Source organism: Lynx canadensis, chromosome F1 (assembly GCF_007474595.2).
Source record: "Lynx canadensis isolate LIC74 chromosome F1, mLynCan4.pri.v2, whole genome shotgun sequence".
Lineage (NCBI taxonomy): Eukaryota > Metazoa > Chordata > Mammalia > Carnivora > Felidae > Lynx > Lynx canadensis.
In genome coordinates, this window is record NC_044319.2 from 55,155,818 (window position 1) to 55,299,996 (window position 144,179).

A 144,179-nucleotide genomic window follows, 5' to 3' on the forward strand; every position below is an offset into this window, starting at 1 on the left:
AAAAGTGGATGTATTGATAGTCACTTATGTAAGAATCCTGTATTTATCTTATAATTCATTTATTAAAAAAATATTTTTTTCAGTAAAAGGTGAAAAATGTCAGGCATGTCTTGGAATGAAAGGATCTCAAGGCATCTGATTTAGCAACAGAGAGAGAGCTATGAGACATGGTCACAGGCTACCTTTCCTTGATCCCCAGTATTGATTAGCCTTTGTAATGCTGTGGTCAAGTCTGCATTTCAAAGAGAGGATTGGCCAAGAGCCCAATGATGAGCCCAAGTTTGGCAATAGTATCTGTGAGGAAAGAATAAAGTAACTGAGACAGTATTTCCTATAGACCTTAAGTAAGATAAAACTGTTGAAGCTTAGCTTGTTCTCATAGGAGCTGGTATGCACCCCATGAAAAGTGTTTCTATTTTCCGGGAAGATTAGCTACATAATTTATAAGACCCTACATGTGTGTTCCAGGCTTTTACCTCTGAGCATCTACTCATACAAGTCCCTGAAATGTATGCTCTTCTCAATTTCTGTGTCTGTCTAATGAAGTCTGACCCATTTATTAAAACTCAGGTTAGATATTGTCTTGCTGTGCTTTGCTATTTCTCTTACCTCTGGCCTAGGCGCGCGCGTGCGCACACACACACACGCGCACACACACACACACACACACACACACACACACAATCTTATTTGCATCTTTTGCATAGCTCTTGGAGAATTCATTGTGGTCTGGAACCAAATTCCTAACTTGCAATAGAGTGTCCCTTTATCCTGAATAAAGTATCCCTTTATCTTGCTTTGTGTTAATACATGTATTTTACTAGGAGGGCTGATCTAGGGCATGTTCAGTGTTTGAGACCTGTTCCATAAGCATGTACCTTGGTATCTATAAATTGTTATCACCATGTTCATCTTGGGGTGATTTACCCAGCTAAAATCCATTGCAGCTTGCATAACTCCCCTATCAAGTGTCAAAATTTATATACATGTAAACATAAAAACAAATGCTTTGCAAGTTATAAAGATCTGTAATATATAACTGTACATATTCTTCTTATTTACTGTACAGTCATCTTTACCAAAAGGCTCTCCATGATCTACTTCGTGTCCTTTATAAAGAACCCAATCTCCAGCTGTGTTGAACCCTCTCAGTTCGGAATTCCTTTTTCTGTTCTAACTCACCTCTGTATCTTTGTATATATTGTTTCTTCTGTCTAAATTGGCTTTTACCAACTTCTTAACTTGACTACTTGTCTTTCAGCTCTGGCAAACACAGCCTGGCAAGATAACTTTTCCATGTCCCATCTCCCAACTGCTTTCCAGTAACCCCAAAACATAAGCATGCACATTGGCATATTACAAACACATACGCACATGCAGACATAAACCTTCCTCTGTACCTTAGTAACCTCTTGTGCATACATCCATCACACAACTTAACACATTCTGTGTTGTCTTATTCTCTACCCCCTACCATTAGGCAAGAATTTCTTTTAGGTATAGTCCATCTTCCATCATTCTATCTCAATGTTTTCCAAAGTGCTTAGTATATAAAAGCTTCATTGAATGTTAGTTTAATGAGTGGATATTAGGACAGTAGGGGAATCAGTGTGGGCCTGGATTGGGACAATTAGGTTGCCTAGGATGGAAAGACAGAAAGAAAGAAAGGAGAATGGCGTCAGTGGGATGGCAGATAAGGAATGATGGAAAGTGGACAGGTCAAGTGCATTCTAGGAAGCTTGACAGATGGGCTGAAGAATATAGGCTTCAATCAATAGGCAAGAGGGGTTCATAATTTGTAGATTTCAGTTATTTGGTAGTGAAATAAATGAGTTGGAGGAAAACCTAGCATTGTGAGTGGCAATAGTAGGAATATAAAGGGGTAATAAAAGGGAGTTATCAGAGAGAAAAAATATATAATTCATTAGTCTTCTTTTTTTTGGAAAATATAGTAAGTATACTCAGGGACTCATTTTCCCTGAAGCTAATTGACTGTTTTTAATTTTTGCTTCCCTAGATTCCTTACAGATTCTTCCCTAAATGCCCACACGTTCAGGTAGTGATGTGTTTTTAAAGCCACTGTTTGTCCACAATGTATTTTAGAATTTATTCCAGATCTGAATCTTTGATGAAATTATAAAAATAATAGGCTAACCTGTATCTTCTTTATATGCTATTCATCCAATTGAAAAGAAATGACTGCAAGCAAGAAGTGCATCTGAGTATCTATTTAAAATTGGTAAAAGATAACATTTCAAAAAGTAATTGATATTTTCTAAAAGTTTGATTATAAGCTACATTGATGTTTTTAGGGTTTTGATAGCTACTTGTACTTTTACAGAGCAAATCCTATTTAAGAATTAAATAATTGATTCCTAATTTGAAGCTAAATATTTGAAAAATATTTATAAACATCTAAATATTTTTAATACGTTACCTACATATGCACGTACATACATACATACACTTAAGAATATGCATACACGTTCCTTCAGTGAAACATTGTGGCTGAATGAAAGTAAAATTAACTCGTGGACAGGAAAGTACTTAGTCTTTCAGCCTTGTCTTCTCAGCCATCCATTCCCTTGAGAAAGCAAATTTTGTTCAGACACAAAAGAAAAATGTACTATTAAAATGCAATTCAGAAGTGATAAAAAGTGTAAGTGCAGCAGCCGGCTCACAGCACCCCTCTTGTATACTCAGGGACATTGGGGCCACATTAATTTTTGTGCGTGTGATGTCCATCCCATGTGCAAATTAGTACTGGAAGGACCACAATCTGTCTTATATGAGAGCTCTTTTCCCAGGAGCATATGTAATACATGCGTGTGTAATCTTGTGTGATTCAAAGCTCTGTGTTCTGTTTATTTTTATTTTAAACAAATTTTTCCTAAGAATTTTTCATTAGGAAAAATATTAAAGAGCAGTTTATTAATAAACATTAAAGATAAATTATAGAGAAGTGTGAAAACTGATGAAATAATGCTTGTTTCCCCTTACTTTTTTTTTTTATTTTTTTAAAAATTTTTTTTCAACGTTTATTTATTTATTTGGGACAGAGAGAGACAGAGCATGAACGGGGGAGGGGCAGAGAGAGAGGGAGACACAGAATCGGAAACAGGCTCCAGGCTCTGAGCCATCAGCCCAGAGCCTGACACGGGGCTCGAACTCCCGGACCGCGAGATCGTGACCTGGCTGAAGTCGGACGCCCAACCGACTGCGCCACCCAGTTGCCCCTCCCCTTACTTTTTAAAGCAAAGTTATGAACGTAATGGCAAGGAAACAAATTTTCAATTGAATTTAGATTTTATTAAAAAGCCTTTCTTGCGTTAATTAAATGAGGTAATATATATGAAAATATTGACAAATGGTTAGGGTCAATAAATCTGTTGAACTTCAACTTTGTTTTTCCAAAGTCTGAATTTCAGAATATTCTTCTCAGCAGAATATTCCACTTCACTGTATAATATATATTTTTTATTGCCCACATCTTTTTCTCTAAATGTTTCTTTTATTTAAAAAAGCATCAAACTCCAACTTCATTAGTACCATATCTTCTTTGATTACATTAATGAAAAGTGTTTGAAGTATATTCCTGTTTCCTTCATTAGATTTCTTTCCTCCAGATTATCTTTTATGTCTTTTATGCTTGGAGATGTGTCTGTCTTTCACGTTGGGATTTCCCCCAACTGGTAATCCATTCTTACATTCATATTAAAGGAGACTCTAAAAATCAGACTAGAAACTGTAGTTGTGTGTGAGTGTGGCTTTTTGACTGATAGGCTTTCCATTAAGAAATCTTCAAATGCCGAAATTTGAAGTTGTTTCTCTGGGCATTTCCAAGATCTTTTGAGAAAATGCATTAGTCCGATGAAGTGTTTAAGTCCCACTGCCAGTTCACATAGACATGAGCAAGGGAAGAGTTCACTGAGTAGACACTGATTTAAAACCCATATATCCCATTTGGTGCTTCCCCCTTGGCCTGCCACCTGCTCCCACTGAGACCAGAGCTCTCCAGTGTAAAGTTTCTGACAATAAACTCTTCTCATGGATGCATGGACTGGGAGAGGAACCTGGGGATTTAATCACTCCTTGCGTAGACTTTTAATCTGTTTCCAGTTTTATCCCTCACTCTCACCTTCTGCAATAACTGTAGCTTTTTTCCCTGAGCCTCGCCAAGGTTGTGCAACATTGACCTTTCCCTTTAGCCTCTCCCTTTTCTGGAACTGCGATTTCAGTCGTTTTGAATTATCTATCTGCTTTTCACCTGCCCAAAATTTGTTGGTATTTTAATCTGCTGTTTCTCCTCTCCTGTCCTCTTTCTTCTTGTAGATTTATAATTTTTTTTTCTTTACTCTTATTTCAGAGGGTTCTGGTGAGGTTTTTTAACAATTCACCACATTACATCAAAATCTTAGATGTGGATTTTAAAATTTTGATCTTTTATGTTGATCATGGTAACACATTAGAATAAGAATGATGATGATAATGATAATGGTGGCTGTGACCACAAGCTACTTCTACTTGTTCATTCCTTACAACAACCCTGGATGGAAGTAAAATCTCATATAGAGGTCAAGTAACATCCATAAGGGAACACAGCTGGCAAGGGCAAAGCTAAGATGTGGATACTGGTCTGGGTGACTGAAAAGCCCCGTTATTCATAACCCCTGCCAAAGATGCCTTCATTATTTGGGTGAGTTAAAGAATGAAACTGAACTACTGTCTTACAACATACACAAAAAGTTTACTTAAAATGGATTAAAGACTTGAATATAAGACCTGAAACCTTAATTAATACTCTTAGAAAAAAATCATAGTGAGTTCCTTGACCTCGGACTTAGGGATGATTTTATTGGATTTGACACCAAAAGCCAAGGCAGCAAGAGCAAAAATAAACAAGTGGAACCACGTCAAAATAAAAAGCTACACAGCAAGAGAAACCATCAACAAAATGAAAAATCAACCTACTTAATGGGAGACAACATTTACAAATCATGAATCTGATAAGAGGTTAATGTTTAAAACATATAAAGAACCCATACAACTTAATAGCAAAAAGAGAAACAGTTTAATTTTAAAACGGACAGAGGACTTATATAGACACTTTTCCAAAGAAGGCATACAGATGGGCAACAGGTATATGCAAAGATATTCAACATCACTAATCATCAGGGACATGCAAATCAAAACCACAAGGAGTTACCTTACACCCGTCAGAAAGATATAAGTGTTGGCAAACATGTGGACAAAAGGAGACTCTTGTGTACTGTTGATGGGAATGCAAATTGGTAAATTGGTGCAGCCACTGTGGAAAACAGTGTAGAAGTTCCTCAAAAAATTAAAACTAGAACTCCCTACTGTATGATCCAGCAGATTCACTTATGGATTTATTTGAAGAAAACAAAAACACTAACTCAGAAAAGCATATTCACCCCCATGTTCACTGCAACACTATTTACAATAGCCAAGATATGGAAATGTCTTGTCCATCAGTGGATGAATGGAAAAAGAATATGTGGTATATACAATGGAATATAATTCAGCCATAAACAAGAATGAAATCTCGCCATTTGCAACAACATGCATGGACTTTGAAGGCATTATGCTAATCGAGATAAGTCAGACAGAGACAAATACCATATGATCTGACTTATATGTGAAATCTTAAAAAAAAAAAAAAGTTCTGGTAGATAACCGAGAACAGATTGGTGGTTGCCAGAGATAGGGGGCGGAGGGCAGGTGGATGAAATGAGTGGAGAGAGTCAAAAAGGTGCAAAATTCCAGTTATAAAATAAGTAAGTTATTGGGATGTAATGTACAGCATAATGCTCTCATTTATAATACTGTATGGCATATTTGAAAGTTGCTAAGAGAATGAATCTTAAAAAATTCTCATCACAAGAAAAAAAATTCTGTAACCGTGTATGGTGACAGATATTAACTAGACCTGTGATGATCATTTCACAATATATACAAATATTGAATTATACTATACATCTGACACTGATATAACCGTGCTTGTCAATTATACCTCAATAAAAAAAGGAAAGTATATTTGAAGACAACCCATTTCAATGAGAATTTTTTATACTGGGCATCCTTTTCATTTTTGGATACCATTTTTAAATTAAGAAAGTTTTTGTTCACACAATAAATTTTAAGTAAGTTACTTGGCATCATTAATAAGTTTATTAAAATTTTTCTATATTTCCAAGATATTTGAAACTTATAAAAAATTCTGTGAGAAAAGTTTTGGTATCTCCATTTACTGAATGAGACATGAAGATTCATAAAAGTTAGTAACAGAGATAGTGGCAGAGGTTGAAGTGGAATCCAGGTATTCTGATTCCAAGCCATGTTTTATTTTCACTATGCTTTAGTACTTCTCTTAATTCTAATTTTTTAAATCAAATATCTGTAGATATAAAATTAACAATATCACTTAAATATTCTTTCAGGTTTTTGCCATTTTCTTCCTACCATAAAAATAAAAAGTACATCCCATTAATGCATTCATCAAGCAAGTATGGTCCCAATTCTTACGGAAGTCAACATTTTAGGGATGAAAATCCTAAGAAATGGATCTGTGACAAGGTAAGTTGGTGAACATTTAAAAATGATGTTCCTTTGGAAAGGCTAAAAATATGCACCAATTGCAACAAATATAAATATTCTCATTGCAGCTAACACTTTCCTGGTTATAAAATTATTTATAGCTATTTTATGTATACATGACACTGCCGACTTGTGGCAGTGAAAGGTTTGTGTTTTTGTTTTTTAGTGTTATATGTCAGCCACCCTATGATCTCTGACATGCATCATGGCTTTGCCAAAGCCAGTCAGGGTCAAAGTTTGAATCTGCGATTACAGAGTAGAGTCCACTTCTCAGGCACGGAGATCAGCGCTTGGTTGTTTTCTCTCAACCTCTGTATGTGGATAGATGGAGAAGTAGATGATAGATAGATGGATAGCTAGATAGATGGATACATAGATGGATACATAGATGGATGGATAGATGGATAGATAGATAGATGATAGATAGATAGATGATAGATGGATAGATAGATAGATAGATAGATAGGAATATATAATATGATATAGAAAAGAAGAGGCAAATAAATATTAAATGACTCCAGAGTTATATTTGTTAGCATTTACATAAAAATTTCTAAAGAGGAAAAACACCAAGGTTTCTTGTATAATATGAGGCCAATGAAAGTTGCTACTGTGTGTTTGTCCTATTATCTAACAGAAACTGTAACTTAATTACAAAAATAATTACACAGATAAAGTGAAGTTGTAAGTGACTTTTTGGAAAAGGGTTAAAGCCACTGAGGTCTATATAGTATATTAGACATACTGGTTCTATTAATAGTCTGTCAATGAGGATTTATTCATTTACACACGGCCTCCTTCCAAAAGGATTTAAGGCACCATACTAAAAGGCAAATACAGCAAAGGTTATATTTGAGAAATAAAAATAAGAGAAAGTGATCTTAAATGAGAACAGTTGTCTATGCTCACAAAATAAAGGGAACATGACTGCAGTGGCAGCAGGAATTTCAGCTTATAGATGGCGAAGATGAAGAGGAAAACACAAGTTATAGACATATCCTCATTACTCAAGAGGAAGAAACATGTTAGACCCTTAAGAAAAATGAGATCTTTCTTTATTTTACTAAACTCTAAGAAAAAGTCTTTTTTTAGGATATTGTAACCATGGGATTACCAAGGGTAAGTTACTGGGGAATGCTGTGGATTCTTTAGAAAGTGCCTTTTTCTTTTCACCTACTAAGTCATCTTTCTTAAAAAATGATCTCTAAAATACTAAATAATAATTCCACAGCATAAGGAATGTGTACAGTGAGTAGTTCTTCCTAACTCCTTGATTGGCAAACCTAAATATTTGGTGATGATGTATTCTAGGCATTTGCTTTTACCTAATATGCAACCATTTAGAATATAAGCTAAATATAATTTTCAAACTATTTAATTTCATATTTTGAATGTGCATAATATGATCTACATCTTATTTCTATTTGACATAAACATCTTTTGCTCTTATGCTCTCTCACCATTTTATTTAATTCAAGGAAGTGTTCATTTCTTTAAAACATAAATGACTTACCTTAGGACATTAAGCTACTTTACAGTAAGAAAGATTCTTGTGCAAATGTTTCTTTCCTAAAATAATACGGTTCTTTTGGTTTTATATGACAGATTCACCTCATACATTCTGACATTCCAAGAATATGCATTTATCTGGGGTGCCTGGGTGGCTCAGTGGGTTAAATGTCTGACTCCTGATATCTACTTAGGTTATGATCTCACAGTGGTGGGATTGAGCCCCTGGTCAGGCTCAAGGCTAAGCATGGAGCCTGCTTAAGATTCTCTCCTTCCCTCTGTCTCTTTCCGCCCCTCCCCCGCACTGGCTTTCTCTCACGTGCAGACACACGCTTTCTCTCAAATAAATAAATAAAAACATTAAAAAAAAGAATATGCATTTGTCTTACTGAAGTAAGCAACTTCATGGACATACAGAGACTTTTGGTTACTCGCTAAAGTGAAAAATAGTTTATTTTGTTCTTTTGAGGAATCATTGTGTGCCTCTGCATACTTTTAGAAAGTATACATACTTTAAAAGTTAATGACAAATAATTGTTCTTGTAGGCCCCCAAAATTAAGATGGAAACGTGTAGGGATTTTAAAGCCTGGGTGTTGTATGGAAACCAATTTGACAATAAATTTCATACATTGAAAAAAAAAAATCTGATTAAATCATGAATCTACTTAACGCTACATAAAACCATGTAGAAAAATACTAAAAACAAATTGAAATTCCTTCTTCTCTCCATTTCTTCCTTATTTCTTACTACTTTCTAACCTCTTCAAATAACCATATTAAATAAACAAATCATTCTTCTGTGTGGCTAATGTAATCCGCACAATATAGGGGGAGACATTTTGTTGTTTATATGTTAAATCTTACAACTATTAGACATAATTTATATTTTGACTTGATATTAAGTGATTTGAGTGAGAATTGGGTCCAGTAAACTACTAAAGGTAGGCTTCTTTTTCTTTATTTTTATAAAACTTTTTTCTTGATTACTGAGGTTGTAGTTAACAATTTATTCATTATTAGTGGAGTAAGGATAGTTTTAGGGAAGCTAGAGTTATTAAGCTCCAAATATTGAAGAAGGAAAGCTGACCTGGTTTGTGCTTCTTCTGTGGGAAGACAGACTGTTTACAAACATTTAAATGTACATGACATTGAGTTGAAAGCAGTAAATTGATTTCAGCCAAGAAACAGCTCAATTAAATATAGGTGGTTCCTGTTTCTCCACATTTTCCATCATGTTTTAAGATCATCCCTTTCTCTTCTATCTTCTATAGGCATGGAGGTTATAATTTTCAAATGATTTGTTACACGATGTTGAAAGGTATCAGTTGAGAGAAAATCAAATGTTAATTAGATACTGTTTCTCTAATCACATTCACATTAACTCAATTAAATATAAAATATTATTTGGTATTTTAGTTTTATGTTTAATGCTGTTGATACAAATAACACTATACAAGGACATCACAAAGTCAACACATGGAGAGCAAATAGTACAGTTTTTTCTTCATAGTATGAAAATCAATAATGAAAACTAACATATATATTATTTTTCTTAAAAGCATGGAAATCTATAAGAAAAAATATAATAAAACATATCATATCACTTACGCATATTTCTTTAATCTATTCATAAAATGCTCCAACTTAAGTTGTTAGATTGGTAGGCCTGTGTCTTAAATGGTCAAACTTTTTAAGTTCAGGTAAATAATTTGTATTTATAAATCCTTTGTCATGCTGATATCAATCTTTAAAATAAAAGTGAAGTTCAATAAGGAGTATATACCAGTCAGTCACTATTAATTTAATCTATTTGGGTAGATCTAAAAGAGTTGGACAATACAAAAATACAGTGTACTAGAAACATTCTTTCGGTTGTCAAAACATTCATATTTACTGAAGCAGAAGTAATAGTCTAAGGCCTTTATCTAAATTGGAATGAGTTCTCATATGCATTTTAAACAATTGATTTTAATGGAACGATTTCATGTTTTCCCATGTTTGCAGAGTTCAGGAAGAGACTTTTAAGACGGCTCATGTTCATAGAGCCTTTCTTCATATGCCTTATTGTAGGTGAATTACAACAGTAGGGCAGCCCTTTTTTGTTATTTTCACATACATTTTCGTCCTAAACAGGATTTCATAAGCTACAAAGCATAAAAATATCTAGTACTCCGAAGAATTAATTTAGAGAACCTAAGCATATTGCACAGAACATAAAGTTGACCTTTACCGTCTACAGCTTTTGGAATGGAGTGGGATGTGGAACACATCAGAGATTTAATGTGGCACATCGCTGTCTGCAGAAACTTGGGTGGGACTGTGACTGCTTGCCCATTGCACCCGGTGATTGAATCTGCTGTCACCAGCATCCTGATAATAATGAACATTCAGCTTAACGACCGTGATTATGATTATCATAATTGATGTGCAAGTGCAGTGTGTGGGGATCATTACAGCTGAACTGTACAGCAGAGAAACATGCCTCAGTTATGGATAATTTTACTTTTATGCATTGATTGGGATAAAATATGCCATTCTATTTCAACAGACCAGCTTCATATAATTTTAAGAATCTTTCTGTACATGTTGATTGATGATTACTTACTTGCTGAAAAACAGCCCCTTACAGTTGTTTGTTTTGTTTCGTTTCATTAGTAAATGTAAACAATTAAATAATTAGGTGTAATTGAGGGAAAACATTTTGCTTATGAGGTTGGCCTTCAATAATCAAGTATTCAGTTTAAGTGTTTTTTTTCTCTCTCTCTCTCTCTCTTTCTCTCTCACAATGCACCAGGGACCGAAATGCTTCAATTTTTTTTTTTCCTGTGGTTACCCTCGTATTAGTCTTCTTGAAGTCAGTAGGCCTCAGGAAAAATAGGGGTTTAAATAATTTTTATTACAGATCTATAGATGCATTTGCATATGTATGTATTTATTATACTCATTTTTATGTATTTTAGAAAACAGGACAGAGCCAAATATTATTTATTAAAATAATATTTAACCTATGGAATAATCTTAAAATATGTGTATTTACACTATCTATGTTTTTTAATCACTGCCTTGTTTCTGATAGATTTATTGTATTGTGTAGTAATTTTCAGTTATGCTTTTACAAAGGATTTCTGATGTGAATTTTAACTTGTGACTGAAAGTAATGGGTGCAGTGATATATCCAAGATTTTCAGTAGCTAAAATCTGACCGTATTAGTCTATGATTATTAACCTAAGGGCTTAATTTGCATTTAAGTCCAAAATGTTACATTTGAGTGACGAACAATCATAATAGAACACATTTTCATAAAGCATAGTAAGCTATTAAAAAAACTTTTATTTTGTAACTGCAGTAGAGTCTGGGATTGAGAGATCTTTCCGTCAGATTATTAATAACTGTACAGCTCTAAAGAGACTCTGGCAAACATTTCCTTCTGCGATCTGTAAGATTTACGTTACCCCAGGTAAGCAGTTTGCCCTACATGTGCAGCTGTACTGCATGGTATAGGACAGAATCTTTGTTTGACAGTGAGAGGTTTTATAGCTCGCCTGTAAAATTTTTCTTTTGACAATTTTTGGTCCCAATGTGATTCTTGAACTTTATTAGAAGTTCTTCTTTAAGTTTGTCTCCAAAAAGTCAACATATGCTAGTCTTCTTTGCGTAGTTACTAATTGAGGAATTCTTCAATGACAAAGATCTTGGAGTATGTTATCTGCACTTCTCTGCAGTTAATCTCTTAACCTTAATTTAAAAAAATAAAACCTCAAATGCCTCTATTTATCTTGTTGTTGTTGGAAATTAGGTTAATGTATCAGCGAAAATTTTAGGCTTCTAGACTTTTGCCCTAATCCCTAGGTATAGGATCACAGCTTTAATTTCTTTCTGTGACCTCCTGATGATGTCTTTATCTGACTTGGCAAAAAAGGAGGTTTACCAGAATTTGGAGCCCCAGAATGACTGCAAATGTAACGAGTGAATATTGTTGATGTCTTAGAAAGAGGCTGATTTTGATCTTAGGCATTATGGAAGTGTTGGCACTATTATATGAACACGAGAATTAGCATGAACAGTACTTACTCAAGTGTCATTCTGGCTATGTCTGCAGGTTTGGCATGGAGAAGTCAAAGGGATATTTGTGTGTGGTGAGAGCATCTAAGACATACTCTCTTAGCAACATTAGTTCTCTAGAACTTATTCATCTTAAAACTGAAACTTGCTCCCTTTAACCAATATTGCTTCATTTTCTCCATCCCCAGTCCCTGGTAGTCACCAATCTACTCTGTTTCTAGGAGTTAAACTAGTATAGATTTCATATATAAGTGAAATTATATAGTATTTGTCTTTCTCTGACTTATTTCACTTAGTATAATGCCCTCAGGGTTCATCCATGTTGTCTCAAATAGCAGAATTTCCTTTTTTATTGCTGAATGATATGCTTGTGTGTGTGTGTGTGTGTGTGTGTGTGTATCATGTCACATTTTCTTTAACCATTCATTCATCAGTGCACACATAGGTTGTTTCCATGTCTTGACTATTGTGAGTTACCTGTAGTGAACATGAAGGTGCATTTACCTCTTTGAGAAGTGATTTCATTTCCTTTGGTTATATATCCAGAAGTGGGATTGCTGAGTGATACAGTAGTTCTATTTTTGATTTTTTGAGGAACTTCATAATGTTTTCCATAAGGGCTGTACCAATTCACGTTGCCATGAACAATACATAAGGGTCCCCTTTTCTCTATGTCCTCACCAACACTTATTATTATCCCTTGTCTTTTTGGTAAGAGTCTAGCACATTATTAAGGCTTTTGTTATATATTGTCAAACTGCCCTGAAGAAAATGTATAGTTTATTCTACAAGAGTGACAGTAAATTTGTAGAGATGTGAATTAATTTTAGAAGTGTCAGGAATACACATAATGTTAAAATTGAAAATGAATTGGATGTGATAAACTAAGAAAAAACAAAGTTTTCTGATTACTCCTAAGTTTCTGCAAGGGACAAACTGAATTTTTAGTGATACTATTCACTGAGATTGGGAAAAGAAAAGGATCAGAGTTTGCGGGGCAACTGTAGGGAAGGAATCTTGAGTTCAATCTTGTACATGTTTGGGTTTGAGATGGCTTTGACTCATCCAAGTAGAAATGTTAAATAAATAGCTGAATATACATGTCTGTTGCTTCAAACAACAGCTTTGACGAGAGTCACAAAATCGAGTAGATCTGGTTCATAAATAAAATTTAGTAAATTCGGTTCATAAATAATCCTTGAAATCATGAAAATGAGCGAAATAGCCTAAAGTAAAACCACAGAGTAATGAGAGGGCGGCTAGAAGTTTTGAGGAGTGCTGACGTTTAATGGCCATTTGGAGTAAGACGAGCAGTCAAGGAGGTAAACGTGAAGAAAACCAAAAGAATATGCTTATCAAAGAAGTCAAGGAAAGATAATGCAGTAAGAGTGATAAACCATGGCCAGTGATGCTATGAAGTTGAAGAAAGTGAAGATTAAAAAAAGCTCCATAGATTTAGAGAAATGAAAGTCATTGGTTACTTAGCAAGAGCTAATTCAATGACCATATGAGGAACTAAGCCGGACTGTAGTAGCTTGAGAAGGACTAAAAAAATGGGGTTGGCGGGTGGGGTAAGGGAGAGATCAAATGTAGATAATTATTTGAATAAGTTTGGCTGTGAAAGGGAGAAGAGAGGTTTATAGGGCAATAGCTATAGGGAAATACATAGTAAAGTATCCTTTTTAAAAGGTGGAAGAAGTTAGCATGAATAAATTTTACTGTGCTGTGTCTATATTATTATTTAACCAATTCCTGTGATTTCATATTAATTTGTCTCTTAAATTAATCTTTTTGAATGTTCATATTCGGAAGCAGTGCTGAGGGCAGCGCTCCCGCAGCTCAGCCTTTGCCTACAAATGTGTTTAAAGCCGCCATTCTCTCCCACAGGCGATTTTGCAGTTTGGGCAACGTATAGACACATTTGTGGCTGTGACACTGGGTGCGAGGGGGTGCTACAGGATTCTAGTACCACCCACCTTGAGGCTCTGCACTCCTAAATTTACTATAATGCACAAGACAGCCCCCCACAACAAAGAACTATTTCCCTAAAATGTCACTCATGCCGCTGTTTAGAAACCTTGGGTTAAAAAAGAGCATGCATGTTTTTAAGGCTTTTGATTCATCTTCCCAAATGTCTGACAGAAAGAGTAATCTCATTTGCATGTCCACCTAGAAATTTATGTGAGCTTCCATTGTCCTGCATCTCATCAATTCTGAGCATCGTTTATCATCATTAATTTTACAAATGAAAATGGCATCTTGAAAATTTTACATTACTTTGATAAAAATTTATCCTAAAAATCTTTTCAGATCATTAGTCACTTGCTCTATAAGTTACATGTTTACGTCTTTTGCCCATGTTTCTTTTCATTAGCTTGTTTTTTCTCTATTATTTTTTTTTAATTATATACATGAACACTTGCTTTCGAGGTAGGTTTTTTTTCTTATTTATCCTGCTTGGAATTCTTTGGGTTCCTTGATTTATAATATCTTTTACCAAATTGGAAAAATCTCAGCCACTATATCATCTTCAAAGTTTAGTATTTCTTCCTCTTCTCTAAATTTTCTGGAATTCTGATTTGATATGTTTTCTATATATGTGATGTATTGTAACCTTTATTTCATGTTTTTCTTTGCCTTGTCTCTTCATGTTGATTGTTGTATACTTTTATTAAAACTATTTTGTATGTCTGTCTTCAGTTGTGTGTACTCTGTTGTTAAATCCATGGGATTTCTAGTCTCAATTTTTTTTTTTTATTTATTTATACACACTCTACTTTTTTTTTTTTCTTTTTCAAGTGAGTCTGGTCAATTTTGATACTGCCCTGTTCATTTTTTATTCTTTTAATTCTCTTAAAAAATTATTTTTGGTGGGGCGCTTAGGTGGCTCAGTTGGTTAAGCTCATGACTTTGGCTCAGGTCATGATCTCACAGCTCGTGGGTTCGAGCCCCATGTTGGGCTCTGTGCTAGACAGCTTGTTCAGAGCCTGGAGCCCGCTTCAGATTCTGTGTCTCCTTCTCTTTCTGCTCCTCCCCCACTCATACTCTATCTCTCTCTGTCTCTCAAGGATAAATAAATGTAAAAAAATAAAAATAATAATAATAATTGGAGCGCATGGGTGGCTACATTGGTTAAGCTCCCTAATCTTGATTTTGGCTCAGGTCATGATCTCACCATTCATAAGATCAAGCCCCACATTTGGCCATGTGCTGACAATGCAGAACATGCTTGAGATTCTCTCTCTCTCTCTCTCTCTCTCTCTCTCTGCTCCTCCTCTAAATAAATAAATAAATAAATAAATAAATAAATAAATAAATAACTTTTGTGGCTGCCAGCAATTAGCCCAAAGGTTGTTTTCATTATATAATTCCAAAGTTTGATGTTCAGTCAACTGTGAGTCATGATGGATTTTTTCATCGACAGCCTTCTTTTTGTTATTTAAAATGGTTTTCATTTAACATTTTCTATTGTCTTAATTTTTGGATTATGAGTTTTTGTTCCTTGGAGTGTTATGTATGGGAATTTTTTGATGCCTGGTTTAAGGTACATTTCTTCGGAAATGGTTTCTGTTTGTTTCTACCAAAAGCTTCATGGTACTGCCCACCTGGGACCTCTGTGAACTGAACTTTGGTTTGACATCCACACCTATATGAGGACAAGTTCATTGTTAGGAACTCGCAGGAAAGACTTTTTTTTTTCCTCTGTCTCCAGAGGAAACCGACAGCCAAGAATGAGACAGGGACATATGGCAAGGTCTCCCTCCTAGGGTCATTTTCCTTTTCTCGTTCATCTTCAGAGAATGTCATTTTTCAGGAGTGCTGCATTTATACGGAGTTCTCCAGTGTAACTTCACACTCTGCTGCCGCCCAGTTGTCAGTTGCTTGATCGTGTACCATGTTACACCCAAACTCTAAGAGTCTGTAAATAAATACATACCTCGAGACAAACACTGACTGTGGCCCTCACGAGATTTGCACTTTCTTGTCAATTCTTTCTTCCAGAGAATCCCTTGTGTTTTCTTCCAGGTCATCTGTATATTAAAAAGATCTTAGAATCTTGGGGCATCTTGGTGGCTCACTCGGTTAAGCATCCAACTTTGGCTCAGGTCATGATCTCATGGTTTGTGAGTTGGAGCCCCATGTCAGGCTCTGTGCTGACAGCTCAGAGCCGGGGGCCTGCTTGGGATTCTGTGTCTCTCCCTCTCTCTCTGTCCCTCTCCTGCTGACACTCTCTCTCTTTCTCAAAAATAAATAAACGTTAAAAAAATTTTTTTAAAGATCTTAAAATCTTTTATCCAGAAATTTTAAGTGAAACAAACCTCCCGAACTTCTATTTGCTGTATTGCCAGAAATTAAAGTACTGACCCTTTCTCTATCTCAAATGTTGGGATAATTTTTGCTAAGTAACAAATTGTCTATTAATTTAAATTGTCTATTAATTCTGTGCGGTTATTTTAGAGGGGAATGGTTCTTACCTAAGATACCCTTGTAAAGTTTTTCTAAATATTAAATAATTCGTTACCTTAATATAGTATCAATTGATTTGAAATTTCTTCTTGTGTGATGATGATTCAGTTTTACATTTTTACAAATAGCTACTAAGTTCCCTTAATACTATTTATTACATTGTTTCTTATGGTTAGCAATGCTATTATTTTTATTATTCTCTTCATTTAGTTACTATTTTATTTACTTTGGGATTTTTGTAGATTTTTTTTTTCTTTTTTAAAGAGACAGAAAGAGCAGGGGAGGGGCAGAGGGGGAGAGGTTTAGAAAGTCTGAAGCAGGCTCCAGGCCCAGCTGGGAGCCCAGCTCTGGGTTGGGACTCAGGATGGTAAGATCATGACTTGAGCTGAAATCAAGAGTCAGACGCTTAAGCAACTGAGCCACCCAGGTGCTCCTAGACTTTCTATCATTTTATATTAACGTTTCTATTGTATGCACCACACTTACAGTTTTATATATTGTATGTTTTTAAAATGTTACCTCAATTATGTGTCAAGCAGATACAGACACCAGAATATTATTTATAATAATAATGGCACAATGTACTCTCCACCTGACTTACAGAAAAAAATACTCCTATTATTTGGAGTCTTACTTAATGATTCTGTGCTTTCGGTTCCTAACTAGAGGTATCTGCTATCCTAAATTTTTAATAATTTCTTCACTTTGATCTATACTTTTATTACATATATTTATATGCCTAAGCAGCTAGTTTTGCATGATTAGGCACTTTATATATACGTCTTTTTATAGGTGTGTAAATTATACCATGTGTTTTTTTTTAACAACTTGCTATATAGCTACATTTCATTCTTTTTCACTGATGTAAAGTATTTCATACATCAGTTTGCCACAATTTATCCATTTTACTGGAGATGAATATGGGTTCGTTATAGCTTTTTTGCTCTAGGAAACCATGCTGTTATGAGTGTTACACCTGCTCTCTTACATATCTCCTGGCTCCTGTATGAAAGGTATTACTGTTTGTAGGATATGTCCATCTTTACATTTGTTCATAAGAACTTATTTTTCAAAAGGTTCTACAGATTTAGGGTAATAAAGGGATATCCAGTATTCCTGACAACATGTATTATTGTTAACTTGAAAATGTTTTGCCAATCAGGGGCACCCTCGTGGCTCACTCAGTTGAGCGGCCGACTTCGGCTCAAGTCATGATCTCGCGGTCCGTGAGTTCAAGCCCCGCTTTGGGCTCTGTGCTGTCAGTTCAGAGCCTGGAGGCTGCTTCAGATTCTGTGTCTCCCTCTCTCTTTGCCCCTCCCCCACTCACGCTCTGTCTGTCTCTATCAAAAAATGAATAAACGTTAAAAAAAATTAAAATGTTTTGCCAATCAGCTAAGTGTAACATTACAGTTTTAATGAACATTATCTTGATTTTAATGCAGTTGTCCTTTCTTCTCGAAGAGCGCACTCTGTCAATAAAAATTATAGCTTTTTTTCCACATAGAGTCTTCACATTGTTACTAGGTTTATTCCTAAGTATCTGTTTGTTATTTGATTGTTAGTGTGCAAGAGTTCTTCTCTCATTTATTTTCCAACTTTCTCTTGTTATATAGTCATTTTTTTGTTGTTCACATGTGTTTTTGTTATTGTATTGTTTAGTTTATTCAGGTTACCATAAAACACCACAGACTGGGTGGCTTAAACATCAGACATTTACTTTCTCACAGGCTGGAAGAACCAAGATCAAGGTGCTGGCAGGGGTGGCTTCTGGTGAGGAATCTGGCTTATAGACAGCTGCCTTCTCATTGCTGTGTTCCCACAGGGCCTCTTCTCTGGGCATGCATAGAGGAGGAGGGGGAGGAGGAGGGGGAGAAGCACAGAGGGGGACGGAAGGGGAGGGGGAGAGGGAGAGGAAGGAGGAGGGGGAGAGGGGGAGGGGGAGAAGCATAGAGGGTTAGGAAGTTTAAGTGTAATGAGTGAGAAGGCCTGAGAAGGGAGAGGTAGAGGCTGAGAAGGAGGAAGTGGGGCGGGGGATGGGGCTCCTCCTCCCTCTTTCTTCCTTCTCTTTTCCTTTCTCCCTCCTTCTTCTTTTTCTCTCCTTTTTCTTTTCCTTTTCTTTTCTTTTTCTCCTCTCTTTTTCTTCTTCTCCTTTTCTTTTTTTCTTTCCTTTCTATGTTCTCCTTCTTTTTCCCTTTTTCTTCTTCTCTTTTCTTTTTTCCTTATATTCTCATTCTTCTTTTTTCTTTTTTTCGTGCTCCTTTTCCGCGGCTTCTTTCTTTCTCCCGCGCTCCGCCCTGCCTTTTCTTTCTTTTCCATTTTATTCTCTTCCTCTTCTTGTACTTCTTATGATACTAGACCTATTGGATTATGTTTTGGAGTCAGAGTCTCTCATTTCAAATTGCCACTTTGGTGTATAATTTTGACCAAATTTAAAAAATTCTCTGTATCTCAGTTTTTTCATCTGTGGAAAGGGAAAATATTTTACCTTACTCACAGTGTTGTCATGATGACAGAATTAGGAACCGTATAAGTGACTTAGAATACCCAACATGGTAAACACCATACAGTTTAGTTATTATTATATTTATGACCCTTTTGGTTTCTTTTCCCATTCTATTATTCTATTAGTATATTTTGATCACTAATGTTGAAATGATATCCTAAATCTCTAATGCTCTCTGTATCTATCATTTAAAATTTCTCCGTCATTAGCCCCATGTTCATGTGTTAACATTAAAAAAGCTATTTAGACAGTAACAGTAAAATAACATTAATAAATTGACTGAGTCCTAGATCATTAAAAGATTAATTTGCCCTGTATTACTATTAAATTTATTTTCCATACCATATATATTTCATGTTTTAATATTACAAAAGTTAAATATTGAATTTTAAATATATCAGACATCTAACATGTTACTTCTAACACAATATGTGAAAGCTTTCTATCAAGCTGAATTTTAATTCATAGATAACATTTCCTATCCTTTTGTATCCCTCAGTTGATTTTTATATCAGAATATAAAAAGCAGTGCTTTAAAAATCGTTTTTGGTAAATTTCCAAGTTGGTGCTTAATACTGTTTTTAACTCTTACAAAAAAGATCAGGAAACCAGCAGTGACACAGACCATAAAAATAAAGGACAAGTCAAACACTTCTTTTGTTACCTTATTGTTTCATATCACTTTATGTAACCTGCAGACAAGTTCAGCACTCCACTCATCTGTCTGGAGATGGGCGTCCTGCTTGAGAATTCATTTAAGGAAACTGTTCCATTGTGAAAATTATTGTGAATACAATTTCTTTGAATATGCTTAACTGAATATTTTCCAAACCATGCCTAAGTGCCATATATTTTCTCCCAAAGATGTTGGGCACAGAGTTATTTATCTGAACATTCATATCCATCCTAAAAAGATACTGGACACCATACTACCCAACTGATATTGAGAATTCTACAGTTAGTAACTTTGATTATACTAGTGGCATTCTGAAATAATGTCATTAACTCCGGATTAAACTACAAGCGCTTTTTTAGGTGGCTATTATAAGGTTATCAGCTCTTAGCAAAAAATTTAAATCTGCTAGCGTGCTCAGAGTTTAACCAGTATGAAATATCAGATGGCTAAAAAGTGAGACTTGCTGGACTGGTCAGCAACGAACTCTAAGGGTATCGATTAAATACTAGTAAGATACAAAAGTAGTGAAAATACTTCACACTGTTGACTGGCAAGATACAAATGTTGACCTTACTTTCTTATTAAATCTATTCCAAGAGCTATTCGCAAAGGTTCTGCTCACAATTGGAATATTTAAAAAAACCTAAATTTCTTCCTCTATAATTCCTCAGTTGGAAAATGTGGTCCCTTGATGATGATCTAAGGCTTTGAAGAATAAGTGGATTTCAAAGAGAAAATTAGATGGTACTTATGCTGTCTAACTAGCAATGCGTTGTCGTTTGTTGGACTATAAATGTCTTGCTTTCCCTACCTTCTTCCTTTAGTCATGGAACTTGCCTGTAAGAAACATGAGAGGAAAAAGTTGCTGTTTTACTCCTTCAACTGTTGTCCTTGCTTATCCCAGAGACAGCTCACACCTACGCCCAGTACAGAACATTTCATGGACTCCCTGACCCCCGGTTTCTTCGGAATCCAGTCTACCCACACAGTCACTTACGCCAGATCTCTACTTCCTTAGGAAAGTTTTTCCTAACTATACCCCCTCTGCCAAGTGAAGTTATGCATGACTGGCAAGTATAGTATTTTAAAAATTAAACCTTAGGGGCGCCTGGGTGGCTCAGTCGGTTAAGCGGCCGACTTCGGCTCAGGTCATGATCTCGCGGTCCGTGAGTTCGAGCCCCGCGTCGGGCTCTGTGCTGACGGCTCAGAGCCTGGAGCCTGTTTCAGATTCTGTGCCTCCCTCTCTCTGACCCTCCCCCATTCATGCTCTGTCTCTCTCTGTCTCAAAAATAAATAAACGTTAAAAAAAATTAAAAAAAAATTAAACCTTAATGTAAAAACTACATCCTAGTCCAAAATTACATTTTTTCATGGTAAATAAAATATCATTTCTGTGCATTTATTCAGAATTATTATTATGTATTTTTTCAAAGTATGCTTTTGTTAACCCATCTAATTATTTGTCATTAGAAGACTGAGCTAGAAACATTGAGTCCAGATTTTTTGATGCCATGTACCGGGATGACGTTTCTTATAGCAATAAAATGAAGAGCAAATAGCATTTACCATATGCTTTTTTCCTTCACTTTTATGTCATGCTTGTATTATTTTAAGAAAATTACTTCCATTTTATTTGTGAACATATTCAGTAGGAGTTCATTTATATTGCTAAAGCCTATAAGCCATTAAAAAAAGACTGAAGCATTTTCTTCAGAATACTATTTTGAAGAGAAATAAATGGAATTTGAAACCATACTGTTTGAATCTAAAGGTTGCTTACATTATTTTGATGTGATTTTTGAGACATGCATATTTTTTTCTAATTGAAGTCAGAAATCATCTGTCATTTTAGATTTGACATTTAATATACATAAATAATGTCCAGAGGGTGGAAACAATCTAATTTGCAAGTATTAATATACTTTCTAATCCTAATAGCATTAATTGAGGAGCTAAAGTACTATATGTAAAATGTATATTTTGTTTTTAAAGTAGCTTTCATATTTGTGGGTAGCATTACCTAAATATCAAGGTACAGTGAAAATCCTAAAAATATACCAGAAAAAAGATAATAGAATATATTAGATATATTGTTCACAGGTAACATATATACTTTTTCTTTTTTACCCCAAAACGTTATTGATAAAACTTCCCTGCTTTAACTTTCTAACTCTCATCTTACTGATCTATAATAGACATAAATGCTTACAATAAAAAAGGATCTCAGGTTGCATGAATTTGTCAGAATTGGGGATTTTCAGTTATCACATGTTAAGTGTTTGGTATTCTATGAAGTAACTTATCTCAGAATATAGCTACTATGTTAGTATAATGTTATGGCTTAGTCGTATTAAAATAATCAATAGTAGCTTTAAGGATGATTTTTCATAATATGGTAACATAAAAGTAAAGTCCACATTTAGGAAAGCTTCTTTCTGCTATAGAGTACAATATGATTTATAGTACAGTCTCAGTAAAGTCTACTATTCCAAAGCAAAGAAAGGTAGTTTTTCAAATGGTATTAGTTTTTTTTTTAATATATATATACATATCATGACCTCATAGGGGATAACAATGTACTTAGTTCTAGTTTTTTTAGTTGATGTTTTTATTGAAGCGTTACCAATATACAGTGCTTTATTAGTTTCAGTTGTACAATATAATAATTCAACAATTCTATACATTACTCAGTGCGCATCAGGATAACTTTACTATTAATTCCCCTTTATCTATTTCACTCACCTTCCCTCTGGCAACCAGCAGTTTCTTCTCTGTATTTAAGAGTCTCTTTTTGGTTTGTCTCCTTTTTTTCCTTTGTTCATTTGTTTTGTTTCTTAAATTCCACATATGAAATCATATGGTATTTGCCTTTCTCTGTCTGACTTACTTCACTTAGCATTATACTCTCTAGGTCCATCCATGTTGTTGAAAATGGCAAGATCTCTTTTTCTTTTTTATGGCGGAGGAATATTCCAGTGTGTGTGTATGTGGATAGACACTGGGTTGCTTCCATATCTTGACTACTGTAAATAATGCTGCAATAAACATAGGAGTCTGTGCCTTTTCAAATGAGTGTTTTGTTCTCTTTGGGTAAATACCCAATAGTAGAGTCACTGGATCATATGGTAGTTCTATTTTTAGTTTTTTGAGGAATCTCCATTCTGTTTTCCACAGTAGCTGCACCAATTTGCATTCCCACCAACAGTTCATGAGGGTTCCTTTTTCTCCACATCCTCACCGAGACTTGCTATTTCATATCTTTTTGACTGTAGCTATTCTGACAGGTGTAAGGTGATATCTCATTGTGATTTTGACTTGCATTTCCCTGATGATGAGTGACATTGAGCATCTTGTCGTGTGTATGTTGGCCCTTTGTATGTCTTCTTGGTTTTGTTTATAAATGTTGTGGTCAAAAAGTTTGTTACCTCTACAACATGTTGCCTGAGATATATGTCTTCAACATATACTCGGAGTTTGTCTTTGCCCCATTAAGCTCACAAATCCCTTTCTGCACAACTACGAACACACACCCATATATAAGGAAAGGCATCACCGGGTGGGGAGGAAAGGGGAAGTGACTAAAGAACCAGCTTTTTCATATTGAAACTTACATATAAATGTGAAATTCCATACTATGATTATTTTCTCTACGGAAGTATAATTGTTCATTATACTTTATATTAATGTATAACAATTATACATTACAATTGCCAATTATACCTCCATGACAAGTGTGTGTTACCTGGTTGTGGATTTGGACTTTAGTACACAAGAGCTGTCCGCTCATGTAGACTCCCTAGATCACTAATACAAGTCAAGTCACTAGCTTTCTTCCACTTAACCGTATTTCCCTTTGTAGGAAATAGTTTTACCTATCTTGTTTCTTCTACTTATCTTATGTGGGAAGTTTGACTTAAAGACAGGCAAAGTGGATTTTCAGTTTAAATCAGGAGACTGCTATTTTCTTCAGAAATAATGTTAAGACTTAAGTTAATAGTTTGATACCTTTTTTGACATCTTACTCTTTAGATATATAATTGGAGCTTTGGACCTCTGTCCAAAATTAAAGTGCAAATAACAAAAGCACAAAAAATTTGTATGCCATCAATTTAATTTTATCGGATACTATTTTCCTTCACGAAACAAATAAAACAATATATATTTTTTAATATTTGTTTACAATTATTACTCTCAAATGTCTATTTTCTAAAAATGTAGACATGACTCCAAATTTTACGAATCCAAATTTTACAAGTAAAGAAATGAAATTGTGTAAAAATAAATTTCAATGAAAACACTACCATGTTTTCACTTTGAATAAAACCTGAAATGTTGGGGTAGACTTCTAATGTGGCAGTACCCTTCTCTTTCACATTATTTTGATTTCATGTTTTTGTTCTAATGACAACACACGCTAAAAGAATAACTTACCTAGGTATGTCAGGCAGAATCAGAACTCCGATAACTTGCTTTGCCGGAGAGCAAAGGTTGGAGTAAAGGAATATAAAAGTTTTCCAAGAAATCTCTAGATTGAATTCATGTCATTTCATTTCTTTAGTCCTTAAGCCTTTGAGGTTATGTGTTTTGGAGTCTGCATTATTATCGAGGCTGTGACAGCTGAAAGTTGTGCATCCATGTATCCGTTTTAGGGACACCGCAGCAGAAGTGAATTGGAACAGAGATTTGTGATGTTCCTGGTGTTCAGAGATTTCTGTCTACACAGAAATAAACAAATTGTCATTTTCCATTTCAGCTTCCAAAAGCGTTTCCTCCAGAATATTAGAGAGTTGGCATAATTATCTTCCTCTAATCTTATTTTCCAGAGTAAAAGCTTTCGCAAAAGGATTCGTGACTTTACAGCACCATGTATAATATGGCTATAGTGCATTAAAGTGCATTTATAGTGCATAAAATTACCTAAGTAATCCAATCCATGAATGAACTCCATATCATACTGTTCTGACCATGACTTCCTATTTCTTCCAAGTATTTTTAAACTTACACTTAAAGTTGAATCCTTATCTTCAAGACTTCTCATTTCATATTCTGCCCTCTTCTTCTCATAAAAATTCTCTGGACATAAAATGGCTCTGGCTTAAAGTTGACTACAGGAGTATGCATGCCTGTATTCAGGATTTTGGGGTAGCCTGTTTGACAGTAATTCATGCTGACGCAGAAAGAGATGATCAGGATGGAATGTGGAACTTTTTTTTTTCATCAAACAACAAAACCAGATGTTTTTCCAAAGATTGCAGATAATACACCTGGTCATGAAGTTTGAAGAATTTCCTTCCAGTTGAAGTTATACTCAACAATAGAACTATTAATCATTTTGAAGACAGAAAGATAGTCTGTAGTTTCCAAAAGGGGCTCACAAAATAGGATTTTTTTCTGTCATTATGTTATTAGGAACATGCCAGACCAAATTAATAAGTTGGTTGCTCTCAAATACTGGAGGAAAATGTTGGCTCTGTCATTCACCCTATTATTTGTTAGAAATTATCAACTATCTGGGAGAAAATGGAGTATTTCTTCTATATTATTCTTTTGTTCTAAGTCACAACTCAACTTTAACATTTATTTCTTATCAGTTGTGATTTCTCCCCTATGGTATGTGCCTTTTTCCATTTGCAATAGGAGATGTTTCCAGACAAGGGTCTTTAGATGGGGCAAATCATAGTTTGGTTAATTTCCAGCCTTTTCAGGTCAGCCCACTTTTTTAAGCTTTCTTAAAAACAAAACAAAACATTTTAGAGAGTGAGAGCATGAGAATGGAAGAGGGGCAGAGGGGAGGAGAGGGGAGGGGAGAAAAATCTCAAGGAGAGTGGAGCCTGACGCGGGGCTCGATCCCACATCCCTGGAATCATGACCTGAGCTGAAATCAAGAGTCAGATGCTCAACTGACTGAACCACCCTGGTGCCTTTCAAATCAATCTACCTTTTATGACAAAAAGCCACATTCTATGAAGTACTTTCTCAAAAGACAGAAGTACTCCAGCCGCATTTACTTTGTTTTTTAATTGTGAAATCGTCACTCCTGAAGAAGTTGTTTAAAATCTGTGCTATTTTATAATCTGTATCTCAAGATTCTCTCTGTATATAACAATATTAAGATGAATGATTCAACACAACTTTGAATATTATGTATGAACTACAAGAGTTACTTTGGGTATATCCTCCACTGTTCATAAATTAAATCACGGGTAAATAGTAGAGATGTAAATTTGTGGAAGTAAAACCTTCCTCAGACTTCAATACCCAAACAGTAATCATCTCTATAATATCTTTTGAATAGCAAATGGCTTGGTAGACTCAACTGAGATTAGTTTCAATATGCTTTTCGCATGACTGTTTAGAGCAGCTAAATCTAGATATCTTGGTTTTGAACGTGTTTCCTGAGATTTTAGGAAGAAGCAATTTGATGAAAAGATCAAAAAACATCATTGTGGCTAAATTAATCACAGATTTACCGATAACTCACTGTGGTACTGTGGCCAGCTAATTATCTATATATTAGAGGCGTGAGTAATATTATTTTCTAACTGTCCTTCACAGGTACGAAACAATCAGAATGCACAACAGTCCCAGGGCTCCTTGCTGGGATATATAGTAACTGCTAGATTGTGAAGGATGGTGGAAATGATGCTTGGCTTAGCAGCTGTTTACCAACAATAATCATAAAAGTATTTCCACGTGTTAATGACAGATAGGACCATACTGATGCATGCTGGCCAAATCTCAGCTCTGAATACAATGTGGATTTTTGTTTTAACCATTCATTCCTGCCCAAGGAATGGGCAGTACCTTTCTGGCCCAATGTGTAGCTATATTCAGTCTCAGGGTGTGTATGGCCTGTTGATTTCTTGTCTTATGTTATCTTAACTGATTGTTGTGGTTCTTACAATCTATTTCATCAGTGTTCATTTATTAGCATAGGACTATATTATAGTGTTATAATGATTTCATCAGTGTTCATTTATTAATATAGGACTTTTACTCTTCATTGTAAAAAGTTGATTCAACTGCTATTGTATGTGTTCATTATGATCATGTGGGTGTAACTACACAGAACTCCAGAACTGCTGTGTTCACGAAGTAGCAGGAAAACTTCTCTTTGGGAAAGAAAGTTCTATATTCTCTAAATCTGTGTTCCTTGGTATGATTCCTATATAGCTCTTGAGCTCTTGAAATGTGGCTGGTCTGAACTGAAATGTTCTAGAAGTATAAAGTACACACTGGATTTCAAAATGTAGTATAAAAAACAGTTAACATATTCATACTTTCATATTTAATGACATACGTTACATTGCCTATGTTTTAGGTTAAAATATTTCATTACCATACAGTTAATTTCACCTATTCCTTGTCACCATTTCTAATATGGCACCTAAAAAATGAGAATTACTTATTTGGCCCCATGTTATATATCTGTTAGTACTGCTCCATATTATATATTTTCCCATCTATTTGGGATGACAAAAACTTGATTTTAATGGAACCTATGAAAAAATTTCCCTTGGAAATTCAGACAAGCATTTTTCTCTGATGTGGTTATATTTTTTTCATTTTAAAACTTGTCCACTACAATGTTGCGGATTTGAAAATATCACCAGTTTCTTTGATTATGTTTGCTTCCTTCATACCTCTCTAAACTACTTTTAGTTTATTCATTATAGGTCAAAGAAATCACTTTAAAAAAAAGATATATAAAGTGGAAATTTTTGGTTTAAAAATAACTAGTGAAACACAAATAATTGAATAATAGCAACTCCAAGAGAAAGAAAAATTAAGCCTTTAGTAAAATGTTTAGTAACACTGTCATCAGGGTATACTATCAATTTAGGGTCCGCGTTCCTGCTGGCCAAAAGACTAAAAGAAATCCCTTTGTTTTAAGGAAACTACATAGGATTTTCCTTCCTAACATCCCTTCTACCTAGATTTCATGAATTTACATTGCGGGAAATCAAAGTATGCTCCCTTAATCTAGGGACAAGATTATAGTGCTATCTTTATAGATACACCTAAAATTAGTGTAGCTTTATAGGTTGGCTAAAACATTTGTAGTCTTAGAAGATTTATAAACATATTTGAAAGATGCCACTATATGATCATAGAAATATGTGAAATCACTCTTCTGCTGATCTTTAAAGAGGGAAGCTATAACTTGAGGCGAAGTACTTTAACCAAACTTCTCAATATGTTAGAGACTGTTTTAAAATTCTGATATAAATAAATAGGTGTGAGTCTTGGTCCCAGAAAACAGGAAGAAAAATCAATCAAAAATAGCCTCGATATTAAAACCGACTTTGTGCACTAATGTGAAGCTGCTTGATTGAGTAGTGGAGTGTCAACCCTATCTTTCTTCTAATGCTAAAAGTAATGCACATAGACAGAGTGACAATCACAGCTCAGGCTCCCATCAGCAATAATTAATCTTTTAGTTAACAGAGACTAGAAAAGCCTCTCATCAGCCTCTTCTGAAGTCTGAGGGACCCTGTTTTTTGATGTTTGCATTCTGAGGAAAATTGTCCCCACCAGTTCTAACAAATTGAAACACCAGGCTAATTATGGCAGCTAATGAAGTGTGTGGAATGGTCACAGCTTGTCGTGAAACTGTTCCTTCAGCTTGGATTAGAGTTTCATCAATCACTTTTTTAAACTGATCCAGAATTGCTTCTGCCCGGTGCTTGGCATTTTTAATGCTGTTTCTGTAATTGGTTTTTTCCCTAAAGCTTAGACTGTTTTTTGAAATATTACAGTCTCGGGACAGGACTTGCAAACTCTAGTTTATATAAAAAAAATTTATTATTAGTGATATCAGCTGATCAAGTGGTAGAAAGCTAATAAAAGACCACCAAAATAAAATTTGATATACTGTTTCAATCCTGCTAAAGGTAGCAATAAAGCATATCCATGTATATCATTTTTTTCCCAAATGTATGTATAATACAACATAGGAGAAGCATAGCTGGTGACATAGTTAGGTGACTAAAATTTGGCCAAGAGTTTCTATGAAACCAATACATAGATGGTAGTTTATTGTTAGGGAAGGATAGCTCTCCCTTTTTCATACAACATCATTTTATAAGATGCCTACATTTTGCCTTGAGCCAAACATTTTGAAGCATTAAGACCAAAGATCTATAGATTCCCACTTAGATCACTCTGTATAAACCATGCAAAACTTGGAGTTCAACCATTTAAAGGTTTTTATCTCCTCTAAAAAAGGCAGTCAGTCATTTTTCAGGCACAACTGTAATTTCTAAACAATTAAATGCCTCTTTTTTTTTTAATTTTAGAGGGAGAGTGTGTGGGTGCAGGAGGGAGGGACGGATGGAGAGAATGGAGAGAGAATCCTTTTTTTTTTTTTTTTTTGAGAGACAGAGAGCAAGAGTGGGTGAGGGACAGAGGGGGAGAGAGAGAGAGAGAGAGAGAGAGAGAGAGAGAGAGAGAGAGAGAGAGAGAAAGCGTTAAGCAGGCCTCACACTCTGTGAAGCCAATGGTGGGCTCAATCCCATGACCCTGGGATCATGACCTGAGCCAAAATCAAGAGTCAGATGCTCAACTGACTGAGCCACCCAGCCCCCCTTTAAACCTCATTTTTAATATTGATTCATCCATAGCAACTATTGAGAACCACTATGTGCAGGGTACTGCCTCAATTTGTGGTACAATTCAATAAAAGATGTATGAAATTCTACTTGCATAGGTTATGTTCTGTAAAATGGTAAGAAAAGAGAAGAGAAGGGAAAGGAAGGGAAAAGGAAAAGGAAAGGAAAGGAAAGGAAAAAAAGAAAAGGAAAGAAGAGAAGAGAAGAAAAGAAAAGAAAAGAAAAGAAAAGAAAAAAAAAAGAGAAAAAAGAGAAAATAAAGGGAAAAAAAAAGAAAGGAAAGAAAAGAAAGAAAAACCAGGAAGGAACGTGAAGGGCAGGACGTCGTTGACGTGGTCAGGGGCGGGTCGTGAGTGCATTGTCTTGCAGTGCGTCGGGACAGGTCCTTGTCCGGTCCGGTCAGGGCCCGGGCCGAGTCCTGGCCGGCTGGAAGGTCCGACGGTAGTGCGGGAGAAAGGAAATGAAGACGAAAAACCACTTTTGTGTGTTGTCTCTTAATTTGCTGTTTCCTTTGGAGACAGCCTGATCGAGCAACGTTCTTCCATGTTTCACTCCTTCCCTTTTATTGGTAAAAATTGTTCTTAGCCAACTGAACATACATTAAGAAAGCTCTCTAGGTGTAGTATCCCTTTTAATCCCCAGAACTAACCTAGATGTTATCATTTCTATCACTGTAATTTCCTCTCATTTTGTAGATTACAAATTAAGAATAAATAATGCTAATCATTGCCAAAGACTGGGCTATTTAACCAGGACCCTATACTAGCCCTTTAAACTTACTTTCTCATATCATATGCCAGTTTCCAAGATTTTATAAATTCTTTGCGGATATTTAGAAGACTTACCAGTAATCATGTTATTATACAATATCAGAGCTAGAAGTAATGTTAAAGGTAATTTAGGTCTGCTTTATGAATTAAAGGGAAAAATAATATAAATGTAAAGAATGAGACACGTATATAATACACATATATAGTCACATGTATTCATACAATATTAAGATGTGTTTCTGTCAATTTTTGAAGTAAATTTTCTTTGGATTTTCATGATTCTCTTACAATAGAATACTTATTTTATGTTTGAGTGATAGAATTTTGAAGGTAACCATAAAGTTTTTATCATGAAGCATCTACTGAATAATATGCAGAAGTGAAATAATGTGCAGTATAAAGTTTCTAAATATATTTGGTTATTTACCTTTATTTCTTAGTCAAACATTAAGTTATTTTCTGGGATAAAGAAAGGAATACTTTGGGGATATCAAAAGGAAATAGTGAAAACCTGTATGGTAATAAATCTGCCTCTGAGAAGAGTTTTGACTACATTTGATAAATTTATTTTCTCACTAAGTATCATATAAAATTCTTAATTATGAAAAATTTTACATATGTCTACAAATATGCATACAGTATATAGGTACGTGAAGTGCAGCAAAATATATTGGTTAAAACTCGATGGTAGATACATGATATATATTATTTATAGTTAAAATATACATAAATGATACCATACTTTATGCATTCTTATGAGAGTTCATTTTTTCCCAATTTTGACTTTGTACTGATGATTTTGCCAAATTCATTAATAATAATAGTGTATCTGTATGATTTCTATATGGTAATTCATATTTTCTGTAAAATAAAATTTTATTTCTTCTCAATCGTTTTTTGTCAAGTGAATACTTGTACTATTTTTAATCATGATGTTCTATCATACTTTATAATATTAAAGACATTTTGATTCTATTTTAAAAAATGACTTTTTTTAATCATAATAGATAGTAAACGATCATAGGTATCTTCTACATCTATAAGATGACCATATGATTTCTCTATCCCATTATTGTAGTCAATTATCTTGTTTGATTTTTTTTAAATGTTAACCAGTCATCTCTTCCAGGCATAAACTCAACTTGATCTTGAGATGTTCTCATTTTTATGTGTCACTGCATTCAATTTGCTAATACTTTGTTCAATATATTTTGCCCTTATGTTTGTAAAATAAATTTGTCTCTCCTTTTTCTCTCTTACAAAGTCTTTGTCATGTTTTAGTGTCAAGGTTATGCTGGCCTTGTAGAAATATTTGGGTAGTATACCCTTTCTATCTCTTTTGGGAAAAATTTATATAAAATTCTGTTATTTCTTCCTTAAATATTTGCAAGAATTTACTAGTGAGCCCATTGGGCTTGGGGATGTTCATTCTGGGAAGGTTTTTATTTATTCAATGCTTGTAATTCATATAGGGCAATTCATATTTCTATTTCTTATTGTGTGTTTTGGATTAAGTTGTGTTTTTTCAGTTTGGCCTATTAATCTAAATTTTCATATTTCCTGGCAAAGAGGGTTCATAATCTTCTTTTTTATATACTTCATACCTGTGGTATATGTAGTGATGTCACCTGTTTCATTCATGATATTAGTAAATGTTTTCTTATCTTGCTAAGGACTTATCCATTTCCTCAGTCTATTCATAAAACTAACTTTTGACTGTTGCTTTTCTCAGCTGAACGGTCATTTTCTGTTTATTAATATAAGTTCTTTACTTTTTTTTCCTTCACCTTTTTTGGTTTAATTTGCTGTTATTTTTTGTTACTTCTTGAGATAGATAATTCATTTTCGATCTTTGTTTCTAATATGTGTTTATAAGGTTGTAAGTTTCAAAACATGGATTTAGTGATATTCCACAACTTTTTATCACAAATCTTAAGTGTTTTCTATTATAAATCATGTTTTGTTTAGAAGTACATCACTGAATTTTCTAAAATTTAGAGATTTTTATATTTTTTTAATTTACTAGTTTAAGTCATCTGTGGTCAAAGAATATACTCTGTAATTTTAATCTCCTGAAATTTGTTGATTTATGGCCCAGGATCTGGTCACTTTTGGTAAATGTATTTTCTGCAGTTTGGGGGTACAATATTTACCAATCTTTTTGAAGTTTATTAATAGTCTTCGTATCTTCTACATCTTATTTTTTAGCTTGAAATCATATTAATATTACTGGTTCTTCTTCATGAGATACTAAAATGAGTTATTTCTTTGATGCATAGGACATACGTGAAGACTTTATTAAAAGGAGGGCATGGACAGTAACTTTTCTGAGACATAGAGTATCTGTAGCAAAAAATTCATTGTCCTTCCATATCAGTTTTCCTCTTCTGTACCAGAAGTCAGCAAACTCTTAAAGGGCCAGGTAGCAAATATTTTAGTCTCTGAAGGCCAATGGTCTACATTATCCTACTCAAGTCCATCATTGTAACACCAAAGCAACCTTAAACAACACAAAAGAATGGGCATGACTGAGTTCCAGTGAAACTTTATTTAAAAATTAGGCTGCAGGCTGGCTTGGGCCTATGGGTCATAGTTTACAGACCCTCCTTCTATACTAATAGAACCCCTGATTTATACCTGGGTACATGACTGCCTGAAATAAAAACTGCATTTATCAGCCACCTTTTAAAGCTAGCTGTAGACCTGTGACTATATGCTATAAAACAGAATGTAAGCAAAACTGTGAGTTCAACCCCCAAGAATTATTTATCAGAATTTTTCCCCACATAAATAAGTCTTCTGGTGTGAAGGACAGTTAAAAGCAGAACTCTCGCTAGAAGAACTGTACAAGCTCATAAATTAGCCTGACAGTGCCATAGGTACTGGTAAGACATGAGCCTCGTAGGTCCAAGACTGTTCCTCAGAGCAAAAGCAGTAGGAGTTCAGTTGTACCAGTTCTCTGAGCCTCAGATCTCACAAGGGGATACAGAGAGCCAGGTGGGGCCTGCATGTGTGCATAGGAGAAACACCTTCAGTATATGACATCCACCATGTTTGTAGGAAGCAGTAAGCAAGCCTTCTCTGTCCAGAGGGAGACCAGGTGCCTTGCAGAACTGTTGTGATAAATACAGTGAAGTGTTACATCCCTTCTCAGGGTTGCCAGTTGCCTAAACAATACTGAAAAGTGGCCCTTATTCCAGGGAAAAGAATGATCAAGACTTTGTGATTTTAACACATTCAGCAAGGTATGTAGGAACTCAAGAGCCCCACAGTGGACAGCCTCCCATAGTGTTTTGTTTTGTTTTGTTTTTTAAAGAAAAATGAGTGTCATTCTTTTTATTTCTTCCTGCTTGGTGTCTAGAATGGTGGATTTGATAGCTAGAGATTGATTGACATCTTCAATCATATTGTAATCCTTGGATCAATGCAGGCCACAAAAGGTAGAGCAATAATATAAAAGAATCCTGGGTCCCTTACCTTGTAGAGTATCACACCAACCATGGAATCTTGTGTAAAATAGAAATGAACTTCTCTCTTAAATCACTGTTAACTTGGGCTTTCTGTCAGTTGCAATCCCAATTAAGACCATATCCAAGAGTGCCTTTCTGCTGCTTTCATGTTTCAGTGACCACTGAGTAAGTGTGTATAAAGTACTGGGCTCACAACCTTTCCTCTTAACTTTATAGATACTGCTTTGTGACTTTCTATCAACTACTGTTATAAAAGAAATATTTCAGCTGATTGATTTTGTGTGTGTGTGTGTATTGGGGGGGGTGCTGTTTTTTAAAATTGTTTTCTTTATTCTAAAATATAACTTCACCATCAGTTCAACTTTGAATAGCCAATTGTTGCCTCTAGAGTGAATTTTAAGTCTGCTGCTGTAATCTTATTTACTTGTGTCACCGAATGTTTCTGACCTTGTTTTTATGGGTATCTAGTGCTGTTATTTAGCCTCCCTTAGTCTTCTGGTCTTTGGCTCTGTTTTATAGAATCCATATTTTCAGGAGTTGATTGAAGTTGGCAAATATTCTCTAACACTTAAATTTTTTGTGGGGGGGGGGTGGTTCCTGGAAATGATGACTTTCACAAGTCTGCTTTCATCCAAGTCTTTAACTTATGAATTGATCTTTCTTCCATGGGCCTTTATAATTGTTTCCCCCTCATCCTTCTCCTATTTGAAGAGCACTAGACAGTCACTGTTTACCAACACAGAGAGCCTATGGACTTGGGTCTTCTATCTCTTTAGATCAAGGCCTCTTTTCAGGCTCCAATTCAAAGGCAACCCAGTTCACCTGCCCTTATTTTGTAGTTCTCCAATACTAATAATTGGTGGAAGAGGTGCAGATGCATACTTCTAACCTGCCTCCTACTTACAACTCTTCTGTGCATCATAGGGGCCCTGCATGCGGTACGTCTCTGCAAAACCTGTGTAAAGCCCACCCCACAGCTTGGTTTCCGTAGCTGAACAAGTTGGTGATTTCCATTCATTATCCTGAAATCTCTTGGACAGATAGAAATGCAGTTTGAAGAAAAAAAACAACAATGACCCCCAAAGAAATCCAACTTAAAATCTGTGATAAAGTCAAAAGTAAGGAGGAGGTCAAGGGCAATTTACTTAGATTGAGAATTATGTGTTATTTGAAAGCTTCCAAAAACTTGCTGGTGTAACTGCCTGAACATGAGATTGTTGGAGATAATTCTTTGATCCTTCTTTTTCAATTCCACTTAGGAAGATAGACATTACTAGTCCTTAGATATTTCCCCCCAACATCCTTAGCCAATTCTTCTATGTGTTACTGATAATATAGATGGGAAAGAGTTTTCCTAGGGCTCTAAATGCAAGATTTCTTGGAGAGGAAATTCCTCCTGTAGGCTAATTAACTAACCCCCATGATGGATAAGAGCTTTATGGAACATTGTAAGGTTAATATCCATTAAATCACTTTAACAGTTTTGAAAATTTGGATAGGCTCTAACCATAGTTGTAGACCAGACAAAACTAATTGAAATACTCTACCATTAATTTCCAGAGTTTATAGAAATATCATTAATGATGACTAACACATATATCATAATCTATATTAGCTAAACATCTGTCCACATAAGAAATATATACAAGTGTTATGCATTAATATCCTACACTACATTGCTAAATAAAGAATGTTTGCATAAAATAAATCTACGACTCATAATTATTTCAGCCTAGCATACTGATACTATGTTAATAATAAAATAGAATTTTAATGTGGCTATTCAATATGGAACAATTCTTATATTTTTCCTTTTTTTTCTTTTTAAAACAATTTTTTAATGTTTATTTATTTTTGAGAGAGAGAGACAGAGCACAAGCAGGGAAGGGGTAGACAGAGGGGGAAACAGAGAATCTGAAGCAGGCTCCAGGCTCTGAGCTGTCAGCATAGAGCCCAACGTGGCACTCAAACTCATGACCTGTGAGATCATGACCTGAGCCTAAGTCGGATGCTTAACCAACTGAGCCACCCAGGCACCCCTACTTTTCCTTTCTTTTCTTAAGTAAAGTGAATATATACTTGTCAAAACTTTACTTAGTAACACTGAATAAAGTGACGAACATTCTGGCTCTTATTTGTTAAAAATACGCTGATTTACTTCTAGAAGATTTTGATTTTTTTGAAATGCTTTTAACCTATCAAGCTTAATTCAGAGATGTTTTCTACTAATAATTCATATTAACCTTCAGGTGGCTGATGGCCACAAGATTTTTTTATACCCCAGTAAACTATTTAGCTGTTCATATCAAAGCCAAATCTGAACTACTTAGAACGTAATGTTGTATATGCTTGCTACTTGTTTCATACTTGTTTTTCATACTTATTTTTCTTATATTGAATATATTTTATATTTCTTATAAAAAGGGTTTTGTTAAATAGAATAATAATTTAAGCAACATTATATGAGTAGTTAACCTACTTAGCAGTCCAAAATTTGTTGTGTTTGTAAATATCAACTTCATATAATATATTTACAAGACTATAAATTATATTAATGGTTTAGTGTCAAAAGTAAAATTAAAAAAGATATCAATGGAGCGCTTTAGTGGCTCAGTCAGTTAAGCATCCGACTCTTGGTTTCAGCTAGGGTTAAGCGTCAGACTCTTGGTTTCAGCTCAGGTCATGATCTCACAGTTCATGGGCTCCAGCCCGTCAGGCTCTATACTGACTACGGAGCCTGCTAGGGATTCTCTTTCTCTGCCCTTCCCTTGCTCGCTCTCACTCCCTCTCTCCCTCAAAATAAACAAACATTAGAAAATATCAACTAATTAGCAGTTATTACATTTTGGCCACAGTGAGACACATTTCCTCTTTATTTTGTTTATGATAAGTTCCTTTTGTAGAACAAAAGTGGTATAAGTCAATACGATACATACACAGTTGAATTTAACTTTATTCAAAAGTATTTGTTCTCCTATATTGTGTGACTATGCCAACCATAGAGTTTCAAGAGGCCATAATTATTTAAATTGTTCCATTTTTACACCCTTTCAATCTTTAAGTAATTTTGTATTGCTCAAAAATAGTAATGAAATTATGTATTGAGTATTGAGATTAAATTTTTATATGTATCAGAAGTTCTTGAATTTGACAGTCTTTTATTTATAAAGTTTAAATAAATTACGAGTTATATATAAATGTTCTGCAATAAATTGTGCTTTGAATGGCAACAGCAAATAAACATTCCTTAATATTTTGAATATTTTACCTACACATGTTCCAGTTCAGATTCAGTAAAGTTCAAGGGCATCCAAGTATGAAATAGCTTGTGAGGAAATTCACATTGCTTTCTTAATTTGATTTAGTTGGGGGAAAGGACACTAGTTCAGAAAATAGAACATCATCTTTAATAATTTTGGTTTAAATATAGACATTAAGTATTGTACATAGACTAGTGTGTATATAATTTTCCAATAGTTTATAGAAGGAGTTGGCATTATAAAATACATTAATTTCCATTGACTATCTTATCTGCATCTTAATGTTTTATTGTAAAAACTTGCTTATGGGAAGCATTGTTAAAAATGGTCAGAAAGAGAAATATGCCCTTAGAAACAGCATATGGAAAACCGTGCATTTAGATATTTAGGATAAATGTAACTAGGTATTTTATATAAATGATAAAAAAAAGTAGTGCATCAATTACTGAGAGGAATGTAGTTGATGAATAATTATCCAAATAGGAAGGAAATTTAATTCTAAGAACAGTAAACTGTTTGGTACAGTAATTATTTGTTTACTTTGTTTATATCAAAGTAAAACATGTACATAGCTAAGTAAATATGTTCAAAGACTTAGAATGTAATTTGGCATACTCCTGACCCACTCCTTCCCATCCTTCTTATCTAGTCCTCCTTTCCAGAGACCACCACTTTCAATTCTTTTATCCTCTACCTAAATAAGATGCCATCTCTTAATTTATCAGTTTTAGATGTTAGCTATTGACTTTCAACTATGGAAGATATGAATTTAGCTCTTTTATACTACTCTCTCCATGTTTTCTTGAAGTAATTTTAAGTCTTGAGTCAGCAAATATTCACTTTCTGTATTGGGTTTTGGGGTGTTTTCAAAGTGTGGAAAGATTATTTCCTACTAAGCCAAGAAGCATTCTACGATGATGTTTGCTTTTTGTATAACTTTCTATATTTCCTGGAGTTAATAATTGCCTTTATCCCCATTTACTTGATTTTCTTTACACCTCTTGTCAAGTTTCCCTGTACTCTATTACTGACTTTCAGTATAATTTTTATTTCTGAATATGGCATCTCATATGTAATTGATAGTGATTAGATATAGAATTTTAAGTTGAAATTATCTCTACTCTTTTTTCAAAAACTGGTATCTGTCATTTTGTTTGGGGGAAATTTCCTTGCTTTCTTTACAAATTCTTTTCTATTTGTTTTCCGAATTACTTTTTACTGAAACCTTATAGTAAGAGATCAAGTTCTCTGTATTGATCCTCAACTTTTTTTTAAATCTTTTTCTCCTATTTCCCTTTCATTGTCCCTTTATTTTACTTTTGGGGAGCATTCCTTGGTGTTAAATTCCAATTTTTCTATCTAGTTGTTTTTTCTGTTTCTGCATTAATTTACTAAAGCTCTTTCTTATTTTTTATTTTTTTTTAAATAGCAGCCTATACTTGCTTAATGGAAGCAACTTATTTTTTAATGTCTCCTAGTATATTTGGGGTGTTAATGATACTTTGTTCTGCTTCTTTTCAACGTTTATTTATTTTTGGGACAGAGAGAGACAGAGCATGAACGGGGGAGGGGCAGAGAGAGAGGGAGACACAGAATCGGAAACAGGGTCCAGGCTCTGAGCCATCAGCCCAGAGCCCGACGCGGGGCTTGAACTCACAGACCGCGAGATCGTGACCTGGCTGAAGTCGGACGCTTAACCGACTGTGCCACCCAGGCGCCCCGACTTTGTTCTGCTTCTTGAATTGTTTCGAAGTCCTCTAATTTTTTTTTTTATTTTTTTTAAAGTTTATATATTTTGAGAGAGAAAGAGAAAAAAAATAACATGAGCAGGGGAGTGGCAGAGAGAGAGGGAGAGAGAGAGAGAATCCCAAGCAGGCTCCACACCGCCAGTGCAGAGCCTGATGTGGGGCTCGATCTCATGATCTGTGAGACCATGACCTGAACCGAAACCAGGAGTCAGACACTTAACCGACTGAGCCACCCAGGTGGCTTATTGTACTTATTTGTATCTGTCTTTTTTTTACTTATTTGTATCTGTATCTTATTTATTTTACTTATTTGTATCTGTCTTTGTCTTTTAGTTTGGAGGTTTTTCTCAAACATCTGCTAATCTTTGCCTGTTCATTATATTTAAAAATGATTCGCTGAAATGCTAGTTGAACTCATTATGTGCATGGGTAAGGCTTGTTTGATAGCTTTCACCTCAGAGATGGCTTTCTCTGGAGGAGACACTACTCATAGCCATTCAGTTTCCCCAACAAAATTCCCTAGTCTGCCAAGTGTGTTGGTGTTCTGGGAGTTAGGAATGGGGCTGGGGTATAGCGTGATGTTCTCACCATTCAGTGTGAAAACTTTCACTTAATTGGTACCTTAACCCTCACCTTCTACTATGACTAATGTCTCCAGTTTTTGCTTTTGTTTTATTTCCCCTCAGAAAACAAACCCTTGAACATGGGGAGAGAAAAAGCAGGAGGTTCCTGGGGGACACTTGGAGCTTAGAAGTGTTCCTTTTATTTTTTTAATGTTTATTTATTTTTGACAGAGAGAAAGACAGAGTGTGAACAGAGGAGGAGCAAAGAGAGAGGGAGACACAGAATCCGAAGCAGGCTCCAGGCTCTGAGCTGTCAGCACAGAGCCCGACTCAGGTCTCAAACTCATGAACTGCGAGATCATGACCTGAGCTGAAGTAGGATGCTTAACTGACTGAGCCACCCAGGAGCCCAGAAGTGTTGCTTTAGAGACTTTTAGCCAAGTCCTGTGCCTCACTTTTGCTTTCTGAGATATCTGAAGATTCCAATGCCTGCACGTTCTGGGTTTAGCAAGGAAGAATAGGATAGAATTTTATTGGTATCCCTATTTCCAGACACAAAGTTGTCTCTGTTCTCTGTTCCTTTTGAGGCTGGTACCACTTCTCATCTGTTTCTCAACGTAAATTATAATTTGGGTCACTGCCATCTCCCAGTTTCATTGAAGATGTGGTTTTATAGATGTTTATAGTTTCCATGTTTCAGAACAAATTTCTAAAAGGATAAGATAGGGCAAGAAAAATATTGCTCTGCCCTTTTAAAACTGGAAGTCTCCTAAATGAGTAATTTTGAACTACAGGTCTATACAAAGTTTTATACAAAGGTTTTGAAATAATAGTGTATTTCCCAAAACAGAACACCCAAAACATTTTATTCATACCAGTAGGTTTTCATTTTAAAGTGTATTTGAATGTGGGGCGCCTCGGTGTCTTAGTCGTTTGGGCATCTGACTTCAGCTCCGGTCATGATCTCGCAGTTCACGAGTTCGAGCCCCACGTCTGACTCTGTGCTGACAGCTCAGAGCCTGGATTCTTTGTCTGCCTCTCTCTCTCCCCCTCCTCGACTTGCGCTCTGTCTCTCTCTCTTTCTCAGAAATAAATAAGCATTAAAAAAATTAAAGTATATTTTAATGTAATAGATGGAGGATGACACAGAAGGCGTGGATCCTACCCCCAGGAACCTTATCATCTGTTGGGGAACATGAAATATGTGTGGGAATTACTATGACACCATCCAGAAGACATAACAAGGACAGTGAGAGTGACAGGGGTATAATTATGCACCATATGCATTCAGTGCAGGGAGATTTAACTTACATCTGGAGAGAGAAGGATTTCCAGGAGGAGGTAGCATTTTTGCATGGGAATTAATGTTTGGGTAAGATTTGCACCTAGCGAGAGCTTAATAAATATTTTCTGAACATAATACTGTTCAACTTTGGTGGTTTGACATTTTTCTTTCTGCTTCTGTGAATGGTAAACATTCTTTTCTTCAGTGCAGTATATCAGCTGCAGTCAGTTTCACTTATTCTTGTCTTAGTTTTCCTGAGAGGAATTAACAAAAACATTTTTATAAAGAAAACATACCATTCAATGACAGTTATTGATATAGCCTATAATTACAAAAAAAAAAAAAACCTTCCTGTGAGAATTCCATTATATTAATGATGCGTGTATATTATTAAGAATTATAAACATTGAGTAATAAACCTTCAAGTTCACATGTTCCCAGATGTTATTTTGGGACTACTAGATTAGCAATTTTTCAAAAACATAAGCAGTAATTAGAAATCTTTCATAATTTCTTTCAGAAACGGCACTTGGTTTTAATTCTTTCATTTAAAAAACTTGTAAAAAAATGGTGTCAGAACCATTGACATTTTTATAGCTTGACAAAAATCAAGGATAATTAAAATGAAATATTTGTTGCACAAATTAAACTGCAATTAATATGTTTTCTGCCACTGCTTGAAGGATAAGATTAAAATGGTGTTGTTAGCAGACTCCCTGCCGTGAGACTAATTTCTTGATTTTTATGCCACACATTATCACACACATTCTCAGACCAAAAGAGTAAACCAACAAGTAAGAAACATTGTTTGATGAAAATGGTATACAGAAGGAGATAAACTGGCTTTTCTGAAGGCAAGGTCATATTACTTTTATTTTAAGATGTGATGACTAGTTGATTCCAAGGGTAAGATTTACACTTTTAAAGCCATTAAAATAAGTAGAAAATTGCCCTTCATTTTAGTTAGCTACACCTTTTAAATTTGCCAGTTTATTGTTTCAGGGGTGTTTGCGTTTTCAAGAGGTAATTAGAAAATGAACAAGATATGTTAGGCAGAGGCCTCCCCTCCAGCTAACCAAGAAATAATAATAACTCCCATCACAAAAACTTAGATGTGAACAGTTTCAAGGAAAGTGGAGGGAAAGTGCATCTGTTACTTCCTTGGGAGGAGGATCACTTTTTCTCACTGGAGCCCATAATCAAAAAAGGAAAGAAAACAAAAACAAAAACCCAAAACCTAACCCTGACAAAAGTTATTGTTATAAAAAAAAATTCTCCAGCTGCCACTTATCCAGATAATGCATCAAGTACTATTTCTATGTGAATATTTTTTCTGGCTAATTACTTTTTGACATTAGACACCATTTGTGGTCGAATGAAAGAAAGAAGTAACCATTATTAATAGTCCTCTTTATTTCTCCAAATGTCTCTCTTGGGCAGTGCTACTTAAGGGATGTAAATGCACCAGTGGGAATTAGAAATTATGGGCTAGGCCCAATTCACTGAACACCTCTTCGTGGGGAGCTGGGAAGGTGTCAATGCATGTTGTGTGATGATAGCATTAAGCCATGGCAGTGCCTGTTGAAGAAGTGATGAATGGAGCTCTGTTCATATACAACAAGGCCACGGTGCCCCTTTCACACTGCCTCCAGAGAAAAGGCAACGAAGATAAGTTATTCAGAGGCCTCCCCTCCAGCTAACCAAGATATAATAATAAGTCCCATCACAAAACTTGCTTGATGCTCACCTACATTCTGCACTGCTAATGCCAAATGCACTAATAGGTTTCAGACATCAGAAAATGTTGCCCTCCAAAAATCTTAGAGCAGATAAATCGATCTTTTTTAGGATAGCTTAGTGGGTTTTGGTTACTTGAAATGACACTAATGTTGTAGTGACAAATTTGGTGGTTGTAGTAATGCTCTTAGTTTACGCTCTCGTTTCATTCAAGTTAGTTCTCAAATGTCACATGAGAATAGTCTTTCCTGACCACTCGATTTGAAATTCCAAGCCCTTCTCCCTACTCTGCCTCATTTTCCTTCACAGCATGTATTATTATCCAACTGATTTATTTGCTTATTGTCTGTCTCTGGTTACTAGAAATTTAAGTTTCATGAGAATAGGAATGTTTGCCTGACGTATTCATTGCTATATCCTCACTGCCTAGAGCAGCACTTGGCCAAAGAAAGAAAGAAAGAAAGAAAGAAAGAAAGAAAGAAAGAGAAAGAGAGAAAAGAAAAAAGAAAGAAAGAAAGAAAGAAGAAAGAGTGAGTGAATAAATGAAATGAATTACTTAAAAAGAGCAGAAAGAAATTAAATAAATACAATAACTCCTGTTGATAATATGAAGATCTAGGTTTAGTAGAGGGTCATGAGAATTATTCATTAAAGCTTCATTTATACTTTATTTTTAATCTCAGTGAAATTATACTGAAATGAAAACCTTTTCATAAAACCAAAATGTCAAGTTATAATTGATATATGGTTAGTGTTCATGAAAAGTTATTTACAACTTACCCTGTGAAGAATAGTAAACAATACTGTGAATCCCTTAGTTCATATTTTTATTTGTGTTCTCATTCATTCGTTTGTTCATTCAGTGTAACTTGTGTCCTAGGACGCATGTATCTGTAATATTTTGTAGAGTATACAAGTCTGTTCGACAGTGAGTGCACCATGATATAGCTTTACTGTGCAATAGGCATACGGGGGATTCTTGCATTTGAAGTGGTTATGTTCCATAAAGTCAGTGTGAATACTGAACCAGCGAATACTGAACCACTGCTCCTAAGAAGAATACAGGGTTAGGTTCCTGAGAACCTGCGGTCAACATTTTTGTCAACTGACCAATATATAACCACTGATTTGTGTGTGTTTCTGTTTAAGCTTATTTAATATATATTGTTGATTCATTAGCACCTAACTCCAGGCTAACAGCACTAGAACTCATACCTGAATGCAAGTTATCTAACATCTTTTCTCCCTAAGGAACATAGTAGCCTTCTTCCACTTAGGAACACTAGACCGCAATGCCGCCCTGTCCTTGGGGTCCATTTTAAATGGTGAAATCACCAACAAAAAGGTGAAAAAGGTGTCACTAAAATTAGAACACAAAAGGACACTTGTTTACAGCATAAGATCTGAAATGAGAAAGCAGGCCTCAGCTGGGATGTGTGCATCAGGTCACTGCTTTTTTGCCACTCTGCTTGTATCTGTGGGTGAGTGAAAGCACTGTGAACATTGATTAGGAGGTTACAAATAAATTTTAGTAAATTTGCAAATAAGGACTCTGAATAGTGATGATCAATGATTAGCATTCTTATAAAGAAGTCACCATTGAATACATTGCTATAGCCTCTTGACTGGTGAATCTGGGCATTATCATCTTTGCAAAACATGGCCACAATGAGAAGTCCTGTATTTCCATTCAACCAGGATTTATTGAGTCCTGACTGGACAGGCGATGTACTGGTGATGTAATGTACAAGACAAACACACCCCCTTCATTTTCCATAGAGCCCATAGATGAATATCTGTTACTCACTTTCTCCCTACTTTATTCTCTCTCCTTTTCCTCCTCCTCCTCTTCTTCTTCTTCTTTCTTCTTCTTCTTTCTTCTTCTTCTTCCTCTTCTTCTTCTTCTTCTTCTTCTTCTTCTCTTCCCTCTCTCTCTCTCTCTCCCTCTCTCTCTCTCTCATACACACACTCTCCTACCTCTCCTGATTTCTCTGTCTCTCCCCCAAATACTTTTAGACTCAGGGTACTGGTGGTACAGAGGAACCTGGATATAGCATCTGCTAGTTGGAAAAGGAAAGGTTCCCGAGTGTGGAGTGGACTTTAGGAGGACTCTCTTGGTGATGGAGAAAGGGCATGCAGTTTCCATCTTCTTCTCTTGGCTTCTAGAGTGACAGGGTTGAATGAGAGGATAAGGAGGTGCTATACCAGAAGGCCCAAACTTTGAGCAGATTTGTGGTTTCCCGAAGGCCACATCTGTTTTTTCATCAGTCATTCCTTCAGCCACATAATACTGACCAAGCCCCTGCGTTGTATGATACAGTGTGCTAAGCCCTGGGGAAGAGTGAGAAGAGTGTGAGCAGTCTATTTAGTTCTTTCCCCTCTCGAGAAGTGTCTTGAAGTGTCAAATCACCTAGAGGCATACAGTTTCTTTCCTACTAAGAAACACATAGTATTTAGGAAGGTCACAATCCTCGTTTCAGTTGCTCTTCCCACTCTGTGTGGTTTTGCCTTTAGCCACTCCGATATTATCTCTGAGCGTTTTTGCAGCACATTTTCCAGTACACTAACCGTATACAAGCCCAAACTTCCCTGTTAGTGCCAGTTTCATACAGCATTCTGTCTATTTAAGATGCGCTGTCATTGGATATGAAAGTAATGCTCCGGGAACCTCTTACCCTAGTATCGTTAGCTTTGTCACAAAACGAACTGAAAGGCTACAGATCATTCTAACTATAGCATTGTATCTACTTAGATGTTCCATTTCAATGACTCTTATTTAGATGACATTTTTACTGTTTTTAGTTGAAAGTAAACAGATAAGGCTGTACAATATATTTCTATATCTAGATCTATTCCTTCTGATATATCTTTATATCCTATATCTCTTTTATTATGGCCATAATACATATCCACCATAACACAATGAACTGGTCAAACAAGAAACTTCATTGTTTATCCTTCACTTTGCATGTCTAGCCACCCATTTCCTGCTTGTGCATTTATTTATTTATTTATTTATTTTTCATTTTTTTAATGTGTGTTTATTTTTGAGAGAGACAAAGGCAGAGACAGCGGGCAGGGCAGGGCAGGGGCAGAGAGAGAGGGAGACACAGAATCCGAAGCAGCCTCCAGGCTCTGAGCTGTCAGCACAGAGCCTGACGTGGGGCTCCAACTTGTGAACAGCGAGGTCATGACCTGAGCTTAAGTTGGACACTTAACCGACTGAGCCACCCAGGCGACCCTCCTGCCTGTGCATTTATAACCAAGACTATAAAGATGGAGGAGGAGTATGAACTAAATAAAAGAAAACAGATAAGAGGCACCTGGGTGGCCCAGTCGGTTGAGCGTCCAACTTCGGCTCAGGTCATGATCTCGCAGTTCATGCGTTCCGTTCGAGTCCCACACTGGGCTCGGTGCTGACAGCCTGTCAGCACCCAGCCCGCTTCCTATCCTCTGTCCCCCTCTCTCCATCCCTCCCCCGTCTTGCACTCTCCCAAAAATAAATAAATATTTTCTAAAACAGATAAAACGATAGCAGATAAATCTAGTAAGAAGAAAGATATATAAAAATGGAAAGAGAATCAATAGAAACTCAAATATGCAATGTTAGAATTCAGATGTACTCACATTGAAATAAAAGTAGGAACGTGTATACCAAAGTCAAATATAAATGACCTTTGAATAAGCAACTATTTAGGAATATTCATTCAAAACTCTTGCCTTCATCCTTCAAATTAAAGGCACCTGAGAGTTTCTTAGTTTGAAAATAGCAAACATTTATGAAGTATCTGCTGTATGCCAGGCATGGTTTTAAATGCTTTATATGTATGAACTCTTGTAATCATTGCAACAGCACTATGAGTAAAGTATTATTTTCATGTTATTTCATCTCTTTCAAATGAGGAAACAGGAACTGCAGAGGTTACGCTAGTTTTCCAGGGTCACAGAGCTCTTAAGAATGAAGCTGGATTTCAAACCCAAGAAGTTTGGCTCCAAAGCAATATTGCCTCAGAATACAAGTCCCAAGAAAGTTTCTAAACAACGCTTACAAATACTATCAGTGACACTCAAAGCATAATGTAATATATAAATGAACCTGATGTCCTTTTCACGTTCAGACTGAACAGTGCATCTTGAACTCAGTGTCCGCTAAAAAGGGGTCCCTTGAGAGCATACACAAATGGTTTAATTGGAAGAGTACATGATAAATCCTAAAGCTTTGGGATTCAGAAGAACACAAATAATAGAGAACCCTTTAGGATGCTTTCCTGAAAATGCAGAGTGAACAGGGAGAAGACAAGAACTCCTGCAACTTGTAACCATATTTTCTCAAAACCGTAGAAATGCTCATGCCATCACAGAATCTTCCACATGTAATGAGAGCAAAGTTTAATTGTGCAGGAATAATGCCAAGATATCTTTTCAACCTGCCTATGAACTCTTGTTTGAAGACTATGGAAGAGCCCAAGTGCGAGCTAGACTTAACTGTGGTCTCATTTGGGAGGTATTTTCAGTTAAAATAGTATTTAGTATTCTGGTAAAAGTTCTTGCCACTGTCTCTCTCTCTCTCTCTCTCTCTCTCTCTCTCTCTCTCTCTTTTTAAGATCTAAGAGAAAAATCTTTGCAATGCTTTAGAGCTGAATATTTTAAAAAGTATTTTAAGCTGAAGAGTATGCGCTTAGCCTTTGATTTCCATCCAATCCCAGAGGTGTTTGCTGTGGTGTATCGGCCCTGTCCTGTTTCCCAACATTCAAGCTGGTTGTTTAAGGACTCAGTTGTGACTACCTGGTGAAAAGCCTTAAATAACTAGATAAACAGCCCAGCTGCCAACCTAAAGCAATCTTACACTTAGGGGGTGAGTGGCCCAGGAAATTTGCTCTTTGTCATTTTGACTTGGGTTTGAAAATGGACCTGGGCTGCATTCCAGCTCAAAGAGCCGTTCACTTCCAAAGACTCCTAAATTGTCCCAAGGAGCTCATTTTAGCAGTGGATTATTTGTGTTTGGCCGGGCATCCTAATAGCAAAAGCTGTCTGCTTTGGCAAGCGAAGGCTATGGCAGGATTTAGAATTACTATCCCCAGTGTTTTTCTTGATGAGGTTATTTTTCAGGAAAGCAGTCCCCCACCCTCCATTTAAAAAGTGACACTGCCTGAGTGTTGTGCAGGCAGTCTTCTTGAACTCATAAAGGGCCTCCCACGGCAGGGTGGCCTGTTCTATGTATCAGAGGCGAAGTTGAAACAAACGAGAAGCAGCACCAGGTATTTACCAAAACCAAAGCTGTCTGAATGACACATTCATCTTTTCCTATACCCGAAGTGGCAGTTATTGGTTGACTAGGGATGAGGAAGAACTTGGAGGTTTAAATTTAAAAATAAGAACGATAAAGAATTTGTGAAAAATTTTCTTTAGGGGATATAGAGCGTAGGTACTTGAAGAGTCGATGCTTATTTATCTACACAGTTGTAAATTGGGCCTATTGTCCGACTCTCCCCCTGGCCTGTGAGGCCTCCAGGTTTTGCTTACCATCAGCTGGAAGCTAACTAGCATAGTACCTATACACTGCAGGGGCTCAAATGTTACCGGAAGGCAGAGGTGAGATTAGAACACAGGATCAGGTAATGCTTCACTCATCGTATTAGAGGAGTCCAAAATTAAGTACACGGGAAGATCCCCAGGACTGAAGGAAGGAAAAGTTAGAATTTCTACTTATATTTAGTTTTACCTCATTTATATACCTGTTTACATTTTAATATCAGAGTATGATACATGTAGAATTTAAAACAGATAATTAGGTGTATATTAAAGAGTGCTTGCTCAAAAATATTTTTACTGATGGTGGATAATGATAAAAATTTTTGAGTCCCACTTTGCTGCTTTATTTCCCCATAATTAGTCTCTCATAGGTGTCAATGGAGTTTATTTAATTTGAGTTTTAAAATAACCTGGTGGGCAGAATATGAATAGCATTTTACCATTGAAGGAAAAGGGGAAGAAAATACTAGTGCTAAGTGCTGGGGGTTTTATCCTGGTTAATCCTCACAGCAGCTCCCTTTTATAGCTGATGAAGCAGAATGTGCTATTATTTTCTGGAATAATTTAAAGAGAATTGGTATCATATCTTCCTTGTTGGGTAGAATTCACCAGTGAAATCATCTGGGCCTGTTTTGGAAGATGATCAATTATTGATTGAATTTTTAAAATAGATATAGGCCTTGGGGCACCACTGGGTGGCTCAGTCAGTTGGGCATCCGACTTGGCTCAGGTCATGATCTCACAGCTCATGGGTTCAAGCCCCGTGTTGGGCTCTGTGCTGACATCTCAGAGCCTGGATCCTGCTTCGGATTCCGTCTCCCTCTCTCTCTGCCCCCATACCCTGCTCGCACTCTGTCTCTCTCAAAAATAAACATTAAAAAAATTATTAAAAATAGATATAGGTTGATTCAGATAGGCTATTTCTCCTTGTGTGAGTTGTAGTAAATTGTGTCTTTCAAGAAGTTGGTCCATTTCACCTAAGTCATTAAATTTTTGATCATAGAGTTGTTCATAATATTCCTTTATCATCCTTTTGATGTCTGTGGGGTCAGTTGGGATGATCCCTCTTTCATTTCTGATATTAGTAATCTGTGTCTTCTCTTTCTTTTTATTCTTAGCCTGCTAGGTGTTTATCAATTTTATTGATCTTTTCAGAGAACTGGCTTTTGGTTTTGTTGATTTTCTCTATTGATTTCTTGTTTTCAATTTCATTGATACCTGCTCTGATTTTATTTACTTCAGCTTACTTTCAATTTAATTTCTTCTTTTCCAGTTTTCTAAAGTGGAGTCTCAAATTAGTGGTTTTAGATTTCTCTTCATTTCTGCTATATACATTCAATGCTATAAATTTCCCTCTAGGGACTCTTTTTGCTGCATCCTACAAATTTTGATAAATTGTATTTTAATTGTCATTTAATTTGAAATATTTTTTTTTATTTCTCTTGATGTTTCTTCTTGGACCTACATGTATTTAGAAGTATTTTGTTCAATCCCCAAATATTTGGGGATTTTTCAGTTATCTTTCTGTTATTGATTTCCAGTTTAATTCCATTGCGATATTACAGTATACTTTGTATGACACTTACTCTTTTAAATTTGTTGACATACATTTATAGCCTTGAATGTGGTCTGTCTTGGTGAATGATCCATGTGAGCTTAAGAATATGTTGACTGGGGATGCCGGGGTGGCTCAGTCAGTTAAGTGTCTGACTTCAGCACAGGTCATGGTCTCATGGTTTGGTGAGTTTGGGCCTCACGATGGGCTCTGTGTTGACAGCTCTGACCTCGGAGCCTGCTTCAGATTTTGTGTCTCCCTCTGTCTGCCCCTCCCCTGCTCATGCTCTCTCTCTCTCTCTCTCAAAAAAAAAAAAATAATAATAATAAACATGTTTTTTTTTAAATAGCATATGTTGGCTGTTGGGTACAGTAGTCTTATAAATGTCAGTTAGACAGAGCTGATTGATAGCTGTTCTTTTCAAATATAGACTTACTGATTTTCTGCCTGGTGGCTCTGTCAGTTTCTTAGAAAGAGGTGACTACTACAGTGACTAATTCTCCTTGCACTTCTGTCTCTTTTGCTTCATGTATTTTGATGCTCTGTTGCTAGGCACATACACATTAAGGATTGTTATGTCTTCTTTGAGAATTGACCCCTTTATCATGAAATACCTGTCTTTATCCCTGATGATTTCCTTACTCTCAAGTCTATAGTATCATTACTCCAGCTTTCTTTTGATTAATGTTAGCATGGTATATCTTTTCTATACCTTTACTTTTAGTCTGTTTGTATTTGTTATTTAAAATGGGTCTAGGGGCGCCTGGGTGGCTCAGTTGGTTGAGTGTCTGACTACTGATTTCGACTTAGGTCATGATACCAGCATTGTGAGATCAAGCCCTGCCTCAGGCTCTGTGCTGAGCATGGAGCCTGCTTAATATTCTCCCTCTCTCTCTCTCTCTCTCTCTCTCTCTCTCTCCCCCTCAGCTCCTCTCCCCTGCTTGTGTGTGCTCTCACTCTCTCTAATAATAAATAAATAAATAAATAAATAAATAAAGTTGTTTTTTTGTTCACAGTCTTTGCCTTTCATTGATGCATTTAGACTCTTCACATAAAGTGACTGTTAATATAGTTAGATTAATATCTACTGTATCTGTAACTGTTTTCCATCAATTACATTGTTCTCATCAATTACATTCTTCATTTTTTGTTTCTGTTTTTGCTTTCCACTCTTTCAGGCTTCTCTGGTTTTATTCAGCATTTTATATGATTCCATTTTCTCTCTTCTCTTAGCTTATCAATTATACTTCTTTCCAAAAATTTTTTTAGTGTTTGCTCTGGAGTTTGGAATATACATTTATGACCAATCAAAGTCCACTTTCAAATAACACTATACTGCTTCCTACACAGTTTGTCTACCTTATAGCAGATTATTTCCAATCCCTTCCTCCCCGCCTTCCCTTACAACACTGTGGTCATTCATTTACCTCATCTATAACCTATAATCACAGATTATATTTTTGTTATTATTTTGAACAAGATGGTACCTGAAAGGTAATTAAGAAAAATGAAAACAAAAGGTTTCATTTTACCTTCATTTATTTCATATCTAATGCTCCCCATTTGTAACCTGTATCATTTTCCTTCTCTCTGAAAACTTCAAAGTTTTCTTTTTTTAGAAAAGAAACTGCTTTTCTTGCAAAGTAGCTGTGCCTGTGACAGAGTTCTTCATTAGTCATCAAAATATGTGTCTGTCTGCAAGTCTTTGTTTCTCCTTTACATGAAGGCTAATTCTGGATACAGAATGTAGGTGTTGGTTATTTTCTTTCAACACCTTTTACTCCACTGTCTTCTTGCTTGCATGGTTTCTGAAGAGAAGTTCAATGTCATTCTTAAACTTGATCTTCTGTATGTAAGGTGGTTTTTTACCATTTGGATTCTTTCAAGATTTTTCTCTCTTTTTTTTTTTAATGTTTATTTATTTCTGAGACAGAGAGACACAGAGCATGAACAGGGGAGGGTCAGAGAGAGGGAGACACAGAATCCGAAGCAGTCTCCAGGCTCCGAGCTGTCACCACAGAGCCCGATGCGGGGCTCAAACTTATGGACTGCGAGATCATAACCTGAGACAAAGTCAGATGCTCAACTGACTGAGCCACCCAGGCACCCCAAGATTTTTCTCTTTGTATTTGGTTTTCTGCGGTTTGAGTATGACATGATTAAGTGTAAATTTTCCATGATCTCTCAGCTTTCTGAATCTAGTTTCATGTCTGTCATCAATTTAGGAAAGTTTTTAACCATTATTACTTGAAATGTTCTTTTCTGTTCCTTTTTCTATGTCTTCTGAAATTCCCAGTATGCATACATTAAACCTAATGTGATGAGTTCTTGTGAACCTCTTCGATATCTTGCACGTTCTATTTCACTTTTTCATTCTCTTTTCTTTTTGAATTTCAGTTTTGTAAGTTTCTACTGACCTGTCTTCAAGTTCACTGATTCTTTCCTCATCTGTGTCCAGTTTACTGATGAATCCATCAGAGCCATTCTTTATTTCAATTACAGTGTTTTTGAATTTTAGTATTTCCTCGGGTTCTTTTTTTATAGTTTTTGTCTCTCTGCTTACATTACCTATGTGTCCTTGCATGTGGCCCACTCTTTACATCAGCACCTTTAGCTTATTATTAGTCATAGTGAAATCCCTAGCCTTATAATTACAAAATTCCTGCATATCTGAGTCTGTTTCTGATGTTTGGCTTGTGTCTTCAGATTTGGGTTTTTTTGGGTGTTTTTGTTATTGCTTGCCTTTTAGCATGAGTTTTAAATTTTTGTTAGACACTAGTCATGGTATATTAAGTAAAAAGAACTAAAGTGCATAGGTCTTAATATGAGCTTTTATGTTTTCTGCCAAGGAATTAGGCTATTTACTGTTTGCTATAGCTGTGGTATCAGAGTTAAAATTTTCTTCAGTGTCCTTTTTCTTTTCTTCATTGTTTTATTTGAGTGTACTTAGAGACTCTTTAAATAGGGTCTCAGGCTTGTAATGATTTTGGCTGTGATCCCCTGCTTTCATACAGGAGCCTAATGAGGTGGTGGTAAGTTGTGGGAGGGGAAATGTTCTATAGTCCTATGATTAGGTCTCAGTCTTTTAGTGACCCTTAGTTGGGTATTTCTCTTCCCTCAGATTGGTCAGGCTTTGATGATCCCCCAGGCCGGTAAAATAGTTTCACTTAGGATAGGACTTGTTAAAGAGACCAGAGCGCTCTGGGAATATTCATAAATGGCTACTTTAACCCTTCCCCTCTGCTGGAAGCAAGAGTTAGTTCACAGTGAGAACCGGGTAGACCTCCTAGGGGTAAATCTCAGGACAGCACAGGAGCCCTCCTATCACAGGACCCTTCAGAATTCTTAACTGTCAATTAGTCTACACTGAGCCACCAACAATTTGTCAGTTACAGTTGAAGGTGTTCGTGGGGTATTGTCTTCAGTGTGCTTCTCTTCCCGAACTTCTCCTCCCAATAAGTTGTGATCCTCTGTATCTGCCTGTCCCTCCCATTTTCAAGGAGGAAGTTTGCCCTGTGACCTCAGTTTGCTTATGGATCCAAGAACAATTGACTTCAAATATGTTCAACTTTTTCCTGTCGTGATGTGATGGGAGTGATGACTTCCAAATTCTTTTTTACAAATTGGACTCAGAAACCAGAGTCCAGATGAGTAAACAAATTCAAGTAGATTGAAGACCTCATCCAAGCTGAGAACACTAGTAAATGGTAATGCAGGGATTCCCACATGGTTCTGGCTAGGCTAGAGCTTGGTGTGGGGCCCAGCACATGTTTGACAAATGAATCAGTGGCCCCAAAGCCAGGCCAGAGCCCTTTGTACTATGTCACACCACCATTGTCAAAAGTCAGTGATCAGACGGGGTCCAGGGTAACAGGGTTTAAAGAAAATAACCAAACAAAAACTCCCCTCGGTAAAAAATAAAACAATGGAACATTCTTAGGGATATTACTGACAGAAACAAAAAATTACCTGCATAATAAGGGAAAGCGTTAGTACAAAGGAAGCCTAATCAGCACTAGAATACTTTGGTCAAATGTGGAGAACTACCTGAGATGTAAGAGATAAAGAAACCTCAGACTACACCATTTCCATTTTTTATCAGTTTGGGAAACTGCTACTTCTAGACAGGTGTTCAGACTATGAAAGTGGTTCATAAGACAGATGCAAAGATGATTTTGAAAGGTTGGAAAGTGAGGTCTTTGGAGGAAGAGCATTCTGTGTCTGGAGAAGAGGAGGGTGGAGGTCAGCTGAATAGGTCTGCAAGCATGTGAAGAGTATGCCCACCTCTAACTTTTATAGAGCACAAGGCCAGAGCACCAAGAGCTCCACGTAAAATTAAGACCAAAAGTTGGCAAAATATCAAAGACGAGGATTTAATAATTGTTACCATGACTCGGTTATCTATTGGTGGGTCTGTAATATTTGGGTGAGTGATAAAAGACATAAGTTATACGTAATTATGTAGTGCATATAATTTATTTTCTTATATTTATTTCAGCAGAGTCATTAATTATATTTTTATTTTTTTATCGAATTTTATTTTTATTTTGTTTCTGCTTTTAATTTTTTTAATGTTTGTTTATTTTTGAGAGAGAGAGAGACAGAGACACAGAGTATGAGTGGGGAGGGGCAGAGAGAGAGAGAGAGACATGGAATCCAAAACAGGCTCCAGGCTCTGAGTTGTCAGCACAGAGTCTGATGTGGAGCTTAAACCCACAAACCATGAGATCATGAGCCAAAGTCGGATGTTTAACCCAGTGAGCCACCTGGGCACCCCTTTTTTATTTAATTACATTTTTAGAACAAAGATTTTGATCTAATTATTATTACATTATTAATGATGATATAAACTGGATTTTAAAAGAAAATGTGAATCTATTTAAGACTTTGTAAAGTTTATTTATTTATTTTGAGAGAGACAGAGACAGCACACATGAGGGAGGGGCAGAGAGACAGGGAGACAGAGGGCTCCAAGCAGACTCCTCAGTGTCAGCACAGAGCCTGACATGGGGCTCGAACTCATGAAACCATGAGATCATGACCTGAACCAAAACCAAGGGTCAGACGCTTAACCAACTGAGCCACCCAGACGCCCCAGAAAATATAAATCTATTTAAAACATATACAGTTTGAATACATTTTTATCAAGTATAGATTAAAGTAAGTGTAAAAAACAAAAATTTTAACTTATTTCCATGTTTTAATGTAGCAGGATTCATACACAGAGAGTCCTGACACTGAGGCTTTTCTTTCCAGGAAGCAACTTTATTCCTGCCTGCAGCACTCAGTTGGGTTCTTACCAAAGAACTGAGCCCCGATCACCACGTGGTGTAGTTTTTTAAATACATTTTTTACTTCTTTGTCTCCCATATATGGTAACACACAAACATGTAGTCTGATTAAGTGGTCTCATGGTACAAGGTTGTGAGGGAAGTTGTCACATATGTGTATAGTCAGGTTGCCTTGAGGTATTTTTTTTTCTTTCCTTAGGGAAAGGATCTTACCACGTTAAAAATGAGTTATTTTAATTCAGAATTATCTATTATATCAAATGAGTTCATTTAATTCAGAATTATCTATTATATCAAAATGAGGGATAAATATAATTAATAAATATCAAAAGTTTAAACTAAAATAATAAAATTAACTTTTTCATTTAGTTTATTTTTATTTTTATTTTTATTTTATTATTTTTTAAATGAAATTTATTGTCAGATTGGTTTCCATACAACACCCAGTGTTCATCCCAACAGGTGCCCTCCTCAATGCCCATCACCCACTTTCCCCTCCCTCCCACTCCCATTTTATTCTCAGTTTTTAAGAGTCTCTTATGGTTTGCCTCCCTCCCTAAGTTTTTTTTTTTTTTTTCCCCTTCCCCTCCCCCACGGTTTTCTGTTAACTTTCTCAGGATCCACATAAGAATGAAAACATATGCTATCTGTCTTTCTCTGTATGACTTATTTCGCTTAGCATAACGCTCTCCAGTTCCATCCACATTGCTACAAAAGGCCATATTTCATTCATTCTCATTGCCAAGTAGTATTCCATTGTATATATAAACCACAATTTCTTTATCCATTCATCAGTTGACGGACATTTAGGTTCTTTCCATCATTTGGCTATTGTTGAAAGTTCTGCTATAAACATTGGGGTACAAGTGCCCCTATGCATCAGCACTCCTGTAACCGTTGGGTAAATTCCTAGCAGTGCTATTGCTGGGTCATTAGGGTAAATCTATTTTTAATTTTTTGAGGAACCTCCAGACTGTTTTCCAGAGTGGCTGCACCCACCCAGTTTGCATTCCCACCAACAGTGCAAGAGGGTTCCCGTTTCTCCACATCCTCTCCAGCATCTATAGCCTCCTGATTTGTTCATTTTAGCCACTCTGACTGGCGTGAGGTGATATCTCATTGTGGTTTTGATTTGTATTTCCCTGATGAGGAGTGACGTTGAGCATCTTTTCATGTTCCTGTTGGCCATCTGGATGTCTTCTTTAGAAAAGTGTCTATTCATGTTTCCTGCCCATTTCTTCACTGGATTATTTGTTTTTCGGGTGTGGAGTTTGGTGAGTTCTTTATAGATTTTGGATACTAGCCCTGTGTCCAATATGTCGTTTGCAAATATCTTTTCCCATTCTGTCGGTTGCCTTTTAGTTTTGTTGATTGTTTCCTTTGCAGTGCAGAAGCTTTTTATCTTCATGAGGTCCCAATAGTTCATTTTTGCTTTTAATTCCTTCGCCTTTGGAGATGTGTCAAGTAAGAAATTGCTGTGGCTCAGGTCAGAGAGGTTTTTTTCTGCTTTCTTCTCTAGGATTTTGATGGTTTCCTGTCTCACATTCAGGTCCTTCATCCATTTTGTGTTTATTTTTGTGAATGGTGTAAGAAAGTGATCTAGTTTCATTCTTCTACATGTTGCTGTCCAGTTCTCCCAGCACCATTTGTTTAAGACCCTGTCTTTTTTCCATTGGATATTCTTTCTTGCTTTGTCGAAGATTAGTTGGCCATACTTTTGTGGGTCCAATTCTGGAGTCTCTATTCTATTCCATTGGTCTATGTGTCTGTTTTTGTGCCAATACCATGCTGTCTTGATGATTACAGCTTTGTAGTAGAGGCTAAAGTCTGGGATTGTGATGCCTCCTGCTTTGGTCTTCTTCTTCAAAATTACTTTGGCTATTCGGGGCCTTTTGTGGTTCCATACAAATTTTAGGATTGCTTGCTCTAGCTTTGAGAAGAATGCTGGTGCAATTTTGATTGGGATTGCATTGAATGTGCAGATAGCTTTGGGTAGTATTGACATTTTAACACTATTTATTCTTCCAATCCATAAGCATGGAATGTTTTTCCATTTCTTTGTATCTTCTTCAATCTCCTTTATAACCTTTCTATAGTTTTCAGCATACAGATCTTTTACATCTTTGGTTAGGTTTATTCATAGGTATTTTATGATTCTTGGTGCAATTGTGAATGAGATCAATTTCTTTATTTGTCTTTCTGTTGCTTCATTATTAGTGTATAAGAATGCAACTGATTTCTGTACATTAATTTTGTATCCTATGACTTTGCTGAATTCATGTATCAGTTCTAGCATACTTTTGGTGGAGTCTATTCCATGTATAATATCACGTCATCTGCAAAAAGTGAAAGCTTGACTTCATCTTTGCCAATTTTGATGCCTTTGATTTCCTTTTGTTGTCTGCTGATGCTAGAACTTCCAACACTATGTTAAATAACAGCAGTGAGAGTGGACATCCCTGTCATGTTCCTGATCTCAGGGGGAAAGCTCTCAGTTTTTCCCCACTGAGGACAATATTAGCTGCAAGCTTTTCATAAATGGCTTTCATGATGTTTAAGTATGTTCTTTCTATCCAGACTTTCTCGAGGGTTTTTATTAAGAAAGGATGCTGAATTTTGTCAAATGCTTTTTCTGCATCGATTGACAGGATCATATGGTTCTTATCTTTTCTTTTGTTAATGTGGTGTATCATGTTGATTGATTGGTGAATGTTGAACTAGCCCTGCAGCCCAGGAATGAATCCCACTTGATCATGGTGAATAACACTTTTTATATGCTGTTGAATTCGATTTGCATGCATATTCATCAGGGATATTGGCCTGTAGTTCTCTTTTTTCCCTGGGTCTCTGTCTTGTTTTGGAATCAAAGAAATGCTGGCTTCATAGAATGAGTCTGGAAGTTTTCCTTCCCTTTCTATTTTTTGGAACAGCTTGAGAAGGATAGGTATTATCTCTGCTTTAAATGTTTGGTAGAATTCCCCAGGGAAGCCATCTGGTCCTGGACTCTTATGCTTGGGAGATTTTTGATAACTGATTCAATTTCTTCACTGGTTATGGGTCTGTTCAAGTTTTCTATTTCTTCCTGTTTGAGTTTTGGAAGTGTGTGTGTGCTTAGGAATTTGTCCATTTCTTCTAGGTTGTCCAGTGTGTTGGCATATAATTTTTCATAGTATTCTCTGATAATTGCTTGTATTTCTGAGGAATTGGTTGTAATAATTCCATTTTCATTCATGATTTTATCTATTTGGGTCATCTCCCTTTTCTTTTTGAGAAGCCTGGCTAGAGGTTTATCAATTTTGTTTATTTTTTTCAAAAAAAACAACTCTTGGTTTCATTGATCTGCTCTAAAAGTTTTTTAGATTCTATATAGTTTATTTCTGCTCTGATCTTTATTACTTATTTTTCTTCTGCTGGGTTTGGGGTGTCTTTGCTCTTCTGCTTCTAGTTCCTTTAGGTGTGCTGTTAGATTTTGTATTGGGGATTTTTCTTGTTTCTTGCGATAGGCCTGGATTGCAATGTATTTTCCTCTCAGGACTGCCTTTGCTGCATCCCAAAGAGTTTGGATTGTTGTATTTTCATTTTCATTTGTTTCTATATATCCTTTAATTTCTTCTCTAGTTGCCTGGTTGACCCATTCATTCTTTAATAGGGTGTTCTTTAACCTCCATGTTTTTGGAGGTTTTCCAGACTTTTTCCTGTGGTTGATTTCAAGTTTCATAGCATTGTGGTCTGAAAGTGTGCATGGTATGATCTCAATTCTTTTATACTTATGCAGGGCTGTTTGTGACCTTGTGATCACCCAGTATGTGATCTATCTTGAAGAATGTTCCATGTGCACTCGAGAAGAAAGTATATTCTGTTGCTTTGGGATGCAGAGTTCTAAATATATCTGTCATGTCCAACTGATCCAATGTATCATTCAGGGCCCTTGTTTCTTTATTGATCCTGTGTCTAGATGATCTATCCATTGTTGTAGGTGGGGTATTAAAGTCCCCTGCAATTACCACATTCTTATCAATAAGGTTGCTTATGTTTGTGATTAATTGTTTTATATGTTTAGGGGCTTCCGTATTTGGGGCATAGACATTTATAATTGTTAGCTGTTCCTGATGGATAGACCCTGTAATTATTATATAATGCCCTTCTTCATCTCTTGTTACAACCTTTAATTTAAAGTCTAGTTTGTCTGATATAAGTATGGCCACTCCAGCTTTCTTTTGACTTCCAGTAGCATGATAGATAGTTCTCCATCCCCTCACTTTCAATCTGAAGGTGTCCTCAGGCCTAAAATGAGTCTCTTGTAGACAGCAAATAGATGGGTCTTGTTTTTTTAATCCATTCTGATACCCTATGTCTCTTGGTTGGAGCATTTAGTCCATTTACATTCAGTGTTATTATTGAAAGGTATGGGTTTAGAGTCACTGTGATGTCTGTAGGTTTCATGCTTATAGGGATGTCTCTGGTACTTTGTGGTCCTTGCAACATTTCACTCACAGAATCCCCCTTAGGATCTCTTGTAGGGCTGGTTTAGTGGTGACGAATTCCTTCAGTTTTTGTTTGTTTGGGAAAACCTTTATCTTTATCTCTCCTTCTATTCTGAATGACAGGCTTGCTGGATAAAGGATTCTAGGCTGCATGTTTTTTCTGTTCATCACATTGAAGATTTCCTGCCATTCCTTTCTGGCCTACCAAGTTTCAGTAGATAGGTCTGTTACTACTCTTATGTTTCTACTTTTGTAAGTTAGAGCCTGTTTATCCCTAGCTGCTTTCAGAATTTTCTCTTTATCCTTGTATTTTGCCAGTTTCACTATGGTATGTTGTGCAGAAAATCGATTCAAGTTATATCTGAAGGGAGATCTCTGTGCCTCTTGGATTTCAATGCCTGTTTCCTTCCCCAGATCAGGGAAGTTCTCAGCTATGATTTGTTCAAGTACACCTCCAGCCCCTTTCTCTCTCTCTTCCTCTTTTCAAATTCCTATTATACGGATATTGTTCCATTTGATTGCATCACTTAGTTCTCTACTTCTCCCCTCATACTCCTGAATTTTTTTATCTCTCTTTTTCTCAGATTCCTCTTTTTCCATAATTTTATCTTCTAATTCATCTATTCTCTCCTCTGCCTCTTCAATCTGAGCTGTGGTCGCCTCCATTTTATTTTGCAGCTCATTTATAGCATTTTTTAGTTCCTCATGACTATTTCTTAGTCCCTTGATCTCTGTAGCAATAGATTCTCTGCTATCCTCTATCCTTTTTTCAAGCTCAGCAATTAATTTTATGCTATTATTCTAAATTCTTGTTCCGTTATATTGCTTAAATCATTTTTGATCAATTCATTAGCTGTCCCTACTTCGTGGAGTTTCTTTTGAGGAGAATTCTTCCATTTCATCATTTTGGGTAGTCCCTGCTGTAGCTCCAAACTGCAGGGCATGTCCCCTGTGCTGTCCAGAGTAACTTGTGTTGGTAGGCGGGGCTGCAGTCAGACCTGATGTCTGCCCCCAGCCCACTGCTGGGGCCACAGTCAAACTTGTGTGTACCTTATCTTCCTCTCTCCTAGTGGCAGGACTCACTGTGGAGTGGTGTGGCCCCTGTCTGGGCTGCCTGCACACTGCCAGGCTTGTGGTGCTGCTTCGATGAGATCTGGCCAAGGGCGTATTAGCTAGGGTGGATCTGCAAGGTAAGCATAGGGGCAGGAGGGGCAGGCTTAACTCCCTTTGCTGTCGGTGGTCCCCTGTGGGAGGAGCCCCGCAGCACAGGGAGGGAGGCAGGCCAGTCAGAGGGATGGAGCCACAGAATCCACAGGCATTTGCACCGTGCAAGCAAGTTCGGTGACAGGAACTGGTCCCCTTTGGAATTTCGGCTTGGGGATGGGAGAGGGAGATGGCGCTAGCCAGCGCCTTTGTTCCCCCACTGAACTGAGCTCTGTCTTCAGGGGCTCAACAACTCTCCCTCCCCACGTCCCTTTGCCCTCCGTGCTCTCCGAGAGCAGAGCTGTTGACTTTTAACACTCCAGATGTTAAGTCCCACTGGCTGTCAGAACTCATGGAGTCCGGCCCCTCCGCTTTTGCAAACCAGACTCGGGGGCTCTGCCTTGCCAGGTGGGCTGCCCCTCCACCGCCCGGGCTCCCTCCCGCAGGACTGTGTAGCGCACACCGCGTCTCCACCCTGCCTACCCTCTTCCGTGAGCCTCTTGTCTACCTTGGCTCTGGAGAGTCCATTCTGCTAGTCTTCTGGTGGTTTGGGGGTTATTTAGGCAGATGGGGGTGGAATCTAAGCGATCGGCAGGACGAGGTGAGCCCAGAGTCCTCCTACGCCTCCATCTTCCTTTAATCTCTCATTTAGTTTTTTGAAAAATAAATTGCCATGTGTATTTATAAAAAGAAAACACTTGGGACGCCAGGGTGGCTCAGATGGTTAAGCATTCAACTCGATTTCGGCTCAGATCGTGATCTCACGGTACATGAGATCAAGCCCTGTGTAGGGCTCTGTGTCAACAGTACCGAGCCTGCTTGGGATTCTCTGTCTTTCTCTCTCTCTGCCCCTCCCCGACTCTCTCTCTCTCAACATAAATAAAATAAAATAGATAAATAAAATAAATAAAATTTAAAAAATAAAAAGAAACTTTAAAAAGAAAACTCTTCACAGTTGTAGATTTCTGTGTGCCTACATAAAAAATCACTACTATGCTTCACACATATGCCTAACTTCCATACATTCAAATTTAAGAGTAATATGAATTATTTACTACTGCAAAATGCTCCTACTGTGTCATTGGCAACCCTTGCAAATACCGTGTTGATTCCTGAGTACCTCTAGAATCACAATTTGAACTAAAAAGAAAGCAAGAATATGGATATTGGGCACCACAGGAAAATAGTACTTGATTATATAAAGTTTTGTTGCATTTTTGCTATTTTTTTCAAATTAATTAGTTTTTTATCTAAGTGTTTCTGTCGCTTAAATTCTCTTCATACTCAAAAGCAGCGTCTGTTAAAGCATAACTGCCTTCATGTCCCTTGGGCTCTGTCACTTTGTTTCACTAACACAGAGCAACAGGTGTGGGGCTTCTCCCTGGGGCCTGGATAACGTTGGTCCTAAAAGCAGAGAATTAGGGTTAAGAGCTCTAGCCGGAAGAGAGAGCCAGGTCCCTAGTGGCAAAGATACTCACATGTTCTTCAGTACATGTATGTTTTGTGTGTTTGTAATGGATGAACTCTGTAAGAGGTGGGCTCAGGGCAAAGGTCCTTGTTTCCAAGTTTTTCTTAAAAAAAAACAAAAAGGGGCGCCTGGGTGGCGCAGTTGGTTAAGCGCCCGACTTCAGCCAGGTCACGATCTCGCGGTCCGTGAGTTCGAGCCCCGCGTCAGGCTCTGGGCTGATGGCTCAGAGCCTGGAGCCTGTTTCCGATTCTGTGTCTCCCTCTCTCTCTGCCCCTCCCCCGTTCATGCTCTGTCTCTCTCTGTCCCAAAAATAAATAAACGTTGAAAAAAAAAAATCTTTAAAAAAAAAAAAAGAGAAAAAGAAAAAGAAAAAGAAAACTATCCCAAATCATCTCCATTAAGTATAGGCCTCCTTTACAAGGAGACACATATATTTTTTTATAGTCTGACCATTTATCGATAGCATTCACTGTTGATTTAGTACTTTACCTCTTTTTTTTTTTTTTTCAACGTTTATTTTTTATTTTGGGGACAGAGAGAGACAGAGCATGAACGGGGGAGGGGCAGAGAGAGAGGGAGACACAGAATCGGAAACAGGCTCCAGGCTCCGAGCCATCAGCCCAGAGCCTGACGCGGGGCTCGAACTCACGGACCGCGAGATCGTGACCTGGCTGAAGTCGGACGCTTAACCGACTGCGCCACCCAGGCGCCCCAGTACTTTACCTCTTATTGTGCCTTTTTAACATGCATGAAGAGCATCCATTTGTATCACTCAAATGCTGCTTCTCTGGGTACTGAGTAAAAAAAAAAAAAAAAATGATTTTTCCCCTCTAAACTCCTTTAGCATTCATTTGAATCAATGCTATGGTACTTACCACAGTCTGCCCTCTGTTATGAGTATTTGGCTATATCACCTTTCCCATGTCATTCATTCAGTCAACAACTATTTCTTACCAAACAAAGCACCGATTCCTATGAAGCTTATAATCTCATGTGGGACACAAAATAAATAAATATTCAATCTCCTGGAGTGGCAATTAAGAAAATAGAGCCAGTTAAGACAATAGAACGTTTTAGGAGTGCTATTTTATATATACAGGTAGTCTGGGAAGGCCTCTGTGAACAGAGATGTGATAAAAGGAGGGAATGAGCCACGGAAATAAGTGGAGATAAAGCTGTCTAGGTGGAGGCGTCTGTAACTATAAGGACTGGAAAGAAATGTGTTCCGTAAACAAGTGTTGCTAAAGAGGGTCAAAAGAGGGGGAATGTAGAGGAAAAGAAGTCATGTCCGAAAAGGACCCAAAAGTACAACTATGTGGGGGGACTTATAGGTCAAGGTAAAAAAATTTAGATTGTAAGCTCCTTTAAGATAGGTGACTAGGTGTGGTCTTTGTGTCACTCAGAGGTTCTTAATAGTGCCACCCATGACTATGACAAGCTATGTGTTTAAGGAAACTTCTGTACCTCTGGCTTTCAACTGATAACAATTATCTGTTAATTTTGTCTGATTTGAGGATATGACAGGAAATGTGAAGTGCAGTTAAATAGCTATCTAAGGGGCGCCTGTGTGGCTCAGTCGGTTAAGCGTCCGACTTCGGCTCAGGTCATGATCTCGTGGTCCGTGAGTTCGAGCCCCGCGTCGGGCTCTGTGCTGACCGCTCAGAGCCTGAAGCCTGTTTCAGATTCTGTGTCTCCCTCTCTCTCTGACCCTCCCCCGTTCATGCTCTGTCTCTGTCTCAAAAATAAATAAACGTTAAAAAAATTTAAAAAAAAATAAATAAATAGCTATCTAAAAGTGTAATATAATATAAATTACAATGAAATAATAATAATAATAATTGGGGCGCCTGGGTGGTGCAGTCGGTTAAGCGTCCGACTTCAGCCAGGTCACGATCTCGCGGTCCGTGAGTTCGAGCCCCGCGTCGGGCTCTGGGCTGATGATGGCCCAGAGCCTGGAGCCTGCTTCCAATTCTGTGTCTCCCTCTCTCTTTGCCCCTCCCCCGTTCATGCTCTGTCTCTCTCTGTCCCAAAAATAAATAAACGTTGAAAAAAAAAATTAAAAAAAAAAAAATAATAATAATACAAAGTAAGGTCTCTGTGGTAATCTTTGATCTTTTTCCTCCCAGGATTTCCAAACTGTATTACCATCATTTGATCTCTTCTCAAAGTATGGAAAATTATATTCAAAAGCTGGACAAATTATATAAAGGTATGCTATTTTGCTAAGAAGTATTTCAAAAAGTATATTAAAAACATTTTAAAAATCAAACAAGATTGACTTTAACTCTCAAGCATTTTTAAAACTGTGCTATATTTATCTATAATAAAAATTTATCTTTTGTTCTGATTTAATGGCTTTAACATTCAAAAATCATGGATTTTCTTTTTCAAATCTCCAAAATAGACTCAAAACACATTGAGAGAACTGACAAAAATCTGAGGTAACCTTTTAAGTTAATTAATACAGTAAATAGGTTTACACAATGCAATGAAAAAAATACTGATAGTGTCCAAAAGTTAAAATAGTATAAAATATTATATTCAGTATGTGTGCTATTTGAAATATGAGTTGTCTTTAGGGGATTCCAAACAAGTAGTGTCTAAGGTCTCTGATTATCAAAGTTTACAGTACAGAAAAGAACAGAGATACCCATATAAACTTCAAGATCACAAAATAAGCTCTCAGTGAAAACTGTTTAATTGCTGAGAAGTTTTAGAATAGCAAGTGATTATAATAAAGTAAGACTAATAGGGATTGTGGCACTTTCAACCAAATTAAAGGAGGTATGGTAAGAAGACAGCAAAGATGACTACAGTTGAAGGAAAAGCGCAGCAGTAAGAAATCATGCTGGGTGAAATTCCCTAGGTAGCCTCTCCCACCAAGAAGCAAGGGAAAAACAGGACTGGTTCATTGGAAAGGGCACAGAGTAGATTCAAGCAACTTGGGTTCTGTAGATTTCACGTTAGTTTAACTTCTCTCCCCACTTACAACTTTGGATGCCTCAAAGTTGTTCTATATGTTAAACGTAGACACTAATATCTACCTCTTAACTACTCCAAAGGAATATATGAAGGGGAATATATGAAGGGAAATATGAAATATCCTGAACTAATACAAAAGCATACATATAATGCCAAGTGGAATTGTGGTTTCAAAGGTTTATAAAGTATCAGCACAGACTGGAGCATCTATCTAGTATCTGTGACTCACAGGATGAAGTAGTTTTAAAAAAATTTTAACCTTTATTTATTATTGAGAGACAGAGAGAGACAGAGCGTGAGCAGGGGAGGGGCAGAGAGACAGGGAGACACAGAATCCAAAGCAGGCTTCAGGCTCTGAGCTGTCAGCACAGAACCCGACGCGGGGCTCAAACTCACAAACTGCGAGATCATGACCTGAGCTGAAGTAGGTGCTTAACCAACTGAGCCATGCTGGTGCCCCCAGGATGAAATGGTTTACATAAAATTTTCCATATTTGTGTATGACTTCAGATATTAGTTCAAAGATAGAGCCCATTATAATGGTGAAAGGTTGAAAACAGCATGAACACTCAGTAAATGCTGAGTTAAATAAATGAGGACATGAAATGCAACATTCTGAAGACATCAAAAATACTAACATAGATCTTTACCTATTAGTTTGAAAAAAAATGATTATAATATATTTCTAAGAAAAGAAGGCTGAATTCAACAGAACCTGTGTAGTCCGATTTCATTAAAACTGTGTGTGTGTACATGTATATATATAATGTGTATGTATATATAAAAGCACGCATGCACTTATTTGCATATTACATGCATATGTATACATCCTTAAAAGGCAAAATGTTAGCAATAGTTATCCCTAGATAGTGAGATTATGATTTCCTTTTTGGATGACGCCTCTTTGTAGTCTCATTTTATGAAATTTGCCTCTAATCAGACAAAAGCAAAGTGTTGAAACAAAATACTCCAATAGGGGCTACTTGCCCTTCTTTACCAATTATAGAAACATCTTGACTTTCTTCTATTCAATCATCATAATTTAGAGACAATTATCTTTTTTTCTGAAGACAAAATAATTACTTGCTAAGTTATTTATAAGGAAGACAAGGATGAGTAACAAATGTTTCACATTACTTTTAATTAAAAAGAGTGCCCAATGCACAAATATGTGACGGAAATATGAGATAGAAATTAAAAAAAAAATGTTTGCTAACGCTTCTCTTGGATCTGGAACTATTTTGTGAATTGAAAATATTATCAAAATGTCATCTCCTCTTCTTGGAAAGGAAATTAATGCCTGGTGTTTAATTTTGGTAAGTGGAGGGTAGCAGCCTTAGCTGAGGCTCTCCTATTAAGATTTAATTTCAGCAAATACAACAGAGTGCTTCTGTTCTTTGTAAAGAAGGCCAAGACGGGGACACTTACCCCAAAGTGTTGAATAAAGATGCCATAGTAATTTTTTGAGCTATCTATTTGATTGCTTCAGCTTCAAGGTAGTTCATCACTTCACTATAATTCACCCTACATTGCCTCTTACACCCATACTACATTTTCCCATCAGTCCGATTAGAATAGTGATGCCTTTACCAGATTAATCTTTCTTTCCTTAGCACGTCTGCGTTTAGGATAAACAGAGCCAACGCTACCCATTTTGATTAATACACTAAGATTTCAGCCTGGAAATGGCTGAGAGTGAATTAGATTTTAAACACGCACATATTTTAAAATCTGCTCTCTGAAAAGAATATGACTCCTTATAATTTCTTTAACTTTTCTTTATAACTGCTTACTTCTGTAACCTTTGGTTACAGTTTCCTAAAGGCAGCTTTGTTGAAAATCAGATTATACTAGAGCCTTTGGAGGATATAGACTGCTTTGCCATAAAGACTGCTACATCCATCTTTCCAGGCAGAAGAGTTTCTTTAAGGACTCAAGTGAAATAAAAATTAGCAAAATAAGGTGAAATCATTGGTTAGTCTGGCATCAGTGTGAGTTGTCTTGCATTATGTGCTCTCCAAGTTTTTCAGGTTCTTCTTTGTTTGGTCCAAGCTATCTTTCTGCTAAAATGTGGTTAAATTTTGAGGCCAGATGAGTTGTTTTAATTAAATTATGATGCATGAAAACCAATGTACTTCCCCCCCCCCCGCCATCCCATACCCCTTTTCATAGGAATTTGGCACATAAATCACTCAAACAGCTGAGAAAAAAAATTAAAATAAAAAGTACATTTAGTCAGCACCTGAGTTAGGAAAGGGTGCTTTTTCCAGAAGAAATAAGGTCTTAGCAAACGTGTAAGGAAAAAGAAGGTATCTGAAGAGAAAGAAATAATCAGGCATATAAGCTATATATATGCCTTTTGGGGATTACTTTTTTAATTCAATAAGAGAAATGATGAAACTTTGGGCATTCTACGTGTCTGGTTGCACATATGATTGGCATGTCTACCAGGAGCTGCAGCAGTGTAGACAGAGATCAAAGAATAGGGTAATTCCAGCAGGGCTGGGCATGAATCATATCATGGTGTAGCCTCCCAGACTTCTAACTGAGCTAACTCTATGTGAGGAAGATTTAAATAGAGAATTTGAGAACTCTTGTTACTGGGTTCTTTTTCTTCATTCATTGTACCGTTTTGTTTTTAGAAAATAAAAGAAGACAAAAGGTAAAAAGGAGGCTAAAGTGTGAAGTGAGTGTGGAATAGAAGGACCCCCACTGCCTGGATTCCTGGATTCTACTTCTGTGACTGCTGAGTGACCTTGACACAAGTCTTTTAACCTCTGAAGTTTCTCTCTCTCTCTCTCTCTCTCTCTCTCTCTCTCTCTCTCTTATTTGTCCCAAAGAAAAAATTGGAAACACCTTTGGTTCATTCAAAAATTCTGCAGTTATAATAGTAAAATAAAAATGAATATCCTACAGAAAATATACTTAAACCATACTTCTTACAGTGATTCAACGAACTATAATGTTTTATAGCCAACTGCTCACAATTATAGTGTGGATCTATGTACACATAGTGTGTGAATAGTGGGTCTCTTGCCTCTGAGAATGTCTGTCACAACCACAGCCCCTGGTGACCAAAAGTGCCATAAATGGCTCCCCTGAAGTGGCCATATTCTGACCCCATTGCCCTAGTCACAATGGATGAAGCCAGTTTGGGGTACCCAAGTTAAAGGCAGCCAACACGTAAGTATGAATGATGAATGGTTTAAAGTATGAGTGGAATGAAGTGGTATGGTGTGACAGCTCCGCTCTGAGGGAAATAGGGACTCATCAGACCCATTAGAACCCCCTCAGGACATTGAACTTGTGAACACAAAGACCAGTGGGTATGGGACCAGAAACGTGTAGCCTCCCTCAAATCGAGAAGACATTTGCGGGTCTCTACTGCAAAGAGAGTGAAACAGTAATCTGGCCATTAAAGGTTGTGCTTAGCACATTGAATTCACTTAATAAGTGGTTTCTGAATGAAAAACAAGTGTCTCACTGATTAGATTGTGAAATTTTAGGGTACGCCTTCTAACCCTTTGAATCTGTAATAGCAATTGGCAGTCTATTAGGTATTTTGTAGATGGTAGGTGAATATTTGTTAATTCTGACTTCAGTACAAACTCAGAAGACAATTAGCTGGTATTAGAAAGAGTCTGAATATTGTCCACTTCAAAGCTACGTGGCAAATCTTGTGATTAAATCCATAACCTTGCCCTTGTCATTCTGAGTGTCTAAGCTGGAATTTTAAAGCTGATTGGTATAATGAGGCATTATGCAAGGAATTATGGTTTGTGAAGTTTTATAGGAAACAGATTTACTTTAAAAAATTAAGTTAATTTATTTACTTTGAGAGAGAGTGAGGTTGGAGCAGAGAGAGAAGAGAGAACTCCAAGCCAGGCTTGAACTCACGAACTATGAGATCATATTCTGAGCTGAGATCAAGAGTCAGATGCTTAACCGACTAAACCACCCAGGCACCCCCAGATTCACTTTTAAAACATCTTCAGTGTTACTTTTTTAAAAACAGTTAACATTCATTTAGAGTCAAATTTGGTGAATAATGGTGGGAGTTATGGTAAGTATGGGTTTGCAGAAAATTCAAGGACACCATAAAAGTGAAAGCTTTTCTTAATAAGACAATATTTATGGCAAGGAGGAATTCACAGTCATCTGGGAGTGGGAAATAGAAATAGAATCGAAAAATATATTATGATGTGTTACACAAAATAATGGAAGATGGTAAATAATTACTCTGTGTTATAAAGTGTAAGAAGTTGAGTAGAAGTAGCCAGATTCAGAACAGAGCAGACTTCTTTGAAACATTATGTATTCAGACTGGATGCATAACAGACTGGAGGATTCATCTATCAAACTTCATTTTCTCTAGAAACAATTAACGAAAATAAAAATCAAAATTACATTATCAGAGACATGGAGTGGGGAGTATATAACTGGCCACTGGTTTTAAAGTTTCCTAACTCTACCAAGCCTCATTTCTCTCTTCCTTGATTATTATTCTGTTTTTTAATTTTTAACAGGATATATTACTTTATATATAAATGAATACATATAAATATATAAATGAATACATATATATATATATATATATATATATAACTTTACAGTAATGGAATAAATGATTTCTGTTCTTTTGTCATAATCTTAGGATACTAGAATCTGATTCTAATGCTGCTGCCAGTACTCACAACATTTTGGGAACACATTCTTTTAAAATAACTTTCAGCATTTTTTGAGGTATTACATAACCTCAGTACTTCAAAGTTACCTGTTGTTGGAATAAACAAAAGTAATTGTGAGGGCATCTTACTTCTCTTTCTTTCTTTCCTCTTCCCCTTCCTGTTCGTCCTCATTGCCCTCCTCCTCCTCCTTTCTCTTCCTCTTCTTCCTCTTTTTTCCTCTCCTTCAAAGTTTTATCACTGTGTCCATATATGTATAGACACCCAAGAAAAATAATTCTAGCCCTTGATATCTTCTTGGGAACTGCTACATATTTCATTGTTCAGAAGGCCAGTTTTATCTTGATCTCCGAGACCCAAGCTCTTGAATGCTTCAGGTGCTCCATAGCCAGTCTTTGTCATGTTTTGTTCTTCACCACCACTACCTCCCCCAAACACACATACATAAGCTCCTGATAACTAGAGAGGTGCCCAGACAAGTCCAAAAATGCCCTTGTATTCAGTAGAGAGAAGACTGAGATGTGGAATCTTACTAGAGAATACAATTGAGGAAAGCAATCTGTTTCTTCCGGAAAACTACTTAGCTACATCAACTTCTACACAATTTTCTTCCTACATTCCCAGAATCAGCCATTTAAGAAAACTAGTGAGACATAGTGTCTGACCAAAACTAAGCGATAATTCACCAATTAATTCTGAATGAATATTGGCCCCATTAAAAACATTAATAACACCATGGATGTTTAAAGGTATATACCCTGAGAACATTCAGACTTAGATCTCCAGTTCTTCTGAAATCAACATACTCGTCAACTTTCTTATGGTTAAGCAGATAATATCTTTCTTCCCTGTAGCCCATCTCTAATTTCTTTGAGGGCAAATAACTGTCTCTCATGATAAATACCCTTTATCCAGCCTCTAGCAGAGCACCTGGCGCAGAGCAGAGTATCTGTTGGATAAATGTTGTTAAGGAAGTTCCAAAAATCTTTCAAGGAATGGAAGTTGTAAAATAGCATCTAGCTTCCTGAAATAGTGCCTACAAAGACACCATTGCTCATTTGAATGCATACTTTGTGGAATGTTATTTTTAATTAGTCTCATTTATAGTTTTGTTGCATATTATTTTGGATACAGATTTGGATATACACTAAGTGGTTGACCCTGAGGTCAAGTTATGATTGCTGCTTGGGTAAAGTGTTCCTTCTGGAAACTAAACTTTTATACCTGTAAATTAGTAATTTTCCTTAATTATCTTTATTTATACAATATAGTATTGTGGCTTAGGGAAATGCTGAATCTTTTTTATTGATTGTATCCCCTTTTTACTCTGTTCCCCCACTTTTATGGCCTACCTCTCCTATCCATGTGGTGTCCATCATGTGCTAATTTTACCTTCAATCACATTTTTTTTTCTCCAGCTTTTTAACTTTGCCCTGATGTTCTCTTCCATTTTATTCTTTTTCCATCATAAAATGGCTCAAACCCTTTTGGGAACAAAGGTGGATATTAATAAAAATCACAAAATTGTATGTGGAACTTGTCTAAGGTCATAGTGATGCCTAAAAGCAGCAGAATTGCTGAACCAGTAGAGCTTAGTTGGTCCAAGTTCCAGTTCACAAGAAACCATTACATAAAGCATCAGAATAAAATTTTGTTGAAAAATGAGTGAGTGAGTGAGTGAGTGAACCACTGGAGAATATAGTTTGGGTTGGTCTGTATGCCATGAATTAAATTCTAGTTAGCATCTGTCTTTAAGCATATCTAAAACTGTCTCTAAGCATATCTAAAACCATACTCATTACATCTTTTGTGTTACATCTCTACTGATGAGCTTTCTAACTCTTCTACAGTAAATGACTCTTCTCTCATAAACCACTGCCAATGAAAGACTCTAAATGAGAGAAATGGCGTTCATTTGGACTGAGAATATAAGTGATTACTTGTTGTGTCCTACAAAAAGCACACAATGCCCGAACACTTCTCTGTTCTCCCAGTTGATAATTCAAAACTTTTTCCTGTGAGTATGGAGTGAAATCCCTGCTCGGCCTGAGGCTTATGCTTACCTTGCTCCTGTTGGAGCTCAATGTCCCCAGCAGGTTCCCTCGCATAGCACAGTAGGGCATTGCTAAATAAGTATATTCTTCCATGTCTGAACACTTAAACTCATTGATGAGGAAGTCACCATGCTGCTGGTACTAGCAGATGTAGTCACTTATCAGTACAATGAGTTTAGTTTATAATTCTCAGCCTCATAGTTATGACTACAGAATACAGTTCATTAGGACGCCATTGCATTAAGCAGTCCTTGCCACAAAGTGAGGTGTCTGTACGCTGAGGAATCCTCATATTAAGAAATAACAAAATTGTTCATACTTGTTGGAATAAATCACTGAAGCAAATAGAAGGGAAACATAGAGTGTGTGTTTCATGTTAAACTGAGAAGTTAATGTGCCCACCTTATAAGGGAGATTGTAAGCCCGTACAAATTGCAAGTGAAGCCCAAGCTCTTATTATAAAATCTAATAATGATTATTTGCTAGGCTTGCATTGTTCCACAGTTAACCTATTTTCCAGGTTGAAAGTAGTCTTTTCTACTTAATATATTTTAAGGCATTTATATTTAATTCTAAACTACAACTACCTAACAAAAATTAATTTTCACATCTCTCTTATGTGAAAATAATCCAGCTGAATGAAAGAAAGATAAAAAAATTGTGTTTAAAAAATGTAGTCCTTCATTCATACTTAACTATTATAAGCTAAGCACATCACTGACTGAGAGAAGGGAACACAAGCAAGATCATTTTGTTTTTTAGGTTTAACAGTTTTTTTTTTTGTTAATGTTTATTTATTTTTGAGAGAGAGAGAGAGAGAGCACAAGGGACAGAGAGAAAGAGGGAGACACAGAATCTGAAGCAGGCTCCAGGCTCTAAGCCATCAGCGCAGAGCCTGATGCGGGGCTCCAACTCACAAACTGCGAGATCATGACCTGAGCAGAACTCGGACACTTAACCCACTGAACCACCCAGGTGCCCCACAAGATCATTTTGTGATTTTTAGAGTCTAAATAGTTTACTCATTTTTCCAAAACCTTGATATTCACTCATTCTCTGTTCAACAAGGATTCAATAAGAACATTTTTTATGTTTAAGTGTTATTGTATTATAAGTAATATGAGTACAGAAATTTTTTAGTATATTTTAGTAAAATTTTAGTAAATTGCTACCCTCAAAGAGTTCAGTTCAGTTGACATGAAGAATCTGGAGTGTAATTAAAAATGAAAAAAAGGTTATTTAATATAAGAATTTTTTTTTAATTTGCTGTATGCCTAAAATGAGAAATAATAGGATTAAAATGGAATGGGGATAGTTGGGAAAAATTTCTTGGAGGAGACAAGAGTTAAGACATATAGTAGCGAGGACTTTGGGTGATTATGATGTGACAATGTGGTTTCATCAATTGTAACAAATGTGCCACACTGTTGGGGGATGTTGTTAATAATTGGGGGGCGGGCAGGCTGTGCATGTGTGCCAGCAAGGGTTATATGGGAAATTTACATACCTTCCTCTTAATTCACTGTGAACCCAAAACTACTCTTTAAAACAAGGATTTTATTTTTTTTTAATGGCAATACCAAAATGGTGAGTAATTGTAACTTTCATCCAGTAAACTGGTAGGTATATAATTTTATGTAATATCTTTGTTAAACTGTTCGTATATAGCCATTAGAACTTCACATATGCATATTCTGTGACCTAGCAGTTCCTCTCCTAGATATATATCTAAAAGAAATCCAAACAAATATGTACAAAATATTCACAACAGCACTCTTTCTAATAGCCCTAAAGCAGAAACAACCCAAATGCCCATCTGCTGATGAGAGGATAAACAAATGTGGTATATCCATACAATGGAATACTATTAGGCAACGAAGAGGAATAGTGTATTGATACATGCTACAACATGGATGAACCCCCAAAACACTGTGCTTAGTGAAATAAGCCAGTCACAGAAGACCACATATTGTGTAGTTCTATTTATATGAAAGGTCCAGATTGGGCAAGGTAGATTAGTTGTTACCTTCTGGTGGGAAGGGGGGTAGAGAGCAGCTGCTAATGTCTGTGAATTTCTTTGTGGAGTGATGGACTGTTCTAAAGTTAGATTATGGTGATGGATGAACAGCTCTGTAAATATACCTAAACCATTAACTTGTACGTTTTAAATGGTTGAATTTTATGATATGTTAATTATTGCCCAAAGAAACTTTTAAAAATCACAATGAGATACTAGTACATACTCACTGTAATAGCTAAAATTTTAAAAGAATGGCAATCACAAGATATAGCACTACTGTAACTTTCACCCAATAAGCTGGTAGAAACAGAAATTGTTACAATATGTTGGAAAAAACTTTTTGACTGTAGACACAAAAACTTAACACATAAATCAAAGTGTGGTGGGGCTCCTGGGTGGCTCAGTCGGTTGAGCGTCCGACTTCGGCTCAGGTCATGATCTCACGGTCCATGAGTTCGAGCCCCGCGTCGGGCTCTGTGCTGACAGCGCGGAGCCTGGAACCTGCTTCGGATTCTGTGTCTCCCTCTCTCTCTGCCCCTCCCCCATTCATGCTCTGTCTCTCTCTGTCTCAAAAATACATAAATGTTAAAAAAAAATTTAAATCAAAGTGTGGTTTATAGAATACAACAATGAAAATTATCTCCTCCTCCTCCTTTTCCTCTCAATAACATAGAGAGCCTCATAAATATAATCCATTATAAAGCCATCCAATACACAACATACATTCAAATACATTAGTCCATTCATTTAAAATGAAAAAATAGACATAATCTCTGATGTCTGGGATTGAAGCCATAGCAGCTGAAGGGAACGCAAGGGACCTTCTGTGAGTGTAGGTGCTGGTAATGTCCTACTTCTTGTTTTAGGTTGTGGATACACTTATGTTGTATTTGTGAGAATTCAGTGAGCTGTATTTGTTATGAATTGTGCACCTTCCTGCATATACTTCAATTTTAGTAAGGGTGTAGGGGACGGAGGGCAAACAGAACCCAAACCCGGCAAAGCACCCATTCTCTCTGCAGAGGCAGCCACTCCTCAGCTCCACCTGGTTTTGCCTACGAGAAGGCAGGCGTAGTGACTTCAAACTATCTACTTTGAGAGAAGCTGGAAATATTTACATGAAATCCTCCATTTTTAGGTGTTGGCAAAGACTTCATTTATAAAAATATTGTGAGAACCACGCAAAGCACCACGAGAGCTGGACTTTTCCGTCCCTTGGTGGTTTTGGCAGCTGGAATGGCTCATTCGGGTGGCTCTGCCACTTCTACCTACGTGATCCTAGAGACATCTCTTAACCTCCCCAAGCCTCAGCTATCTCATCTGTAACACTTAGGATAACAATGCTTCCCTCTCAGGGTTAGTAAGAGGATTGACTCATGTGAAACCTCACTTGAGACTATGCCTCTGATTCAGCAGGCTCTCAATAAGTGACCATCGTTATTATTTTTATTGCCAGACTGCTCTCAGGATAACTGAAGAGAAAAAAGGGTGACAGTTTGAACAAAGACATACAGCCACAGCTTTCCACACCGATAGTTTCTTGTCATCCCTATCTTCCTTCTCTCCCACTAACTGCCTTCCTATCTTAAATCTCCTCTGGCTATAGCCCTCCTAAAGCCCACTGTAGCCACGCCCCCTGTTTAGAATGAAAATGGAAATAAGGTAGCTGGAAGATCAATTTCTATTTACCCATGCTGAGTCTCCGAACTCATTTTTTTCCCATAGAAATACGATGATCTGTGGTAGTTTATTTCTAAAATTTTATGCTTATTCTAGGAAAAGTAGGCTATGATTCAGATAGCCTTTTCTGGACTGTCCTGGACACGTAACCACGGTAAATAATATAACATTATTTGCAGAGATAAATGCATTTACAATTGCAATCTGCCTAAAAAAAGAAAATTTGATGCATACCTGTCTCTTGACACAAAACTTCTCGTACTACAATATTAAGACTCTTAAATTTCATACGTAAACAAAATGGTAAGGGTAATTTTTATGACGTAAAATCCCATAGATAATTAAATTCTTATTTTAGCTTTTATAGGTCACATTTTACAAACATGAGTAACAAATAAGAACATTTTACATTTTAAAATCCCTCATCCTATATTTTTTATAACATTCTACTGCGGAAATAAGGAAAATAAAAGACAAGCCTTGGCAGAAAGATACAAACCTTAAGGGTAAATCAGAAAGTGAGTGACAACCACCTATATAATCAAGAATTTGCTCTACTAAATTCTGCTCGTCTACAATTGATTTTAGGCATTCAGAAAGCATTTGGATGTACTTCTCCATCTGGCCCTTTTCCCCAATATTTACATTGAAAATCATTAAATTCAATAATTAAACATTATTTGCATGGTGTGGTTCATAATTATTCTAATTAATATTTCCACAGTCATATGAGGTCAGGACTTATTACAACCCATATTCAGATGAAAAAAGTAAGACAAGGGGCAAAATTGGGATTGGGCTCCAGTCTAGTATGACTTTCAGCTCAGGCGATTAGTTGTTGCCTTAGAACGATGCCCCGGGAGTGGTTGTTAACAGGCCTCCAAAGTCCATACCTTTGTCTCCTTGGCAGGAAATAATAGCATTCTGGAAACCCAGAGTATATCAATTTACTCCTTCCTTTTAGTGAATATTTCCATTCTTTGGCTCAAGGTGGTGAGGCTGATCTCTCCTGCTGCACCTTATAAAGGTCCGGGAAAGTCAGCCCATTTCCTTGTGCCCTTGTTAATAAGAAAGAAACTTTTTATTATTATTATTATTGTTATAGTGAATTATTTCATCCTTGTAAGGAAAAGCCAAAGAAATACAGGAAGAAAGGGAACATGAAATCTCACTTTGCGATACAGAAAACAATTATTTCAAAGAGTGTGTCGTGTGTAGAAGTAAATGTGTGCATAATAAAAATGTAGAGTGTAATTCAAAATTTTGAAGTATCTCAGCAAAAATAGAAATTCTGTGCTCCCACGTCTTTTCTACCTTCCCCTCTCAAGCCGCTGGCTTATTATACCAAAATAACCCGCCCCCCTTTAAAGAAAAATAAGTGGAAATGAAGAGCAACCCTGCATCAAGAAGAGAAAAAAGTGAGAATAACATATTGGGAACAGAAACCGCAGTCTAACTAGTGCCTCCCCACCTTCATTACCATCCTTCCAAATAAATCTCCCTGCTCCTCTTGAGCTGGCAAATAAAAAAATCAAGCCACAAGATATATGTGTGTGCTTCTTCTGATGAGCATCTCCATCCATCTATAGTACGTCCCACATGCCAGTTTGAAGATGGGCTAGCGGGAGAATTAAAGACTTCAGAAAGTCCACAGCATAATCAAGAAGGCTTTTTTCTTCTGACTACACAGCTTTCATCTCTGTCTTGTGTGATTTTCTCCCCATCTCCTTCACTCTGTGGCAAAGATGCTGATGGCTGATGGGACAATAACGGATCATATACCTAACCTTCTAGGGCAACCAATTGGTTTCCAATATGGGGCACAAATGCCTTTGATAAGTTTCATTTTGGCAAGGACTGATAGTTGAGGTGTATCCACACTCACACATTAGAATCCTGAATTCTGAAGTTTTAAAAGACGATGTCCAATTTCAAATGATTTTTTTTTTTATTTCAAGTACAAAATAGCTTTTAAAGTACATGGCAAGATACAAACATTGCTTCAGATTTCAGTGAAAGCACTAAACATTTTATCGGAAATAGTTGGATGTTTACCTTTGTTTTTATATCACTGCAAGTAACCCTCCTCTAACACATAATGTTTTTCATTGTTTGAGGCTTGATGGCATATGGTTAGATGCCTAAGAAGTCATTTATTCTAATTTCCCACCCTGGCTGGGATCCTTTCTACGTTATCCACACCCCTGCTTGAGCACTTCTCGGTCTTGGGTATGGCTCTCCCTCTCAAGAGTACAGGTTCCATTTTGGACTTTTCTAATTATTTAAAAATTCTTTGTTACATGGAGTTTGTGATTTCACTGACTGGTACTAATTTGGTCCATTAGAAAAAGTTGATCCTGTTTTTCATATAGCTGTCTTTCAAGCGTTTGAGGAAAATCCTACATCTCACCTGAGATTCCTTTTCTCTGTGTTATAGACCATTAAGTTCCAGAACTTTGTCCCCGAGTTGTTTCTACTACAACTTCTCCATGGTAGATGATGCTATTCACAGTCCTCATTTCCGCTGACCTGAGCCCAAGATCCTTTCCCTTGTAGCTCTCCAGGCAGCCACTATTCCATTTGAATTGGAATGCAAGTTGAAACCAATTTACTATCCTTGGTATTTTGGTTTCAATATGATAAAGTTCAGTGAAGATGGAAATTGGAGATGGATTAAAGCTCTTTAATAATTTGAACATGCTGTAGTTTGGGTACTGGTCCAAGGTTGATGTCAGTATTTCCTCTACTTCAAATTGAATTAAGGAATTATATAGGATGTCAACGGTGCCCTTGATAATGCAGCTTCCATTAAAACGAACTGGTTCTGAGCAGATCATTGGGGTCAAAATACCCATATTTGGCAAGATTCTCAGGGCTAAATTATTAAAAGACCAAGGCAATAAAAATGAATGACTGAGTGATATCTGTAAACATTATGTCAGAACTTTGGTTTGGCTTAGTTTAAGAAATGATTTATTACCTTTTATCCATTGTTATTCAAGTTCATAAATTTCAAAGCTGTGTCAGACACCTAGAATCTAGAATATCCTTGTTTGATAGCAATGTATACCTTAAGTCCATGGCAGGTTCCATTTAGGAGTGCTATTTAATACCTTATAAAATACTTATAGAAGATTTTTAGAGGAAAATATTGCTCAGAAACTTAATCTCCTTTTATGCCACTCATCATCTTCTGCCAAGAGAACTGGAGAATGTTCTATCTTTGTTGCATGAGATCATGCATATCTACTGCCAAACTTCAGAGAGGCCACCCAGAGTACATATTTCTCCATCTGTCAGCACCAGGAAACCACTGAAATTTGTGGATGAATAATCATTAATACTATTCTGTGGCTCTTTCCCTGGGTTCAGGTTTTTTTGAAGAAGTTAGGTGTACAAATATAGTGACTATCTGAGATAAGTATTGTATTCATTCGGTTTTATTACTTCTTTAACAGTCAAATTGCCTTCAAACAGTAACAGAACACTTAGTACCTCCCCACTTGACCTACATATCCTATATATACTGGTGGCACAGACTAAATACGTATCAAATATCTCTGCTTGTGGCTGGAGTTCAGTGTTTACCCAAATGCCTTTGCTTAAAAAAATGGAAAAACTGGGGTGCCTGGGTGGCTCAGTCGGTGGAGTGTCCAACTTCGGCTCAGGTCACGATCTCATGGTTCATGGGTTTAAGCCCCGCGTTGGGCTCTGTGCTGACAGCTCAGAGCCTGGAGCCTGCTTTGGATTCTGTGTCTCCTTCTCTCTGCCCCTCCCCCACTCATGCTCTGTCTTTGTCTCAAAAATAAATAAACGTTAATTTCTTTTTTAAATGGAAAAACTATTACTTAACTGTATCCTTTGGTGAAAATATCTTTAAAATGAACTCCAGGGAGATGCTTGGATGGTGGTGACATAGGTAAGAGCCTCGATGAAGAATCCTGTTGACTTGGAGAATGTTGATACCGTGTAAATCTTAGAAAAGGGCCTGGTTTAGGAGGGAGGATGATTCAGTCTGAGATGTATTTACTTTTAAGTGACTGTATGATATTTAGGTGAAAATGTCGTAAGCATGTGAAATGATGAGGTTGTGGTTCTCAGAGAAGTCAGAACTGAAAATATAAATCGAGGCATCAATCAGGATATAGGTTATTTCTGAATCAATGACAGGCTATTAGTTCACTAACGTGGTTAAAAGTGAACAGAAGGTATAGGAGAAGAGAGTGAAAGGGAAAAAGAAGTGGGGTAATAGTAGAAATTGTTTTAACTGTCACAGAAGCCTGTGGGAAAGAGAGCTCAGAGAGGCAATGATCCCGAGCTTCTGATGCTGCCTACAAAGATGATATCGAATGGTTAGAGAGAAAACGTTCATTGGAACTGATTTTCCTTACCACTGATTCTTTCCATTGCTCCGTTTTATGCAAAACCCAAACCATTCTCACTGACTTTTGTGATGTGCTGCTTGCTCTTCATGGTCACAATTCGACCAGGTCACCATCACCAGGCCGTGAACTTAGAACTGCTTTTGTTGAACGAATGTGATGGATTTCATCATCTCTATCTCTTTGTGGCATCTTTCAGCTACTTAATAAAGATGAATTTCTGGTTACCGAATGAAGTCTGTTCCCGTGTAACCCTCACTTGACTATATATAAGTAAAGTTTAGGACTTGAGGGTCATTGATACACTACCATGGTCAACTGAGCTAACCTAGCGTAGACATTTGACTCAAGTTGCATTGTAAGTTGCCTGATTGATTCAACACTAATAGATAAACAGGTTATTTCATTTGGAGAAATATGGAGGCAGAAAACTATAGTTCCTTTTAACAATTGATCACTACCAAAGAGGGAGGAAAAAAGACCAGTGTGTGGAGGTGATTTCTTCCAAGTAACTAGCTGAATAATGTAAACCTTGTGCTCATTGGTTCTAATGTTGATCCATCTTATTAAAATTATGTTCATGAATGAAACAAAGGCCCAATAAACTCCTCACTTTTCTCTTCTCCATTTTGGCTCTTCAGTCTTGCAATTGACTTCCTGCTCATCATGCAGAGATCAACTAAATTCTCAGAAACAGATGGTGTTCCCTTTACCACTAACTTATCCTTCTGTAGTTCGGCAGTTGGCAAGGCCAGATGGATTAACATCCTGGAATTAAACTTTTCACCAAATTCTTATAAGTAAGCAGACGTTTTATTAATATGGACTTCTGGACATGGAACAATACCCAGAGATGATTGATTAGAAAATCTAATTAAAGGCAACAATGTGGAAGAACTGAAGCAGTGAGTTCATTCCGAAAATAAGCAACATATTTATATCCCATACTCTTTGAATAATAAAATTGAAACAAGAATATATTTTACAGTGGCTGGCCAAAAAACCATTGCCTGCCCATGACTTGCCTTTATCCTCAGACATCTAAAACTGGCTACAGATAAATCCAACAAAAATAACATATAACATATAGGTCTCAGGAGTATTTTTGGCGGGGGGAGAGAGAGTTGGGATACCACTCAAATTCTTCGCTTCCCTCAACTTCACTGATATTCCATCATCCAAAACTCGTTAAAAAAGCCCCACTAATAATGTGCCTAGTATTATAAGAACCTGCCTAGTTTAGTAAAGTGCTTCCCTTATATGAATTAGAAAGGAAATACATTGTCCCGATACATAAAACTGTAAAACCAACACAGAGCAGAATAGAAATATCTAAAGCTACAGGCTAGCTCCATCTTGGTCACTCGAGTCACACTTTAAATACTGTTTTATCAGAGAGAGCTTCCCTGATCACTAACAAAACATCACTAACGTAACATAACATCTCTAGTCACTATTACTTCAGCCCTGCTTTATTTTCTTCATAGCCCTTGTTGCTACCCGATATGCATTTGTTCACTGAATGTCTTCCTTCCCTCCCCTTTTCTCTCCCCTGGAATGTGTGCTTTCTAAGAACTGGGATTTGTCTACATTGTCACTAATTGAATCTCAGCACCTCAAACAATACCTGACACGTAGTAGGCACTCGTAAATATTTGTTGAATAAATAAATGAATGAGTAAATGAATACAGAAGAGGTGGGTGATTTCTAGCCCAGGAAGTCTGCCCTATAATTAAGTTTAGGTACTGATGTATCTGAAGGAAGATCAGACATAGAATAGGTTAGTTAGAACATTGAGGCACAGAGGCAAAACTTGTGGTGCCCATCTAGGAATTATCAGGAGGAGAGGACACCTGGTCATCACATCACTAGCACTCTTGCTATGAATGAAGGAAACAGGCTTTTCTCTTGCCCTTAGACCTCTCTTCTTCAACTTTCTCCTCCCTCTCTGCTTCCCTCATTCCCTTCCTCAGAGGAAACATCAGAATATCCTAGGTACTAGAGCCTAATCCCCTGGGTTCAGTCTAGACTCTGACACTTAGAAGGTGATGTTGGTCAAGTTAATCTCTCTCCACTTCACTTTCCACAAATACAAAATAAAGATGATAATAGGCCCTAAGTGTGCTTTGAATGTTGGATGAAGAAATCCATGTAAATCGCTCAGAATAGTGTCCATGACTGTGTGCTCTAGCACATATCAAGTACTCAGTGAATGTTAACTATTATTGTGACTTTGTCTTTTGTTGATTCCTATTCTGAGATATAGTAGGAACTCAAATATTTGATTTACTTTAATTGAACCTCTTGTTTCCAAGGTCTACCACCTTTTGCTTTCATGAATTTTCGATTTTTCTTGCCCTTGTATAAATGTATTCTATACTGATGTTTCTTCTTTTCTGTTCCAGGATGTGCCCTCTGATATTATTAGTCAGCATTTTGTTAACAATCTTAACCTACTACATCCAGGCCCTTAATTATTTTTAATTCAATTGTATCTCTCCACCATTTTTTTTTTTGAACTTCAGTTCGTGCAGGAGACAACTCTAAATCATTAACTATGTCTAATTCTTTCCTGTCTGAGATGTGTGTGACAGGCAGAATTTTAGGATAGCCACCCAAACTTACTACTCCCCTGGCGTCCACACCTTACATAACTCCCAGGAGTGTGAACTGGGCAGTTTTAGTAATGCTATATGGTACAGTATGGACATTCTGCTGGTCGGCCTGACCTAATCACATGAGCCTTTTGAAACAGCTTTCTCTGGCTGAGAAAGAGCTAAATCAGATTTGGGGCATGAGAAGAATTTGATGCACTGTCACTGGCTTGAAGATGGAGGCAATCATGTGGCAAGGAATGTGGGTGGCCTCTGGGAACTGAGAAAGACCCAAGAGTTAGAGCCAGCGAGGCCAGTGGGGCTCCAGTCCTACAACTGCAAGGAACTAAGTCCTGCCAACAATAAGAATGAGCTGGGAAGCAGATTCTTCCCCAGAGACTCAGGAAGAAAAAGCCCAGGCAACACCTGATTTCAGCCTTGTGATTCCCTAAGAGAACCCGGAAATGCTGGACCAGACTTCTACCTACAGAACCTCAAGTTAATAAGTAGGTGTTGTTTTAAGCCCGTAGATTTGTGGTCATTTGTTACACAGCAATAGGAGGCTAATACCCTGTGTTTCCCTTGAGGTATGCTAAGTCTTGTATGGATTATTACAGATGCAACCAAATCATGGTTGTATACCAGCAATACTCTCAGCCTAAGCTAGCATCGATCCAGATTATTGAGAGAGAGGAGACGAGCTATTCCACTGAACTCTCCAACAGTAAAGAAATTGACTTCAAATTCATTCTCACGCCTTTATATGCAGTATACCTAAATTTCAACTTATTTATGGGATTTTAAATGTTTAAATATGTAATAATCTATAATTTCTTAAATAGCATGATTATAACATAACCACGTGAAAGGAATACTTTGTTTAGAGTAGTAAATTATGGAATATGTCCAAAAGCTGACACTATTTCTCCTCATAAATCACTGAAAAGAGCTTTAAATTTTTTTTTTTCAACGTTTATTTATTTTTGGGACAGCGAGAGACAGAGCATGAACGGGGGAGGGGCAGAGAGAGAGGGAGACACAGAATCGGAAACAGGCTCCAGGCTCCGAGCCATCAGCCCAGAGCCCGACGCGGGGCTCGAACTCTCGGACCGCGAGATCGTGACCTGGCTGAAGTCGGACGCTTAACCGACTGCGCCACCCAGGCGCCCCGAAAAGAGCTTTAGATAGTTAAAAGAATATATGATCGAACAAGCTATTCACATAACAGTTTGTAAAGTATTAATATATGAACCCATTTAAGATTTCAAATTAACCTGAGGCCTAGAAGAGGTCATCTATTTCTCCCTTTTTGGGCTGTAAGTACATTTCAACCTGTTTTGCAAGTGTCTAGGGCATGAGGTCTTATAAACCCATGAGTGGGATGCTTTGGGAGACGACCATATTACTCCTGCTTCTCCAGATCTTTATTACTGATGTCAAGGAAATGTGACAATTTTTCAGATGTCAGATCTCTCTGTCATATTTAGCCTTGGAGAGGTCGAATTTAGACACCTTTATTTTATCCTGTATTTGCCCAGAAAAGCCCAGGACAGTATCCCCACAGAGACAGAAGATGGAAAAGGACAATGGAAAGTTCTAGTGAGATGAGAATGATTAAAAGGAGAAAGGGGGGAAGGAAATGAGATCACTTTCTCTGAGCTCTATATGCTCTCTGATATGATGCTCTCCAAAGAGGCTTGTACAGTGAAGTCATTCTGGCTTTGCTGTTACGTTTAGTGAAAGCCGTTAATCTGAAGGAGCTCTCTGAATAGAGCTCTGTAGTAATACGTCAATAAACCGGACCTATTATTGAGAGTAGCATTTTTAACAGTAGGTTTGGAAAGGGAAAATAAATTACAGGTTACATGCTGCTTTGTTTTACAGGAAAGAATGAAGCAGTTATACAAGCCCTAATCCCACTGATATAAATTACTCCGTAATGACTCATAGAAACCAGAATACCCAGCTCATATCAGCCAGGGTCCAATCAAGGTACAAAACCACACAGTAATTTGAACAGGAGAAGTTTAATATAAAGAATTAGTAATTCTAACATAAGGTCGGAGTGCCAAGGGGTTGTCTAGTAAGAAGTGTACAGAACTCTAAAGAACCTAGGAGTAGCAGAGAGAAGGAGCAGCCACCACCAGCTCTGGTGCTGATATAGAGCATCCGAGGAAGAGCTTCTGTGTGCGAGGCCTGGCGGAGGGCATGACTCTAGCTCACCGAGCGGCAGAGAGATGGTTATGGTGCTGCACCGGCAGAATTTGCTATGAATCTACGCTTTCTGGTTCTGGGAAAAGCTCTTCGCGGGAGGCGTCTCTCTGGAGCCACCCTGCTGCACAGCTGCCCAGGGGGTGCCCCTGGGGGAAGCGGCTGGCCGAGGGTGCCACTGCCGGCCGCGGTGCGCTGCAAGAGAAGCTGCCTTGCAGAAGCTGGGCCCTCAGAAAGCGGCCCGCCCTGCGGGAGATGGGCCCCCGAGAAGCTGCCGGTCCTGCAGGAGAAGCTGCCCATCCTACGATGACCAGATGCTGGAGACGCAGCCTACGCTACGGGAGCCAGGCCCTGAAGGAGTCGCATGTGCGGAGGAAGCCTGGAGCCTCGTGCAGGAGAAGCTGCACGACTGCCTGCAGAAGCCTGCCAGTGGAGCCTCTAGAACGAGGAAGAAAGGCTGTTCATCCTGATGTCTCTCTAGTGCCCTCTACCGACAGCTCCTGCCATCATGTCCGCAGACAAAGGGAAAATGTTTGAAGGACCCAGATCCATAGTCCCAGATCAGGCAATGAAGGTGGGATTGGAGCTGAGGGGCAATGAATTGATAACATCCTTCAGTGTAACCCCTGTACTCGGCATAGCGGGGTTTTGTTTGTTTACTTGTTTTTAAATGTTTATTTTTGAGAGAGAGAGCAGGTGAGAGGCAAAGATAGGTTGGGGGGGGGGGGTGGGGGGAGAGGATCAGAAGCAGGCTCTACACTGACAGCTGAAAACCCGACGCAGGGCTGGAACCCAGGAACCGCAAGATCGTAACCTGAGCGGAAGTCAGACGCTCAACCGACTGAGCCACCCAGGCTCCCTGGCGTAATGTTTTTTATCCGTGAAGGAATTCTCCCTGATACTTGTACTAGACTGCTTGGGAATGTCTGTCTCTACCATCAGCTCTGATCATTTGAGAATGTTTACATTTTTTAATGGTCAATAGATAACACTGTTGTATTTACAACATGCCGGTAAACCCACCCAACTCTTCACATTCCTGTCTCCTAACACAGATCTACTTCTCCTCCATGCCCTCGTTGAAATTGTCCCTGAGTGAGCCTGTGTCTTTACCATTCTGAGCTTTCTTCTCCTCGCTAAATATAGCCAGCCCTTCTGGTGCTACACAAAGTAGGACAGACAGTATGATATTGTTCTTGTCCTGATTGATTTGCTGGAGGGATCGTGAGCCTTAGAAATGAGGCTCTGCTGTCTTTAACTTTCTTTGCCTACAGGGGTGACTATGGACTGAGATAGTTTTATGCAGAGTTTCAGTGGAGCTGAGGACTTTTCAGATATTTTTACTTTGGAAGATACAAATCATGGTTTTTAAAAACGATCACATTTATTGTATTCTGGAAAATACAATGTGTGAAAATATATTTCATTAATGAAAATGTTTTGCACACTCAGGTGTTTGTTATCTTCCTTGTTAAATCCCTGGAGACCTTTATTTCATTCATTTAATAGTTTATCCCCTGTGTTTAGTCCACAGAGACTTTGGAGGACATTTGATTATAACTTGAACTTGATGGCACTTTTCTATGCCACCAAACATTCATCCATTCATCAGTTACTCATTCACACATAGTTTAATTTATTATACAAATGGATATTGAGCATACAGTTTTCCTTGAGTAGTTGTGGGGAGAAAGGTGGTTGTGGACATGCATGACAGGTTTTCCCATCTGTACAGCACTTAAAATCAGCCAGTACAACTGTTACAATACAGAGGAAACTATGACAGATTTTTTAAGAGAGTCACAACGGCAAACCAAAGAAGAGACTTGCAAATTATTAATTAAAACCGGTATTTCAGGATCAAAGTCATGTGAGAATATGAAGATCACAGTAGACTCAGAAACTCCTTAAACAGGAAAGCTCCTTATGGCTGCCGTTGCTTTCCAAGCTCCTGGTCATGGTAGACTCCCTTTATTTATTTCATGGTTGCCTTCAGGGACAAATGCATTAATGAGTAACTAGTTAGCTCTGTGCGATTGTAAAAATGAGTGAGAAGAGTTGGTTCTAATTCTGCCACTAAATAACTGTGAACTTAGAAAAGTCACCTGTGTTCAGGGATTCCCAGGACCACGCTTGGGTTCAGTGATTTACAAGAAGGACAGAATTCAGCAAATCTGTTATACTCGTGGTTGCCATTATTACAGCAAAAAGATGCAGATTAAAGTTAGCCACAGTAAGGGAGCATAGGTCAGGGTCCAGGAGACAGCAGGGGCAATCTTCCTGATATTGCCTCCCAGGGCACTCAGCACCTCTTTTCCCCAGAAACAATATGTGACAACACTCATGGAGTATTCTCAACCAGGAAAGCTCATCTATGTCTTGGTGTCCAAGGTCTTTTCAGGGGGTAAATCTCACGGACATGGCTGACCGCTTTTGTGGCTGAAGTTAGTCTCCAGCCCCTTCAGTGGTCAACGTGATAACACATGGGCCAAATGCCCCATCATAAATCACACTGTTAGCATAGATTCTCTCATGACTCAAAGTCCCCCAGATACACAAGGACAGCATCAGGGAAGATATTCCGAGGACTTACAGGTTACTTCTCAGGAGTTTGGCCAGGCCCCAAACTTTCCTTGAGATGTGCAGAGTGTGGACAAAAGCTGAGTTAATCCTTTGCTGTTCATCATTTGATCTCTGTTTGTGCCTAATTATCTTCACCTATAAACTAAGGTGAAGGCGAGATGAGCAAAGATAATTCCTAGCTCTAAAATGCCACACTAATTTAAATTTCTAGTTAAGCAACACGGAAGTAGAGTAAGCTTTAAAGACCACTCTCATTCAACAAATAGTATAAAAAGCACGAGCATACAAAACAATGGCAATTTTTGTGTATTTCTTACAACTAAGCAATAGATCTCTTTATCTTTGCGTTCAGCTTGTAAAGACAAGTGGTGTTCTTCAAGCCTCACTCCCTTCTGGCCTTTCCACCCTGCCTAGAACCCCCACCCAAATCTCTGGAAAAGAAGTGCCTCTCTAGAGACTTTGAAGATTAGTTCAGGCTAATTGCTGTTGGATAAGTAGCATTTAGCAGCTGTTTAAATTTTTTTTTGTCAAGGGAGATGGGCTTATTGTGCAGCAAGAAGAATTTAAGTTCAATTTAAGGACAATTTGCTAACAGAGAACATGAAAAACTAAAATAGTTATCAAGTTTTATGGAGTCTCCTTGCCTAGGAAAAAGAAAAAAAAAACAGAAAGCGTGTTCCTTTATTTTTCTGGATAGTTTTAGTTTGGATCTGAACTCACAAAGATGCTCTTTTTTTGTGGTAATACTCCTAAATTTCTGAGTTTAGGAGAATTACAGAACCAAAACATCACACAACCAAAATAAACTCAGCAGATTAGGCTGTGAAAGCAGACTAGAATGTTTTAGTAGACAGAACTTATTTATGGCACATTTCAGTTAAGTTTCAAGTTGAAGGTGGATTAATTTTGGAGTGCTGTACTGAGGCTATTTGGGATGGGAAATGCTAGGACATAGTTATGTTTTGAGCTGACATTCTAGCTTTCTGAAGCAGTAGGCTTCTGCTCACAGGGAGCCAAACTGAATTTGAAAGCCATGACTGCCATGCCTTTAGAGAAAGATTTTCTACTCAAAGAGCAAGGCAGTGAGTACATAGTTGAGCAGCTAAATTTGACTCAGCATTGGCCGATGAACATCTACTACGTGCCATCTGCTTCCAGCCAATGGGTACTTCCTTCATTGGTTTTCTAGAGTGGCATCTTTACAAATGGTATAGGAGGCCATCATAGGAAATCATTACTCCTGGAGTAGACTAGGACAGTGTATCATTAAACATCACCATGGAAAGTGAGATGCGATGGCCAGCTCATGTAATTCTAGAACAATCCCATTAAGTTAAGAGCTCATTTATTACACAAATGAAAGAAAATGACACAGAATCTAACCAGGGAAGAATTGCCCTTAGTCTAAGTAAAAGTAGCATTAAACTCACTAAAACTAAAGTTCAGGACACAATCAAATCAGCACAGATCATCAAAGGTGCATGGAGTAAGAAACGGTAAACGTATCTCAATATGAGCTAGTTGAAGATTTTGAGAAGTCGACAACTGCTACAGACTGAATGTTTGTGTCCCCCCCCCCCCTCCAATTCATATGTTGACACGAATTCCCCAATGTGGTGGTATTTGGAGGTGGGACCTTTGGGGGATTGATACCTTTATAAAAGGGATCTCAGAGCGCCCCTTCCTTCCTTCAGCCATGTGAGAACACTGCAAGGAGACAGCTGCCTGTGAACCAGGAAGAGGGCCTTCGCCAGACACTGAATTTGCCAGTGCCTTGATCTTCCACTACCCAGCCTCCAGAACAAAGAGAAAGAAACATTCATTGTTTCAACCGCCCAGCTTATAGTATTTTTGTCTTGGCAGCCCAAAGGACTAAGAGAGCACCCCTCCTAAGTAGTTGAATGAAATAAATACAGTGGTTTGACGATCAGAAAAGTTTCCCAGGTTGCCCTTAACTCTGTGCATCCGTATTGTACCTGGAAGGCTTTTGGAGATGCAAAATCAGGCCCTGGTGTACAGCTACAGGACAGAATCTGCATTTTCACAAGGTCCCTGGGTGGCTCAGGTCCATTCACATTGAGAAGCACTGCTTGCAAATCTGGCCAGCTGCCTATTTTTGCACATGAAGTTTTATGAGTCAAGCTTTTACAGTTATGTATTGTCTATAGCTGCTTTTGCAGGACAATGGCAGAGATGAGTACTTGTGATGGAGACTGTATCTTCCACAAAGCCTAAACTATTTACTCTCTGGCCCTTTACAGAAAAGACTTATTTGTTTCCTAGATTTGTTGAGATAAGGGAACTGCCCTTTATTATCTATAATCACATAGGCTTTGCATACCATTTTGCTTTCAATTTTCATAATCATTTTTTGCAGATAAAGGTAAACAATTTTTTCAAGGTGCCAGACCTAATTAGTGGTGGAGCCAGACCTCAGACCCAGGTCTATCTGACTCCAAGGACCACGATCTTTTCACTATGCACTATGACTTGCGTGCTAGGAATTTGGGATTCTCAATGCTTTGCTTATCTAGGGGTTAATTTGCCTCAGAAAAGAGAACTAATGTTGCCCAGACTCGTACATGATAGAATTGTTGCAAAAAGCCAGTTTCCTAAAAGCTATACTGAGAAATACCCCTGCCATGCAGGTGAGTAGATGGTGAGTATACTTGAGAAACCACATCAAGGACAGCACACTTGGAGAGTTTCTGGAATCTGAGCTCAGTTGGTCTCTGCAGAGACAGATTTCTCTGGGCCTCTGCAGGGTTCAGGACTCCACTTTTCCGGTTTCTACTGGAGATTAGAGTCTGTTTCATCCCTAAAAGTTCCCCATTTTCAAATTACAGTGACTTATTTTAATGTCAACTTTGTTTTTAAGGGAAGGTCCCCAATTGTGAGAAGAGTCATACTTATTCATCATACTAACAATAGGTTAGTCTATCATAGTCTCTGCCTTCCAGAAACTAACAATGCAATCAGTTGGAAATAAGAAAGAGGGTTGAAACTAAGAGCTAGTTCTTTTAGGGCACCTGAGTTGCTCAGTCAGTTAAGCATTCGACTTCAGCTCAGGTCATGATCTCGCAGTTGGTGGGTTCAAGCCCCACGTTGGGCTCTGTGCTGACAGCTCAGAGCCTGGAGCCTACTTCACATTCTGTGTCTCCCTCTCTCTCTCTCTCTCTCTGCCCCTCCCCCTCATGCTCTGTCTTTATCTAGAAAATAAATAAACATTTTTTTCTAAAAAGATTAAGAGCTAGCTCTTTTAAAAACTAAACAAAAATTTGAAGAGAAGGATTTAATCAGTAATCAAAAAACTCCCAAAGAAACAAAAATCCAGGACCAGATGGCTCCAATGATGAATTCTACTAAACATTCAAAGAAGACTTAATACCTGTCCTCAAACTCTTCCAAAAAATTGGAGAAGAGGGAACACTACCAAGCTTACTTTACAAGACCAGGATTACCTTAATACTAAAACCAGACAAGGACACCACCAGATAAAGGAGAAGGAGAAGAAGGAGAAGGAAGGAGGGAAGGAAAAAAGAAAGAGAAAGGGAGAGAGGAAATTAGAAGTCAATATCTCTGATAAACATAGCTTCAAAAATCCTCAAAAAAAGATAAGTAAGCCAAATTCAACAATATATTAAAAGAATCATACGTCCACCATGATCAAGTAGGATTTACTCCCGGGATGCAAGGATCATTCCCATGTGCAAATCAATCAATATGATATGCCACATGAACCAAATGAAAGATAAAAACTATGTGATCGTATGGATGAATGCATCTTAAATGCAGAACAAGCATTTGACAAAATGCAGCAATGTTGACATAAACTTGGGCTCATAACTTCTTCCAGACATCAACCGTGTTGAGCAGCCAGATGGTACCCTGATCTTAAGGTTGGGGAAAAAAAATGATGGGCTTTGATGTCTAGGTACCTTGTTACCTGAGAGTCTGTAGAGGACTTTGCGGAAGATTTCACCGTGAAGAAAGGATCTGGGTAGGAAAAAACAAACAAAAAAGTCTGTTCTTCCTGACGTGAGCAGTACCAGAAGGTCTCTTGCTCTAAATGTTGAGCAACGGATACAAAGGAAAGTCAAATTCTCATGTTTATCATTGGAGACATTTATTAAAGAACCATTTAGTACAATAGTTTGTAGAGTGTGAACTAAATAGATATATACTCTTTGAAAAGTTGTTCTAGGAAAGATCATTTATTTATTACATTCAAGAAGTATTTATTGAGTGTCTCCTATGCCGGGCACTGTTCTACCAGCTGGGGATATAGTACAGATGAAGGTAAACCCAGATTTCTGATCTCACAGAGCTTACATTTTGGTGGGAGAGAGACCGTAAAGAATGAGTAAAATGTACAGTGTGTGAGAGGGTGCTAAAGAGTAAGAGGTACAGGGGAAAGGCTGGACTTGGACATAGTGTGGACAGGAAAGATCTGCCTGAGAATTTGGATGACGAGAGCCTACCATCTAAGGCCCCCCTGTCTGTAGAGGTGACTGATTCAAGAATGGCACTGAGCTTATCTGGCCCGCGAATGTGACAACAGAGAAAGTAAGAACAGCCAGGAATGGAGGGCAGCACATCAGACATTAGCAGTGTGTGTTAGCGTCGGCAAGGGTGTTAGCCAAAGGAGCAAGTGTCGGGCAGGCACTTCATTTCGATGGTGTCATAGAGGAAGTGAGGTTGGAGGAGATCCTCGAAGAAGAGAAGGCTAATGTAATCTGACCACACTGACGAGTTTCTCTGGAATAATAATTGTCTCAGGACAAACAAAACGCTCCTTCCATGGAATATATTAGTTGAAAACTTTCAAAAGGCAGCAACTTGGGTGCAGACTCACCAGATCACCCTCTCCCAATGCCTATTCTCGCCGCCACTCTTCCTCCCATGCAGTCCACTCGAGGGCCTTGGGGAGACCAAGCAGAACCTCTCCTAGGCCAGTCCCAGGCTCCCCGTTGATGGAGGTCAGAAGTAAGAGCCAAACACCAGAGCAGCTAAGCCAGAGGATAATCAAAAATGCAAACAACTCGTTATGTCAGTTTCCTCTCAATTTTCATCCTGCCAAGCCGAAAGGGGCCACAAAGATTTCCCTCTTTTACAACAAAATATGATCTCCATTGTAAGCTGGTGCTAGCTAGGTGCCACTCCTGTTTCCTACTGCTGTGAGGCACATATGGCTGTGTGGCCAGGACCCCACAAATCATCCAGTAAGTTCATTTTTATTAGTAGCTTCTGCTTAATTAAGGGATGCACCATGCTCCATCAATCAGCTTCTGTGCATTCGAATCATCCCCAGTCACTCCACTACTAATAGACGTAGCTCTGCTCTAGGAAAAAGAAAAGATCTGGGGCATACTGGCTCCAAAAGCCAGGGGGGTAGCATCTGACAGCTGGACCACTGCTGTAGCAATTCCTTTAAATGTGAGTCTGTGACTATAGAGGCAGGTAGAGGGTGATGCTTTGAGTGTCTTTGCCCTTCAGAGATCTGAATTTTAACTCATTGGGCCAGATGCCTGTTAGATATACAGCACATTAGCATATTTGTATTAGTTCCTCAATTGTGTACAATAGAGCGAACTATAGTTTTCATTATTTAGAAAATGTTTTTTAATGCAAGATAGTTGGAATCCCCTGAGGCAAAGATGGACAAGAATGAGCATGATCTACAGTTTTAACACTCTTGCCCCTATGTAGATGCCTTATTCAAGATAAGGCTCAAAGTCAAAACTATTTTATAGCACCCTTTGTCTGGGTTGGTTTCCAGAAACTTGCCAAGTACATCCATCCTCATTATTCATGGATTCTATATTTGTGAATTCACCTACCTTCTAAAATTTATTTACAACCCCCAAATCAATACTCTGGGTCCTCTCACTCTTATTTGTGGACATGCTCGGAGTGGGGGAAAATGGGGGTTGCTCAACACTCCCCTTGCCAGCTGAGGTAGAGCGAGGTGAAGCTCTTGCTCGGTTCAGCTCCCATGCAGAGTTGACAGGTGGACAGAGCTGACTGAAGGGGGTGGTTCAGTGCAAGGAGGTCTGGCTCTGGGGCCAGGTGGCCCAAGGGGGGGCGTTGAATTGCATCTCTGGTACTTATCAGTGGAGCACCTCCATCAAATCACTTAACACTTCAAGACTTGCTTTCCTCTTTTGAAAAATAAAATAGAATCTAGCAGAATGAGTTGTTTTTAGGATTTAAGGTTATAAGTTAGGTGCGGTATGCATGTATATGTATATTTCCCCTAGGAACAGTGCTTCAGTATTCGCTCATTCAGTGTTCGTGATGATGTTATGGAACACAACTACCATATACAGTGAAAATTGACTGGAATATCTTCCCCACTGGCAAAAGAGATATGCAAAAGTTTTGTTTTTAATTTACACAAAAAGAATTGCTTCTCAGTCTTTTGACTAAGATCTTGTGTAACTTACATAAAAAGAAGCCATCTTAGTAGGGAAATACTTATTAATTTTGTAAGAAAACAATACAATTTAAAAATTGGCCAAAAAATATACGGGAACAGACACTGCCCCAAAGAAGATACAATGATGGCAAGTGAAAATAATAAACCTAACAAATGAAAAGATGCTTAACCTCATTTGCCATTAGATAAATGCAAATTAAAACCACAATGAGATACTACTGTGTACCTCTTAGAAGTTTTAGAACCATGAAAAGTGACAATACCAAATGCTGACAAGAGTGGCGATCAACAGGAACTCTGGTCCATTACTACTGGGAATGCAAAATGGTACAGTCAGGCTGGAGGTCTGTTGGGCAGTTTCTTATATAAACATATACTTAACATATGACCCAATGACCCATTCCCGAGTGAATTGAATTTATTTCTGAGTAAGTATATTTTGTCAAGTGAGCGGAAAACATGTTTACACAAAAACTTGTACGTGAATGGTTACTGTAGTTTTAGTTATAGTCACCAAAATCTGAAAATAACCAAGATATCTTTCAACAAGTGAATGGATGGCGTGTCCGTATACTGGAATACTACTCAGCAATAAAAAAGATGAGTTGACTGATCCGTGTAACAACATGGAAGAATCTTAGATATATTTTGCTAAGTAAAAGAAGACAGGAAAAAAAAAAGAATGAAAGAAGGCAAAACCCAAATGCTACAAAGTGTGTAATTATTTATATTTTTATGACATTATGGAAAAGGGAAAATTGGAGGGATGGGAACAGATCAGTGGTTGGTTGTTGGAGAGTAGGGGAAGAAGAGAGATTATATATAAAGCAGCCACACAGGGGAATATTAGAGTGATGGAACTCTTATTTAGTCTTTTATACTGTGTTGGTGGATACGTGAGTCTTACGAATTTGTTAAAACCCACGGAACTGTATGTAACAAAGAGCAAGTTTAAAAAAAAAATAAACCAAAATGTTGGAGATCCTAAGATGGGATGAAGATTGTACCTAATTTTATTATAAGTGTATAATAAAAGGGTTGGGGGGAAAAGGTGTCAATATAATTCACTTTAGAAAAATAGTGTTTAACTGGACATTGTAAGGCTAAAGAAAAGAAAACTATGAATAAACAAGGTACTCTGGTTGGTAATTTTGTATTTCTCAAAGGGGTATGCATTTTCAATTCTGGAATGAATCTACATGTATACTCGAGCTGAAGAAATAAGCAAACAAATCGGAGATCATGGGAGCCAGCTTTCTTTATGTCAGAGAAGTGAGTTACAAATAAGCAGGCATAAGTGGACCAAGATTAGAATTATGCCTGTTCACTGGCTTGGAGTTGGAAATACAAGTATGATTTACATTAACATATATGCAAATAGATAAATACAGAAATAGAGAGGTGTGTTTATACATGGATCGTTCTAGCCCTGTCTCCTGAAACAGCCTAGAAGCAGCGAAACTTTGTGAGCCATGAGCACTCCCAGTATCCAGATCTTGTTTTTAAACATCATTTTCAAACAATAGGAACCAGGTATCCTTGGAGAAATAGCTGATTGTAGGCTTCAGCCGAAGAAACACAGGATAGTTCTAGAGCATCTTGTAGAATTGTAGTGTTGTAGTGACACAAGTAAGGGACTGCTGGGAAGAAAAGGGGCAAGGGGGAGACTATGCCAAAAAGAATATAGAAGCCAACCTGAAAGAATCCCTAGGTGCCAAAGCTAGTATGATTGGAGGAACAAAGTAATAGTATTGGACTGTAGCCCAAAGAATAATACATATATATGAGTGTATGCTGATATAAAGATGTAAATGGGAAAGAACAATCTTTGTTATAGAAGAATCTGGAATAATATAGGTTGATATTGCTGCTCCAGGAAACAAAGCTTAACTCCCCACACCTGTGTTGGCTGGACTTAGTGACTCACTTCCTTTTTTTTTTTTTTTTTATTTTTATTTTTTTAATGTTTATTTATTTTGAAGGAGAGAGAGACAGCATGAGCAGGGTAGGAACAGAGAGAGAGGGAGACAGAGAATCCGAAGTGGGCTCCAGGCTCTGAGCTTTCAGCACAGAGCCTGACACGGGGCTCGAATTCACAAGCCGTAAGACCACGACCTGAGCCAAAGTCTGACACTTAACCAACTGAGCCACCCAGGTGCCCGCTTCCCTTTTTTTAAAATTTACTTATTCATTTTGAGAGAGACAGAGATAGCACGAGTGGCGGGGGGCAGAGAGAGAGAGGGGGAGAGAGAGTCCCAAGCAGGATCTGCACTGTCAGCATGGAGCCCAATGCAGGACTCGAACCCACGAAGCTGTGAGATGTTGATCTGAGCTGAAACCAAGAGTCAGATTCTTAACCTACTGAGTCACCCAGGCAGCCCAGTGACTCACTTCTAGAGAACAGAATATGGAAAGAAAAAAATAGTAACTGGAACCTGGCAGATACAACCGTAACCAAATAACCACTATTAACATCACTTGTGATAAATTATAACTAATGTCATGTACTCCTGGAGACGATGTGTACTTTACCGCTCTGTTATTTTTTCCCCAAAAAACTTGTAAGCCCATCATGAAGTAACATCAAAGGGCACCGTGTAAAGCTTCTGAGCCTCCTGACGTGTCAAGGGTGTGAGAAAGAAAAAAAGACTAAAAAACTATCACAGATGGCAGGAGACAACAGAGACACGACACGTTAATGTAGTGTGGTTTCTTGAGTTGGATCTTCGCATACAAAAAGGACATTAGTGGAAAAACTGGTGAAATCCAAATGGTCTGTACCTTAGTGGTGTTATATCAGTGTTAATTCCTTCGTTTTGGCAAGTGATGTGCAATCATGTAAAGACGTTACATTAGAGAAAGCTGTGTGATGCGGGAACTTTCTGCACTATCTTGGTGACTGTTGTCTAACCCTAAAAAGTGTTCCAAAATGAAGAGTTAAAACTAATAAGTACATGGGGCGCCTGGGTGGCTCAGTCAGTTGGGCGACTGACTTCAGCTCAGGTCATGATCTCACGGTCTGTGGGTTTAAGCCCCGTGTCAGGCTCTGTGCTGACATCTCAGAGCCCAGAGCCTGCGTCAGATTCTGGGTCTCCTTCTCTCTCTTCTCCTCCCCACCTTGTGTTCTCTGTGTCTATCAGAAATAAATAAACATTAAAAAAATTTTTTTTAAAAGAAAATTATTCCTTTTAAAAAACTAATAAATACATATGTAATTGCATAAATAAAGAAATTATATAAAATGTTATTACAAATAACTCATTTTTTCTAGGGCACCTGGTTGACTCAGTCGGTTAGGCATCTGACTTCAGCTCAGGTCATGATCTCATGCTCGGTGAGTTCAAGCCCTGCATCGGGCACTGTGCTGACAGCTTGGAGCTTGGAGCCTGCTTCAGATTCTGTCTCCCTCTGTTTCTGCCCCTCCCCTGCTCACACTCTGTCTCTCTAGCTCTTAAAAATAAATAAACATAAAAATTTTTTTAATAAATAAATAAATAAATAATTCATTTTTTTCAAACACAACAGGGAAATGGTATTGTCATGCCGGGGGGGTTAGGAGAGAGAGGAAATTATCAACAGTGTTCCCCCTAATCTACAAGTTCTGTTGAGTTTCTACTTACTTGTTCTCCACTTTAGAGTTTATAGAGGAAGGAGAGGAGGAAATGTAAAGGAAGATGAGGGGTAGAGGAGAACAGGAAGAAATGACAAATGAGAACGTAAATGTAATTAAAAACTTTCAGAACTGTACAAGCCACAGGTAATTCTTTGCAATCGCTCAAGTGTCACTATGGCTCAGAAAAATAGAAATAATGAAGGCCAGCAAAACCAAGCGTGGTTCAGAAGCTGTCTGGAAACTCACACTGGAACTCCAAATTCCGCAATCCTGCTTTGACTCTTTCTGACCTGCCTCCCGTGTTCCGCTTATTCACAGAATGATTACTGTGCTCATCTCCTGGAGTAGGAGATACTTTAGGTCCAAATGGCTGTTTTTCATTTCTTTTGTTTTGCTACTATTTAATTACAAACCATAACGTTTAGATCTCTTCAGGGCAGAACAATTCAGTGAGAATACCATTAGTAGAAACAGCAAAAATGTGTGATGGAAAACCTGCAAAAAATGACAAAGTTATGTCTGGGGTTAAATTTTGGCTTGGATACATTTGGCACAGGCTCCAATGACAACATGGCCACTCAAGTCTGATCTTCATCCATCCTGAGTGGCGCTAAGCCCTCTTCAAGGAGTAGCTGCACTGAAAGGCTGTTAGGAAAACGGTTTTGTGGGGTCCAACACGCAGTTTACTTGAAAGGAAAACCACGTTCTCTTTCGGTCCTGGAGCAGCGACAAGGGGCACATTAACCCCTGCATTCTTTCAATAATGAGAAAAGTAAACCTAAGTAATACCTTCCAATGAATGAGGCGATATCGTCAAAACTACACAGGTCAACATTTCTCCCTGAAGCTTTTTCACATTTTTTTACCCCCTCCACACTTTATTACCATGATAGTTATTAAAGGTCTCGTGCGCTATGTGGGAAGTGTGAAAAATGGCATTCAAACACCGAGCATGTATTTTTACAACGTAAATAAAAGTGCGCTATGTTATTTTATGTACATTGTTATATACATTCATTATTACAATAAATATACAAAGGCAGTTTAATGCCAGCAGGGCGTAATCTCAGGCCATTTGCCCTCATTTATCCTTTGAGAGATTTTCTCCCTCAGGGACTGTGTTAAGGAGTTTTGTGACTTTTGGGGGAGATTATATAGGTGGCATGATGTAGCCTGAAGCTTCTCCACTTGCCATTCCGCGAATTGAGTTGGATTATGTCATTTCCTCTGATGCCCTGTAATGCAGCCTTAAGAAGAATGACCCTGCAATGTGGCTCTGCTGAAAATAGCTTTTGCAGTGCCAGAAAAGATGATTCATACTTGGCATAGGAGCCATTTCTGGAAACTGCCAGAACAAAGGACAGAGGTAATTCACTAAGGAGCTCTATCATCATCTAACTCAATTTGGACGGTACATTTAATGATGGTACATCGCTAAATACAGACATTTCAATGGATATATTTACACATATACATATGTACATATATCATGTAGCCATCTGTTTTGTATGTATATATTTATACTCAGATGTGATTATACATCTACAAATGGATGTATTTACTTAAGGGTGGAGATATACCAAGCTGTAGGCTACTGTTCTTGATCATTTCTTAATTTTAATCATGTGGTCTGAGATCATTTGAACAACCACCACCTGAAAATGAGAGCTTGGTTGAAATTGTAACCCTGCCACCGTATACATTCTTGTTCTCAGAAATTACTAAAATCACGGGGGGGGGGGGGAGGGGGAAGAGACATAGATGGTCATCTTTTCCACTTCTACAGCCTTCCACCAAATCTCAATAAGCTTCTGGCCACGTGAATTACCAATACTTCTGCTGGCAGGGCTTTTCCAGCACTTCTCGGAGAAGACTGTAACCCTGGAGCCTGTAGGGAACTTCTCTCCACGTTCCTAGAGAATGTCTTCTTTGCAGTGTCTTGCTGACTACCCAGTTATCATATTCCTCCTTGGCTGTGTGTCGAACTGTACATTTATTTTTCTTAATCTTTTCTCAAAAATCAATTCTCTGAGTCCCTTAATCATTTATATTGATCTCTGTTGAATTTTCTCTAATATGATGGCACCTATCTGCTCCGGAACTGCTTTCCTCATCTTTACCATTCACCATTCAACTTTGGGTACCACATAGTATAGAGCAAGGAGGGTACCAGCTGGCGTTTATCTCACCCAACATCCACTTCCCACCATTTTGTGAACCTCAAAAATATATACAAATGTAACCTAACAACTTGCTGTTGGACCATATACGGTGTCTCTTGGTGGTTTTTTTTCTAAATCAGATTCCGCTACGAACACGGTTTCCCATTACTAAGTAGTTGGTGCATTTCCAAGCTCACAACTCTCTGAATGTCTAAAGCCCATGTACTATTCCATCCATAATTCTACTTCCCATCCCTTTACTAAACGGCACTGCACATCAGCTGAAATTTTTTAAACTGCATTAGAAGGGGAATAAAATACAGATTTATTTTCAATGAAAACTTTCCTGTTTTGCAAAGATGAGAGGCTAAGCTGTACATGCAGAGAATTCCTCTGGCAAGTAGCGAAGAATACCTGGGAAGTAACACAAGAATCCCAGATTCATTGTTAGGTCACTGTGTTCAGGATCTGGGGAAGGGGCAGCTTAAATTATCAGCAACACCAAGGGGGTGGGATTGACGATAGTCTGTACACGATGATAAGTGCCACCATTTTGTGTTTACAGGTGCCAGCTGCTCTTCTAAGATTTTTTTCACACATCTCATTTAAGCTTAAGGCAAACATTTGCGGGAGACACAACTATTATGGCCATTTATATAGATAAAGAAACGAAGGCAGAGAAACACTAAAAACGTGCGGAAGGTCAGTGTGGTTAGCTACTAAATGGGCAGAGAGTGGAATTCAAACCCAGGCAGTCTGCGGAAGGATCTGCAGATCCAGCCACTTTGTAGCATCACGAATAAGCCCCCTGCTGAAAAGTGTAAGTAGATCCAGGTTGGCCACGTAGATGTGAGCTATCCTGCCTTGGCTATCAAAAACTCTTGTGAGAAACCTTCTTTGAGAGTCAAGTTGCCGACAGTGTCATGTTCACGAAGGATTGTTCAGGGAAGTAGACAGTTGTGACTATAAAAGTCTGCCAGTTGGGGCGCCTGGGTGTCTCAGTCTGTTACGTGTCTGACTTTGGCTCAGGTCATGATTGTATGGTTCGTGAGTTCGAGCCCCTCACGGGGCCCTCTGCCGTCAGCACAGAGCCTGTGTCAGATCCTGTCCCCTCTCTCTCTGCCCCTCCCCTGCTGTCTCTCTCAAAAATAAACATTAAAAAAAAAAACCAAAACTCTGCCAATTACAGGTGGTGTGTGCTTTTAAAGGTTTTCTTCGATTCACATTTTTTTTTTTAATTTTTTTTTTTTTAACGTTTATTTATTTTTGAGACAGAGAGAGAGAGAGAGCATGAACGGGGGAGGGACAGAGAGAGAGGGAGACACAGAATCCGAAACAGGCTCCAGGCTCCGGGCTGTCAGCACAGAGCCCGACGCGGGGCTCGAACCCACGGACCGCGAGATCGTGACCTGGCTGAAGCCGGACGCTCAACCGACTGCGCCACCCAGGCGCCCCCGATTCACATTTTTATTAGAAAAAAATAGCAGTCAAAATTTAGTACTTTACTGAGGCCTCTTTAAAAATTCTTTGCGTGGATATTGACAAATGGACTCTCATTCAAAGGGGTATCCTTGAAATGACCCTCGGTTGTGAAATCATTCTCTGTGACTTTGCTTCACATGTGTGCATCCTGGTTCTTCACCCATTGTTTGTAGAAATCAGCCAAGAAGGAAGGACAGAAGTTTATCTGGAAAGGATTAATTCAGAAGGAAAGGCACTTGATCACTGGTTCTTCTCAACCTACAGTGGCCCTTTGGCCTTCGTTGGGAACCCGAGAGCAGAGAGCCTCTATCCCCAGATTCAGCTGAGCTAAAATCAAATCCATATTCATCAAATCTCTCCATTTGGATCACTTATTATGTTAAAATGAAAAGCAGTATTTCAAGGAGATTCAATTTATGTTCCAAGGGACATAAGAACCATTCTTAAAATATGAACGATTCTTGCAATGAATTATTAGTGGCAACCTCTGGTCAAGTCTCTTAGAACTGTTCCAAGGAACTAAAGATGAATTTCCCATTTCTCATTCCCAGAGTTTAGAGGCCTACAAGAATTTTTTTTTTTTTTTTTAATCTATGACTTACTGCCTGTTACTAAGTGATTCTGGCTGTGTCAATAAATTTGTTCACAGCTCTAATTGTGTTAATGAATTGAACATAATTAAACTTACAACATGTCATGAGTTTCTTCTGGCAGAACTCAGTAGATTTTTCAAAAAAAAAAAAAAAAAAAAAGAAGATCTCTGTGGGAAAACAAATAAATGAACCGCACCACTCTGCCATCATCATACCGTAACCTTGGAGAAAAGATTTAAATAAGGGATTCCAAAGTAGACTTTTTAAAGAATTTTTCCTCTTCAAAGTTTTATTCAATTTGCAAAGAGTGTGACCTCTCCTTTGATTAAATTCACCAGGTTGCAAGCTCCTTTGGGACAGAAAGTATATATTATTTTATCTTTCTCCCCAATACGTCATAGAAGACATATTACATAAAAATGTATGGGGAGTTGGGGCGCCTGGGTGGCTCCATCGGTTGGGTGTCCGACTTCGGCTCAGGTCATGATCTCTCGGTCTGTGGGTTCGAGCCCCGCGTCGGTCTCTGTGCTGACAGCTCAGAGCCCGTAGCCTGCTTTGCATTCTGTGTCTCCCTCTCTCTCTCTCTCTCTCTCTCTGCCCCTACCCCACTCATGCTCTGTCTCTCTCTCTCTCTCTCTCTCTCTCTCTCTCTCTGTCAAAAATAAATAAGCATTAATTTTTTTTTTTTTAATGTATGGGGAGTGAATATGGTCAGGTGAACACAGTCACTCTGGATAGTTCTGTTTGGGGGCTCATGGAGGGGAAGGGAACCTACCATTTATTTGGTCATCTATGGGCTGGTCACCAGGCTCGGAGGTCTCACATACAAAATTGTATTTAATCCTCGCAAAACCCACTGGGGGGATACAATTGTTCTCACTTTATATGTGAGGAGGTTGAAGATCCAAGAGGTCGAGTAATCTGAGCTCAGACTTAAGAAAAGTGTGAAGTTTGGGACCAAATCCTTATGTGTCTGACCCCAGCACTTCTGCTCCTTCATGGCCCCACGCTGTCCTTAGGCAGTATGTGTGGGGCAGGCAAGCTTGTCGGGTGACGGGTTGACCAAAATGCACTACGGAGGTTATCAAGTTCCTTGCTTACCTTTGTGTGAGTGATTTGCTCTTTCCTAAATCATTCTTTAAGAAATACGGTTAGTTGGCAGTTACAAAGTATTTGCGATGTTTCTCAAGACATTCAGTTTGCACGTCGCCTTCGAGGTCAAGGGTCAGGATTTAATACTTTCTGTCTGCTGCGGTTCAAGGCCTGGGTCTCCACACTGAGTGTTTCATACATGCTTATTGGGGACAAATGTTTCATTTGAATTATTCTTTATGAGATGCCACTCCCAAAAGTGCACCGTTTTTAACTTACAAGACCTTAGAACTTCTTCGACAAATAAGGGAAAAGAAGTCAAGTCCTAGAGAATATTTATGACTTATGGATAAGATAAAGGGGAAAATTCCCCAAACCTCTGGTTTAGTCATGACGTTTATATTCACTTTAATTTTGCAAAAACCATTCACAAAACAAATTCATGATGTTATGAGAGTTTTAGCTATTTTCCTAAGGGTGAAAAGTTTCAGACACAGGGAGAAGAGAAGAAGAAGAAGAAAAGAAGCAAAGGACCCAGAGAAATTATAATAATCTTGATATTTATATGCAATTTATAAATTTCCACCAAGGCACTATCTTATTCCAGACTAGTAAGAGAAGCCCCATGAGGAGGGCAGGGTGGTTACCATTATCCCCATTTCACAGATGCAGAAATAGAACAATTTAATGTTATACTTAAAAAGCATAAGGAGCACCTGGGTGGCTCAGTTGGTTAAGCATTCAACTCTTGATTTCAGCTCAGGTCATGATCTCCAGGTTCGTGAGTTTGAGCCCCACCTCTTGCTCTGTGCTGACAGCGTGGAGCCTGCTTGCGATTCTCTCTCTCTCTCTCTCTCTCTCTCTCTCTCTCTCTCTCTCCTCTCTCTATGCCCCTCCCTCCCTCCCTTCCACCCTCCCTCTGTCTCAAAATAAATAAGTAAACATTAAAAAAAAAAAAGCACAATCCAAGATAGGCTGGGTTTATTCACTCCTGTCTATGGCTGTCATGCTCTAGAAAGCGAGTTTGCCGTGGCTCATCTGCTGAGAAAGTGTTTTGAGTTCCAGGTGGGCCAGTACCACAAGGAGTGAAAGTGTGAGGCAGAAAATGGGTCCAAGTTCCTCCAGCAGACCCACCTGCAGAAAGGTAGGGCAGGTTGGAAAGAGCTTGGGGATGTCTGTGCATTGGGAGAAGCTAAAAGAAAATTGTAAAATGCATAATTGAGGGTAGATCAGATGGAAAAACAGCTTAATTTGTCAAAGGAGCCAAGAGAAATGATACAAATTAGACAAGTAATCAATAGCTTTCAGATATGCAAGTGAATACTGCTGAACCCAAATCTCCAGCATCTTTAATTGTCTCAGAAGGTTTCCTTTTACATAAATGCAAGCCATACTTTTCACCACTGTTTCAAAACAAAGTATTACATTTGGAAGGTCTGTAACACCATTGCCTCTTAATTGATTTTTCAGGCATACCTTTTTATATAAAGTACAGTCAATTCTCATATGTGGATTCTGTATTTGAGAATTTACTTACTTGTTAAAATTTATCTGTAACCCCCACGTCAACTCTTGCGGTGCTTCTGTGATCACCTGAGGACACGTGCAGAGTGGTAAAAAAATTTGAGACATCTGAGTTTGGACAGAGTGACACCCTGCTTTCCTGCTTCAGCATTCTTTTCATGGTCTATTTAATGACCCCTTCCACAATTTTGTGCTTTTGTGGGTGATTTTGCTAAGTGGATCCCAAGTATAATGTTGTACTGCTGTCTAGTTTTCCTGAGTACAAGAAGGCTGTGATGTGCCTTATAGGAAAAATACATGTGTTAGATCAGCTCCATTGAGAAATGAATTATATAGTGCTATTGGCCATGAGTTCAATGTTAATGAATCAACAATATTAAATAAGGTGTCTTTAAACAGAACACACATAAAACAAGGCTAGTGTTGATAAGCTGATGAAAATGTTGCAACCAGGGTCCTGCAGGAAGCTCACTCTCTATTTCCCCTCAAAGGGAAGGCTCTCATGTGCTACTTCAGCGTTCTCAGCCACTTTATAGAATCCAACTTCTGCAAATAATGAGAATCAACTGTGTGTTTTAAGGGTTAGTCCAATGAGGGTCTAGCTGGTGACTGTTGACCATGATGAACGGCAGTGACATACCGTAATAGGCCCTCAATAAATGTTCTAGTGGGCAAATACATGAAGCCAAAGGGTTTGCACCGTGTAGCTCGGTAAAGACGTTAGTAGAACCTATGCCAGCTGGTTACTTACACAAGCTACATGGCTAGCATAGCAAAAAAAGGGTCTGAAACTGACTCCCCGAGAAAAAGACTGCAGGAGAAGTACCCATGTGGCACTGCCTCAGCAGCTTAGGAGAGACGTGCGTGGAGGTTCAGAAACTGCAGGATCCTCAAAAACAAAACAATGAGACGTAAAACAAACAAAACAGACCTGTGACTCTCAGAGCAGAAAATTAGCAAGGCACCTCTCACTTCGGCCCGCCCATGGGGGGGGGGGGGTTGGAATGCAGCCACCAAATAGGACCTAGCAGTAGCTTCTCGCATCTTGTAGAAGCAGTCCCAGCCCCAACACCAGGCAGATGGCACACCAGCCTTACAGGAAGTGAGTAGTGATTGGCTGTCACAGACAGAATAATGGCATCTGAAAGCTGTCCAGGTCCTAACCCTCAGAACCCATGACTATGTTACATTACGCGGCAAAGCGGAATTAAAGTCACCAGGGGAGGTTGCTAATCAACTAACCTTAAAAGTCAGAGATGATCCTGGATTATCTGAGTGGGCCCAACGTTATCACAGGGGTCCTTACAAGTGGAAGCCGGGGGCAGAACAGTGCGATGTGAGCGATGAGACCCTACCTTCCACTGCCGCTTGGAGAAAGGAAGGGAGTGGAGGCCGAGGGATGAGGGCACCTTAGAAGGTGGAAAAGGGGAAACCGATTCTCCCCTGGAGCCTCCAGAAAGGAATGCAGCCCTATCAACAGCTTGGTTGTAGCCCAGTGAGACCTATTTTGGGCTTCCGACGTGGAGAACCATGAAATAATGAGTATGGGTTGCATGAAGCCGCCAAGTCTGTAGGGATGTGTTACAGCAGTAGTAAGAAATGATTCCTCTCTTTGTGTGATGCTTCTAGATTTTTGGATACCTTCATCTGTGTGACCACGCATGATCTTTATAATCGCTGGATAAGACAGACTGTGGGGGGCCCCAAACCCAGAAGCTTGTGGCTACTTAGAAATCTAACTGGATCCAAGGGTAGACCTTATTTGTCTTTGTGAAAGCATCCCTTTAGTTCATACTTAGGAAATACTAGAATCTTCTGGGATCACACTCAGATCTTTGGGGACCTTTGAGGTCTCTTGCCTAATCTGAGTGATCCTTCCCAGGACAGCCAAATAAACAGGGGATCGAAGCTTTGCCACAGCAGCTCACTGTTAACTTTGAGCCAGCACCATACCGGTGGAGTCTGATCAGTGTGATCGGCAGAATTTTGGTCCCTATGACCTTCACCCTCTGGTGTTATGTCCGTGAATATGTTGTGTTGTGCAGGAAAAAGAACTTTGAGGTGTAACTGATGTTACTTATCAGGGACCTTAAGATGGGGAGAGTATCTTGGATTATCCTGGTCAGTCCCATGTAGTCACGTGGGCCCTTAAAAGCAGGGTTTTGTTTTTGTTTTGCTTTTTTCTATTCTGAGAGCAGAAGATGGAGGGGGACGCATGGAGACTGAGAAGGACATGAATTCCACCAATACCCAATGAGCTTGGAAGAGGAACTGAGCCCCAGATTTTAACTGCAGCCCAGGCAGACATCGTAACTTTTACCCAGTGAGACCAGAAGCAAAGAATCCAAATGAGCCAGACTGTGTGCAGATTTCTGATTGATAGACCTGTGACATCATAATGAATATGTGTTGTTTGAAGCCATTAAATTTGTGATCATTTGTTATCACAGAAATAGCAAACTAATACAATAGGAAATGTACCATAAAAGAGACAGAAATAAAGGGACATTATTCAAAAAAGGGATAAAGTTACAATTCGTAACTTAGGGACCAGGAAGGATTCTGTATATGAGATAGGATGAAAGGGGGGTCTCCAAGAGTAGATTTCAAATATAAAATTGGGCAAGTGGGGGTGGGGTGCAGAGAAATTTGCAGAGAACAGAGCAGCTGGGGTAAAGGCAGGGAAAGGGGAAGTTCGTGATCTATCTGGGGGCCAGAAAATGCTCTAAACAGACACAGAGCCATTTTCTCCTCATCTGCATTCTGGAGGATAATTCTGGTACAGGCTGACCCAAGGATGAAGATCCGGAATGAGAATTCGAGCCTGGATTTCAATCCAGTCTCGAGGCCCCCAGCTCAGACTAAAGATCAATTCCAGTTTGGGCTGAATCCCAGATTAACTTCTGTGTGTGTGTGTGAAGGTCCCAGGACCGTTGAGTTAACCCGTACCCTGGGACTATCTCACACATAGCCCACAGTCAGGGGACTCACCGGACCGGGTGAGAAGCTGGGGTTGGTGGGCAGTGGGGAGGGGGTTGGGGACAGCAGCGGGGGATGCCAGGACTCTGACTGCCAACCTTTCATCTTAGTAAATAATATTCAGTCCACCACTCATATCTAACTGTTCTGTTGTCCTGCAAAGGACACTGGGGAATAAAGTTAATAAAATGAGCATGTTCCACTTGGGCAGAATTAGGAGCCTTGGACCCGTTGAGCGAATGGCAATTTGTAAGCCTAAATGAAATGGACAGCTTAGATGATGCAGGTCAATGCTAAGCGGTGGAAATGGTGACTCAGTGGGTGTTTCTGATGCCCAATCATCTGCATTACTGCAGTAGCCATGTCCTGGTCGAGGTGACTAACGACTAACTGATCTTAGTCGACTGATGACGAACTTCCCACACAAGCTTATTTCATCACATGGGAAGACAGTGAGCTCCTAGGGGCAGAGAATGTGCCCCTGAGACTTCTCTGCCACCTCCTTCTTCTAACAGCCACGTAGGTGCGTGATGAATGTTTTCTGATGGTGGCGAGGATATAAATAAGACAATAATGGTTTCGGCTTGGAAGTCACATCCAGCAAATTGTCGGAGGTCCTTCAGTGAGTTCAGTCTTCTAAACCACGTATTTGCCCACCATTCACCTGCCTGCACTCGGGTAACTGACACGTCTCTATAGAGCACAAGAACAGATTTTTAAGCATCTTCTCATTTGTACAGAAGGTAGAATGAAGCGGGAGTCTCAAACAGAAGGTTTTCAAAGCAAAGATCTGGCCAGAGGGGTGGGGATGGAAAGAAGTTTCCAGCAGAAGCAGGTATAGGAAAGCTTCGTGTCCATCGGGAACCAGAAAACGTCCTCAGGGAATGACACCTGCCCCACTGGAAAGGCATTCACAGTTTTCGAGATAAACATTTTGTGTTGATATTCTTCTGAGTTTCTCTGGCTTAAACTCCAGAAGGCAGAGTGCAGCCTGCACTGGTGTCAGGAAGACGTGAGTTTGAATCCTGGCTCTGCTGTTTACTAACCTGCCTCAACAAGGATACCGTGAGGGTTCAGGGGGAGCGTGTGTGCTACAAGCGTGTTCTTCTAACACGCCTAGTGATTGTGCCTCTACGTTCTGTAATTCCTTCTCTGCTGTCTTTGCAAGCCTGGGGGACAACTGGGACAGGTGTCCTATCATGGTAAACAGTGTAGGCTTTTTTTTTTCTTTTTTTTTGCTCCTTAGGGGAGGAGGTTACAGCAGGGAAAATTCTGCCAAGTGGCCAGCAGCCTGAAAATGTGCCCAATTTGTGGACATTATTTCACTTGTGTCTACTCCAAGGGAAGTTTCTTTCCCTGCAAATGAGAGCCGGTCTGTCACCTTCGCTCAGGCATCCTGTGCTCACCGTCATGTCCGTCACACATATGGCGCCTGGCAGGGTGCACCTTCACTCCAAGGCCCTTTCTGGAGAGCATCTGCTGACCCTGCCAGCCTGATGCCTTCCGACCTCAGCATCACCTTTTCCCAGGTTTCTTGCTGAATCAACCAATTAGCTCGAATCATCTCTGACTGTTTTGAACTATGTCTTGTTAAAACATGGGTGGATGGGGACCTGGTGAAGTCCAAAAGTCACTCCAAGAGAACCAAGCCTCCTAACACAGCCCTGATGTGAGAATCTCTCTCTTCCACTTAATGTACTTAGAGGTCTTGGCGCTCAGTCGTCACTTTGACCTCTGGAAGAATCTTGGTAGGGATTTTGAGCAACATCTTCATGAAGCGTTTCTCATGACGTTTCTACAGCCTAAAACCTCAATTGCGTCGTGTTTTGAAAAAATAAATTGATAACTGACTCTGAGCTCAAGTAATCAATGATACATCACAGATGGTCTTTTCTTTAACAGCTGCACCTCAGCTCCTAGTGTTCTTGTGATAGCCCCCATATCCGTGCCTCAACAGTCCAATAATCACACTAAAGTTTCAATAGCTCTGTGCCCGGTTGTCAATAGGACTGAACTCTCTCTGAGACAATAGAGTTCTTTGCACTTTCCCAGGGAAGGTTGCCCTCGGGGTACCCTGCACTTTTGCAAGCCAAGTGGAGGCGAGAGCAGAGATGTCCTGTTGTTCTTGGAAAATCCATGCAGTGGCCTGGAATTTTGCCTTCTTTGGAGTTGTCTTGCCCTGATTCCAAATACTCGTCTTCGTTCCTAAGCTCCTATTGAGGGAGGTGCAAAGGCTAAATGGAAACTTCACATTCAGGAAGCCAATAAATTCATGCTTCGTATAATACACGAAAGACCTTCATAAACTCCAAAACGGCCCGTTGGAGGTTATTTATTTTTTATAAGGGAAATATTTCCATTAATAGATTACCTTTCGCTACCCCCGATGTTCATTCTTCCATTTGAGAGCTATTCGGGTTTGTTACACACGGGGAGTATACACAGGATGCGCCAAGCCAACCTATCGGTCATTCCTCAGGCAAACTCACGAAACTTCGACCAGTGGAACTTCCACGAACACAACACAAACAAAACCTCCATTTTCTAAGGTGACGTCTGCCTTAACGGTCCACAAATTGCCTTGATATCACAGTTGACATCAGTAAGGGGATGAAGTAAATACATATATGAGATTTCCATATTTCTATATGTTTAGATGATTTCTTCGGACCGAATGGATTATTTTAGGTTTCCACACTCAGTGTAATTAGTGCATATGGTCCAGCTGTGAAGAAATAGCTGAGGACTCCTAACTTATTATTAATTAGGCTCATTAAAATGCAAGTAAGAGAACGTTGCCTAGGTAAACAATACCTTATGTCAAAAAGTCATTACTTGACAAGAGCTGGTCTCCCTAACTGAAGTCATTACGGATATTTGTGGAGGGTTTTTTTTAAGGCACTGTGGGTGCCAGTTAACTACTTTTGACTGACATCAAGGACAGACGTGCAGAGCTGGAAGGAGCCAGTGGTACAGCGCAGCGATTCTTTTCACATCATTTCAAAATACGTCTGGGGGAGGTTAAAGGTTGACAGCCCAATGACAGGCCTTCTTCAACTGCCGTGGTGTCACAGCAGGAGCGTGTCAGGAAAATTTTCTCGGCCCCTCTGAATTTCTTACATGTTCGCATTTCTTTTCCTGTCTCATAAGTGGGGAGGGATTGGCAGCTTTGTGACAAACACCTGGGAAAGTGAAATGTGCATTATCCCTGTTAGGAACCAGGGGGGTAGCGAGGGGAAAAGACACCTGAGCTCAAGCCGGAAGGCTGTCCTGATCCTTTGCCAAATCACAGGGGAGATCAGGTTAGACCAGTCCAGAGGGACATTGAGCAGTGGCCCTATGTCCTATATCTGTGGGCACTTTTCCAAGCGGCGTATATAGGTCAGCTGTGGCCTCTGCTCCCAGGAAACGCGGCCCCACGGCGCGGTGGCTCAGGAATTAGCTCGGCTAACTTGGTGGAAGCCTTCCCAGTACGATGAGTGAGAGACCGCAGGCTAGGCGAGATCTGAAAAATGAAGACCGGCTTCCATTCTCAGGTTCTGGGGAGCGCCCAGCTTCAGGGTCAGATGCTACAGTCAGGATCTTTGAAGGTCCCAGGTTATTATTATTCCCCAGGGATAATCTTCTCTCCAGGGTCCTTTGTTTGGAAGCAACAGAAGCAGCAGTCCACATGCCAGCTGACTTCTAGAGTTCTAGAAATGTTTCCCAGTCTTTAAAAGTCCACGCACGTGTCAGTATAAATCACTACAGGGATGCAGGCTCTGGTCTAAATGGATCAAAAGAGGCTATTGACAGATGCTGAAATGAGTGTCTACCTTTAACACCGGGTCAATTGATAAGTGTCTGACCTAGACTTTTGACTGACATGAAGAGCTGTCAAGAAGAAATCGTCTTTTCCAGTGATGACAATGAGGCAGGAGGAGTGGAGAGGGAGGAAAGGAAACCCAGGGAAGGGCCCGACTCCCCAGTGGACACATTTGTGCACCCCAGGCTTGAGGGTTACATTCAGCACCTGTGCTGGATAAAGGATTGGAGGAATCCAGTTAAATCAAAGAGTTCTATGAATGAAACTTGGACAAAATTCGTTTGTCTCGCTCAAATGGGGCATTATCAGTGATATTATTTTTAATTCCTATTTCAAAATGATTGAAAGGAAAACATTAAATTCAAAGCAAAATTATCCCATGCTGTCATAAAGAAAAATTTGCAACTTTGAACATAAATAGGCACTGAATGTTAGAGAGGTCCAGAAGCACCCTAATCTGTGCTGTTCCTATTTTAGCATTTAGGCGTATGACTTCTCCAAGAAGGATGTTGTTAAGCGTATCGTATTTTTGCAATATCGTTCAGTCTATATCTTAATCCAAGTAATATCTGCAAAGTTATTTCCTTTAGGTGACTTCATATGTCCAGAAGTTGTAATTTTATAGTTCAGCTTTTCACTTTTGAGTTGTGATGTCATGTCCTACAGACAGGAGGAGCCGATCGTTAAATCACGATGCTACCCCAACCCAGACTGTCTTTTGCTTGGTGGCTGTTGCCACTGCTCCAAGGGGATGTCTCTTCCTCAACCAGGCAGGTCGGGATCCTCGCCCCTGCTTTACGGATGGCGGAGGAGACTGTGGCTCAGAGGGGTTAAGGAACTGAGCCAAAGGCACACGCATACTTACTTTTTCATGTAAATAGAATTAAAGAAACTATGAAAAAGAGGAGTGATCTGGAAAAAAAAGTTACCATGTGAAGCTAGTTTTTAAGACTCTACTCATGAAGATTTAAAAAAAATTTTTTTTGATGTTTATTTACTTTTGAGAGAGAGAGAGAGAGAGAGAGACCGAGCACGAGGAGGGGAGGAGCAGAGAGAGAGGGAGACACAGAATCTGAAGCAGGCTCCAGGCTCTGAGGTGTCAGCGCAGAGCCCAATGCGGGGCTCGAACTCATGAACCATGAGATCATGACCTGAGATGAAGTCAGACATTTAACCCACTGAGCCACCCAGGCGCCCCTCAGAAAGAGTTTGAAAGGCTCCATCATACTGTGTTTTTCACCTAAAAGACAGGATCAAACAGGGCCGGATGTTTACATGCAATTACAGATGCTTAATTTTGATAATATTGACAAAAAGTAGCAATGTGTAGTGAGGGCAGCTACTCTCAGAATTGTCTCTAGCAATGGACCACATCAGTGGGGTATTTACTTTCCTAATATGACACTACCAGATGATTGACAGTTCCTCACAAACGTTCTGTACATCTTCAGCATATGGACAGAATGAAAGCATTATATGGATAAATTATTTTTTTATAAATGAAATATTTCAATTAGCAGGTTACCTGCCACTACCCCTCGTGTTTCTTCTCCAACCGGAAAGCTCAGACATCTTCCCAGGTATCCCATCCTTCAACCTGCTTATTCGCTATCAACGAATAGCCACTGAAATCTTGGATTTTCAGGAAATGATTAGGTGCTAGAAATACAAAGATGAGTAGGGTTTTATTCCTAAACTCAAAACCCCTGGAGTCTAGATTGAATTCGAAGACCTGTATAAAACTAACACAATGAAGCTGTGTTGCTGTTATGATAGACTTCTGTGCAAAACTGGACCTGGGCCGTAGGTTACTCAAAAGAGAAAGTCCTATCTGGGACGGCGAGTTGGGAAATACAGTCGAGATGGGTTTTAAAAGTGAATCTGAAAAGATGAAAGATGTTTACCAATTGGACAGAGATGAAGTTAAGGGGGGGGGGTGGAAGGGCATACCTAAAGGTACCTTTAGGTGCCTAAAGAGGAAGGGAGGGCCAAGTCCCATGAGTGAGAAATGGCCTGGTTTGTCTGGACCACTGTAGGCACTGTAGCCTGGCTGTAGTGCTAGAGCCTGTGAGGAAGGCTCAAGCAAGTGTTGAAGACGGAGAGGTGGGAGAGCGGACGTTTGTGTCTTTTTGGCCGCCTTGCATTTGTTCACCGTTTTGGTAACCATAGCCCTTGATTTGCATCGGGGGATCCACGTGTGCCCTGTTCGCTCAATCAGTGCGGTTCCAAAGAAACTGCCTTCACCACCAGCTCCGAAGATTACAGGTGCCTCAAGTCTAGAAGAATCAGAGCATTTTCGATAGCCATGTGATTGGCTCAGGGATGGGCACATGCCCCAGCAGAACCAATAAGGTGTCGCAGGACACCAAGAGGCAGGGGTCCGGAGGCTGCGACAGTAGGAGGCAGGTGCTGCGGCAGCCTTCTTGCTGGCCATGGAAGGAGAACCCAGCTGGCCACCCAGCTGGCCGGAGGAACGGGAGCTGAGTATGGATGGAGAGAAACTAATTCCTGGCGCTATGATTTGAGCCCCAGATCGCATTTCACTTCAGAGAGATCGTGGAGCCTGCCGGAAGACAGTCCCAGAAAGAGGAAGACTCGTTAGGATGGCAGTGAGGCCTGGGGCTAGACACGAGGGTTCCAGAGCCTGGTGTCGCCAAGGGATAGTCTGCCCCACCAAGTTTTATCCCCTGGGTGCCTTCTGATCCGGATCCATATCATGCTCTTCACCTGCTCCCCATTTGAAAAGACCAACAGATCAAAGTAAATACAACTGGCGAGGCACTCAGATTCTGAGAACCCACGGGGGCCGCTTATGATAAAAATCAAATCAGAAATGACAGAAGCATATAGTTCACCAAGGATTCAGTGTGCGTGTGTGTGTGTGTGTGTGTGTGTGAGCATGGGGGTTGGTCACGGGGCAGAGGCACGGAGGAGGGATTCTTTCCAGTTTTCAGTCTATTCCCTCATTTTCAAGCCTTTGGTGGTACGTGCACATTTGGGAACACACAGTGAAATTGTTTGTAAAATACATCAAAAGGAAAACTTTCAAGATGAGTAATAGAAAAGAATAAAGCTGGCACTGCCCCCAGAGGGCTTTCACACTGTGAGCGGCAGCACAGACCAATCTGGAGACAGACGGGGCTGGGCGGGGGCAGCCTGCTTCTACACAAACAAATGCTCAGCCCTTTGCTCTCTTTTCTAAAATTAATATTCCAGGAAAGAAACGCCCAAGTCACACTATACAGAAGCACAAAGAATAGGCTAGACAAGTGCTGGGCTTGAAGGGGAGAGGGGGTCTTGGGAGCCCTGGGACACTAGGCTAAGGGCAATGAGAAGAACCTGTGTTGGATAGCTCCCATGGCCCCTGCCTTCTGTCCCCCGATATTGACCTCTAGGGACTGCAGCAATGGCCCCAGGGCCCTTTCACGTTTAGTTGGTTTCTCTTAATATAGCGTCTTAGCACAAAGTGAGGGAAGGAGCAGAATGAGGCCATCGTGTGAATTTTCCTGGCCCCCCATGAGTGGCTTCTACAAAAGTCACTCCTCTCAAGGAGGCCAAGTCTATACAACTCTTCCGATAATCCCTTCCTCCCCTCATCCTTTTGTGCCTAGGGATGCTGACAGTTCTTCTACGAGTGACCCCTGATTCTTGACGTGTCTCTAGGGCTCCCCACAACCCACCACACTTTTATGATTATTCTCTTTATAAATATTCTTACCGGGACATGCCATCTGTCAGGACTTGGCCTGTACAGGGCTCCAGTGAATACCTCTCCTCCCTGTATTCCGAAGAAATCTTTTCTATTTCCACTTGGAAATCAGGTCCATAGTACAGAGTGAGTTCTGGGAGGTAAAAATGTCCAGACACTTCCTTTAATAGTGCAGAAGTCAGCAAAAGCCCACATTTCCCTAACTGCCCCAAAGTGTAATCCCAGACATTTTATTTAGCGCCCACTAGGACGTTACATATTTTATCCAATATAATTCTTACAACACGATTCTCAGGTAGGTATTATTTTCATCCCATTTTAGGGATGCAGACACTGAGTCTAAGGTGAGTAGCTTGCGTGAAGTTGCAAGTTAATGGCAGAAATTGAAAAGTGGCCAGGGGCCACGGACCTGAGGTTCCAGGGTAAACTTGGCAGTCTGTGAGAATGGCAGAGTCTGGCTTGACTTACAGGGCACTCTCGAGACAGCTCTCACTTTTGGTTTTCCAAAACATAAAGAGCTTTAACATGTTCTCTTCCACGTGAAACGGCAAGTCCGTGTGGACATCAAGACTTGCACATCCACCTGCTGACTCGGCACCTCCACCTGGTTGACTTAGGGTGTCTCCAGCTCCACGTGACCCAGATGACACTCTGTCCGTCGCCTCCACTGCTCTTCCTGCAACCATTTCCTCCCAGGAAACGGCAGCTCTGCTCTTCCAGTCCTTTCTGGACTGGAATATGTGACCTTATTTGGAAACAGGGTCTTTGAAGGTGTATAGTGAAGGGGCAGAGATGAGCCATAGAGCATCAGGCGTGTCCCTAAATCCAATGACCGGTGACCTCATGACGAGAGGAAAGCAACACGCAGCCAGAGAAGACGATGTGAAGATGGAAGCTGAGACTGGAGTGATGTCGCCGATGTCCGCCCAATGCCCCCCAACACGCCAGGCGCTCTACAAAACTGGCCGCCGTGGCCTCTTTGATTTCATCGCCTCCTACGTTCCCCTTTCTCTCTCTGGTCTAGCCTCACTGGCCTCTGCGCCTCCTCTAACATGTCGGGCCTGGTCCTGCTTCCCGCCTCTCGTACTGGCTGCTTCCTTTGCCTGGGCCATGCTACCTTCTGATGTCCCCATAGCTCACTCACTCCCTCTACGCTTTGCTCGAAGTTGACTTCTCAAATATTTTAGAAAACACCCCCCCAACACACACACACACACACACATACACATCACAGTTCCTTTCTCTCTTTCTCTGCTCACTTCCTGGTAGCAATCATCGTTTTCCAACATACTATGAAATTAATCACTTGTTGTGCATGATGACTCTTGTCTGGCCCCTCCCCTGTGCCCTGGAATGTGAGCACTGTTAGTGTGGAAACCTTCTCTTGTCCATTGATATATTTCAGGCACCTAGGAGGGTGCCCAGAACATAGAAGGCACTCAAAAGTATCTGTTGAATGAATGAATGAATGAACGAATGAATGAATGAATGAATGAAAGAGAAATGGTGGAGGAGGACATTAGAAAGGTATCAGAGGCCAGATTATGTAGAGGCCATTAGATTCTGGGAAGGATTTAAATTTCATCCCAAGTGAGAGGAGGAATAATAGCATCTAACCTAGGCGAAGCATTTCATCCTTTCTCAACCTGCCTGAGGGGTTAATATGGTCCAGTTTTCTCTACCTCTGAACAGGGTCATTAGAAGAACTCTGGAAACTTACTGATAGTATTTCGAAAGATCCTCACACACGAACTTGCTTCAGCTTGTATGTACAAATATAACCAAGAGTTAGTGTATTTGCCTCAAGTAGGATAACTCATTAATTAGCTTAAAATAAGGAAATGAGAGGACAAACAGGATACATTTGGAGAACTGGTAACCAAGCCTTCATGACAAAGGAGGAGACCCCTGTTTTCATGGTCATCGGAAGGGTTCAAATGATGGCAGAGAACAAAAAGCAGTTGGATTCCGCACCCCCAGGATTCAGCAGCCCTGCGTGGCTTCCCGGCCTGTGCACATCAGCAAACACTATCATCTTAAGACAATTCTGTGTGTGGCCGTAGAAATGGCCAGTAATTGAGAATTGCTTCACCCTTGGCTGACATCTTTTTCTGTTTGTGCATAAAAGCCTTGTAACTTTATCCCAGAGGGTGGAAATTCACCTTTTAAAGGTCTCATCTGACTTTCTTCTGAGCTTAAAAAAAACAAAAAGGTACATTTTCCTCTGAGCTGAAAGACCCCCTCTCTAGTAAAATTCGTTATCGTTTTCCCTTCCGTTTCAGTGCTACGAATTTGTTACCAAAATGCTTCCCTGACCTTCTCCTTCCCTCTCCATCACACGCTGACACATCTAGCCTAAATTTGTGTCTTGCATCACCTCAGGAAACTCATGGCTAATTTCATTATTTGGGAGAGAAAATGCAAATGAAGCCAGACAGCTGGTGCTTTCCTCGCGGCTGAGAGTGATGGAGGGGCGGAGGCCCACCTCATCAGAGGCCCGCACACCCTCCTGTTCAGACAGGCCCTGGCGGGGGCAGAGCACAGAGGCTACAACGCAGCAGGAACAGATGGCTGGGAGGGGAGGAGATGGAGAAGCCCGACTTGCCGGAGAGGCTGGGAAGGTGGCGTGTCAGCTGCCTGGGCACTTGGATGGAGCACACGGGACAGGGATGGGGCGCTCAGGATCCTTCAACACCGCCCCTTCCTTAAGGGCAGAGGGAGCCCGGACACCGCGTCTAAGCGGTTCGCCGGCCGACAGCAGGCGCTGCTCCTCGGCTCTGGTCTCCGTGGTCCAGCCAACATTCCATCTCCTGTGTCTGCACATCCGGCATCTGCTTTTTCCCCAGAAGAGGACACGGACAGAGAGAAACAGAAAGGAAATGAGTGGGAACTTGTTTCTTTCCCCCGAAGGAATCTCAGTCCGCAAACCCAAGCGTGCGAGACGTCTAACTTGGCTTTTCTATAACTGAACATAATTTTGCTTTCTGATCCTATGAAACTATTGCATTCAGCATCCTGCCTTCCTCTAGAGTCCAGCGAAATACAAGGAGACTTAGAAAGTTCCAAGGGAGGGCATAAGCCGGTGTGTCAGCTGAGTTGCTCTCTGCTGAGATATCCGTTGTCCCCTTCAGCCCTTGGGCATCGGTCTACACAGACTGCTACTGAGGGGGGCCTCTGCTGGCTGCTCCGTTGCTTCTTCTTACTTCCGGGTCCTTCCAGGACACACAGCTGTCTATTTGGAGGGCCAGGGCTGGGCCAAGCTGGGGCAACTCTGCGGGCTGTCTCAGCTCCGTCTCGCCTTTTGACACTCAGGTTCAATAGGGCTCATTCTGTTCCTGCCTCTTTTCCCCGAAGACACAAAGCAGAAGGCACGTTCCGCTGATACCTACACACTCTTCACTTTTCTGCTAAGTCTTCTTAGAGAATCTTCATCTATTTTGGGCCAGAAATCCCGTTCTTACTCATTCTGTATTCTAAGATTTCAGCCAAGACCTGGGCTCAAGGAAAAAGAAAAAAAAAAAAAAAAAGAATAAGCCCAAAACTGTGGTTAAGAATTCAAAGATGTTTCCTCCATCATACAAAATGGAAGCCCCCAGCCAAATCTAACTGGGATGGATCTGGGATTCAGGTCTCCTGGAGCTGTTTGCTTAGCTGATGGGATATTTCAAGTTGGGTGAGGCTACCTTCGTTCACCCCACAAATCTCTGGTATTATTAACACTTTCAGCGGCCCCTCAGGTTTCCCGGGAAATGTAAATGACATTTTGGTCTGAGGAAGAGAATGGGATTCCTATGGCCCAATTTACACCAGGAACCTAAAATCCCGGAAATATTGAGTGCTTCTAAGCTGCAGGGACAACACGTTTGGGAAAGGAGGCAGAGGGGAAGGGAGGAAAAGCTTGATGCATAGATTTAATCATGGCCTTCAAATCATCCCACTGATTACAGAAGCCTGGAGAGGGCTTGCTGGGGACCCATAATCATTCCTTTGGATTGCACTGGGCCTTTCACATTTTAGAACATTTTTGCTTTGATTATCTCGATTCGTACTCACCATACCTCTGTAAAATAGGGTTTTTTTTTTTAAGGCCGGGAACAATGCTACCATGCTCTGAAATATAAAAGGCCCAGTGCCGGTCCTTAGTGGCTCAGCTGGGTTTCCTGAGTCTCCTCATCCTGGGCTGGGTTCTCTAGTCTCCTGCCTCCAGCCACACCAGGAGCCCAGCAAACTTCTTCCTCTTCCCATTAGATGAGTTTGTTTGTACCTTATTGCATCGGCATGATCTTACCTCATCCAATAAATAGCCACATGGAAAAGTCCTTCCTGGTTCCTGGTCCCCGATCCACAGGACACAAATGGGGCTGTCTCTGTGTTAAAGCCTAAAATGACCTCGGTTCTTCCCATCTACTAAATACGCTCTCAGTGAGTCTTTCTTGACACTGACCTGACCAACACCACTCTGTCTTTAATAGAAACGATGTACAAATTAGGTACAAATTTTGTAGAAACGATTACAAATCATCCCACTTTTTAAATCCTCTTTGAGCACACATAAAGTATAAACCTTGCTGACATCTCTGTATGTATAGTGCCGTGCCTCCGAAATTATCCCCATCAAAAAAAAAAAAATGAGAGGTTTTTGATCTCTATTACTCCTGATAATATTCGGGTGGAAGGAAAGACTGAGGCCCATCAGATGATTTGGCTCGAAGTCACGAGGCACGGACAAAAAGCTAAAGCTTTCATAGTCCGTTATCCTAGTTTATATACCTTTTTTTTGCCTTTAAATACCTTTCCCTTTTCTACACGTCTTTTTGCCCTGCAGGCCACCTGGGCCCTCGCGTCATCGTTGCCCGCTCTTTGCAGGGGAGGCCGGTGAGGCTCTGAAAGGTGGGGTCGCTGGGCCCCGCGCTGCTGGGCCTCCTCGGGGCCCCCCTTGTGAGCCCCGCTCAGTGTCTGCGCACCTCCCTGGCAGGAAAACAGCTGCGGTGAGGTTCTGCACATGCTCTAATAGCATTTGTTAACCACTGCCACATGATTTTTAAAGTAAATGTCACCCTGCATTGTAACTGCGAGCTAACAACGTGTTAGCGGGTCCTCGTCGCTCTCCTGTCGCTCGTTCTGCCAGCGCTGAAGTTGCAGAGATGTCGCCCCACCAACCGCTGGGCAGCTGGGCCATTTACTCTTCGGGTGCCCCTGCCGCCTCCCTGGGTGCTTTCCGAAGCTTAGTTACTGCCGTGCTTTCTCTCCTGCTGCTGTCCCGGGGAGAAGGCGGCAGCTGGTTGAAGGACTGGTCCAATCTGCACGCTCAAGCCACGGTCGTGAAAAGGTGACCCCGCTCAGGAGTCCCCCCCACCCGCTTTGTCTGCCGCTGTCCCCACGGGCAGGGCCCCAAACGGAGGCTGAACGCGCTCTGCACTTGCCTGGTCTGAGGCCGTCAGGAACTGTGTCCCCAGTTCCTAAGTGGCACTCCCAACCCCTAGGACCTCAGGACGTGGCCTTGGTTGGAAATAGGGTCATTACAGACGTAAATGGCAAAGACAATTTCCTACTGGCGTAGAGGGGACCCTTCATCCAAGAGGACCGTTGCGCTCAGAATTGTCCTTAGAAAATGAGGAACTGAGGACACAGAAACAGTAGCACAGGGCAAATGCCACGTAAACAATGACATTATGCTGCCACCAGCTGAGGGCCCACCAGAGCTGGGAGAGGGGCCTGGAACGGATCCTTCCCTGGAGGCTTCAGAAGGAGCATAGCCCTGCTGACACAGGGCTCTCTCACACACCTCGCGTCCAGCACTGTGAGACAAAAGTGTCTGCTGTTTGAGCATCCCACTTGGTGGCATTCTGTTATGGCAGCTCTAAACAAGACAGATGCGGGGCGCCTGGGGGACTCAGCTGGTTTAAGCATCCGGCCTCAGCTCGGGTCATGACCTCAGGGTTCTGAGTTTGAGCCCCGCGCCGGGCTCTGTGCTGACACCTCAGAGCCTGGAGCCTGCTTCAGGATTCTACGTCTCCCTCTCTCTGGGACCCTCCCCCTCTCGCACTCTGTCTCTCTCTCAAACATAAATAAAAATGAAAAAATAAAATAAAACGACAGAGGCTAGGATCTGATCCACTTTCTTTGTTCCATCCACCCAAAGGAGCTTCTGAAAGTGCCCCAAGAAGCCAGAGAACTCGTGGTGCGCTGGGATCCAGCGATGACTTCACAGGCGAGCTCTCTGCTGTCTTAGCCAGTGCCCAGTGCTGGAGACTCCTGGACGACAGAAAGTCCCCAAGTGGGGCTCTGCGGAGAAGGTCGCACAGTTAGAGGAGCACAGTTGTAGGCAAATTACATCTACCCTGGCCTGTGAAGGATACCATGACCACGTCTTCTGAATCCTGGAGCCCCCTGCACACTTAAATGCAGTATGCATCATTATATATGACAATATTGTTACATATACTATATAGTATATGTAATATACTATAGTTATATAGTAAAATAGTAATATAACACACACACACACACACACATACGCACACAAATAAAACTGCACCCTGTGTCCAGCCCAAAGTAACATAGACTTCCAGTTAGAAGCGTGCAGGAGTGATATTATTGGTGCATTATTGTACAAGGTCCATTCATAATAATAACAACGATCACAATGACATCAGTAACCAGCACCACCAGCACCACTGACTCAGCACTGAGTGTTCATTGAGCATTAACTACATGCCAAGCCCATGCTTTATCTTGCTTCCTTGCTAAATGACCTTGACCAACTCATTTAACTTCTTTGTGCTTTAGTTTTCTAACCTATAAAATGGAATAACAATACAAAACCTTTAAAAGTGTTACCTATTATTATTACTCTTATAATTAATACGATAGATGAGGTAAGTATGATGTTCCTATTTCAAGATTTTTTTTTTTAATTTTGAGAGAGAAACAGCGCAAGTGGGGAACGGGCAGAGAGAGCGGGAAAGAGAGGGAGAATCGTGTGGGGCTCGAACTCACGAACGGTGGGTTCATGACCTGAGCTGAAACAAGAGTCCGATGCTTAACCGACTGAGCCACCCAAGCACCCCGTGATGTTCCCATTTTAAAGATGAACAAACTGAGGATAGGGAAGGGGCACACAACTTACCAAAGGTCCTTGTCAAGTGACACCTGTTATCCTATCCAGTGGAGGGACAGTCCCACTGCATGGAAAACAGCAAAGAGTGTAACAATGCCTGTCACCAGGAGCAGTAGGTCCGGGACGTCACCCCACTGCATGATTTACAGAATTCACGGTCACAACTCACACAGGCACTAGATGGAACAACAATTTAGTCTCTTTAGAGAAGAGACGGGGCAAGGTCAGCTCCAATAGTAAGGATTGGTCCCCCATGGCCCTGGGGTCTCACCCTGTAGCTGACACAGGACAATGGTCTGTATGCAACTGTCTGGTGCTACAGGCAAAGGACCCGGTTCCCTCCCCACAGTAGAGGGGACCAGATGCTATGCGACATACACATACATATATGTGACCATGTATGTCCTGTCCTGAGCAGGACAAAGAAGCAAGTTTAGGTTCAGAACGGGGAAAGATACTCCCAAAGAGATATGCCCAGCATAGGCTGTGAGGGCTCTTTATCTCTTTGTGAGGAAATATTCTGGGTCCTGGGCACATTCTTATGGAACTCTACATGGGTCAGAAGATGCACATGACTTCCCTTCCCAGCAGTCATACAACTAGAAGCCAGCAGAGCCAGGATTTGAACTCAGGTCATTTTTCTACTCATTGTATGTTGACGAACTACTGTGTGTGTGGCACTGCACTAGGCACTGTCATGTCTTCAGGACTTTTCAGACACAGAAATCAAACTCTTCATCAAAAGCTTACAGCAATGGGGCGCCTGGGTGGCGCAGTCGGTTAAGCGTCCGACTTCAGCCAGGTCACGATCTCGCGGTCCGTGAGTTCGAGCCCCGCATCGGGCTCTGGGCTGATGGCTCAGAGCCTGGAGCCTGTTTCTGATTCTGTGTCTCCCTCTCTCTCTGACCCTCCCCTGTTCATGCTCTGTCTCTCTCTGTCCCAAAAATAAATAAAAAACGTTGAAAAAAAGAAAAAGAAAAAAAAAAGCTTACAGCAATGGAGAAAATAAAGGTACCCTCATAAATATAACAAATTCTTTCATTTTAAAATCCATCCTTTAATAACATATTCAACATGCTTCTACTGAGAATCTACTCTTCGCAGGGACCATGCAAGGCATCAGGATACAATGATGAATAAAACGGCATTCTTACCCACAGATCTCACCATGGATTACACAGCACTCGGTTGTGAGAGGCACCAGCCTGGCCCCAAGACATACAAACAGAAGAGTTGAAGATCTGAACCTATAACCGTGGTCCTCAGTGGGCACGCAGTGTAAGGAAAGACAGAGAAGGACCGAGCGCTTCCAGAACCACATACACCACGGGGAGGACACGCAGGTTGCTGCTGGGCTGTAGGGAAAGGGCATCTCGAAATGGGGAGCCAGGAACGGCTTCCCAGTGGAATGATGCCTGAGTCAAATTTGAAGGAAAATAGGTCTTAATCAGATTTTCCCCTTTGGAAAACATTCTTTCTCAGGAGCAGGAGGGGCCTGTTCCAAGTAGATGGGTGTTAGGCAGAGTACTGCGCAGTTTCGTGAGGCTGTGTTGACAGCCACGAGGAGTGAGCAGGAAGTGAGGACATAGGTGGACCCCCGAAAGCACGGGGGATGGAGACCGGGGCCGGTCCTGAAAGATCTACGCAGAAGCTATCAGGACATAGCTCAGATAAAGTGCTGGGCTCAGCTTGGGAACAATCGGCAATGATTCGAGGACAGACTGAATTTGAAAGACACAGGAATAATCTGGATCCGTGGAGTGCAGAACGGGCATTCTAAGTGAAGAAGATACTTTGGCAGGGTGGGTGTGGGAAATCACAGGACCCGGGTGGTGGTCATGTTCCGTAAAGCTTTGGAGCCAGACCGTGTATCTGCTGGGCATTATCCAAACTGAGCTAGACATGAGCCTCACAGAGATGCACATGCACATCAGATACAGGGACACGCTATGAGCAGATAACTGGGGTGAATGTATGGTTTGTTGTCCTGAGACACTATTGAGAGGAGAAGGATGTGGAATAGAGAAGCATAGCAGGACAGGAGGCATACGCCAGGACAGCCTGGGCAACAGAATGCAGGGTCAATATTCAAATAACCAAATCGATTGGATTGAATATTTACAGGAGTGAAAGGCAGTGAGTAGGAGTGTTTGAACAGCACATATTGATATAAAATTGACAAGGGTTTTCTGTGGAAACATAGCAGGGAAGATTTAGAGGACCATCGGCTCACTTCTAAACACACACACACACACACACACACACACACACAATCACATATATAGGTAGACGGACAGACAGGTGTACCCATGCATCACGGCTGCCACAAAACAAAATGCTTGCTTTGTCATATGAGATTTAAGCTCGGGTTTTTTTCTTTCACTTAATGGGAGGCAGCAATGGGCAATAGTTAAAGGGTTTAGAAACATGTATACCTTAACTTGCATATGAGGGTCACTATTTAGGACCTTGGCTGGATTGTTTAACTTCTCTGAGTCTCAGTTTCCTTATCTATAAAATGGGGATAATAATATTCACTTTGAAGGATTATTGTGAGGGTTAGTTATATGCATTGCCTGGCATATAGTAAAACCTTCAGTAAATAATATTTTATACGGCCTTTTGAATAGCTTAGATATATATCTATATATTACTGGCTTTCAACATAGCACGTATTACCAAAAACTTAGAAATAAAAGAGGTATATTACGTGAAACAAATCATCCACTGAACTCAAATCAGTTTGGCTTATGTAAAAAGGAAGTATTTTAATTTGTGTAATTGAGACAGTTGGGGGTTAAGATTTAACTGTCCTGCTTTACGCAGGACTGTACCCAGAGACTCACTCCTCCTCATCAGCGTTCTGCTCTCTGTCCTTGACCAGCTGTGTCCCTGATGGAGCCACAGTGGCTGTCAGGGGCCTCAGATGTGTACATCACTAAGGAAGCAATCCCAGGGGGGATAGAGCTTGTTCTCAACTAGTTCTCCCTGAAATACTGAAAAGTCTGAGAACAGCCCATCTTGTGCCTTTTGTATTATCCTTGAAGTTGTCTGAAAACTCTGACTGAAATGCCAAGGTCATATGTCCACCTCCCAGACTGAGGTGAGGATGAAAGTCAGCCTGACCTGAATCTAAGAGAAGAGACACTCCTGTAACCAGCAGATGGGACGATTAATGCTGTCTGGCACAAAGTAACCCAGTTTCACTCCATCCTACCACCCGGAGAGATCACTGCTATCGTTTTGGTGCATTTCTTTCCATATTTCTTTGCCTACGCACATATAAATATATAGGACCTTCTAAAACTGTTTTTGCCACAAAAACAAATCATACTGTGCACTGGTTGGTATTTTTTTCATCACTTACCAGTATATCACAGGTTTTTTTTTTCATGCGAATAAATGTCAGCCTAATAAAGCTTTTTAGATGGTTGTATAGTATTCCACTGTGTGACTGCATCATAATTTATTTCTTTCATTCTATTAAGTTCCCTGAATGGGATGGATCGTCTTGGAAAGGACAATAGTGTGACTGATTAGAAATAAGTGGGCTCCCATTTCCTCATATTTGCAGCCTTGGTTGGGGTGTGTGTGTGTGTGTGTGTGTGTGTGCGCACGCGTGCGCACAAGTGTGGGCATGTAAGTGTGCAAGGGGAAATGCACGGGATGTTTACATGATCCAGAGTCATCCACAAATGCCTAGAGGCTTGAGACAGAAAGGAGGTCAGAATTTGCAGCCCCTCAGCAGACTTACAATCCCTTTTACCAGCCGAGGTTAGGAGCCCTGGTGAGCATTTAAAGCACACGGCTTACTCCCAGTCCTCTTCAGAAAGGGCTGGGGATCCAGGTCAGATGCTGACTCTGCTGTAAGACAGACATGAGACCTCACTCTAAGAGCCTACTTTTTTTTTTTTTAATGTTTATTTTTGAGAGAGACAGCGTGAGCAGGGGAGGGGCAGGGAGAGGGAGGGAGACACAGAATCTGAAACAGGCTCCAGGCTCTGGGCTGTCAGCACAGAGCCCTACGGCGGGGCTTGAACTCAGAAACTGTGAGCTCATGACCTGAGCCGAAGTTGGATGCTGAACCCACTGAGCCACCCAGGTGCCTGCCCCTAAGAGCCTACATTTGATGTGACCCAGGATATAGAGGCCACGTGAGCAACTGGCATGACTATAGCACTGGAAATGTACATGGTATGCAACAAGCAGGTAAAGAAAGGGCCTGTGTAGGGTTCCCCAGAGAACGAGGGTATCCAGAAGGCACGTCCTTTAAAAGCAAACTCTTTACGAAAATACGTAGGTGACGCGGATTTCTTTTTGCGAGGTTCCCTCGCCACGTTTCCCAAAGAGTCGTCGCTGTGGTTTTAAAAATAGGAGGCTGCCGTCTACCTCCCGGGCCAGCCCCGCGGAGCACCCCCCCCCCCCGCCCGCCTTCTCGAGGCTTCCTGCGCACGAGCCCGGAGTGAGCTGAGTCAGCCGCGGGCCGCCGCGCTCCCCCGCCGCTCGGCGCCCGCCGCCCGCCCCGCAGGCCCGGGCGCTCGCTGCCCGCCGCCCCGACGCCGTGCCAATCTGCGGCCTCCCCGCCGCGAGAGCCGGCGAGAGGACCAATTAGTGCAAGCTGTGATGTGGCGACGGGTCCGCCGAGGACGCAAACCCCTCCCCGTTCTCTTGGCAGAGGCCACCGCGAGGGCCGTCAGATGTCAACAGCTCTCCGTCACTCCCTCCCGGCTCCGGGGGTGGGGGGCGCTGTCCCGGCCCCGCGGCCGCCAAGCTCGCTGGGCTCCCCCGCCCCGCGGCCCACGCTCCTACGGATCGCCTTTCGGATTCGGAACCAGCCGGCTACCGGCACGTTTGGCTCTTCCTTTAACCCGAGGCGGGACTCTGGAAGTGAAGGGGAGCCTTTTAAACGTACGGCGTTCTGGCCTCTTTGCAGAACCAGGAAATACCCTTGACACGCTCAGGAGCTTCCGTTTTCGGAGCCTCGGAGTGAGAGAACGCACAGATGTCTTGGGCTTGCCCAGGCACCAGTTCACCACGTATGTGCAAAAGAAATTGCTTTAGAGCTCTCAGACTACGGGTGGAAAGTGATCAGGTCCTGCGGAAAATTTTGTGTGTGTGTGAATTACAGGTTACCATAGAAGAAGACCGGTATCTCCAACGCGTAGCAAGAGTTTTAAGGGGAACTCGCTTTGTACAAAAGAGTCTCGCCATGGTATCTGCTGACAAGGACATAAGCAGATGACTAATGGTGTTTTTTTTCTCTTTAATAAACTCAGGGTTTTGTTTTTGTTTTTTTTTTTTCATTTCATTTGATTTGAAAAATGGACATATAATCCAACAAACCCATTAATTCAAAAATCCTTTTCTCAAGTTCAAAAATATAGTATATGATTTGGCAAGCGGCAAGCTCCCTTCCCAGTTACGATTTGATTGAACCAAAATAAGCCAGTGAGTACATTAGAGCTGTATTGGGAGGTGAGGCAGTCGAGAAACTCAAGGAAGCAAAACCAGAATAGTGGTAAAGAGGGAACCATCCGAATTTGTTAGAAAGGAGATAGATATTTCGGAGCAGTGGATTATCCAAATGCAATGTTGCAGGTTGCAACTTGGAATGCACTATTTATGCCTTTTTTTTTCTGCCCTGAAAAAATTACATATATGAATTGTATGTACACATATGTGTAATATATATTAATTATATATTATATGTTGATTATTAGATATTAATATATCAATTGATATATTAATTCTATATTAACATTATATTGATTAATATATCAATAATTATATATTTATTATATGTTAATATTATATATATATTATGTTGGCCTGTGGAGGACGTGAGAAGGCTCAGTTCCTGATGTCAGGGAGCAAGACTCTAACTCCCTAGCTCGCAGAAAGTGATACTACACCAAAAATGACAAGTTTTAAGTTATGTGTGATGAGAGACTCTACAAAAGAGAACACACTGAGGGTTGATGGAGGTGGGTGCGGGGTGGGCTAAATGGGTGATGGATATTAAGGGAGGGCACTGGTCACTTGTCATGTGTGGAGCCCTGGGTGTTGTATGTAAGTGACGAATCACTAAATTCTACTCCTGAAAACAATATAACACTCTATGTTAACTAACTAGAATTTAAATAAAAATTTGAAGAAAAAAAAAAGAACATACTTCTAAAAAGTTATGTGTGAATATAATTGGTGCCATAGGAGTTCAGTGATAAATCAGATACACTCAAAAGCCAGGGGATTACCAACTTTCCGACCTCATATTTATTGGCCCCTTCAATTCCCTGACCTTTGTCTCTCCTCATATTCAGGAACCTATGTTGCCTGAAGTACTCAGAATGATTCCATCTTGGAAGTATTAGGTAAAATTTACCACGGTCTTGACAAAACTTTCAATCCTCTAGCTGTCTTCCTCTCTACTTGGTCTACACTGCTCTTCAGGAGAGCTCCATATCTTGATAACTCTATCTTCTTCCATTCTGTCTTCATTCCCTTCTCTCTCCAACCAACCACCTTCATTCAACCGCCATCTCACCTACAGCCTTGCTCCCTTGTCTCGCGCGTGCACAGAAACTTCAGTCCATATGTAAAATATTTAATTGATGTGCTCACCTGTAACTTTCCCCAATGTAAACAGCTAGACACGTAGTCAACCATGGCATTAGAAAGCTGTCGTGGGTGAAAACGTCACATTCCAATCTTTTTGGCTCAAAAAAGCCAAGTATCAGATAAGAAACACTAGGAAAGATAGGTGATGAAGATAGGTCCATGTTTTCTTGCTGACCCCCAAGGGGGAAAATAAATTCCAGCTAGGAGAGAAGGGAGAAGGAGGATGCAGAAGGAGAGAAATTAAATGTGAATGTGTCCTCAGAGAGGTAGGGGTAATCATTCTTTTGCTTCAGGTATCTGGGGATCTGAAAGCCCAGGGTAAGTCCCCAGTTTCCATCTACAGCCCTGGGAAGGAGTGAGCCTTTCGTAGGTGCTCTGCAACCAGAATAGTCTAGGGGCCACATTGTGATGGCTGAAGGGTTACTGGGGGTGAGGGGAGTGAGAGGGAGTCTCCCATAGCCCCCAATTAGCAAAAAGAACATTTAAATTCCCTGTGTCCCTAGCAGCCCTCGAGGGAGCTGTGGAAGCTAGTTGAGCTGGTAGACGCGTGGGAATGTTGGCAACCAGTGTGAGGAGAAGCTTAGCAGGAGGAAACCACCTCAGCCAGCCAGTGGCAATCAGCCGTTATCTCTCCATAGAAACCACGTGGAGATAACACAGCAGAAAACCAGAGGGTCAAGGGAGATGACCAGGTGGAGTGCAGAGGATTTTCAGGGCAGTGAACACACTCGTTATGATACCACAATGACAGGTAAACATCATCATAGATTTGTCCAAATCCACGGAAGGTACAACACCAAGTCTGAACCGTAATATCAACTGGGGACTTGGGATGCTTATGACGTACAGGGAAGGTTCGTCGGCTGTGACCAGTATGCCACGCTGGTTGGGGGATGTTGTTATGGTTGTGCAGTGTGGGTGCAGGGGCTGTATGAGAAATCTCTGTGCCTTCCCCTTAATATTGCCGTGACTTAAAACTGCTCTAAGAAATAAAGTCTTTTAAGAAAGCTAAACAATCGCGAAGAGTTCTATCTCAGTGTAGTACAACATTGGACTGAAGGCCCCCAACTGTTGGCCAGATACCCCACCTCCACTGGAGGACTGCCGTGACATTCCGAAAGCCCCCAGAGTGGGAGAAAGGAGGACAAACAAACAAACAAAAAGTACTGAACTTGCCTGAATTTGCAGAAAGAAATGATTGATAAATGAGCACATTTGACCGAGTTTACCTGGAGTTATCAGATAAGTTTCTAGCCATGGAAAAGCAACAGGGGGCTCAAGATACCAACTAAACTTGGTTATAGAAAACATGCGTACCTTGTCACATAGCCATTTTGGGGACTCAGATTTGTACTTACCACATTTCGTTGTCTTTCTGATGTGTTGACCCTTTAAAACCTCCATCTTCTTCAATCTCTATTTCTATCCCCAGACTGCTGAGCCCCACCGAAGAAAAGCACAGAGAACGAAGGAGGGTAGGGAACTGGGAGGTAAGAAAGGTGGGCTTTAAGGTCTACCCTCCTCTGATGGGCAGGTTTGGACAGGTGGAGGAAGGAGGGCCAACGCAGTAAGAAGTCATAGCCGTATAGAAGGTTACAATTTACAAAGAAGGCATTTTGTATGCGTCGTTTTACTCAGTGCTCACAATCATCTAGGAGGGAAACAGACATGCCTTTTTGTTATTGACCAAAGACACGGCCTATCAGCAACAGAGCCTAGACTTGACACTATTCTTCTGACTCGAAATCTTACATTCTATCCACTGTCTCACGCTCCGCGTCCTTCTTTGGTGTCTCGAAGGCCGGCTTTGCTTGACGCAAGTTTCCTTTTAGCTCACTTGGCGAAAGGTTAGCTTTCACACTCAGAATCCCATTTGATCTTTGTACCATCAGGTCCCATCTTACAAATGAGCAAACTGAGACACACTCACTTGTTCAAGGTCACTGGACTGGAAGCAGTTTCTCTGCTTCACGGTTCAACGACCTATGCGTTATATCCTGCTAACGTTAAGCTGTGAGAGTACTTTATTACTGTTGTATTTTTAGAGAAGCAAAATAGAATTTAGAATTTAGTTGCGAAGTACTGCCTTATTCATGGAAAAAATGGATCACCGACTGAACTTTTTTCTCAGGCTCTTATGAATGTCACATGCACCTCACAATACAAAACAGTTCTATTTGATTATATTTCCTTTCCTGTTCAATGAACTTCATGAAAATTGCATATTTCCATCTGAAAAAATTGAGAGATACAGAGGTAGTTTCTGTGACAACACTTCGCGTAAGCGAAGCATTGCTCTCTAAGTAGAAATGGCTCAAGTCAAATGCTTATTATTTTTAACAAAACACTTCCTCAGTATTAACTTTGAAGTCAGCGGCAGATTTGTCCATTTGTTTTGTAAATCATTTCGCACTGGTTTTCTTCTCCTCTTTAGATCGTTTTGCTGCGCTTGCAATTTGATATCTCATTCATGGCTCTCCTGTCTGCAAACTCTGTTTAGTGCAAAGCTTTGCAGAAAAAAAAAAAAAAAATCTCTCATTTGACCATGAACTTTCGATGATCTAGTTAGCTTTACTGTCAAGCTTCCCGCGGTCTTTTTGAAAAGCAGGACTTGTCCGTGCTGCCCTCTGGCCAACTTCAGTGGGACTAAAGCGCTAGCAAGAGCCATCAAACTGCCTGACGGCTTGTCACCAGCGAGGCTCCATTAATTTACACACATTTTCCACTGTTTGGCATCTACCATGATAACTCTTTTCTCTTCCAAGCAGCTCCTGGTTGCATTTAACACTTGGGTTAATTTTCATCAGAGTTTAAATTTACCCATCAGTTATTTCAGGGGAGCTGTCAGCCAACATATGGAGAGAAGAAGAAAAAAATCCTTCTGAATTTATAATAAAGTGGAATCTGTTGAATGTGAAACAAAACCAGCTGCAATATCGTGAGGCCCCGGTGGGGAGAGCGGGGTCAGCAAAGAATTGCAGAGTGGATTAGCTGTTCTATTCACCAGAGCCGCATCTGGGCACCTCGGAGCTTCCTGATATATCAAAAAATGATGGAAAGACACAGTTCAATTTGTCCCCCTTTTATAAAGGATAATTAACCTGTCAGTCTTGCTACTTTAACAACTTCATTAAATTGGAGGCGAAATGGGTGCTGAGAAGTGTTGTCTTTCTCCAGAAGGAACACGGGGCACTTGTATAAATGGTGGGAGAGGAAGGAAAACACATGCACGCGCACCCCGATAATGCTCTCTGGTTCCTGAAAAATGGAACATGCTTCTTCCAATTATATAATAATCCTGCCTTCACTATGACCTGCTAAAAGTAATTTTCTTAACTCGGGAGGCAGATGAAATAATGTCACAGCCCAACTAGGCCAGAGAAGCATTTAAAAATTGAGGTTGGAGGGTTTCAGATGCTGTTGGGCCAAACTATTTAAGACCCGGAGCGACGGCCCAGCATTTCACAAGTAATAAAAAGAAATAAAAACAGAGCCCCCTCAGGTCTCCACAGCTCCCTCCACTGTGCCCTCATTGCCTTGCGGCATTCGTATCTTGGCAATAAATCTTTTTTTTTTTTTTCACTACTGCAAAGATTGTAGACTTTAAAACACATTTATTCAGGAGTCAAAGAACATCAAAATCATTTTAGTGTTTGAAACCTTAAGTAATCTTAGCCTTTTCTTTCTTAAAGCTAATAATATACTGAGTATTTTAAGTAATTGAAATAGTTTAATTAAGATTTCAGTCATTCTCTCATTAGAAATTCCACTCTGTATACATGAGTACAAAGGCACAGTAGGGATAATTCCAAAATATTTTTCAAATTTTATTGAAATCAACATAATGTCATTACCAGTTAAAAAGGACATGGTTTTGTGAGGTTGTTAATTCAGTCCTGTAGTGTTGCATTTAATTAGCACAAAATAACGCATCGTAAAACAATAATAAAAAATTTCAACTAGCTATAGTAAATATAAAATCAGGAATTCTAGGTCTGATCATATCATTTTCCAAGAAAACAATTTTATTTTTAATTTACAGTTTTTAAGAACACAACACAATTTATATCTTCCCAATTTCTTTTTTGCTAATATTTTTATGAGATTATTAAAAAGTAAATATAAAGTTAATATCACCTTTAAAATTTATTCTAAAGTTATGATCCTTACGAACGATAGTATTTTTATTTTAAATTCACTTAAAAGTATTTCACTTTTGGTAATACATGAACATACTAGGAAGGCAAAAATAGAACAGCTTATACTTCCTTTAATACAATAGATGCCATGGAGATGAAAACCTTTCAGTTTTATTACAAGTGATTTTTAGAAAGAGAGTAACAGTGTTATTCACTAAAATATTTACATGCTTTATTTGATGGAGACATCAGAATTCATCCATTCTTTTGTTACATTTGCAATAAGATTTGGTAGAGCTTCTGGAATAATCACAGCTACTGCATGAGTTACTCAATATTTAAGAACATAGCTATTCTTTTTCATGCTTTTTGTAATGAAAATTGCCTAATTTCACGGAAATAGTCATAAAAAAAATGAGAGATGACACTTACGAAGGTGAGTGGCATTGAGAGATTTTTCAGAGCACATTTGGCTTTATCACGTCAATTACAGGATTTCTCTTTACCTCGCCTAACTAAGGACTGTATTTACCATAAAGAAGACAGTTCATCTTTGTTACCGTTTTTGGAAAAAGCTGGTCCTCAGTCCTCTCCAAAGTGAACTTTTCCCTCTTCCTGAACTTGCCTGTCTCTACAGTTAGACAATAATTAAGATGATACACCGTGTATTGTTCCAACTTAGACCTCTGTCTACATGCATTTGCAGAGAAGAATTAAAATCTTTATTAGCCCTTCCCCCATAGTATTGTAAAAAGGGGAACCATGATTCACAGTGGCAAATGTTCTTGCCACCGGAGCTTTTCCAAGTTGCACGTGATTCAAAATCGTGGTGGCGGACACACAACACCACGAGTGCTTTTCCGCAGCAATGACATCCCACCTTTTTATATATAGCACTTGGCATGTTTGCTTGCTGTGTCTTTTAGAGGAAAGACCCAAGGGCCATTGAGATTAGCAGGCTCCTCAGCCGTGTCACCCTCTCCAGCTGGTCTGGCACCGGGGGCACTGCAGACTGAAAAGTAAATGACTCTGATTCCATCTGAACTAATGTCGGGAGACTGGGGATGTTAAGAAGGAAAGCGGCACCAGTCAGAGCTTATTGGACACTCACTATATATAAATGAAATCGAACAGGGACAAGGGAGAAGGTTTTGTGAGATTAAATCCTACTTCAGGGTCCAGAGGTAGGTTCATTTTGCTGTGCCTGTGAAAGACTTATGGAGTGACCCAAACCTTAATTGTAGAAACCAAGTGTCTCTGCTTGCCCAGAGAAAATATCCCAAACCAGAAACATGACCGCCTCCTGTCCCAGTGAGTCCGTGAGACAGTCGGCCTTCACAATGTGGAACGCATACTTCTGACCGATTCCAACTTTGTTTTGAGAGAAGAGAGTGTTGTCACAATTCAGCTGCGCATCTCCTTCTTGTTTCTTATTCTAAGCCAACAAAACACTGCTAATTTTAGAGAGTAAAGACAGCCAGAGGCTCAAATGAGCAGCTAGTACCACTAAATAAACATGGGAAGAAATGCCACTTGCTATTGTAACGAAATATTGAAATTGCCTCAGATTTAATCACTGTAATTTAGCAATTTTGTGAATGTAGGTCAGCCATTTATTGGCAGCGATGTTTTTTATTGAAAGGGCGTATTTCTTTTTCACTAACAACCTTCGAATTTGCAGTCAATTTATTGCAAAGAATTACAAATTATCAATGAAGCATAAATGTAATTAGGTCTCCTTATATACAGCACGAGTGAAACTATCTACAAAGAGTTCTCTGAGCCCGATTTTAAGATCAAGTCCTCACAGTTTGGGACTGCATTAGTAATTGAGAATGAAGTGGTGTTTTTAACAGAAATGGCTTAGGTGTTTGCAACAACTGTGGAAACCTGTTATCTTCATTCCCTGATTTTCCTTTTCTTGTGCTATCACCAACCTACGTCATAAAAACCACCTCCAGTTCTGCCACCACCATCACAATAAAAGAGATATGATAATCATCTGAGAAACTGAAACAAGCATATGTTGGGTTACTTGTCTGACTAGTGTTTGAAACTTACCAGTTTGGCTTTGTGTCTATATGGGGATCCACAGAAAGCCACAAGGCACACAGGGACACGTAATGTGGACTAATCAGGGTCTCTTAATACAATTAAAAAAGAAAGGCCAATACTATTTCACCTTTCCTTTATTCACATTTTGGAAACAAATATCTGGAATCAGATCACCGGCTATCCACATGTAGTCCTCAAATTTGTGAAGATAATAAACGACTCATTTCCTGTTAGGCCGCTGGAGGTTTTGTGCTGTGTTTCAATGAGGATATCCCACCCAGGAGTAAGAGAGGAGCTGAAACTCTTCACTACTGGTAGCAAAATTGCAAGCTAGGAACTCGATCCTGGCTTTGAATCACATAAAACAGGGATGTAGTCATTTGCATAGGACATGTTCTAGAACGTTTCAAAATAAGGATTTGTATTGTTATTTGAGACATCGGTTGGAGGAAGCCTTACATTTAGCAAGACTAAAGCTAGGTCTAGCTTTAGTGATGGGTGGGTTTCGGGTGTAGGTTTAGTGAGCATGTGATTCATTCATCCACGCTCATATTTTGGGTTGGCTAAAAGGTAGATTTTTCAGGGCACCCAGGTCAACTTGGTTCTTTGCTTCCTTTTCATAACAAATAACTAAAATTCTGTATGGCGATATACAGCCTAGCTTTTTGGTAAGAATTTTAAATCCTCATATTTCAGGACTCATTTCTATCAGTGTTTCCTAAGTCGCTGTTAGCCAACCTGGTAAGCATTGCGGGGCACCACTGTAAATTGAATGTTTTACATAAATGAACACCGCCGTCCTCATATTCTCTCTCACCAGCCACTACCTAGACCCTCTGACTGGCCGCCGCAAATCAGTGAAGTCCCAGTGATGATCTCCCTCCCCTGGGTCCTATGGCAAGTAAAGATCACCCACTGTGTACTTAGATACAGGCTTCCTCCTGCTAGTCATTCTCTCTCAATCTGGACGAGTCTCATCTCCCCCCCGCCCTGGTCAAGCATTCTAGAACACTCTCCAGTCCCTGCAGTAGAGCAGGCTCCTGGGTAGGCACTGAGGTAAGCTATGATTCCATAGCGTCCTCACAATCATGCAAGGAAAGCAAGGCCATATCCATTCCACAAATGAACAATGACCTGAGTCTCAGAGACGTTAAATAACTTGCTCACGGTGACCTAATTATTCAATGATGACATCAAGATGTGAAGTCGGGGCTTTTGGATTTTATACCCCCCCAGTATTTCTGCCCCACAACTCCATATCTGTGTCTCAAATCGAGCACAATAAATTATTCCTCTATCTATTACCTCAGGGTACCTAGCACAGTATCACGCTCAGAGTAAGTGCCCAAGAAATTATGCCATGATTGCATAATTTCTTGGTATTCCTCAGGTAGAATGCATATCTATATAGAACTCAGCCGCCTCATTTTAATCATCTACTTGCCTGTCTGTCCCTTGCATGAGGCTTTCTTTTATTTTATGCATCATCGTACCCCCAGTGTGTGACAGGTGGCTGTCTCTCAGCATTCAAGAGATTCAAGATAGGGAAGCGTCCAGAGAGGAGAGCACATGTTCCCAACAGGAGAGAGAATCAGCCCCCTCAGTGGCATCTGGAAGATAAAGTTTCAACACTAGAAACCCCTAACATGACCAATTAATTAAGTTTTCCACTTAAGAGATAAGGGCCTTGAATAAATAACCTTTGTACTGTACCACAGTTGTAGATCTAAATGGCCCATGAGATCAGGTAGAATCTATGCAGACGTTAAAAAAGTCCCTGAGCGGGGCGCCTGAATGGCTCAGTCGACTGAGTGTCCGACTCTTGATTTCGGCTCAGGTCATGATCTATCAGTCGTGAGATCAAGCCCCAAGTCGTGCTCTGTGCTGACGGTATGGAGCCTGCTTGGGATTTTCTCTCCCTCTCTCTCTCTGTCCCTCTCCCTCCCTACCTCCTTCTTCTCTCTCTCTCTTTCTCTCTCTTTCAAAATAAGTAAATAAACTTAAAAAAAAAAAAAAGGGGCGCCTGGGTGGCGCAGTCGGTTAAGCGTCCGACTTCAGCCAGGTCACGATCTCGCGGTCCGTGAGTTCGAGCCCCGCGTCGGGCTCTGGGCTGATGGCTCAGAGCCTGGAGCCTGTTTCCGGTTCTGTGTCTCCCTGTCTCTCTGCCCCTCCCCCGTTCATGCTCTGTCTCTCTCTGTCCCAAAAATAAATAAACGTTGAAAAAAAAAAATTAAAAAAAAAAAAGTCCCAGAAGATAATCTTGTCTGTTTTTACCGGATCACTAATATTAGCTTTCTTTCTTTCTGGTCAATTGTATCTCTCTTAAATATTTCCTAAAAGGCGGCTTCACTGTTTAACAACATAGGTATATCTTTATTTGTCATTGAATCAGGAACTTAGAAGTCACGCCAGATGTGACTCTCTGTACCTGCTCTTGCCCTTGCACGGGCAGATCAACACACACATTGGGGATCCATACACAGGACAGCAGCAAAATAGGGTTTGTTCTTATGGACCGAACCACGTCCTCCCAAAAGATGCTGAAGTCTTAACCCTCAGTACCTGTGACTGTGACCTTATTCGGAAATAGGGTCATTGCACATGTTGTCAAGTTATGATGAAGTCATTAGGGTGAGCCCTAATCCCATATGACAGGAAGCCTTACATGCAAGGGAAGTTTGAACACAGAGATAAATAAACCACACGAGGATGAAGGCAGAGATCAGGATGATGCTTCAGCGAGCCAAGGAGCTCCAAAGACTTCCAGCAAAACACCGGAAGCTAAGAGAGGTGCAAGGAACAGATTCTCCTTTCCAGCCCTCAGAAGGGACCAAGCCTGCTGACCCCTTGACCTCGACCTTCTGGCTCCCAGAACAATGTGACAATAAATGCCTGTTGTTGCAGCCACTCGGTTTGTGGGTACTTTCCTATAGCAGCCATTGGGAACGAATATACTTGTCTTACGCTAAGATTTATAGACAGTGGCCTTTAGTTAAATGGCTTCTGTCTGTACTTAAAATTAAAAGGAAAATCATTTTTGATATGTTTGCTTTTTCTTTAGCCCAAAGATACAAAAGTCTGAGTCATTATACGTGAATTTTGTAAAGGAAGTATAGTAATTTTAAAGGAGTTAAGATGAAGTCATTTTGGACATATCTTTTTTTTTAAGTTTATTTTTGAGCGAGACAGAGACAGCATGAGTGGAGGAGGTGCAGAGAGAGAGAGAGAGAAAGAGAGAGAATCCCAAGAAGGCTCTATGCTGTTGGCACGGAATCCACTGGGGCTTGAACTCGTGAAACCATGAGATTATGACCTGAGCCGAAACCAAGAGTCAGACGCTTAACCCGCTAAGCCACCCAGGCCCCCCTGACATACCTTTTGAGTACCATGGAAATAGACCGTATATGATAGCATATGACAGAAGATGTTATTAAAGATGCTACCAAGTTATAATCATTTATTACAGAGGTGAATAGAGAGAAAATACAAATAAGATTACGTGGGAAGAAAGAAGTTGGTCAGTGCCTAAATATGACCATGATCTACCCCATGTTGTTCTGGATATCAAAGACATTGATTGAAGGTGAGAAATGGAGGCAGTCGGCTTGGACACTGAGAGAGCTTACTGGGTGGCACTAGGACTTCTGGGAAGATATGGGGGGCAGGGAGCTTGGGGGCTCTACCCTCCACTCTGCATCAGCAACATGGCTCCTATCTTACTGTTTTCATATATTGGGGTCCTGCCTAAGGGTTCATTTGAAAGCAGGGCTAGGCTGCTTTTTTAAAAATTGCAGTCACTGCTTTAGCATTGTTTCCTGTTGACATTTCAAACAGGTAGGTAAGTAGATAGATAAACCCCAAGTTAATTAAAATATAGTTTTCCGAGATCACACAATTTCTCTGTATCCCTTAAAATCACTGGATAAAACTCTGAACGTCTCTGAATCCACACTTAGGAATTAATGCTTCTTCTAATCATAACTTGTTTTACTAAGTTCAAACGTTTTGAAAGAATTAAAGTAGTTTGCTGGCATATTAATTTTCTGATTTGAAAAATTCAAGGACCTCCTGGCTCTGAGAACCCTCTGCTCAGTTTGCTGATTCTTTTCTTAAAAATGCTTTCTCATAAGTAATTGTCCTCCTTTCAAGTTTGAAATAATATTTGTATCTTCTAAAACCAAGCCAGTTTTCTGACGTATGATGTCAGATGCTTACTGGCTGGTACTCTTCACTTAAGCTCTAGGACTACAAAATAAACACTCATTAAAACCGGGACCTCTGGTGCTCTGAATGCTACCGGAATAGATCTAGGTCTCGGCCACTTTTGGTTGTAGCAGACCGCTGTGCTCTGTCCACCCGCACTCTGTCAAGTTGTGTAGATGCAGCTAGATATCGTTCAACTTCGCTGTGCATCTGACCCTGCTTCAGACCCACCACTCTCAGGATCCTACCCTCCTTTCTCACTACTTCAAACCGTGGCCATTTAGCCTCAGCGAGGTAACCCTCAACTCTTCCTTCTTCCCACTCTTTTCAACTCCCAGCTCTGTGTATCCACTCAGGCTGTGCCTTTGTCCAAACACAAAGACCTACAACTACTTTCACGTTTTAAAACATCAATGCAAAACTCCTTAAAGTGAAAACAAGCTTTTCTGTCTCTCCTTCTCTTCTCTAAAAAGTCACATGTTGGACGGGGTCCTTGATGGCACAAGAAGATGCCTGCGTGTCTGACTTACCCCTCTCTGTGTCCCCCTTTCCTCTGGTTAGAACGCCCTCGGTCCTCAACCGTGCACCTGAAATGTTTCCTGTGGTTGTTTCTGGCAGCTCCGTGTAGATCTATCTTCTTTCCCCAATTAGATTATAAACTATCTGAGGGCGTGAAACAAGTCCTTTCCTTAATTTGGGTTCCTCATAGAGCTAATAGTGCTCAGCATGCTTGATTAATACCTAATAGGAAACCCTGGCTTAAATTAACGGAATTCTAAAGCTTTCACAGACACAGAATACTCGCCTGTCGTTTTTCTGCTTTCACGGCAAAAGTGGGAGTGATGGTAAAGTCAATTTCAGGGGCTATTCTTGACAGGATAATCAAGATGACATTGATAACAATATCAGGAATGTGTGCTCTCTGATTTCTAAGGCAGGCCACTCCTTCAGAGTTGTGGCTAGTAATAAATCATTCACCTCTGACACAAGCCATTCAGCAGCAGAGTTTTAGCTTACAAACGAGGAAGATCCTGAAGGTTGGAAATAGGGTCTCTACTGTAAACCTTGTCTGATTCTGCACACCTAGTAGGTACTTAACAAATGCCTGTTAAAAATGAAAAGACTAATATAAGCCTAGAGCCATCACCAGTGACAATTGCATTCAGCAAGTGCCATTTATTTCAGTAAGTCAAAGATTTTTATTTTTTTCAATATTTTTGTTCTCTTAAATAAAGAGGTTAATAGGTAATTAAATTGCCTTCCAACAGCTCTCTGAAATATGATTCTGAAATCTTCAGTGATTTTCTTTCATATCCTGATCTGAATAAGTATTTGTTCCTTTTAGAGAGAGAAATTAAAATACAACCACTGGAACACAAAACACAGAGCAGTCTCTTTTCGGAATGTTCCTCCGTGGCTGCCGAGAGGAGCTCTGACTGCCATTTACACGGTTCTCTGAAACAGCCGGGACTTCACTGTTCCCTTTGCCGACAAATTGGTGATAAAGCGACATCTCTCTACTCAACACCCGAAAGATATCTCTATGGTGCACAGTGTTGAATTCATGTGTTCAGTGTATTTGGGTCCGGGGTGTCCATTGCCTCAATCCAAACAAATGGATCGTTAGTTTCTCGCAGTCTCTTGAAAGTCCTCTACCTAATGCCCTGTGCTTCCTCATCGCCAACTTTGTCTTTCCTTGTTATCTTCCAATTTGGAAAAGAGAGTTCTCCATATTTGGAGAGCAGCTGCTGCCCATGTCTTATTCATCGCATGCCACCTTTCCGTTTCTCTAGCAGCCTGACTGCAAATTTCAGTGATCACATAGGTAATGGGGCATTTGGGATTTCTGGAATAAAACTAGCTGTGTCCCCATAACACTTACCCCTGGATCTTCTCAGCATTCAGATATTATATTCAGTTTGCTCGTATCCATATGGTTTCAGCTGGAGCTCCTTCCCGTATTTCATGTGTTCACCCTGACCTTGCCTGGGAGATTTCCCCATGGCCTCAAAGGCAGAGAGAATGCATTCTTTTTCCCAGCGAACCCCTAAAGAAGCTGACACCGCTTCTGCGCACATTAGGGCAGGAGTAAAAAAGCCAGTTGAGTGTCTAATGTCTCATGTTTAACATAGTCAGCCCAGGAAAGCAGCCGCTTCTCTCTCTCTCTCTCCCCCCACCTTTCTCTCTCTCTCTGTCTCTGACACACGCACACACACGCACGCACACACACACACACACACACACACACAGTAACTTAAGTAACTTTACAAGTTCTTTAAATCAGATATTCTTTCACTTATTTCCCTGACACTCCCAGCAAGGTTTTCTATACTTACACAGGCCAGTATTTTCTTCTGGAGAAAAAAACAGACAGTGGTCCCACTCCTTAATACGGGGGAGCCAAGAAAACACACCTGTAGTGGAGAATGAATATTCTAATGTTTCCGAACCTTTTGGTGAAGGTGAAGGGGGCTTGTTGAAAACATTGCTGTGAGCAGATGGACCCCTGAAACCATCTGCTATGAAGCAACTAAATGTTCAATGATGCATTACGGAATTATTCAGCTCTCAAAGAGCCTGAAAGTAGTTAGTAATGATGGCATCTGTACCGAGAGCGAACAACCTACTTATATATGATCTATTACTTCATAAACTGTTTGGAGACCCTCACTTCTTAAAGAAGCAGCGGCCTTCTGATTGCAGGTGTAAATTGTTACTTAAAAATTCATAAATTATAGTATCAAAATTAGCATTTATTTTCCTCCTTTGCGTTAAATACACTTGGTGTGGAACCCCATTTTTTTCCTCATTCCTCAACAAAAGTGTAGGTGACTGAGTCTATTTGATATCGCTGAAACCAAAAGGAAAGAAAGTGTATTTTCATTTCTCCAAATGATATCCCCTGGATATTTTTTTTTTAATTTTTTTTTCAACGTTTATTTATTTTTGGGACAGAGAGAGACAGAGCATGAACGGGGGAGGGGCAGAGAGAGAGGGAGACACAGAATCGGAAACAGGCTCCAGGCTCCGAGCCATCAGCCCAGAGCCTGACGCGGGGCTTGAACTCCCGGACCGCGAGATCGTGACCTGGCTGAAGTCAGACGCTTAACCGACTGCGCCACCCAGGCGCCCCTCCCCTGGATATTTTAACATCTACATCAATGTGTCTTCATTTTCAAAATAAAGTGTTTTTGTTATAAAAACGGTATGTGCCCCTCATAAAAATGAGATAAATAAAAATTTAAAAAAAGAAAAGAAGTTACTCCCAAAGATAATAGCACCATTGATAGTTTTTAGTGTATTTTCTTCAGGTCTTTTCCCCTACTAAGTTTAAAAACAAACAACCCGATTTAGTTCTATAATTCCTACAAAGTATGTTGTATTTCAGAAACTTGGTTTTAAGATGTACAACTTGATGACCCTTTATTCGTGGTCTTCCAGAAATACATATTCAAACTGATATGTCCATATGATGGAAAACCATTCAGCAATGAGACAGAACTAACAATTAATATAAACAACAGCATGGGCCAAACTCAAATGCATTATGCTAAGAAAAAGAAGCCAGATCTGAAACGCTATGTGCAGTATGGTTGCACTTGTACAACATTCTGGAATAGAGATGGGATCAGTGGTTGCCAAGCATTAAAGATGGGACAATATTTGACTAGAAGGAGACAGCATGAGGGTTTTTTTTAAATACTTTTTAATGTTTTTATTTATTTTTGAGAGAGAGACAGAGCATGAGCAGGGAGGGGCAGAGAGAGAGGGAGACACAGAATCGGAAGCAGGCTGCAGGATCTGAGCTGTTAGCACAGAGCCCGATGTGGGGCTGGAACCCATGAACCAGGGGATTATAACCTGAGCAGAAGTCAGATGCTTAACTCGCTGAGCTGCCCAGGCACCCCTCTTTTATTTTTTTAAGGATAACGTAATTGTTTGAGGTGGGGGATACATCAATGTATGCGTTTGCCGAGTGCATAAAACTTCACATCAGAAAGACTAAAGTTTACTTTATGTACATTGAAATGTAAACTAAATATAGTCCAAAGAGTATAGACCATAGAAATTATCAGGTGTCGGCTTTACCCCTTGCTTAAGGAATTTTATTTATTCATTTAATAATTATTTATTGAGTGCTCCTCTATTCCAGGCACTGGTAAGTCCTAGGGATAGAGCAGCGAAGAGACAAAACACCTGTATTCAGGGAGCTTACGTTCTAGTGGTGGAAGACAGTCAGCAAAATAAACAGTTAAGTTCTATTAGATCACGGTAAGTGCTATAGAGAGAACTAAAGCAGAGAAGAGGAGTGGGGAGGAGGGCATATTTAAGAAGGTAACATTTAAGCACAATCTTGAAGAAGATGAGGGGGTGAGTCCTGTGCTCTCTGGGGGAAGACTAATAAAAGTTCCTGAAGTCTGGAGGGAGAAATGAGCTCGGTGCAATCCAAGAACAAGAGTAGATATGGCCAGCGTGGGGACTGGAAGGGAAAACAGAGGGAAATGAGGTCAGGGGCATAACGGAGGTGGGTCTGTGAGCATCCTACACAGACGTAGGCACTTGGCACTTTTCTGTGTGAGAAGGAGTGCTGTTGGAGGCTTTCAAGTAGAGGGGCAGCATGAACTTACTACACTTAATGGGAGTCAGTCTGACTGCTGTGTGAAAAGAGAGGGTATGGTTTGGGTCGGGGAGAATCAAAGAGGGAAACCAATCAGGAGCAAGTGCAATCCACAAAGAGGCAAGGGTGGTTTGGACCAGAGTGGTGTGGGCAGAGCTGGTGAAGGGTGGCTGGATCCTAGAGACACTGGGATGAAAGCTAACAGGATTTCATCACAGAACAGCCGTAAAGTGTGAGAGAAAGAGAAGTCGAGGATGACTCGAGGGTTTGGGGGCTGATTCATTGGGAAGATGGGTTTCTGTCAACTGTAATGGAAAAGACCAAAGAAAGAACAGGTTTGGAAGAGAAAATTATGGGTTCAAAATATGAGCTTGTTTTTAAATGTGTTACCTTTGAAATGTGGATTTCCGAGTGGAGACATCTGGTAGCTAGCTTGGTATATGAGTTTGGAGTTCAAAGAGACATCCAAGGAGGAGATATAAATTTGGGTGTCGGCAGTATATAGATGGTATTTAAAGTCATGGGATCCATTCAGATAATTTCTCCATAGGCGTATCCAAATGCTTGCACTCCTACAAAACAGAAAACAATTCCAAGCTTCTATGTACTACACTCTTCCCACCCCCTAGGAATCTCAACAAGAAGCGTGAAGAGAGCTTTTTGAAACATTTAGAGAAAATGAGAAATCAGCCTTGAAATAATAGCAGTGGAAGCTTCTCCGTCTCCTTTCATATCCTGCTCCCTGAGAATTTCTCTGTGTGATAATCCTTGCTATACATATACCACGGATCAAGGTATTCACGCAGCAATGGCTTTTTGTGACGTCACTTAGAAATCTGCTGTGTCTATGTGCCATATATATATATATATATATATGGAAGGGATTTTTTATTTCAGACAATTTTATTCCAGACAATTTATTTATTTTTGAGACAGAGAGACAGAGAGTGAGCCGGGGAGTGGCAGACAGAGAGGGAGACACAGAATCCAAAACAGACTCCAGGCTCTGGGCTGTCAGCACA

General features: G+C 39.7%; 1 long non-coding RNA gene across 1 annotated transcript; it reads left to right on the plus strand.

The window, feature by feature from the left end:
* Positions 1-6,467: 6,467 nt before the first annotated feature.
* Positions 6,468-67,712, plus strand: LOC115505475. The gene is made up of 3 exons (XR_003966041.1): positions 6,468-6,597; positions 63,941-64,023; positions 67,439-67,712. It is a non-coding gene; the product is annotated as an uncharacterized LOC115505475 (long non-coding RNA).
* The last annotated feature ends 76,467 nt before the right edge of the window (positions 67,713-144,179 follow it).